At 34.5% G+C, this 144,179-nt stretch overlaps 1 long non-coding RNA gene across 1 annotated transcript; it reads right to left on the bottom strand.

Moving 5' to 3' along the window:
- Positions 1 to 27,960: 27,960 nt before the first annotated feature.
- Positions 27,961 to 135,033, bottom strand: LOC116662640. The gene is made up of 5 exons (XR_004318619.1): positions 135,000 to 135,033; positions 33,806 to 33,926; positions 29,041 to 29,157; positions 28,474 to 28,511; positions 27,961 to 28,365 (listed from the first exon to the last, which is right to left on the bottom strand). It is a non-coding gene; the product is annotated as an uncharacterized LOC116662640 (long non-coding RNA).
- Between the last annotated feature and the right edge of the window lie 9,146 nt (positions 135,034 to 144,179).

Here is a 144,179-nt window from a genome sequence, read left to right as displayed (position 1 = left end):
TGGAAAAGAATCTGAAAAAGAATAGATAGATGTATATAGATTCGTATCACTGAGTCACGTTGCTGTACATCTGAAACCAACACAACATTGTAAATCAACGTTACTTCAATACAGAACAAGACTTTTGGAAATTAAATTTATGCATTCCAAAACTGAATCTGTTATATGTCCCTCAACCACGAGGAGCAAATAGGTGAAGGAAAATTACCTAGGATACCAATACATTCTGTGCGTCTACATTCTTGAAGGATTTTAAGGCTGGTTGAGAGGAGGCCAAAAGTTACCAGAGGTAAAAGGTAATAGCACAATGTTTTCAGTACTCACATCATAAATATTTATTTTTTGAATTAATAAATGGAATTAAGAGAGAAGATACACAAAATTAGGAGATGAACTATTATCTTTACCACAGAAAAGGACATCAGAATGGAAACTGGGCCCCTGATGATTCCAAGGACATAAAGATGTTTACATCAGCACGTGGTATGGGAGCAAGGGTGGGGAGAAGACGAAGGCCGGGGGAACAACCTGGCAGGGCCGACACACTCTATTAAAGAGGCATTTTGTCACCACTGACCAGCTGACTGGTTTCCTCTCCTGAAGCATTTTATACTAAATCTGGATCTCTGAACACCTGGTATTTTGGCTCCTTACTAATTTTAAAGTTTGTTTTATAGTACCCTCCATGCCAGCTTAACCCAGCAAGGTGGGGACATCCCTTCTACGTACTAGAAACAGTCGTCTCTGTCTGTCTTGGTCCCTGTCTTACACAAACCCACCTCACCGTCATCCTACGAGGCTTACTCTTGCCTCACTCTTAGTCCTATATCAATCAAATTTCAGGAAGACAGTGGGAACAGATTTACACATTGACAAAGAGTCACTTATTTTAGTAAGTATCATGAATTGGGGAGTTAAGTTGATCACGTCCTTCAACCAAATCACCATCAACCTGATTATCATCATCAAGAACCACAGCTCACCTGAAAACTGGTAAAAAAAAAATGAGTGGGGCTACATAACTTAAAAGACCACAGAGATGCCCGTCGTATTGTGGGACATGTAAGAATCAGAGGTGTTAGCACAAGAGAAGGAAGGAGGAAGGCACTCCCAAAGCATAACTGAATTTGAATTTCTTGCCCATGTGGCAGGTAAGGGGCCCAGTATAGATCATAGATGGTTCCAAGTTGGGGTACAGCATCCATTGGAATGCACGGCCAGCACATGCACATCTCTGCTAAAGAACAGTAGCTGCTTGTTCTTGCTTTTCACTCATACCTATATGCTCGTATTTTCAGGTTGTTGCTGCCTTTTCTTCAAATTGTAATTGAAGTACAAAGAACAGTGTTGTTGTTTACACTTGAACATTTCAGTCCTCTCTCCTACCCATTACTGGACTAGATACCATAGTATATTCTAAGAGTGATGTACCAATATATGGGGTAAAAAGAGTTTTACTGAACACTATGAATACTCAGCGTGAAGTGGCTGGAATGTAGTAAGTGCCTATAAATATAAAAAGTCATTATTGATTTGTATATAAGCAAGAGGCATCATTGCACTGCAGAGGGCATGTAATCAATCCATAGCCTAAAAATCCTGGTTTCCAATTCTGGGCACAGAAGTTTCATTAAAAATCCCTGAGCCTCATTTTCTCCTATAGATGAAACATAATAACAGCTCTTATGTAAGATTAATCAAAGATTGAATTTTTTAAATTTATTTTAAAAATATTTTAGAAACAAGATGCCGCTTATAAATACTACTTATAACTAAAAGGACAGAGCTTTCCTTGACTCACTTTGCTAGTCTACGAAATGTATTTGAAAAATTCCTCTTTGATTTATATTTTATATTCTTTCAGAATATAGCATGTCTCTTTTTCTCAAGTACAAAAAGTCACATAATTTTTGAAAAATATGAGTAATATAGTAATACATAATATAAATTAAGAATCATTTTTATACCATCCAGGACTGAATCCTGTACCACGTCAGCAGCATATTTCTAGGTTTAGAGACCTTGTGCCTAGTTTATTTAGTTACCATTCCTGAGTATTATCCTATCTTCCTGCCTGTATAAGCCAAGTTGCCATGTCTGTGATCCTCCTCTGGGAGAGTACACATCGTTGCTCATTTACATTATGTAGGTCCTTGTGACTTGCTTTGGCCCATGGCATGTGAAGGGACGTCAATGTCTCACGTAGGGGCTGCTCTTCCAGCCTGGGTTCCTGAGTCCTGGGGCAGGAGAACATGGAAGACAGCCTGTGCCATGCACAATTCTGGGATGGCCTCCATGACTCCTGTCCCTGACATTGCTCCCATGATTGTCTTTTGGTACAAGGCAAAAGGGATTTTTAGGAAACAATGAAGGTTTCTAATCAACTGACTTTAAGACAGGGAGGTTATCAAGGTGGGCCTAACCTAATTACATCAGTGTTTTAACAGCAGGGACATTTTTTTCCTGAAATAGTAGAAGAGGAAATCTGAGATACTGAAAACATGAGAGAAAATCAATGCAAGGAAAATTCTCTACTGCTGAGATGAAGGCCATGGAGCATGGACCTGGGAGCAGCCTCTAGGAGGGGAATGATCCCTGACACTTGGCAAGAAAAAGGCTGACAGCCTGCAAGAGAAAGGGGGCTGCAGCTCTGACTGCAAGCAACTGAATTACATGAAAAACCTGAATAAAGTTGGAAGCACATTCTTTCCCTGAACATCCAGATAAGAACCCAAACCTGCCGGGACATTGACTTGGGCCTTGAGAGCCCCAGTGGACCCCTGACCTATGGAACGGTGACATGATAAAAGAGCATGGTTTATAAGACACTACACAGGTGGTTATTTGTTGCATTACAACAGAAAAATGATACAGAGCTACAGGGACCACCAGCCCATGGCAACCCACTTAGAGCATAAATAAGAAATGGATATTGTAATAAGCCATTGAAATGTGAGGACTATTTTGTTACTTCAAAGCCCTAATTAATACACTATATCTTCACACACACACACACACACACACATTCATACACACTGAGTGTTTTAGTGCCATTATATAAATGGCATTATAATAAAAAACATTTCTATGTAATTTAGTCATTCACTCAATAATTCAGTGTGGAAATTTTTCATACCTATAAAAATGGACTCATAGTACTCTGTGTACTTCCTTTCAATAAGAAACCTGATCTGACAAACTTTTAGGTTTTACAAATAATTTTAAAAATCCAACAGCATCCTTTTGTATAGATAGCATTTTTCACACTGTGCCCTCCAGAAGGAGGTTACTAATTTATAGCCTTCATCATTTATTTTAATAATTTATTAACTTGTAAATTTATAATTGTTAATATTTTCTTAGTTTCTACTGCTATATATGTATACACACACACACATCCTTTCATACAGTTTTAAATGTTATGAAACCAAACGTTTCTAGATCTTTTATTTTTGTGTTGATTCATGTCCATTCTCGTAATTTATAAGAAAAAAAATAAATTTCAAGCTAGAAATGATGACATATAAGCAAACATTCTTTCCTGTACCTTCTACATTTTCTGTTGGTATTTCAAATAGCACTTGAAAAGTCCAAATTTTAAAGCCAGAGCAGCTGTTCAGCAAAATGTTCACACAAGCCAGCAGGCTAGTACGCTCTCAATAGGTTTGTGCAACAAATAACTGAAAGTTGTTTCTGCATAAATGTGAAGTTCATGGCCAACTACAAGTTTACGTGTGTAATTTAGGTCTAACACTGGAAAAGACAGCTTGAAACGTGCATATGTGGCAGATCTAAGGAGACGAACTCTGGATAACCATGGAAGCAATGAGAAGTTGAGAACACTTTTCACCTAGATAACTTAAGGTATTGGCTTGACTTTAGCATCGTTAATTAACATTTTCCTCAGTAAATTCCTTACAATTCCTTTCAAGCAAATATTGTTTTCTCTATTCAAATCTTCTGAGCCTGATTACAGTAACTGTTACTGTCTTTCTTTTTGGTACAATGGGTGTCTATATGTCATGATGTTGTGTGTACACCATGGAAATCGTATGAAGTTTTTGAGGTTCTTTCAAAATGAAAGACATTGTCTAGTCTGAAGATAACAATGACAAAGTGACAAAATGATAAAATAAGTTATTTCTTTTTTGTCTGACTGAAGAGTTTTAACTCAGTTGATAACTTACTCTCGGTACTGGTTATATTTCAAGTGATTTCATCTGAACTTACAAACAAAACTTGCTTTTGAAAAAAATCTAATATTTAAAACATTTAACACACACTAAAAAAAAAAAAAAAATGTATTCTTGGCCAAACTAGCTCTAGTTGCATTTCCTGTTATATTGGAAGTAAAGTGTCTTTGCCAAGAAAAGACTAATAATGTATATAATGCCAGTCCTACCTGCATTGTTTGCTTGATTGCTTTTTAGCAGTGGGAGTTTGAAAGCTGAAGGCAGTAAATGGAATTATAAGCTCTGTACCTCATTATATGAGGAAAAAATAATTATATGTTAGGACCTAAATTTCAATGGCATATTTTATTTTTTATTATTGTGGCTATGCAAAAATTCCTCAAAAGTATGAATATTTATAGGACCTTCCTGCAGAATACTTTAACATTTTTGTTCATGGATTTTTCACTTTGAAACCAAATACAGAGACCTCAACTTGCAGTGATTCACCCTATGAGCACTCTAATTACAACTAACATAGTACATTCTTTGTGATGCAAGCAGAGCTAGAATGTAACATATCACCCAGATAACTGAGAAAACAGCAGAGATTTAATCTACCAGAGGTTGATAATTGTACTAAAAAAATTAAGTGACCATTTCCTCAAACTTCTTAAAGCTTTCTATTGAAGTTTCATCAAGAAAAACTTTAGAATTCCATAATCTTCATGATAAAAATACTTCATCTTTTGATTTGTTCTAGTTAATAAGTTTTTTAAAAAGAACTTTATGTGAAAAGCTGTGTCTGTATCATATAGGTATTATTTATTTGAATAATGATTGCTATTTCTCTTATGAGGAAGAAATTGAGATCTAAGCTATAGTCAGTGTGGAAAGAAAGATGTGGTTAGTAATACCCAGCCTTTTGATTTCTGTATTTCTGTCTAACCCCTGACCTAGCAATTTCTGCTGGATCCTTGAAGTTACTTTCTTCTGAGAAAATCTGTCCTTTAAATCTCTTCTCCTACCTTGGTGAAAATAGACAATCTTGCATGACTGCTACTTAATTATTCAAACAACTAAATAATGTGTCTGCTCATTTCTTTTAAAGATCATGAATACACATTCAATGATTCACCATGTTTAGGTCTTAATCTATTTTCACTTTGAACATTTTTTCTACAGATGTAACTCATAATGAGAATATCCACTCTCCTTCCAAAGCATTGTAAAGATAAAACCATCAAAAAAAATCTACCATTTACTTTTAAACAACCCCCATCCAAGTAGAAAAGACATTAAGTTTTATGCATGACTTTAGAAAAACATAATCAATTCGTATTTAGTGAGCATCTATTATGTATCATGTATTGAGATCACAAGAGAAAAAGTTATGAGCAAGCTGTTCACTATTTTAACGAAGCCTACCAATCATTTGGGAAAACAGAAATTGCAATGTAATTTCAAACTACTTCATAAATGATGGTGTATGTAGTGGTAAATACAGAGGGCTAAATACCACAAGGGAGAGCATTAGAACTATTATGAATTGTTATTGGGGGTTGCACCAACATGAATTCTTGATGGAAGTTGTGGGCAGTGAAGCGATCACAGAAGAGATATTTACATGACTTGAACTCATGAGTTTATTTTAAACAAGTGAAGAGGAGCAGAGAGTGGGGGAGGTCAGAGAGAAGGAGAGCTCCAGGAAGGAGACGCAGTAAGCAAGGGCTTGCATGCTCAAGTTCTAGGGAACATGGCCAACTGTGGAAATGAAACAATCTTCAAAGTGCCTTATCCATTTCTGTACCACATCTTAAAACTAAGCTTTCATTATTTAATAGCTTCTACTATATTTCATTATTTTGTTTTGTCTTGTTTTTAGTTTTGTATTCTGGCTATTCCCTGGGCTACTTCAAAGCCAGAAAATTTAGGTAACATACAGGAAAGATAGCCATTATGTAACCATGAGTTCTAACACTTTGGTCTTTTAAAATGAGAATAATCTACCAACATGTTAATTTTTTCATGAGAAAATGTGCACTGAGTTTCATCCAAGAGACTACTGATATTTTAGAATATATTCTTTCTCAAGTAGCATTGAAAATTAAATCATAAGAAACTTGCCATGATTTGAATCTTTCCTATAATTTCTGGTAAGTAATATGTGAATCTCAACTCAGAAATCAAAAGAGATAGTTTGTGTTTATTTCCTCCCTCCAACTAATAAGGAGCATGCTCAAAGGTACACCAGAAGTTTTCATATCTGCTATACATAGTTCCCTATTGGAAATAAGAGATGCTCAGTAAATGCTGATTTCTTGATTGAATGTGGATCCTAGAAGTAGTGCAGGAACCAAATATCTCTTTACAGACTCACTCAAGGTACAGATTATAAAATTTTGACTGAAATTGGGATTATATTGAAAAGTGCTATGTTGTTCCATTTCTTCACATGCACTTACTGTGCTACCACTGATACTTTGAGAAGCCACTTTTGTTCCTAAGCAGAGAAGAGCTTTATTTAATACAGGTGGAGCAGTAATTATGATCAATGTAAATTTCCAAGCACAGATTGTGCAAGCTGCTGGTGCTGGCAGTGCATTTTGTGTGTATTGATATCCACATGCCAAATGTTGTATCTATTAGCCCAGAGACATCAGCGGGATTGGACATAAGCTGAATACCACATACTGAAAAGTAAACAGGAATTCAGTATCTTAACTCAAGATGCAAAATCAGCACGAAAAATTAAATGAATGAGAGTGAAAAAAAAATAGATTGAAAAAGCTTGCTGGAATTTTAACTACTAAATTTAAACTTCTCTAGAAATTCAAAATCATTATCACTTCATTATACATTCTGCTTCAGTTTTTGTTCTTGCTTTCTGTAAATTCCACTGTATTTTTTTTAAATACTAAATTCTGGAATAATGTAAGAAAGGATTCCTGTGGGATAACTAAGACAATTAGTATAAAATTTATATTTGACTTATAAAACATGAAAATGTGGGTAAAATACACAGAAATATGTTATGTTATAAAGCTTAATAATTAAATGAATGTTGGTGAACCTGAGCAGCAACATATGAGCTACAATATTACAAATACCATTGAAGCTGCCTCATGCTCCCTGCAATCCCATATATACTCTGTAAATTCTTCTGTTAAACCTGTTGGAAACCATTGTCCAAAAACGTGTGGCCTGACATTTAACGTTCTTTATGGTGTCTATTGATGAACATCAATCTTAAATTTTGTTAATTTCTATTTAAAGTTCGTAGTTATTTTATTCTTCCAATAACAGTCTCCTTTATTTCTAGAAATGGTTAAATATTTCATTTTTCACATTCAAATATTTAGTCCATATTAAATTAATTTTTGTGGATGCTTGATGTATGGATTACATTTTAAATTTTTGTTCCACTTTGATAGCCTATTGTCTCAACATCATTTAACTTTCTTAAAAAAATATTTGGTTTGGCTATAAATTTATTGATTAAATACATTATTCTTCATGCTGTTGATTATACCTGTCTTTGAAAGGGTATATTGCTTCATTTATGTAGATCTTTCAATATCTTTCAATGTGTTTCAATTTTTTCTCTAAAGTTCTTGCACATCTTTTGATTACTACATCCCTTGATATCTTACAGTTGCTATTCTTGTTAAACATTGTTCTTAAAATGTCTTATAACTATTTTTATTGATAAATGTAAGTGCAATTCATTGTTTATGCCAATTATCTGCAAAATTGCTAAGTTCTTACACAACTCTAATAATGATAATTTGTCTGTAGGTATATTTTGGGGGCCTTCATGTAAATATCCATATAATTCATTAATAATAAGAGTTTCTTTTTCCTCTCAAAGTTCTTTTTTTCTGGCACCATCTAGGACTTTTAGTACCTCTTGATATAGAACCTGTTATAATACCCTTCTTTGTCTTGCTGCTGCTTGAAAAGAACTCTTTCTAGCATTTTGCTGGAGGACACTGTAATTGATGAGCATTCTGATAGACAGAGTTTAGGAAGTTAAATAGGTTTCCTCCCATCCCCAGTTTGCTAGGTGATTATACACTGAATAGTCACACATTTTGTCATGCGCTTTTTCTGATTCTATTAAAATGGTATTACGGATTTTTCTTTTATAATCTGTTACTGTGACAGATTGTACTTATGGATTCTATAATGTGAAACCACTCTTGCATTCCTAGGATATAATCCTAATTCTTTTCTATGCTGCTGCTAAAACTTTGTTTTAGATTTTTGTATCACTTCAAGGTCCTTGTTTGATATCAAGGTTTGATTTTGATAACAAGACTTATTAACTAAGTTATCCTCCCTCTTATTCTATTCTGTTTTGAGGTTGTAATTATAAATTATTTAAACTTTTGCTTGAACTCACCTGTAAAACCATCTGGACCTGGTATCTTCTTCATAAGAAATTTTGAATCACAGATTTAATTTCTGTAGTTATTCTAGGTAACTTACACTTCATCTTTATACTTGGTTTAGTTTTTTTACATCATATATTTCAAGGTATTTGTCCATTCAATTCTAACATTTTAATCTTTTTTTGAGATTTTTGTAATACTCTCAGTAACTGTTTAATCCATGCTGTTTCTTTTGTGTGTTTTTTTCTTTTTTTTTCCAATTTCCAATATTATTTCTTGCATGCTGTTTCTCTCCTTCTTTTTGTTAGTCTCATCAGAAATATGTTTCTTTTGTCTTTTCACCAGAGCCAACTTTTGGGCTTTGTTGAACTTCTCTATTGCATTTTTAAGGAACCCAATTGTGGTGACATTCTCCCACGGGAATTTAAAGTTTCTCCTCCAGAGTCCAAGGAAAGTTACTAACTTGAGGCTAGTTTAATTCTCCTGAATGTTTATAGATTTGTGGGACAATTTCAGGGTCAGCCTTCAGTCAGTCTGGTGGAGAATATCAGGCTGAGTTTCTCCATTTCCAATCTGACATTGTCATTTTTTTGTAAATGCAACCTTGATTCTGGTTGCAGAAGTTTCCAAGTGGCGGTTTTACCTCACTGGCTTATTTTTATTTTTATTTGTCCTTGGACATTTCCTTTGCTTACAGTGCTTTCAAAGTGTGTTTGTTGAAAATTATCTAGGATCAAGTTATATTCTCGTAGGAAGTCCCTTCAGGGTATCTTTCTGTCATACTGCTGGAAATGGAATTCCCATCTGAGATATTTTCAAAGGTTTAGGTATTTCAGATAATCTTTACTTAAATATTTGATCTTAGGAAATGCGTGTCCTTTGAAGTCTGCTCTTCAAACCTTTAGGTAAATTAGGAAAGTAACTTAAGATTCAACAATTGAAGCCTTAGCTGTTATTCTTTGAAAATATGAAAATAAATTCCTCTACGCCACGAGAAATCTCCTTCCAATACTAATATCTTACCAACTGTTTCATACCGTATTTTAGCTCTCTTGGTATTACTGAAAAGGGAAGAGGAAAACTAACATTTATTGAGCCCTTGCAATGCGCCAGATATTTTATTAGTTGTTTTTCATTTGCCAGCTCAATAAATCCTCAGACTAATTTTATGACTGAGTGTTATGGCCATGTTTAATTTCAAGGAAAAGAGATAAAGAAATTTGCACAGGCTAATGGTAGTTTAAGGATTGAAACTGAATTCTGTTTGACCTAAAGTTATTCTACAATATAGTGGTACTACCTACTTCTGATTTATAGGTGTGGAAACGCAGGCTTATAACATCTAAAAAGAACTTATCCAAATAAAACTGAAACATGAGTCTCTTTGATTTCAAAATCTATGCCCTTTCTAATATATTTGGTTCTGCACATGCATCATTCACACCGTAAGATACAGGATGACATTTCAAGTCTCACATAATCTTAAACTATCAGGCCTATATGAACAGCATGTTTTTATCATCACTCCTTTAAGCCATGTATTAATACAGATATCCACACACTGATATATCTAATTTTATAATTAACATACAGTAAAACATATCCATTTAAATTGTTAAATTTCATGAATTTTGACAGAAGTAGACTCCCATGAATTCACAGGCACAGTTACAGTACTGGACATTCCCATCAGTCCCAAAACAGTTCTCTCAACTAGTTGCGGTTCATTTCTCCATCTGCCCAAGGCTCAGCCACAAATGCTATGCTTTTTGTTACTACAGAATAGTCTCTTCTCCAGAATTTTTATATGAATAGAACCCTATAGTATGCATTCATTGCATATGACTTCATTCATCACAATGACTTTGAGGTTCATTTATGTTGTGTTCATTCACTCCTCTTAGATGGCTAGTATTCTGTTATACCATATGTTGTCTACCTATTTCCCTTTTGATGAACATTTGGGTTATTTAGAACTTTAGGGTATTGCAATTAAAATTACTATAAATATTGTATATAAGTCTTTGGGCTTACATGTACTCTTATTAATCTTTGATAAATACTTAGAGTTGATGGTTAGTCTATGTAGAAGGTGTGTATATTACGTGTATATATAAAAGTTATATATATATATATATACATACATATATATAACTTTTAAGAAATTGCCAAAGTGGTCATTATATCTTACATTCTAACTAAAAATTTTTGAGAATTCTGGTAATTCCAAGACCTAATACTTAGTCTATTCAAACTTTAAAAAATATAGCCATTTTAGCTTGTGTGTGTATGTTTGCATGTGTACATGCACATACATGCACAATTATGTAGAATTATCTCATGTGGTTGCAACTGGCAATTAGTTGATGACTAATGATGTGGAGCAACTATGTGACCACTGGTCATTTATATATATTTTGGTAAGTTGCATTCAACGGTTTTGTCCAATTTTCAAAATTGGCTTATTAGGCTTCCTACTGTGTTTTAAGAACATGCATATTCCAGTTACAAGTCCTCTGCCTAATATATGCATAGTATTTTTCTCTATTTGTAGTTTGACTTTTCATTTTCTTAATGGTGTCTTTTGTTGAGCAAAAGCGTTTCATTTTGATAATGTCCAAATTACTAATTTTCTTCTTTTATTATGCATTTCCTATGTGCTATGTAAAAATATGTCAATTTAAAGGTCACACAGATTCTCTGTTTTCTTCTACAATAATTTTAGCCTTTACATTTGAGTCTATGATCCATTCTCTTGTCAGAAAAGAGATGTTGATATTTTTCTATGTAGATATGCAGTGCTTCTAACAAAATTTCACATAAAGGCTTTTTTTTTTTTTCCCAAAGGATTATCTTAACATCTTTAAAAAAAAATCAAATACATATATATATTTCTATTTCTAGAAAATCTATTATTTTCAATTGACTTACATGCCTAAGCTTCCACTAATCACACTGTCTTGATTAGCACTCTTAGTAGTAGCTCATAAAATCAAGTATCCTGAGTCCCCAGATTGTTTCTTTTTTTTTTTTTTAAATTGCTTTGCCTAATATGTATGTGACTTTCCATGTAAATTTTGGAACGGGTTGTCAATTTCTGCTTTAAAAAATCTGGCATTATTTTGATAGTTGTTATATGCAAATCTACAAGTCAATTTAGGCAGAAATGACATCTCAATGATACTCAGTTTTCCAACCCACAAATATATTTTTTCATTTATTTACTTCACTAAGTTACAACAATGCTTATGGTTTTCCATATAATACTATGTATATCTTAAAAATGTTTTTAAGTGTATTTTTGATACTATTGTAAATAGAGATTTTCAAAATTTTTCATTTTTCAACTTTTTGCTTATTTGGATTTTGTTTATTAACCATATATTCCATGGCCTTCCTAATTCATTTACTCATGATGAGGTTATTTCATGGATTCTTTTGTATTTTCTACTTAAACTGATGTACGTAATATTGCTATTTTTCTTTGGTTTCTTTTAAAGTTCATTTTCTCTTTGTTTTTTTCAGTACTTTAACTATGATGTTACCTAGGTATGAATTGTTTGGATTTATCCTGTTTGGCTTTGCAAAGTTTCCTGAATGTATAAAATATACCTTTCACCAAATTTCATTAGTATTTAGCCTTCATTTTGTCTAATATTTTTTCTACTTCAATATTGTCATCTATGTTAACATATGTTGGACTTGTTAATGTCCCACAAGTCCTTGAAGCTCTGATTATTTTTCCAGTTTTCACCCCCTGTTATTCCTCTGATTTGATAATTTTTATTGATCTAATTTAAATGTATGACTTTTCCATTGCCTTCATTACACTATTAAGTTCTTCCAGACAATTTTGATTTTGGGTTTTGTATTTTTCATTTCTAGAACTTCCACTGAGAATATATCTCCTATATCTTCATCTTTCCATTCATTATATTTTTCTTTACTTCATTCAATGTAGGTGTAATAGCTATCTTGAAGTCCTTTTATAATTGCAGCATCTTTGTCTATTCCACTTTGGTCTCTGTTAATTGCATTTTAGCAAGCAATTAATTTAATTTGATCCACCAACTAACTCACAACTGCAGTGAGAATCAACTCAGGTCTCAGCTCTGTTCTTTTGACTTGGCCACACTCTTTCAGTACACAGAAGAATTTGGGTAAAATTTATACGGAGAATTTGGGGTTTCCCTTCTCTGCCTCTCTCTTTTCAGTGATGCTCCATTCCTCATTTATAGCTGCTGTGGTTTGACTCACTTCTTTCCTTTATTTCGTCAGGCCAGAAAGATGGCATGTCCTCTTCTGGCATTTCAAACACTCTGCAGTATACTTCACCCAACTGCCATCAGGCTAACGCTGTAAGAATCTTACCCCATACTATTCTCTTTAAAGTTTTAATTTTCCTCCAAAATTTACCTGGTTTTGTTCATTCTCTAGAGCTCTTTGGGAGTGTTTTGGGATGGGAGTGGGGGTTACTATTTGTTAGTTTTCTTTAGTATCTGGTGCAATGTTTGTAGCTGCACTTAAATTGAACATACTTCTCACATTTTTAATTCTTCTCTCCAATCTTTCGGTACAGAAGAAGTGGTATTTTAATTCTGCTGATTTACATCTGCTTTTAGAGACATGAAGTCGTCATTAAAATTAGTATTCTTTATAGTATAAAAGGATTGCTATGATCTTAATCAGGTAATAATAGCTCTTGTCTAAACATTTTGAAATGATTTGGAATAATGCATTATTAAGGATAAAGGAAATTAGCTCAAGCTTCCCAAACTATACTCCTTCAACATACATATATGTGCATATAAAAGGTTATTAAATGAAACATTTCTAATTGTGTAAAAATTTGAGTTAAAGCTAAGAGGAACTTGAACATGACAAATACACCAATCTTCAAAGAGAGTGATTAGATTCAACACTACTAGGGTTGAAAAGGAAACATAAAACCAGAGTTGCAAACCTTAGACTACCAGCTAACTGCACTTACGTAGCAGAGAAACCTAAAGACTTCTGAAGTAGTGAATTTTAATTTAAAAACAGTTGGCAGAATACTCCGAGTTTTCTCTTACTTATTGTAGGGGAGCATAGGAGTAGAGGTACTTCTCGGTCATTGAAAGCTAACGGTGGAAGGTATTAAGAAAACTGCTTTTAGGAAAAGAGTTTACTTTCAAGGAGTAGAATGTGTTACTATAACTGGATGCTTGCTTATGGACAAAATCTCAAGGGCTTGCCCTTTACTACTTCAGGGCCAAGCAGGGGGCGAGATCTCCTCAGAGAATTTGTGCTATTCCATAGAATTTGAAAGGTCATATCAACTTCTGACTCTGTAGCACCCATTCCCAAGAACTACCCATGCAGGGTTCAAACATACCATAAATGTATTTTCCAAATAAAATTCCTCTCCCACTTTTTAACCTTTTTTGAGAGGGTTTATTTTTCTATTATTCCCTTTGGTAATCATGTTGAATACGAATTCAACTTCCTTTTGTAATTATTTCTGTGTAAGTTACTAATAGAGATATCTTAGAATCTCCCACTGTAGTCATAGATTTTTCCTGTTTCTAATATACTATGTCATTTATAAAATGTTATAGGTATCGATGCTATGGTATTAGATCTAAACATATTGAGATTTGCTACATCTCATAATAAAACAGCTTATAAAGTAGATTTCCTCCATTTCACTACCTTTTTTGCACATTGTGTTGTACTTGATGTAAATTTATACATTCTGCAAGGTTCTTTTTGGCTTTATATAGTCAACATTCATTAAGAATTAGTCATCCATTTACTCTTTTCTTCCTGTACCTATGTTTTCATCTGAGACCATTTTTCTTCTGCCTGCAGAAGTCCACGTAGTGTGGATCTGTTGACAAGTACTCTTATTTCTTTTCCTGTTTATTCCAAATTCTGTTGTATTTTCATCATCAAAGAGAATTTTTACCAAATAAAGAAATTCTGACTATCAGCTATTTCTTTTATCCCATTGCATTTCATTCACCTTTTCTCTAGTTTCTATTAACTGTGTTGAGTAGTCAGCTTAGCTTTATTGTTTCCTGTTTGAATTACCATCTTTTAATTTCTTCTGGTTCTTTCAAAAATTTTTTAATTTTATTTTTAAACAGACTAATCATCAATGGTTATCATATTTCTTTTGAATTCTTCCTGCCAGAATTGTAAATCTGTTGTTTGATTTAAGTGTATCAGTTTTGGAAAATTGTCTACCTCTATTTATTTAACTATCAGTACTGGTATATTCTCCCCTTTCCTTCTAAGAATGAAGAAAAGTTAGGTATTTTCACTGAATCTTGTGTTTATCTCTGGTACTTCTGAGTAATTTCCTTTTTTTCTTTCCATGCATCCGTCTGAATATTTTATTCCATTTTCCAATTAACCAACCTTCTGTGATGCTATATCTGTTTTGGCATTTAAACAATGTATTGATTATTTATATTCAGTTATGATAATTCTGTTCTAGGATTATTTTTCTGGTTTTCTGTTGTCTGATAAAATTATCCAAGTCATTCTTCAATTTTTTGAAGCACTAATCATATCCACATCTAATAACACCTCTGCATTTCCTGTGGGTCTTTTTCTAATATCTCTGTTATCCACTGAATGAGTCATTATTTTTATTTTTGCACATTTGGTTGTTTCATTTTGAGCTCCTACGGTATACAGGAAAATCTGAAGAGATGATGCTAGTGTTATCTTCCTTTAGAGAGAATTTACTTTTGCTGTGGTCAAGCAGAGACAGTTTGCCTTCATTTGATCAGAGGTTGAGCTGATTTGAAGCTGGGCATCAGTCTTTGAGAAGAGCTGTCTAGTTTACTTTTATCCCTACACAGTGTAGCACTTCAGGGATTTCAAGTGAAATCCTGGGCTTTGTACCAGTATTCCTTCTTCATGCAAGGGCCATAAATTTGAAAATTTATATCCTAGCCTGTTAAGAATGTCAGAAAGTCTGCTCTAATTAAAGTTCCTGAGCAACCAGTTTCTGCTTGACTTCAGAGTTTTTCAGCTGCTTCCTTGGACTCAGTAGATGCCAAGAAATATGACTTAAATGTTAGATCCCCTCTCTTCCCTTTCCTTCCCTGTAGTACACTGGACCCTTAAGTTCACATTGTATTTTAAATGCCTCATTTTTATGTTTGATGTTTTTTTAAATTTATTCAAATCTAACTTCTCTTGTTGATTGACAATATTGATACAGAAATAGGTAGTCCTCCTTTGCTAAGTGTGGAATTCCTATTTTCCCTTCTATGATGTTCAATTCTTATTAAACTACTCAAATTCAAATATTCAAATACATCTTAAACTATTTTAATGAAGTGTTTCTGAGTTATTTTCATTAGCTAACCAGTGTCATTTTGGGATTACACATTGAATTATCATTGACTCCATGGTCAATAAATTCTGGAATCAGAAAAAATCGAAGCTAGCTTAAATACTATGGGAATTAGAAATAGAATCTTTTCTATTCTACTGATTTAATAGATGTAATTTTAGTACATGCTCTGCCACTCAATGTGTGGTATTTTGCAAATTACTTTACCTCTCCTGGTCTCGGTATTCTCAGATAAAAGAAATGAGTTCAACCAAATGATCTTCAAAAGTCCTTCCATAACTAAAATTCTGTGATTTAATAAGAATAAATTAAACCTGAATCTTTGATGATTAAAGTTTAATTTGAATCTTGAAATCCATCAGATTTTTGTAGTTTTTAAATTTAGAAAAAAATAATATTCTTCCTCATCCCTAGTGCCAGAAGATGTCCCACATGACCTGGACAAGTTTCAATGCAATAATTACTTTTTGAATATTTAATTGCCAAGAAATGTTGAAGAGGTCTAATAATATCAGGGAACACATTCTATTACATGTAAATAAATATTATAAAGCTTAATAATTATAATGGTACAGTGTTACTATAAGAGTATACAAATTAATGTATTAAACAGAATGGAGAATCTACAGATTCATATAAACGTGAAGGTCTTAATTAATAGTGAGATTTAGCATTGTGCATCAGTGGGGGAACACAGGCTAGTCAAAAATGATGCTGAGACAGTTAAGCATCTATATAGAAAAGGAAAGAAATCCACACTCCATAATGTATACTATTAAGATTAATGATCCATATGTAAGAATCACATATTATATTACATCAGGGTTGCAAAATAATCATGAACATGAAATGAAATTTTCAAGCCATAAGAAAAATAATTTCTAAGAAAGGGTGCAGGAAGTGGAGAAATTTTAATGATTCAGATTTAGATCTCTATTATCACGCTCATGTCTAATGTCAGAGACGTGTCATCACCCCCCATTAGGCTGTATAAACATGGAATGACTACTTCAAAGTTGAAGCATCCTCTTTCTCAAGTGTAAAATGTGAATACTAGTATCTGTTTCTGAGAAATGCTGTGATAATTAAATAGGATAATATCAAAATGCCAGAAGAAAAGTAGTACCCAATTATTGTTAGTACTTGTACTTGAAAAATCTCACTTTTTTCTTTGCTGACATTATCATTACTTGGAGAAGAACTGAAAACTTGGAGAGAGGTATTAATTTTGTAAAACTTGTGCACTTACCTAGCTTAGGCCAAGCTCTCCTAGATATTGAAGATACAAAAGAATCAAGGCATGGTCATCATCCTTCAGTGACTCCAGTCTAGTGATTTTTTTTTTTGAAGAATGAAGAAGGGGATGACAAGCAGCTATTGAAAGGATTGACAAGTGGGGCTGAAGTCTCACTCCACTAAGATTAGAGACCATGAACTATAATGACAGCAATATACATGTTGGTTGATTTTATTTATTACAGTTTAGCATCCCTAATGTAGGAATAGAGAAATCAGTTTTTACTGTTTTAAATTTAAAGATCTATAGGATTAATGTAGCAAAAGGATCACTTTTCTGTGGATCTTATTAGGTTAGCTAAGAGATCTTTATATCCAAGATCTACAGAAAGAAAACTAAAGCCACTAGAGATAAAATATTAGAAAAGGAAAGAATGGAGGAACTAGATATTCAGTGATTTATAATAACATGTAACTTGGAGTAAGAAAGTAAGAGAGTGAAAACAGAAAGTTGAAATGAAGAATTACAAGAGTGTAAGATTGCAGAATTAAGATGCTTCCATATACAGGTAAATCTAAGAATGAACTCTGGGAAGGATTTACTGAAGAAGAGTGGAATGACAGTTATAGTTGAAGTTTCTGAAAATCTCTGAATCCCAGACAGCAAGAAAATGCATTTATCTAATATAGGCAAATGGACATTTTGGATGACGACTTAAATTTCTGTTGTATCACCAATATATGGGAATCCTTGCCCTGTACTGCAGACGTTAGTAGTATTGCCTATACCCATATTAACTATTCTCTACAACCTAGCTTTATTGTCCATAAATGGATTCTAAAACTGTGAGGATAGACATAGATAAGTCTAGAGTAACAGAAATAATCCTCTGAGCTTCCCTGAACAAGTTCCTACATGAAAATTTCCATTTTAAAGCCAAAGATATTACTTAGGAAACCATAAACAAAATGAAAAGACAATCTACAGTATAGAATATATTTGCAAATAATGTGACTGACAAGGGCTTACCTTCCAGAATATACATACAGCTCATACAACTCAACAACAACAACAACAACAACAACACAACAAACCATCCAATCAAGAAATGGGCAGAAAACCTAAACACACATTTCTCCAAAGAAGACAAACAGATGGCCAATAGGCACAAGAAAAGATGTTCACTATCACTATTAGAGAAGTGCAAATCAAAACAACAATGAGGTATCACCTCACATCAGTCAGAATGGCCATCATTAAAAAGTCCACAAACAATAAATGCTGGAGAGGTTGTGGAGAAAAGAGAAACATCCTGCACTGTTGGTGGGAATGTAGTTTGGTATAGCCAATACTGAAAACAGTATGGAGATTCCTTAAAAAACAAAAATAGAGTTACCGTATGATCCAGAAACCCCACTCCTGGGCATATATCCAGAAGAAACTCTAATTCAAAAAGATACATGCACCCCAATGCTCATAGCAGCACTACTTACAATAGCTAAGACATAGAAGCAACCTAACTGTCCATATACAGATGAATAGGTAAATAAGATAGGGTACGGGGTGTGTACACACACACACACTGGAATATTACTTGGCCATAAAAAAGAATAAAATAGTGCCATTTGCAGTAACATGGACAGACCTGGTTATCATACTAAGTGAAGTAAGTCAGCCAGAGAAATACAAATATTGTATGATATTCTTATATGTGGAACCTGAAAAAAATCATACAAATCAACTTACTTACAAAACAGACAGACTCACAGATAGACAAAATAAACTTATGGTTTCCAAAGGAGAAAGGGTCAGGGACGAATAAACATGAAGTTTGGGATTAGCAGATAAAACTACTATATATAAAAAAGATAAATTATAAGGTTCTACTGTATAGCACAGGGAACTATATTTAATACCTTGTAATAACCTATAAAAAATATGAAAATAGATATATTTGTATGTACAAATGAATCACTATACTGTATACCAGAAACACAACATAGTGTATAAACTAGACTTCAATTAAAAAAAATCCCTTAGAATTCAACTACTTTAATTCCAACTCAGACTACAAAGCTACACTTTGCCTTTCTTTTTTTAATCAGAAGCTGAAAAGATCAACTGGTGACAGTTGGTGTAGCAAAAGGATATAAGATTTAAGTGCCTAAAACATTTATTAATCATACAAAATGCTTTAAATTTAGTATTTTTTAATGCAGCTCTATTTTAGCTCTAAAAGGACAAAAATTTGAATATATTTTTATTATAATCACTTTTCAGTTGAAATATGAAAAAGGTAATTTGTTTTTGAACACTGCCTTCGAAATTAAGAATGCTTTTCATGGAATAATTATTTTTGTTTCTTTTTATGCTTTCTTTAGTCTCTTAAAGATGATTCCTAATAAACTGCCAGATGTAAGTTTGAGGCTAGAATTTATGGACCACAGTTATTCATTCTAGTCAAATGCCACAGACAAGAACAGCAAAAAATCAAAGTTAATTTGTAACTGAAACCGACTATTACTAAAAGCAATTTAGCTTTAAAGAAACTTGACATGTTCAAAAGATGAACTATTTGGTGCAGCTTTGTTACTTAAAATTATTTTTAATCATTTCATAGAAAAGAAGACTAAACTTAAGAAGACCAGAGAAGAGTGGGATCTATTTCATGTTCTTTTTAAAACTCTGAGGATAAAATGCCTTTTGAAGCTAAATTAAAATATATTTCAGAGAATCATAATAGGGTTAGGTAAAGTTTTAAGAGAACTGTTATATTACAGATGGCAATATAATGTAATAAAAAAAAACCTATCAATTAAAAAAAAGGAATTTAGATGGTTGCCATTATACTTTAATTCCTCTCCTCCCCAAGTTACCTAGCAAATTGCCTTTTGCTTTATTTTGTGTATTTCATACACCGGTTCCATGATATATATGAATAAGAAAGTGGGTAAATTACGCTCATAATTTTGCTAATAACTGTTTTACAAACGCACAATTCCGCCTGTAACTTAAGTCATACCCTTCGCTATATAAGAGCTGCGTTTGATTCTATTTAATTTACGCACATTTGGGGAGAGAGAACCTTTCTATAGTAGTGCTGGTCTAGGCAAGAATGCATTTCTGTTTTTTAGAAATGTAAACTACAGTGGCCTAGATTAATACCCCTCAAGTAAGAGCTTAGTAAGTTAGAAATAATGAATCTTCTCATTTGCTTATTCATATGGAACTTGCATACGACCAGTTTCTCCCTCAAAGGAGTTTCACTTTCGTACCTTCTTTTGCATAGGCCTCCGGTCTCTTCTTGTATTCACACTCTGCCCTGCTTGTCCAGTAGTAGAAGGTAGCAAATATATTGGCAGCAAATACTACAAATTCAGGTTAATAGTTGAAGATAAGAGAGATATTTTGGACCATAAATGCGTTGGTATGAAGAAAAATGTCACTGATTACTGAAATGCTTGATCATTTTGATTATAACACTTAATGTATTTAGTAGGTTCTGAGGAAATTTTTCAGTAGAAATATATGTCTAACACGTATAAAAGTATTTCTGTGTTTCCATACAGAATCATTGTTTGGAAATAACAAAAGAAAGGAAGCTTTTAAAAGTTTTATCAAAAGTATTAGTGCAGTTTTTATCTGCAAGTCCCCAGATAGATCGAAGGCCACAGTCTTAATGAAAATTTCTTGTAGCGGGAAGTGAAACGAGTTGAGAACTACGATGATGACAGATATAAACCAATGGCAGGCAAATTGGTTGGTTAAAGTGTCCATGTTTGTAGCTAATATTTGGCATGTCAAAGTGAACGGCAGCAGTAGAGATTTGAAATCTAAGTATCTATCAACCTAGGCTGAAATTATAGTCAAGATGAAAAAAGGAAAAATAGACCAAAAATGCAAGACAAAGAGGCAAGAATATGCAAGATTGGATCTCTAAGTACCAGATTTGGTAAACAAGGAGAAAGTGAGTCAGCAGACAAAACCCAAGTGCTAATATTTGTTCCAAACATAGTTTTCAAATATTCAGCTACACTGACAGATGAAACAGGATACAGAATTTGTATTTTTAATTATACAGTGCATTGGTTCTCAGTCTTTGCTATATATTTTAATCACCTGGGTAGTTTTAAAAGTCCTGATGCCCAGTGCTGTCTGTACCATACCATTGAAATTATAGGATTTTAGGGTGGGAACTAAGTAACAGTAATTCCAATTTGTAGTAAAGTTAGGGAAGTGCCATGTATTCATATTTATGTATGAACCTGATTTACTTGTTACTAGAAATTCTCTTTTATATTTCTTGCACAGGGAAAAGTAAAGACATACACAAATCTAATCAAGTTATTTCAAGTTTCTAGCAAAATATATGTTGCAACCTGTGAAGGGCAATATTATGACTGCTTTCATTTTATTTAAATTTCATTCAGAATCTGTGCCCTAGGAGAATCTCAATATTAGGATAATTACTAGTATACCATTAGAGTAGGAAAATTGAATATAAATACTTCCTTCTTTTAAGACATTTACCTTGGCTCTGAAGTCTAATGTACTTTGGGAATACATTTTCACCAAATTAAAATAAATGGTCTATAAATGGTAAATTAGGATTTAAGTTTTCTCATGTGTAATTTTAAAATTATCAGAAAAAATATTGTATTTATCTTTATGACAAGTACTTTATTTTTTAAGTTTTTTTCTGCTTTAATAATTGGATTAACCTTATTTTGACAAAATACCTCTTCAGACATCGTCTTAGTTTACACATAACAGGCATTTTATGTTTAACACTGATCTTCAGTATGCATTTAGCTATTTGTTTTTTCCCTTCAGGTTTCTACCTGTTGATGTAAACTGATTTCAAAGACACAAAAATGACACCAGTTATCTACCTAGGGTCACCATATGGCTGCAGTCCTGGTGTCAGCGGTATTCTCTTTTACTCAGAAGTGTCCCAGTTCAGATGATAAATTTTACTGTCCTTCTGTATCTAAAATCTGCCACTTCTGATAAGACTGCTCTAAAAATTTAAAGTTGTAATGTGATTTTTTTTTTCAAAACAAGTACTAGGACATGCATCATCATCTACCAGAATTATGGAAGAAAACTTCACCTACCGTCTAGCATGAGCAAAGCCCTGGCTTTTTGTTAAACATGACCATCCTAATGATTTCCCTTGTAATTTATGGACATTGAAAGGCTTTCTTTTATACCCCCAGCACTTTTTATCTGTTGTAACTTAATCAGTATCTGTGAGTAAAGTTGACTCCCTATATTTATAAGTTAGTTTCTCCAAGTTTTTAAAACTTTGAGAATAATGATAATTTTATTCTTATTCATCTTTGAGTTATTCTCTACCTCAGTCATGGTATTTTGTTCTTTAACTCTACCTTACAGGAATAAAATAACTATTTTTTCTCTTTTAACAAATAGATAGAGAGAGGAAGCAAGGAAGAAAGAATAAAGGCTGACTTACTGTAGCAAATTATTGATATGGAATTATAGTGGTAATGAGACAGGAAGGGGGCAAGGCACAGCCATTCAAGGAATGCTACAGCAATTAACATCAAAATGGTGGAAGATTCAACCCCCAGTAGGCCTTGAGGCTCAAGATGGTAGGAGATTTGACTTCTAGCAGATCTTAAGCTTCATTATATACTGACTGTAACATATTAACATGGTGAATAACAAGCCCACAGGCACCATGGCAGTCCCAAGGCTAGATGCAAAAGGTCAAAGAGTGGGAAATGGCCAACTTCCTGGGAATCCCAGCCCCTTCCCCAGGCTACTTAGACTGGTCCTTCCACTAATTAGCATATGAAGCCTCCAAGCCCATAAAAACTAGCGACATGGTGCCTCTAGGCCACCTCTCTCTCCCTCTTCGGAGACAGCCCACATTCTGTCTATGGAGTGTGGACCTACTTTTAATATGAGCAACCAACCCCCACACCTCATGGCCTTACTCTTGCATTCCAATGTATCTCTCTGAATAAATCTACCTTTACTCAACTGGTGGCTCGCTCTTGAATTCTTTCCTGTGCAAAGCCAAGGACCCACACTTGGCGGGGCACATCCCAGGGGTTCAAAGCCTGGGACATGGCCCTTCTCATGCCCCACATCTGTTTTCCTGCATCAGTAAATGTGTGAATACACAGATTAGGACCAGTGTCTTGAGTGCACTGAAATATGGCAAAGGAGAAATATACATGCTGCTCTGGGAATAATATTATGACAATAATGAAAAAAAGAGACATTAACCCAGCAAGGAGATTAATTTTTCCAGTTTTCATCTTTAACACCTCCTTTTTCTCCAACACTGATTATACTTCTGTTCCTCCTCCCTTTTATTTTCTTTTCCTCCTGTTCTTTTTTCCTGCCCCGTGTTATTCTTAGCTCCTAGTGATGCTGGAACCTTAAGGGCAAATCTACTTTAGAAATAAACAGGAGTCATTATTTCCAAGCAAGAATGCACATTTCCTCTCTCTGTGCTCTAAAATGGAAACTAAAATAGTAGAGGTTAGTTAGCAGAGATTATATATTATCACTTTCAGAAATAATGAAAAGAATAATTAACTAAAACAACTAGGAATCGGTGTCATGGGGGGAAAGAACACAAGACCTTTAAAATCCACAGCAAATTCAATTATAAAGACAATAACTTGTTAGTGGACTTCACTTTAAATATCTTCTTATTTTCCCAAATGATCATACTTTAAAAGAACCTCAGCAAAAAAAAAAAAAAGGTTCTGGACACTCTAAAAAATGCTGAATTCATTAATGAATGGAAAGAACAGTACTTGCTATGAGATTTGTTCTTCTCACTTAAAATACATCTCAGAAAGTCTTGCCGGTAGTCAGTTACCAATTCTTTCCCTCAAGTATATAATACTAGCCACCTAATGGCAATTTGCAGCCTGTTTTGTAGCAAAGGTCTAATTTCTCCTTGCATTAGGGTGTCCCTGCCTTGAGCTATGTATCATTTAATGCTCCCTGAACATCAGATTATTTCCAATAGTCTATACAAAGAACAAGATAAACTGAAGCCTTTTAAAATTTAGTACTGACATCTGCATAGAACTTTATAACCTCACAATTTTAGCAATCAACTCAGCTGCTGATGCTTCAGTCCCTCACAGATAGCCTTTTCAGATAAACCGTCTGGGAAGAATTACCATAGCAGAGAGTTATGTTGGAGTCTCTCATTTGCATGTTAATACCCAGAATACTCTTCAAGTTTATTCAGGGTGGCGGTTTTATAGCAGAAATGCCATCTGAACTCCGAGAATAAACTAAAAAGAGTTGGGAGAACCTCTGAGGCCACTGAGTTCTTTTTTACAAATGTAAGTGATCATAAAAAGCTCAGCCTTCTCTAAGGAAAAACAAAAGAACAGGCCTTCTTTTAATATGCAAATACAGGAACTCAACATCAACACTGTGTTAACTCCTAATCTTTTTTTTTTTTTTAACAAATCTTTAATTTTGTGATCACATTTTTCTGCCAGGCTGCATTAGATTCATTGTTCATAAATCGGCCCTGGATTCTCTGAGGCAGAAAGGCCAGGAAGGCGGCTTAACACTGCCTTATTCTCTGTCAGCGAGAGCCACGTTTCCATGGGTGGGAACAAGGAAGAAGGAAAAAATCAAATACATAGCTAATTACATGGGAATAATATAAAATTTGGGAAAGACTTGTTCTCTTATTTTCTTAGTTTGTTCAGGTGACTTTGACATGAGAGGCCCAACTGCACAGTAAGAATGATTCATTTTGAGGAAACAGACAAATAGAAAAGTGCATATTGTATTTGGCAGAACATTTGCTGCCTTTAAAGTTCCAGCACCTTTCAGCCAGCCATCATGTTTTCTATCTGATAATAACTTGTTCCAAGTTGAATCACCATGGTTGGCTGCACCCTATCATACCTTTGGACTAGGAAAGTGGAACTTAGAAGTTTGTGAAGTATTTCTTTATTATTCACAAGTTAACTTCTGATTGAAATAGGCTGCAGCAAAACACCCAGGTCACCCCAGCATACAGCAAAAGCACTGAACTGTGCTTCAACAAATTGACCTTCAGAGATTATTATGACCTTCAAATAGTCACTGACATCAGTGATGCATTTTTTTCTTGTTTTATTTTTTTAATGTAACTTGACGGTAAACCTCTGGGAAGGAGGGGAGTTACATCAATTTCCTTGATAGTATTCTGTGGAGGATATGAATAAGTGAGATTTGTAGATACTGTAGTTAACCAAATTAAAAACATAACATTTCAATTTCAATGTGAATTCTTATTGAAAGAATATATGGCTGCCTTCTTACAATGTTAAATTTATATTTATATATATATATATATACACACACACATACGTATATATGTATATGTGTGTGTATATATATAAATTTATATATCTGGCTGAGCATATATAAATATTTAATCCTTTTTGTTTTAGTTTGTTTTTAGTAAACATTATACTGAATCTGTTTGTGAAACTTTTTAGAATTACTAAATAGTGTAATACTTTGCATTTTGGCATTTCATACTAAGGTCATGTTGACTTTAAAAATGTTGAGATGATTTACAGTCCAAAGCAGACAGCAGTTTTCTCAATCACACTGACACTAAACTCACATTCTTAAATTTTACGACTTGAAGGTGAAATGTAGCTACAAAGAATGACAGTTATGGCCATTATCTCTTGGTTTTTGTTCTAATCTGAGAAGTGAAAAAGACACTTTTGCCACTTCAAGAAGTTAGGTAACACAAAAAGCATGAGTATGAAGTGTTTTCTCGTGTGCACGTAGATGCTCAAAGAATCTAGTTTGTGGTCTGATGAAAACGTGGATATGGAGTGAGGGCTGCAAAGAGCCTTATTTATGTGGTATTTTTAAAATTAGGTACTCAATTTTCTGTGAATTTTTATCAATGCAATTTAACATTTTGGAGGAGAAACTTACATATTCCTTAAAAAAGTAAAATCTTGAATATAGAATGAAAGTTTTGGAAATAAGGGCAGAGGACTTAAAGAGTTCACATTTTATGTAAAAAGTCCCTTCTAGGACTGTGGGTAAGTGAACTTAAGTTATCGTTGGCCTCTCCCTATTGATAACAATTTCTCTATAACAGGCAGTTTTCATTCCATTTTTAGGCAATTCTAGATGATACAAATTTCCTTCCAATACTGACCCAAATTTTTACCTTATTTGTCATTTACATATTCATGGTTTTTCAATTTGTAGCAACTCAGAAGAAATATAATCTCTGTTGCATATTAGAGATCCCCAAATGTTTGAAAATATTTACCATTGCTTCAACATCACCAGTATTTGATTTTAAATATCATGTCTTCTATTTCAAAATCATGAGGAGGATAGGAAAAGATCACATTTTTCTTGTTCATTTATGACCGCAATTGTTGGCAAATTATTTATATGTATTATTAACAAATGCTTTGGAGACATTATTTAGCATGTGAAGCTATTTATTTTATCACTGACTGGACCCCAGGCTGCTGTACTTTGTTGAATCCATCTATATCATCCTTCATTCTGTTAATTTTTTGCTTCAGGCATTGCTTATGCTTAAGACATCCCATTTACTTTTTTTTTTTTCAATTGAGTTATAGTCAGTTTGCAATGTTGTGTCAAATTCTGGTGTACAGCACAGTTTTTCAGTCATACATGAATCCATCCCATTTACTTATGATCTTTATAATGCATAAGTTAGGTAAAATAAAGCCTTCTAGATCAAATGAAATAACCAAATTCCATTAAACGACATTAATTTCATACTGAGCTCAATGTCAATAAGCTATGGGATAAAGATTTTTTAAGTAGTTCTTAAAGAGTATTCTTATACACTGACAGGTGTTTTTCTCTTAATTGAATAGTTAATGGGGCTTAAAGTGTGCCCACAGGATGAATAGAGTATACTGATTTAATATCTTAAGGATTAGGTAAAAATTCTCCCTTTCTCCTTAATCATTTATCTTACAATTCCATGATCCACATGGAACACCACTCATTTATTCAACATGTAATATTGGAAAAACTTGTATTTTTCAAATACTAGTAATACAAAAGAGGGGATATTCTCTCCACTTTTAAGGAGATAACAGTCTGGTGGGGAGAGAAATAAAATTAACAATTAAAATTCAGTGTTTCAAGGGAATAAGAGAGATTTATCCAAAAATGAGCAAACTAATCTTTCTGGTAATATTCAGAAAAACTGAAAAAGAAGTGATAATTGAATCAACTATTGAAAAGAGTAACACTCAACCATATATACTGTTTTCAAGAGAAGAATTTTACATATGTAATGAAAGAGGTAAAAGTATGAAGGTGGCAAATGGTATATCATGCAAAGTCTCAGCAAAAGGAAAACCAATGCTAGCTCCATTAGTACAAGAACATTCTTTAAGACAAAAAGTATTATCAGAGGTAAAGAGGGCAGTTTTTAATAGCAAAACACAGTCAATTGTTTAGAGGAAATAACAATCCTGTATGTCTATGCACGAATAACAGAACTTCAAATTACATAGAGAAAAAAAAATGTAACTGGAGGGAGAGAAACAAACCCACATTATAATTAGAGATTTGGTCACTCCATTCTTAGTATCTAATAGAATGAATAGAACAACCTTAACCAAATTAACTTGACATTTGTAGATCACTACACCCAACAAAAGCCAAACATACATTATTTTCAAGTTCAAATGAAATACTTTCCAAAATGAAGCCTCAAACAATCTCATTAAAGTTCCAAATAACTGAAATTATTTAAAGCCTGTTCTCTGACAACAAATAATCAAATTCAAAAATCAATAACAAAGATAAATAGAATATTCATCCTTTGGAACTGAATCAGCACACTTCTAAATTACTCATGTATTAAAGTATGAATGGCAAGTAATGTTAGAAGATATTTTGAACTATATTATAAAAGAAAAAAAGTTTAAATTGTTGATTTAATCATTCACTTTGAGAGTCCCCAAATATACACTAAATTAAATGCAATACAGAAAGAATATCATAAATGTAAGAGCAGAAGCTAATAAAAATAATATATAGATAATTCAAAAAATTAGAAAAGTTTACTGAATTTAATTGCTTGAAAGAGTTACAAAATTAAAATCTTAGAAAGAACAGAGAAAAATAAAAGAGTAAATTCAAGTAGCCAACATCAGCAAAGAACACAAGATATCACTGTAGATCCTAGAGACATGAAAAGAACAGTGAGAGAATACTCTGAACAGCTTACTACACAATACCAATGAACTTGAGCATAAAGGTAAAATGGAAAAATTATGAAAAATCACTCACCAATCTTGTTTCAAGAAGCAGAAGAGCTGAATAACTCTCTGTGAAATAAATTAGTTATAATTTAAAACCTTCCCAAGAAGATGACTCTAGATATAGTTTTACTTGTAAATTCTCTCCAATATTTAGGAGAAAATACTGCCAACCTTAAATAAATCTTTCCAGAAAATAAAAGAGTAATAAACAGGAATAAATAAGCCTTTTCAACTTATTTTAAGGGGCTAGAAATGATGTGATACAAAGCCTCTAGAAGGATAATTCAATCTAAGAAAAATTAAAGAACAATACTTATCACAAACGTAGACTAAAAATTCTTACAAAAATATACGAGTAAAGTACAGCAATATTCTAAGTTCATAATATATCCTGACCAAGTGTGGTTTATCACAGGAATCTTTATTTAACCATTGAAGGAAAATTAAGTGATTATTTCATAAATGTAGGAAAAATCACTTAGCAAAATGAATACCCATTCATAATAAAACTTCTCAGTGAGTAGGAAAAGAACTTTCTCAATTTATTACAAGGTATCTATAAAAACAAATAAACAAAAAATTAATAATAACTCACATCATTCTTTATGGTGAATTACTGGAAGCATTTCCCTTAAGGTCAAGAAAAAGGCAAGGATGTCCTTTCTCACCACTTATATTCTCCAAACTGCCGATGTACAAAGTTCCAAATACCCTAAAAATACAATTAACAGTACTGAGAGGCATAAATACTGAAAAGAAAGAGGTAACATGTATTCATCTGCAGACAAAATGAGTATCCACATAGAAAAGTCAAAGAAATCTAACACATTAACATTAAAACTAATACTTGAATTTAACAAGGTTGCAAAATACAAGTCCAATATAACAATATAAGTGCAGTTGAGCCTTGAACAATGAGGATTTGAACAACATGGGTCCACTTACACAAAGTTATTTTTCAATAAATACATTGGAAAATTTGTTGGAGCTTTGCAACAATTTGAAAAATCTCAGATGAACTGCACAGACCAGAAATATAATAAAAATTAAGAAAAGGTTATGTCATGAATGCATAAAATATATTTAGATACTAGTATAAATTCAAAGAGGCATAACATGAGTATATTTAGTATAAAATTATGTTTGTTTTCTGTTCTATAACTTTGCTTTTAAAGAATTACTTTACCAAACAGTATGCTTCTCTCTCGCTCTCCCCTCTCCTCCTCGTAATTAGAGAAACTGTATCAGCCTATCATCACAAAAAAGCAATTTTTAAAAAAAGATAAACATGTTTTCAATACTGTATTACAGTATTGAATACAACTATAAAACTGTATGCCATAAAAATTGCATAATGATCCATTCATTAGTGTACAGGCTTATCTACTGTGAAGCAATTATATTGCTGCTTCTTCATTATCAACGCATAAATTGTTATACCTGTAAATAAATATGAATTTCTGTTTCACGTGATTTTTTCATTTTTGAGTCGAGTAATACGTAGAACATCTACAATGCTTTGTATCATATAAGACAGTATTACTGTAGGCAATGACAGGTGATTCATCTTGTAAGCAGATAACGTAAATTGATGATATTCATCAGTACTGTACATGTAATTACAGTACTGTATATGTATTTTATCTTCCGTATGATTTTCTTAATAACATTTTCTTTTCTCTAGATTACTTTATTCTAAGAATACAGTATATAAATACATATAACATACAGAATATGTGTTCATCTACTGTTTTTGTTATCAGTAAGGCTTCCAGTCAACAGCAGGCTATTGGTAGTTATGTTTTGGGGGAATCAAAAGTAATACGTGAACTTCAACCTCATGGGGGGTTGGTGCCCCTAATCCTGGAGTTTTTCAAGGGCCAACTGTAATACATGTGCTAGAACGAAAAATTAGAAAATAAAATGTAAAATCATTTAAAATTCTACTGAAAACAAAAGTATTTAGGAACATTAAATTAAGAGTCTATAAAATTTATAAAATAAAAACTATAAAATACTGCTAGGAGAAATTAAAGAAGATCTAAATAAATGGAAATCTGTAACATGATCATGGATTTAGAAACTCAGTATTCTTAGGATGTCAGTACTCTTTAAGTTAACTTACAAATTCACTACAATTCCAATTAATATCCTGGCACTCTTTCCCTGGAGCAATAAAGTTAACTCAAAACTATTACTATGACATGCAAAGCACCAGGAGTAGCTAAAATTTTAAAAAGAACAAGTTAGAAGATTTATGTGACTCCTTTGCAAGGTTTTCTATAAAGCAATTAATGCAGTTTGGTATCAATGTAAGGATAAACAAATCAATTATTGGGACATCAGAGAAAGATCAGAAATAGACACATCGCTGACTTTCTACAAGTATGCTAAAACTATTTATTGGGAGTAATAGTCTTTGAAGGAATGCTGCTAAAATATTTAAATAGTTGTGTGGAAAGAAAAACAAACCTTAACTTCTATATCAAACATAAAAATTTATTCAAGTACTATTCTAGACCTAAAAACAGGAGTGTTTAGAGTTTAGAGTTGAGAAATCTAATAAAGTTTCTAAACGGAATCATGTGAGAATATTTTCATGGCCTTGATATAGGCAACTTTTTTTTATTGAAGATATACATACACAAAACCAGTAATCATATAAAAGGAAAAGTTTTGCTTATCAAAAGCAGCATTCAAAAACTGAACTAAGAACATACAAGTAATATGTACATCTGACAAACAGTATCTAGACTATATAATGAACTCTCCTAACAGAATAATAATGATAACAAAAAGGCAAGTGTAAAAAATGGGCAAAAGACAGCACTGACTGAAAAGGTTATGAAAAAGTACTCAATATTAGTGATCAGAAAAATGTAAATTAAAACCAAATTAGGTTCCATTTCATACTCACAAAAGGGCTAATATAAAATTTACAATGTTGACAAAAAGAGATATGTTGGCAAGGATGTGGAGCAACAGGAAATCTAATGCATTGTAGGTGACAGTTTAAAATAGCACAATCACATTTAAAAAAATCAACATCTGCCAACCAGCAGGTCCATTCCTAGTCATTTTTAAAAGAAAACTTAGAATTTATGTATACGAAAGACCTCTATAATATCTTGTGTAACAACATTGTTCATAATAGTCATACAACTAAAACCAACCCAAATGTCCTTCAATAGCAGGATGGATAAGCAATTTTTGGTTATTCATATAATACAATAATCACCAGCAATTAAAAAAGAACAACCTACTTATACTCCCAATAAATAATAATCTCAATACATCATGTTGAATAAAAGAAGCCAGACCACAAAATATATATTCTGTAAGACTGAATTACTTGAAAGTCACAATCAAGCTACTTTATCATGTTGGAAACCCTGAAAGTTGTTGAACTGGGTGTTGAAAAGAGGACTGATTGGAAACATGAATAAAGGACTTATTGGAGATGACAGAAATATTTTATATATTGATTAGACTGTGGGTTATAAAGAGGAATACATTTGTCAAAACCCATCAAACTGCATACTTGTTTTCTGTTTCATTTAAGTGTATTTAAAATACTGGTCACAAAATTAGAAATAAAAAATAGTGAAATTACAATTATAGCAATATGTATTTACACGTAACAATATACATTTATATATTGCAATTATATATTGCAATCTACGTTTTTATAGCAATGTAGTAATAACATTGACTATTAAAAGGAAAAAATTTTAATGTGAAGACTTCTAAAATATTTGGTTTTTTCCTAAGAAAATGGACGTAATCTGTAATTTTGAACACTGCTAAAATTAGAAAAAGAAGTAAATGTGGTAAAAACATTGAGAATAATTACTGAGATTTGAAGGAATTGATACTTTCCTTTCTGACCTTCAGAATTTGAACCCAATTAAAAGATAAATGCATAAATCTCAGAAACAAATCAAAGTATCTGTTTTGTTACTTATGAAGCTAGACTTGAGAATGTAAATTAGGTTAATGACAACCATGGACCCTGTGGAATACCTGCCCCTAAATTAAATGTATATGTTTACCTAGTTACTGTGATGGCTAGTCAGCCACATGTCCCCACCCCACGAGCAGGGCGTTTCCCCCTAAGATGATTGAACAAACAACAGAAGATGAACATGCAGGATATCTTTAGGAAAGAAGATTTTCACAAGAGAGAAGGAAAGGGAGTGAGGGAGTGAAGGGTGAGGGAGGAAGGAGAGCAGGAGGGAGGGAAAGGAAGAAAGACATGAAAGGAAGGGAGGAAAGGAAATTTCAGTGTGGTTCAGCTTAACCACACATTTACCAAAACAATCAAAACTTACAGCCCATAGAAATTTAATTAAATGTGCTTCTTTTGACAGCAAATTGTTTCAAAATAAATGAGTGTCTTTACACAGGCTACACATGATTCAGTCTATTACGAGCAGCACAACTCCCTGTTTTCCGATGCTGCATTTAAATCATGTATTTACTTTACCTGTCAGGCACCCGCAGGCACTGAATTTGTTATCTTGAAATATTAGATAAATAATTGTTATTTAAATAAACAAGGCTGGACCAGTTGATACTAAAATAAAACAAGACATATTAGAAGTAAAAGAGATATTGATGAAATTCAGATTTAAAAGGAAAGATTTTGGTAGTTTTTCTGCCTGCATAATTAAAATTATCCTTGTTTCACATGCCCTGTGTGTCTGCTGAACATTCTTTCTGTCACTCATTTCTTTACACCTATTTTTATTGGCCACTAATAATAGAAAGCCATTTCCATTCTAGAAGATGGCCTTGGCCACATCTAAACAATAGGTGACAAGCAGCCAACTAAAACCGATTTTGACAGTTGTAATCTAGATGTTCCACACTGGTTTATAATGGCTAATAAATGAGTGTTGAAATCCATCTTAAAAAGACTATTGAAGGTGATAACTTGTTATTTGCGGAAAGTTTCAGCATCTGAGTTTTACCTAGAAACGGTTCCTGAAAACAGTCATACCGTGGCCCCGGCACTGCGGTTCTCTGTAGTTTCACTCTCTTGTACTCTGCGTTGTGTCAGTGAGATAGACTCTTTCGAGGCTATGAAAGGGAAGCTGTGACATGCGTCTATTCTCACTTTGAGCCGTCAATGTATTTTATTTAAACAGTGGGCCTGAGCAGAGTGCTGATTCCTTTGTAAGCTGGAGGAAAGTCTTTAGGTTAAAATAATCTAGTGAATCAGTCTCTATTCAAACGCTATTTTCATGTCTCAGAACTTTAACATTAGCTTTGATCTCTATAACCATTTTTATGTACTTCTTCATATTATTTAACTTCTCCTTCATTAAATAGGAAAAAGAATCTTCACAATTACTTACCATAGCAACCACTGTAGAAGTAGATTCAAATGCCAAGACTGGCACAGAGTTCACAGTTGCTATAATCATGCCAAACAGTTTCCAACATGACCCTGTGTAGTTACTTTAAGGCTTTTGTATCCTGATGGGAACAGTGAAGTGGATTTGCTTTTAATCAGCACATATGAATATCATCACTGTCATCATCATTATCAACAACAGTGATAACAACAAAAACTACCTTGAGGGCTTCTATATAGCCCCCCATGCTAGACTTCATGTAATTTTGATTCTATATTATATTGGAATACTGGTTGCATAATGGCAAAAATGCTACTGCTGTACAGACATGTATACATCCACAACTGAATGAGATATGCAATACATAAAGGAGAAAAATATATACAATGTGTATATACACACAAGTCTATTTGCAAAATTATAAATGGTTACATCATTTCAGAAGAACATGAATAAAATTTTTATTACCTAAGTGAATAAGTGACAATGTATTATATATTTTTCTCTACATAAATGTACATGCTTTTAATATACATCACCTTTCAATTTCTTTTTTCTGTTTGCTAGAACACTTTATTTATATTTCTTTTGAAGTCTTATATTTTTCCATAAAAACTTCATGTAGCTACTTAGAAAAAGGGTGACTATGCCTCCTGGTCCCATCTTGCCTCAAGATGCAACTAATTTTTATTCTTTCCCTTTTCTTACCCTTCACTGAAACACATATGTATCTAATCCTTCTCTATGTCAATATCAGGCTTTGTCCTAGGCTCTGGAAAACCATCAATTAGCAAGAGAAATACAGTCTCAATCTCATGGAACTTGAAATATTTTAGGGGAGATAGACATTAGACAATTACATAATTAACAGATTTTAATTATGATGGTTGCAGTTCTCACTATCATCCAACCGGGTATCTATTCAATTGCTTTTAGATAAATTAAACCATTTAATTTGCTTTTGTTCTGAAATTTAAAGTATTTTTTCTGCTAATATTGGCATTTGATAAGTTGAAAAACAAGTGCAATATCATTCAAAAAAAGGTATGGATGGAAATTTTCTATATACTTGCTTGATAACAAGCAGTGACATTAATTAAAAACTCCAAAGAGAATGATACCAATGATAATTTTCACAGAAATATTCCTGGTTTTGAATAATTGTAAAAATCATGAGGTACAAGTTTTGAAGTGTGGGTCACAAAGTTAATGATGACAATTTGCTATGGAGATTATTTTTTAACCAAATATGATACAGAAGCAGTTGTTATAGTAAAGAAAACTATATTGTATACATTTTAAAAATCAAGTTTAAAGTTAAAGACAAAAACCAATGCTTCTGAAACTTCTAATTTTCAGATTGTTATAAAATTACTGTAATAATTTAAAAATCAAATAAAAATATATAAAAGGCAGAGAGGGAAGATAGCAAAGTAAGAAGACATGGACCTCACCTCCCACCATGAACACATGAAAACCTTATCTACTTGTGGAACATTTCTCATGGAAAACTAACTGAAAACTGGCAGAAGGACTCCTGTACAACCGAGGATATAAGAAAGATACACACATAATCGAGAATGACGGGAAGAAAAGCACCATGCAGGGACCCATTCCCCTAGGAGAGGACTCAGATTAAAAGGAGATTGCACAGGTCGACACTCACCCTGGGGGGTGAGCAGGCTAAGCCACAAACTGGGCATCCCAATCCTGGGGTCCTAGGCAGAGGAGACAAGTGCCCCTGGCTGACTAGAGAACAAATGGATCAGATAAAAAAGGCTGGAGAAGCATAAACTCCCCTCATGAGAAGTGTGCAGGTGCTGGCTTACCCCCAGGCAGGGCAGAGAGTGGTCTGCCCTAGTGGCTGCTCCTCAGTCCAAGCCATGTGAATGCCCCAGCCCTGCTCACTCCACATCACAGCTTGCACTGGATCTGGGGAGGCCAGGACCTTGGAAAAGACTCAGCCTAGAATGTAGAGGCAACGCAGGGGCCTATGGCATAGCCCAGATGAGGTGCTGTCAGCTGTTTTCGGCATTGACTCAAGCAGCACCACAGAAGCAGATCGGACTTCTGATGGTAGTGGGGCCACCAGTATTCCTGAGACCACCCCACTGCACTCCCCAGCCCAGGCGAACACTCCAAACCAACTAACTCCATGTCACAGAACGCTACTAGATCTGGGGTGGTCACAGCTGGAGAAAAGACACAACGTGGGCTGCATCTGAGCGGAGTCACAGATGCCTACGCTGTCAGAACACTGAACCTCTGTAAGCACATCAGCCCCACTTGCTTTAGGACTTCTCTCCTTTGATGCCAAGGTTCCGGTATGGGGAGAAAAATCATATATCAAAGTTAAAAGGAACAGACCTAGCTCAAGCCTTGCCCTCAGGGCTTGTGCTCCAGCAACTTAAGATCAGATCCTGCCCCTGACAGGGTAATGACAGCAATGCAGAGAGGAAGTTCCACCTCACACCCTGCACAAGCTCCAGCTCCTCCATCATCAGCAACATCCACTACCAAGGTGATAGTTGGCAGCACACCCTAAGGAAAGACTTGACTGGCATCCACATCAAATCTACCCCTCCCACCAAAGGCACTGAGCACACAAAGTCTATACAGGGATGTTCTCATGTATGAATACCCCTTCAAGACCACAATAGGTAACTGTTTCACCTAAATTCACAGAAGTTGAGAAAGATAACTAAAATGAAAAGGCAAAGGAACTAGCCTCAATTGAAAGAGCAAAAAAAAAAAAAAAAACCTGAAAAAAATAATGAAACAGGAATAAATATTTACCAGATAAAGAATTCAAAACATTGGTAATAAAAATGCTAACTGAATAGGGAAGAGAATTGATCTGAACACTTAAGCCAATAACAAGAAAATATAAAAAAGACCCAATCAAAAATAGTTAATTCAATAACTGAGAATTTAAAAAAAAACAACTCTGTAAGCAATGACTAGCAGATTAAATGACACAGAAGAACAAATAAATGATCCAGAAAATAAAATAATGGAAATCACTGAATCAGAACAGCAGACAGAAAGGCAAATGAAAAAAAAAATAGTGCAACATACAAGATCTATGAGATAATATTAAGTGTGCCAACATTTGTATTATAGGGGTTCCAAAAGAAGAAAGAGAGAAGGAAGTCAAAAATGTATCTGAAGAAATTATGGCTGAAAACATCCCAAACCTAAAGAAGGTATCAGATAACCAGTTACAGAAAGCACAGAATCCAAACAGACCCAAACCAAGGTATGTCCTAAATAAAATGGTAAAATTAAAGCAAGAACTCTAAAGAGAGCAAGATAAAAACAAACTTTCATGTACAAGGGAATCCCTAGAAGGCTATCAACTTAATTCTCTGCAGAAACCTTCCAGGCCAGAAGGGAGTGGCAAGATAAATTTGAATTGCTGAGAGGGAAAAATCTGCAACCTAGGATACTCTACCCAGCAAAATCAACATTTATAGTAGAAGGAGAGATAAAGAACTTCTCAGACAAGCAAAAACTAAAGGAATTCAGTGATCCTAAACCTACCCTAAAAGAAATGCTATAAGGTCGTGTCTATGTGGAAAACTAAGAATCCATAGGAAAGGGAAAGAATTCCAACAGGAAAGGCAAATATACAGTGAGGATTGAAGATTTCTTAAATACGTCAGTACATAGATCAAAATACAAAAAAAAAAAAAAAAGTCAAAGCCAACTATAACTACAATAAACAATAAAGGGATATGCATGAAAATGTAAAAGATGACATCAGAAACACAAAAGATTTGGCAGGAGAGTAAAAAATGTAGACCTTCTGGAATGTGTTTGAATTTAAATGACTATTAGTTTAAATCAAGGAGATATAATTATGGGTCAGCAAATAAGAACCCCATGGTAACCACAAATCAAAAGTCTACAAGCAATACACAAAATCTTAAAAGAAAGAAATCCAAGGATAACTACTAAAGAAAATCATCAAAATACAATGGGAGAAACAAAAAGAAATGAATAAAGAAGAATTACAAAAACAACTGGAAAACAAATAATAAAATGACAATAAATATATACTTGTTAATAATTACTTTAAATATCAATGGGCTAAATGTTCTAATCAAAATACATCGGGTAGATGACTGGATTAAAAAACAAGACAGTTTAATACACTGTCTATAAGAGACTCGCTTCAGTGTGAAAGACACAGACACTGAAAGTAAAGGAGTGGAAAAAGATATTTAATGCAAACAAACAAAAAGAATGCAGGGGTAGTAATATTTATATCAGACAAAATAGACTTTAAAACAAAGGTTATAATAAAAAACAAAGAAGGAATTATGATAAAGAGATCAACAGAAGAAATTATACTTATTAACTTATATGCACCCAATAAAGGAGCACCTAAATATGTAAAGCAAATACTAACATACATAAAGGGAAATACTGATGATAATACAGTAGTAGCTGGGGACTTTAACACTCCACTGACATCAATGAACAGATCATTCAGACAGAAAATCAGTGAGGCAACAGTGGTCTTAAATGACACAATAGACCGGTAGAACTTAATAAATATCTACCAAGACTACATCCAAAAGCAGCATAATACACATTATTTTCAAGTGCACTCCAGGAGAGATCACTCACTAGGCCACAAAAAAATAAAAGCCTCCACAAATTTAAGAGGATAGAAAGTATACTAAGCATTTTTTCCAACCACAATGGTATAAAGCTAGAATTCAGCTACAGAAAAAAAAAAAAATGGGAAAATTACAAACACATGGAGACTAAACATGAGGATGCTAAAAAACCAATTGGTTGATAATGGAATAAAAAAGGAAATCAGAAAATATCTTGAGACAAATAAAAAAGGAAATAAAACAAAACTTTCCAAAATCTATGGGATGCTATAAAAGTAGGTCTCAGAGGGAAGTTCATAGGGATACAGTCCATCTTAAAGAAACAAGAAATATCTCAAATAAACCTACCATCTATAAGATTTAGAAAAGGGAGAACAAAGTAGAAAGTCAGGAGAAGGAAAGAAATAAAGATCAGGGAAGAAATAAATAAAATAGAGATTTTAAAAATTTAAAAGATCGATGCAACAAAGAGCTGGGTTTTTTTAAAAGATAAAAATTAATAAACCTATAGACAAGCTTACCAAGAAAAGAGAACAAATAAATAAGAAATGAAAGAGGAGAAATAACTGATACCACAGAGATACAAATTACAAGTGAATACTGTCAAAACATATGCCAACAAATGGGACAACCTTGAAGAAATGGACAAACTTCTGGAAATATACAACCAAATAAGACTGAGTCAAGAAGAAAGAAGACAATTTGAACAGACCAATTATTAGAAGTGAAATTTAATGTTAAAAAAAAATCCTAGCAAACAAAAGTTCAAGACTGGATGGCTTCATGGGGATATTCTACCAAACATTTAACAAAGAAATTATACCCATCATTTTTAAACTATTTTGAAAAACTGAAGAGGAAGGAACACTCCCAAATTAGTTATACAAGGCCATCATTACCCTGATATCAAAACTGACAAAGATACAATAAAAAATTTACAAGCCAGTATCTTTGATAAACATAAATGCAAAATTCTCCAACAAAATATTAGCAAACTGAATCTAACAATATACAAAAAGGATCATACAACATGATCAAGTTGGGTTTATTACAGCATCACAATTACGGGTCTTCATTTACAAATAAATCAAAGTGATACACCACATTGACAAGGGATAAAAATCACATGATCCTATCAACTGATGCAGGAAAAACATGTGACAAAATTTAACATCTATTCATGATAAAAACTCTCATCACAGTGGGTCTTGAGGGAACACACATCAAGAGAATTAAGACTATTTATGACAAACCCACAGCCAACATAATTCTCAACAGTGAAAAACTGAAAGCCTTTAGCTAAATTCAGGAAAAAGACAAGGAAGCCCACTCTTATCACTTCTATTTAACATAGTGTTGGAAATCCTAGAAACAGCAAGCAAGCAAGAAAAATATAAAATATCCAATTTGGAAGGCAAGAATTCAAACTGTAACTATTTGTGGATGACATGATACCCTGAAGTCTCCACCCAAAACTACTGGAACTAATAAATAAATTCAGCAATGTTGCAGGATACAAGACGAATACACAATCTGCTGTGTTTCTACACACTAATAATGAAGTATCAGATTGAGAAAGTAAAAAAAAAAAAAAAACAAACCCACTTAAAATCACAACAAAAAGGATAAAATTCCTAGCAGTAAACTTAAACAAGGAGGTGAAGAACCTATACTCTGAAAACTATAAAACACTGATAAAGAAACTGATGATGATTCAAAGAAATGGAAAGATATCATATGCTCTTGAATTGGAAGAATTAATATTGTTAAAATGTGAATACTACTCAAAGCAATCTGCAGATTTAACACCATTCCTACCTAAATACCCATGACATTTTTCAGAGCTAGAAGAAATAATCCTATAATTCATATGGAACCACAAAAGACAACAGCTCAATAAAGCATCTTGAGAAAAAAGAAAAAAGCTGGAGGTATAACCCTCTCAGACTTCTGACTGTACTACAAAGCTGCAGTGCTCAAAACAGCGTAATACTGGCACAAAAACAGACACATAAATCAATGGAACCAAAGACAAGAGGTCAGACATAACCGCATACACCTATAGTTAATTAATCTACAACCAAGGAGGAAAGAATATGCAATGGAGAAAAGACAGTCTCTTCAACAAGTGATGGTGGGAAAACTGTACAGCCACATGAGATTAGAACAATGAGATTAGAAAATTCCTTCACACCATATACAAAATTAACTCTAGGGGGCAGGATATAGCTCAAGTGGTAAATTACATGCTTGGTGTGCATGGGGTCCTGGGTTCAATTCCTAGTGCCTTCTCTAAAAACAAACAAACCTAGTTACCTTCCTCGGAACAAAAACAAAAACAAAAAATTAAAAACAACAAATAAATAAATAAACTCTGGTTTAGAGACCTAACTATAAGACCATAAAACTAGAGAACATTAATAAAACACTCTTTGACATAAATCATAATATTTTTTGGATCTGTCTCCTAAGGCAAAAGAAATAAAAGCAAAATTAAATTATACTTAAACTTAGAAGCTTTTGCATTGCATAGGAAACCATCAACAAAGTGAACAGACAACCTACAGAATGGGAGAAAAATTTGCAAAGAATGTGACCAAAAAAGGATTAATATCCAAAATATACAGACATCCCATACAACTCAATTATTTAAAAATAATCAAAAAAGGGTAGAAAACTTGAATATATATTGTTTCCAAAGAAGACATACAGATGGCTAACAGGCCCATGAAAATATGCTCAATATCACTAATTAACTGGGAAATGCAGATCAAAAACATCAATGAGATATCACTTAACCCGTCAGAATAGCTATCATCAAAAAGTTTACAAATAACAAATATTGGAGAGGATGTGGATAAAAGAGAACCCTTTTATACTTGTGGTGGGAATGTAAACTGGTGCAGTCACCATGCAAAACAGTACAAGTGTCCTTAAGAAACTAAAAACAGAACTACCCTATATGATCCAGCAATTCCACTCCTGTGTATGCATTCAGAACATCATAAAAACACTAATTTGAAAAGATACATGCACCCCAACATTCATAAGAGCATTATGTACAATAGCCAAGACAAAGAAGCAACCTAAGTGCCCAAAAGACAGATGGATAAATAAGATGTGTATATATAAACTAGAATATTACTCAGCCATAGAAAAAGAATGGAATTCTGCCATTTTCAGCCATATGGATGGCCCTAGGGAATATTATCCTTAGTGAAATAAATCAGACAGAGAAAGACAAATACTGTATGTTATCACTTACATGTGGAATCTAAAAAATAATACAAATGAGTGTATATACAAAATAGAAGCAGACCCACAGATAATAAATGTGGTTACCAAGGGTGGGGGTGGAAGTGGGGAGGGACAAATTAGGGATATGGGATTAACAGATACAAATTACTATGTGTAAAATAGATAAGCAACAAGGATATATTTATAGCATAGATAATTATAGCCATTATCTTATAATAATCTATAATGGAGTATAATCTGCAAAAAAACCTGAAACACTATGCTGTACATCTGAAACTAATACTGTAAATCTACTTCAATAAAAAACATAAGATGCAATAAATTGTTGAATAAAAGCAACTATGTAACCCGTTAAAATATGCTGTTAACTGAAAGAGAAAAAGGATATATTTAAGTAAATGCTTGAAAGCTTGCTTAGAAGAAGGAAAATTGAGAGCATGGAAGTAATATATGCATGATGGACAGAGGGACAGTGTTCACTTTTTTAGCTTTCCATTTAAAAGTAAGAAGGCATGATGATGGTATCACTGAGAAAATATAGCTTTCCCTTTAAGAAAAAAAAAAGTAATAGCTAGATACTGACATGAAATGCATATATGTGAGTATTTAGAGGGGAGGTTTCCTATCATAAGGCTGTGGTGTGGTTGAATAACATATTTCCATTATGCTGATGAGAAAGGATCTTTAAACAGATATAGAGTCTATTGAAAGAATGAAATTATGCCTCACAATGTTCATTAGCATAGGGCAAAAGACTCACAGGTAGAGTACATTTCCTCCTTGCTCTTCCTAATTCCGGTAGAGGCTTTGCCTACAGAATAGACAGAGGTGAAAAAATACAGTATTTTTTTCAAATTTAATATTCAGATTCTAGTTTATAGTCAAAGAAAATCTGCACTTATGCTAGGTTAGTCATAGGCTTCTCTTATTTTGTTACCTAAACATTTATCTAAAACTAATTTCATATAAATCTGCTAAAAAGAATGTTAACAGAATTTAATTTGACTTGAATGTGGTACCATTATTCACAATATGACTAACTCCATAATACAAGTAGGCAAGTTAGAATTGCAAGCTCCAAATAGCGTTTTGTGCATTTCCTTATTTTGGAAACATCCACACAGATATCATTTATTATCACACACAGTTACCATTACCATCTCCTCTTCTGAACCCCAATATTCTATTGCTTTCTATGATATTCCAATTCTTAAATATGATATTGATATTTTAGTTTGCTCTATATGGATAATAAGAATCAACTTGGAATTTGAACATCACAAGAAAAATAAAAATTGGCTTCATTTTATACTATCTTCTGTTTTCATTTTATGACTTCATAAAATTGTCTTGATTTCTCAAAATAGAGGTTTTAGTTAACTTTGAAGTGGTCATTTAAATTAAAATGGCTCCTTAATTACTTGTAACTCCTCAGATACTGGAAGCACAGAAAGAAAAGAGTTAGGGTTTAAGTGAAGTTGAACATCATATTAAGCTCAATGGTGCTTTTGGAAAGCATCCCTATAAGGAAGTTATTCCTCACGATGCAGACTCTCAAGTTAGAGATTAGCATGGAGAAAGTTTATGAAAAAGTGATCTTGATCTCACCACCTGTGAAAGACAAGGAGAAGGAACAGAGTAGGCCAGAGGGAGATGGAGGGTGATGGTGCAGTCTTAATGAAGCTTTCAGATGTCACCAAAAGGAAATACAACATTATTGTGGACTACTGGGATTTTCCCATGGCAGTCATTGGATGTGAGCTAATCTGAGATGGGAATATAACCTTGGGAAAGGCAATTCTTTTCAGCCAAGATAATTGCTGAGAATGCTGACAGCTGAGGAATATTCCCAACTTTAATCCTGAAGATAAATCTGGATGGCTCATCAGTGTTGAGTATAATCATCTCTTTGCACAGCTCACCAGCTCCTCTAGAATTCTAGCTGTGCAAACTTACAATGGAAATGTTAGCAGGAAAAAATGTAACTACACGGTCCCAGCTGATCTTAGCATAAAAAAAAACCCATTCTCATTCCTCTAGCATCTACTTTATATTCTACTCACCCTTTGTCAGTACCTTTGATGGTTTAGGTGGCATAATCCAGACCCTTACATCTAAGGGATCTGAGCTCCTGATCACTACGCCCTTCTGAGTCTCTTAACTATGCATGTGCATATTCACTACCAACACTGAGCAAGGGGGTACTACCAGATGGCCCACATGAGTCATCTCGGTGTCTAACATTACTATTTTTTGCCCCCATTGTGTAACAGCAGCCCTTACTGCCAATCTGTTTGATGTTAAAAGTAAATTGTCAAGATGGCAAATCTCATTCTTGCCAATTAATTCCACAGCTATAGAAGCCTCAGTTACCCAGGTGGCAATCATAACTTACAGCTCAATGGAATTCTCGATGTTTCCATGATGGAAACATTACTCACTTTGAGAACCAATATCTGTAATCCCAAATAGCTCAGAGTTGTAGTGAAGCAAGCATTTTTCCAATGGGTCACTGAAAGTTACATAAGCAGGGTCATTCCAGCTTCTGCCATGCAGTTCGTAGTCCTATATTTTATACCTATTGGAGACAGAATCCCGAACAAAATTTGTTGACTTCAAGTATACACTAGAAGGTGATTTTTCTCCTTCTCCAAGTATTGTACCTGAACTATCACCTCAGCTATTCCTTCAACAGACTGTTCAATTGCTCCACGTATGGAAGCTTTGGGATATTATGGTATTCAAAATGATTAGTAGATTATTTGATAGTTTTCCCACTCCCATACGTCTTGCTAGGAAGAGGGTCTGCTGGTCTTATGCAATACCATGTTTGTGGACCAAATATTCACTTTCAGATACTGGTGTTGGCTTGCAAATTAATATCTGGAAGTGAGTATCTACTCCTGTCAAAATGACTCACTTCCCCATATTATCAACTTACCACTAAATGGATGATTGATTTCCTTTTTATATGGTACCGTACTGGGAACTCAGCTTTTGTATCTCTTATGAGAAGGTCGAACAACTGGCTGTAGCAGTAATTAGGTTTGCCCTGGAAAATAGGAGCCTACGCTTCTGGATTTACTTACTGTAGAGCCACTATCCTTGCCTCATAACAACTTTTTTATGCACCCATTGTCCCAGCACTGACATGGGCAGTGACAGAGACCTATTAATATTGACCATTGGAATCACTCGTCTGCTTTATTGTTTAGTGACTCTTCTGTGGTAGATACTCTCAGATGGGTGTTAACATACAACGGAAATATTTTCACCGTAAGAACTGCTTTTCATCTATCAATCTACATATCTCTAGAGTTTGTTTCTTCTCATCTTTTTCACATTTTTCTTTCCAAGCACTAGACCAGGCAGTCAAGCTGGTGTGTGCATGAATGTGTGCATATTTTCACTTCCGACCACTCTCCCCTCCCCATGGGTACAACACTTAAGCTCTACTCAGTTTGAGAATTTCCCACAAAGCACTGTGTTTCAAGGTCTTCTCTTGATGGGGCAGTATTGTGGTCACTGTCCTTTACTGGCTTCAACCCACCAAGTTAATCCATCTGTGAACCAAATTTAGGTGTTGCCTCTCTGTCAGCTGGTCATAAGGGACCAATCTCTAGTATTCGTAGGTGTGGATTCAATAGGCAGGCACTGAGGCAATAGTAGATAACATGGGAGTCTGGGATAAAAATCTGTTCATGAAGCTTATTTGTGACCTCTGGCCCTGCTCATGCTTGATCCTTAAGCAATTGCTAACTTACGGTTGCTTGCTGCTAAGCCTGTCCATCTTTATGACTATGAATATGCAAGTCTGTTAGACATCAGCTCCAAACAGACCATTCTGGCTGCATGGTTCCTTGGTGTGTCTATCTTTACCAGGGCTTTGTAGCCCACAGTGGCTTTCTTTTCAAATATTTATAATTATTTACTAAAGATGACCTGCACTAATTTCAAAACTTTAAGGATAAGTATCGTGATTCTCCCACCGGGGCTTGCCTTACATTTGTCTCTTGATGTCTTTTCCCAATGTTGAAAAATCTGAAAGCACTGGGTTTGCTGGATCACACGGCTGAAGCTGCTGGGCCACTTGCACTGCACTTTGGACCTGTTGTAAAGTACTATCCTCCTCAAGCCTGACCCTGGAAGTCTTCTGTATCACCTAGTTTATGGGTTAGAACAGTATCCTCCGATAGAACCCAAAGAGTTCTAACAGATTTTGTACGTAATTCTTTGTGGTGGGAGGGTTAAATTAAAACAATATAAACCCTTTATTTTAGAAGGATAATTTGGCATACCCAGACTCCTGGACCCTAACATAATCACTTGATACAACAGATACTTGAAATCTCGTAAGATTTACCTCTCACTCACTGGGGTATGTATGCTTTACCAACTACTCAAAAGCCTTAGTCACTTCTTTCTCATCCTGTGAAATTTGAGATTGTGAATATTCTGGCTCAGTGTGATAGTCAGTAGGATGCCAGGCTGATACAAGTTTCTGGAATATGTGTTTGCAAGGACTGTGGGAGCCCAGTAGTAAGACTGTAAATATATACTATGTTCCATTCTAACTGAATTTGAAATGTTTTGATCATCTTTTCTGATGAAGATGGAAAACAATGCATTTTCCAGACCAGTAGCTGCATATCATGTATCTGAGGTCATGTCAATTCTGCTTTAGCAAAAATATCAAAAAGCGAACACCTGCAATAGGTGTTATGATTTTGGTGATTTTCCCATAATCCATTTACATTCTCCAGATTTGTTTGGTTTTTGCAAGGGACAGACAGATGAATTAAATGGTAGGATCGCTATCTTTGCATCCTTTAGATTTTTAAGGGTAGCACTGATTTCTGTCTTTGCTTCCAAAATCTTATATTGCTTTTTATTTTCTATTTTGGCTCAGGATACATAATTTTCAAGGTTTTCCAATTGGCTTTCCCCAAAATGAAAGTTCTTAACCACAATTCCCAAACTTCCCCCTTCAAATATATATATATACATATATATATATATATATACATATATATATACACACAGCATATATATATATAATATATATATTATCAAGTATACCAATCCAATTATACATTTATACATTCTACTACTAGGAGAATACCCACTCCATGTGTCCACAAATCTAATGTGAGCTGGACCTGAATCACAACTCCACTGACCACCTTATTCCCATATGATTATTCTTTATTAAGGAAACAATGATAATGCTTCAGATCCCTAAGTATCACTAATCAACAAGGAACCCATATCAAACAGTTCTGAAAATTACAGGTTCCTTTTTTGCCAAATGTATTGTTATCTGAATAAATGGTTAAATATCCCAGTGGGGGTAGACTAGGAGAATGATTACCATGTATCCTTGTCATTGTCTTTGAGAGTTCCTCAGTCAATGGTTTCCATGTTTGAAAACTGTATTACATTCTGAATCAAGAGATTATGACCATGTTCTTTTCTTTTCTTTTTTTTAATAGTATAGATTCACAAAATTTGCAAAAGTAATATGGGGAGGTCCTGTATACGTTTATCCTAGTTTTCTCCAATGGTAACATCGTACATAATTATAGTACAACGTCAACCCTCGGACTATTTGGGGAACAATGTGTTTTTATAGCTCTGTGTTTTTTGTCATATGTTAATATTTGTGTAACTACAACCACAATCAAGTCATAGAACCTTCTATCGCCCAAGATCTCCCTCATGCTACCCCTTTATAGTTACACCTCCCCTTTTCCTTAACATACCAACCTTTGAAATCCATTAATCTGTTTTCCATCTTTGTGATTTTATCATTTTTTAACATTGACTTATTGAGGGACATTTTGGTTGTTACCTATTTTTGGTGTTTTAAAAATGAGGCTATTACAAAAGTTGTGTACAAGTGTTATGTGAAAATAATTTTCATTTCTGTGGGATAAAAACTAAGAGTAAAATGCAGAATTTTATGGCAAATGTGTGTTTTTCTTATAAAACTAACTAATTACCCCATAGTTGCTGTATCATTTTATATTCCTACCAACAACATATGAGAGTTTGTAAGAGATCCAATTTTCCACATCCTTGTCAGCATTTACACTGTCACATTTCACTCCTCCTTCTAGCTCTTCATCTGTCTCTCCCTGTCTCTCTCTGCTATTCAAGAAGTGTGTAGTGATTTTTCGTGGTTAATCCTAATTTGCAACTCCCTAATAGCTACTAGCAAGGTTGAAGATCTTTTCTTGTGTTTGTATGTCATCTGTATGCTCTCTTTGAATTTTTTTAATTGTTAAATTTTGAGATTTATATATTCTAAATACAAGTGTTTTGCCAGATACGTGGTTTGCAAGTACCTTTTCTGGTTCTACAGCTTTTTTCATTCTCTTAACAGTCCTTTGTAGATCAAAAGTTTTTTTATTTTGATGAAGTCAAATTTATCAGTTTCCTTTTATGGAGTATGGTTTTGGTGTCTAGTTCAAGAACTCTTTCCTAGCTCTATACATGAAGATATACAATTTATAGCTTTACAAATGGGACCTATTCAAACTTATAAAGCTTTTGCACAGCAAAGGAAACCATCAACAAAATGAAAAGACAACCTACTGATGGGGAGAAAACATTTGCAAATGATGTGACTGACAAGAGATTAATTTTCAAAATACACCAACAGTTCATACAAATCAGTATTAAAAAAACAAACAAAAAAATAGGCAGAAGACCTAAATAGACATTTCTCCAAAGAATACCTACAGATGCTCAGGAAGCACATGAAAATATGTTCCACATCACTAATTAGAGAAATGAAAATCAAAACTACAACGAGGTATCACCTCACACCAGTCAGAATGGCCGTCATCAAAAACTGTACAAATAATAAACACTAGAGAGTGTGTGGAGCAAAGGGAATGTAGGAACATAAATTGGTGCAGCCCCTATGGAAAAGAGTCTGAAGATGCCTTAAAAACTAAAAATAATGTTACCATATGATCCAGCAATTCCATTCCTGAGCATATATCCAGAAAAAACAAAAACTTTAATTCAAAAAGATATATGCAAACCAATGTTCATAGCAGCACTATTCATAAAGCCAAGATACGGAAACAACTTAAATGTCCACTGACAGATGAATGAATAAAAAAAGATGTTACACACACACACAATGTTATATTACTCAGCCATAAAAAAAGAAATATTGCCATTTGCTGCAATTTGAATGGACCTTGAGATTATCATACTAAGTGAATTAAGTCAGGCAAAGAAAGACAAATGTTTTATCACTTATTTGTGGAATCAAAAAAAAAATCAACCTGTTTACAAAACAGAAAGAGACAGGCAGAAAATAAATTTATGGTTACTAAAGGGGAAAGTGGAGGGGTAGGGATAAATTAGGAATATGGATTAATAGATACACACCACTATATATAAAATAGATAAACAAGGATTTACTATATAGAACATGGAACTATATTCAGACTCTTGTAATAACCTGTAATGGAAAAGAACATGAAGCTGTACACCTGAAACTAACAATGTTGTAAATCAACTATAGTTAAATTTTAAAAAACAAAAAATAAAATGTGTATTTTTTCATCAAACATTAAGTCAATATTACATTGTAAAGTTCTTTTTTAAGTAAGAAGTTTCATTAAAGGTTTAGTTTGCCTACAAACATCCAATTACTGCAACAATATTTTTTGAAAAGATTATCTTTTCTCCACCATATTGTGTTTGCACCTGTATCATAAATCAGTTGGCTATATTTCTGTAAGGGTATTTCTCACTTGTCTTTTTGATTCCATAGATCTAAGTGCCTAACTCTAAATAGACAGTGGTCAAACCAACTTTTTCAAAACTAAAAAATAACTAAAGGCTTGAATATGCACTATGTGGGTCATCGCAAGAAAAACTGCTAAACCTTCGCAAGACCAGGGGCGCTGTGGTATTCTGACTTTTTATAACCCCTGTTTCAACCCTAAGCTCATGGTACTTTTAAAACCAGCACAATGCAACCAATTAAAGGGGTTGGAACTCTTCAGGCCTATTCCCAGCACATTAATGTTACTTAAACTCTCTCACATTTCCTAAGAGAAGTCCCATTTGCAGGATACTGTTATTATTTAAACTGATAGTTTTTTCTATCTCTGCAGTATTTGTTAACAAATGATTTGAGACAGTTGTTTAACACTGCAGCTGCCTGAAGCTGCAATACTTGGGGCATACAAGTGCCTCAACATAACTTAAAATTGGTATCTGCATAATGAGATGTACATAAAGAGATTAGAATTACTCTGAAATATTCACGCAAATCCTGATGATTGTGCACAGTGTACATGACGGTGCACACATCCAGAAAATACATGAGAGAGCCTCATTCAGCCACCACTGACTGACCTTGAAGCAGAGTTGTGATCTTATTCATTAAAGGTACCCTCAATAAATAGACAGTGCTGCTCAGCAAAGAACAGAAGGCCTGTTGGTTCAAGACATATAAGGAAATATCTGGCATCAGCTAAGTAGTGAGACATTTGAGGAGAAAAGCCAATGACTACATGCTACAGGAAATCTACTTTATAGCATTAGTGCAGAAAAATCACTAAACAAGCAAACAGCTGGAACAAGAATGAAAATAGTAACAAGAACAGTAAGAAAATATGGCCAGAGGAGGAGCGTGTGTCTGATTTCCAAAGCTGTCACAATGTATTATCGAAAGTGTCCAGTTTTTAACCCGACATTATAAATCACACAGAAAAAGTTAAGTATGCTGAATACACATAAAATCAAACCAGTCAGTAGAAACTGTCTCTTAGGAGGTGTAGAGACTTTAAAACAGCTAAAATAAATATGTTCCAGACACTAAAACATAGCACACAAATAATTAAATTAGAAAAATAATATATCATGAAATAGAGTATGAATAAAGAAATACAAATCCTATTAAAAACAAAATATAAACTCTAGAGTTGAAAAACAAAATAACCAAATGAGAAATTTACTAGAGTAAAACTCACTAGAGTAAATCTGAAGTTTGAGAGGAAAGAACACACTTGAATATAAATGCCATTGAGATTATTCAGTTTAAAAATTAGAATAAAAATATGAAGAAAAAGTCACAGAACCTTAGAGACCAAAGGATACCACTAAATCTGCCAAAATATATATAACAGTAGCCCTAGAAGGAGAGGAGAAAGAGAGGGACTTGAATAATGTTTGTAGAAATAATAAAGGAAATGTCCCAAATCCGATGAAAATATTAATCTGTACATCCCAGATACTCAACAAACTCCAAGCAGGATAAATCAAAAGAGGTCCACAATGATGTCTGGTTTCAGTTCCTTAAGTAAGGAGCTTGGAAGTCACCATTCCATCCAAGTAACAAGTACAAGCTGAACAGATTGAAAAATCAACTTTTCTTGGATTTGTAAGAGAGAGGATGACACAAGGCAAACCAATGCCCGAAGACTGGAAACACAGACCGGCAAATACAAGGAGTCATGCTTTACTGGAGCACACTCACCAGCAGAAACCAACACAGGAACCAGAGCCAGGGCAGGAAAACCTGAAACGTTACTGATGATTCGCTGGAGGCTCAGTGCTTAGAAATCTGAGAGTTAAAAAATCTTGAGGGACCCCACAGTGCTTTGAGATTTACCTCCAGGCATTTGACCAAATTCTCATGGTAAACAGTGATGAAAACTCCCCTCCTGCTTCTGGCAAAAGGAGAGGAAAAGGAAGCATTTTGAAATATGCTAGAGTACTCTGTTCTTAATAAGACATGCCCTTGGGGGAAACAGTTAATCAGAGCCTATCATACAGGGTATTAGCAGAGCCAAAATGACCTGGAGAAGGGTAACACCCAACTCCAGCCCTCCCTAGACATCCTGTGCCACCAAAGATGGGAGGAAAAAAGTGAGAAACACTTGTGAAGTGCATTTCAGAGGCATACACTTAAAAACTCTACGTGTTCACAAATCCAGAGGCACAGGCTCACTTAAAAAACTAAGACCTAATCATGGGACTGTAAGAACACTTCCCCTCTCCTCATACCTCATTGTCACATTAATAAAAGCCTATTTGCACCACTTCCTTGTACCCAGTACAGCTGTACCCAGTTCAGCAACCAATAAAAATTTCCAAAGCATCCCCAAAGGAAAAAAAACACGATTTGAAGAGACAGAACAAGCATTGGAACCAGACATGGCAGTGATGTTGGAATTATCAGAGTAGGAATTTAAAAATGGCTATAGTGAATATGCTAAGGACTCTAATGGATAAAATAGAGAACATTAAAGAAGAGACGGGCAGTGTAAGCATAAAGATGAAAATCTACCTGCCCAAAAAAAGAACCAGTAAGGAATGCTAGAGATAAAAAGATTGCATTGTAACAGATAGACTGTACATGGCTAAGGAAAGAATCTCTGAGGTAGAAGATTTATTAATAGAATCCTCAAAAACTGAGGAAAGAAAAAAAAAAGGTCAGGGGAAAAATGCAGAACAGAATATACAAAGTCTGTGTGATGGGAAAACCAGAAGTGAAGAAAAAGAGAAGGGAGCAGAAAACATTTCTCAAACAATAATGACTGAGAGCTTCCCCCAAGATTAATTCAGAAACAGTAAATGCCAAAACACCTACACTTAGAGATAATATTTTCAAACTACAGGGTATCAAAATTTTTATTACTAAGAGAAAAACGTCAATCTAAAAGGCTACATACTGTGTGATTTCAAATATATGACATTCTGGAATAGGCAAACAATGGTGATAAAAATAAAAAGATCAGTGGTTTCCAGGACTGGTGGTGGGGAGGGATAAATAAGCCAAGCAAAGAGGAATTTTAAGGGTAGTGAAAATACTCTGCATGGTGTTATAATAATAGATATATCATCACACATTTGCTGAAACGTGTAGAATGTACATCGAGTGAACCCTAAGGTACACTAAGGACTTCGCGTGATTATGGTATGTCAGTGTAGATTTATCTTGGTTAAAAAAAAAAAGTACCATTCTAATGTTTATTATGGGGCAGGCTATATATTTGTGGGGTAGGGAATATGGGGAAATCTCTGTATCTCCCTCTCAATTTTATTGTAAATATAAAACCTCTCTAGAAAAACAAAGTCTTAAAAAATGAAGAGAGATCCGTACTAAGCAGGAATACAGCATGGTCAGACTGCTGAAAATCAAGGCAAAGAGAGCACGTGAAGAACCATACGAAAAAAAATTCCTCACCACACACAAGGAACCCTTAAAAATTAACAACTCTTTTCTTCAGAAACCATGGAGGCCTGAAGGCAATGACATGACATGTTTAAAGTGCTGAAAGAGGAAGACTGTCAGCAAAAAAATTCTACACACAGTAAAATTATACATCATAAACAAAGGATAAACTAAGCCACTGCCAGATAAAGCAAAATGAGAAAATTAATCGCTGACAGCCCTACCCCAGAAGATATTCTAAAGAAAGTCCTTCTAACTGAAATGAAACAACACTAAAGAATAATTAAATTCTCTCAAAGAAATAAAGAACACTGTAAAAGTAACTACTTAGGTAATTGTAAAAGACAGTAAAATATATTTTTTGCAACTGTTTTTTTGTATGTTGTTTAAAAGACAAGTACATAAATCAATAATTATAATACTATGTTGATATGCTTATAATATTTAAAGATGAAATTTCTACGATAATTATAGCACAAATGAGAATGATGGAGATATAACTGAACAAAACTTCTGTATAATATCAAAATTATTTTAGTACTAATCTAAACTTGATTGCTTTACATTAAGATGAAAATTGTAATCTCAAGGTCAATTACAAAAAATTTTTTAAATAAAGTAAAATAAATGTTATCCTTAAAATCCCTTTAACATGCAAGCAGGCAATAATGGAGAAATAAAGGAACAGGAACAAAAGTAAATATAAGAAATACAGAAAACAAGTGTCAAAGTGGCAGATGTAAGTCCTACCTTATGTCACGACATCAAATGTAAGTGGATTAAATGCTCCAAAAGAAATCAGAGACTGCAAGATGGAAAAAAAAAAAATAATCCAACTATATGCTGTATACAAGAGACACACTTTAGACTATAAAACAAAATAATTTGAAAAAATTTTATATCATGCAAACTATAATCAAATAAGCCTGGAATAGTTATAGAAACACAAAATGAAAAAGACTTCAAGTGAAAACTGTTATAACAGACCATGTGAAGCATTTCATAATGATAAAGAAATTTAAGTATCAGGAAATTATAACAACTATAAATATATATGTACCTAAAACAAAGCACCCAAATTCATGTAGACTCACTGAGAAAATCGAAGAAAACAGACAACAATAATAACTAGAAACTTTGATACCTGAATTTCAATGATGGACAGAACAACTAGATAGAAGATCAAAAAAGAAATGAAAAGCTTAACACTATCAATCTAGTAGATCCAACAGAAACCTATAGAATGCTCTATAGAACTACAGAATACAAATTATTATTAATTATAAATGGAACATACTCCCAGATAGAAAATATTTAGGTGATAATACAAGTCTCAAGAATTAAAATGATTAAAATTGCACCAAGTATAGTCTCTGACCACAATGAAATGAAATAATAAACCATCAACAGAATAAAATTTGGGGAATTCATAAACATGTGGAAATTAAAGAGTGTATTTTCAAACAATAAACATAACAAAGAAGCAGCCAAAAGGCAAATCAGAAGAAAACTTTAAGATGAATGAAAATAAAAATACTATATACCTGCAATTATGGGAGCAAATAACGTAGTGCGAATAAGAAAACTTATAGCTATAGACACATATGTTTCAACAAAAACAATCTATCAGCTCAATAAACAAATCTTCCACCCTAAGATACTGGAAAAAGAAGAAAATATTAAATCAAAGTTAGCAAAAGAATGAAAATTATGATATTGTGATTTATAAGAAATATATATATATATATATTTGGTCATTTGGATAATCAAGTATGTATTTTTTATATTTGATCTTTGTCCACAGTTTTTGGCTCACAGCTCTCCAAACCCTTGGAACTTCCTGAACAATAAAAGCAGAGAGAAAATTTTTGTTATAATATTGTCTTTCAGAATCATGAAGGTGAAATGTGTGTTTTATAATTCATAACAAGCCCCTCTCTACCACAACTGGGTTTATGTTAATGATGTGACTTTGGGAAAGCAAATAGGGATTGGGGGCTGCTTGCCAGGGGAATAAACCACGATTAAGGGGTTGGAATTTTCAGTCCCACCCCCAGAATTGGAGGCTGAATCAATTCCTAATACCCAATGATTTAATTAATCATATTTATGTAATAAAGCCTCCATAAAACCTCACAAGAACAGGATTCAAAGAGCTTCTGAGCTGGGAACACATAAAGATTTGGGGAGAGTGGCATACCTGGAGAGTGTATGAAAGTTTCTGCCCATTTCCCCATACCCTGGCTCAATGCATCTCTTCCATATGGCTGTTCCTGAATTATGTATTTTTATAACCAACTGGTAATCTAATAAGTAAAACATTTCTCTGACTTTTGTGAGCTGCTCTGGCAAGTTAATCAAACCCAAGGAGGGGATTTTGGAAACATCCAGTCATCGCTAGTTGTTCTGAATCACAGCTGATAATTTGGGCTCACAGTGACATCTGTGATGGGGAAGAGGGCAGTCTCATAGACCTAAATCCTTAACCGATGGAATCTGATGCTACCTCTGGACAGACAGTGTCAGAACAGAGTTGCTTGCTGGTGTGGGAAATGCCCTCACAAGAGAAGATACCAATTTCAAACTTTTATTAAAATTAACTATAATACTATTAACATTAATAGTATGAATAATGGAATTAGGTCACTGATTAAATGGATAAATTTTCAGAAACATAACTGTAACTGGTTTAAGAGAATATTGAAAATCTGAATGGATCTGTATCAGGTAGAGATTGAATTGGTAATTGGAAACCTCTCCACAAAAAAGAGTCCAGGCTCAAATGGCTTCACTGTTGAAATCCATCAAACGTTTAAACCATAAGTATCTTTCAGAACTCTTGAAAAAAATAGAAGGTAAAGAAATATTTCCTAAATTATTCTATGAGGCAAGTATTATTCTGATACAAAAATCAAAGACACCACAAGAAAAGCAAACTACAGATCAATAACCCTCTGAAATACAGATGCAAAATACTTCAAAAAGACTAGCAGATGAGATCTAGCAATACATAATAAATGCATATCATGAACAAGGGAAATTTATTCCACGAATGCAAGCTTTGCTCAATATATGTAAATCAATCAATGTAATAGACCTTATTAATGAGATAAAGGAGAAATAAAAAATAATCATGCCTATACAGGTAGAAAAAGCATTTGGAGGACAACATCCATTCATGATAAAAATAATCAACAGATTTGTAACATAAGGGAACTTACTCAAACTGAAAAACATCATTTACTAAACCCCTACATTAAACATCATACTTAACTGGAATTTCCAAAACTTTCTCCTTAAGAACCATAAGGAGACAAGGATATTTTTGCTACTTCTGTTCAATCTTACAGGAGGTCCTAGTCTGAGCAATTAAGCAAGAAAAGGAAATTGAAATTATGCAGACTAGGAAGAAGTAAATTTATCTCTAATTGTAGATGGCATGATTTTGTACACAGAAATTCTTAAGGACTCTGCTAATAACCATTAGAGCTTACACAGAGGTTCACCAAAGCTGCAAGGTATGCAATCAATATTAAAAATTTAATTGAAGTGCTACATATTATCAATGAAAAAAATCCAACAATAAGATGAGAAAACAATCCCATTTACAACAGTATCAACAAAAAATAAAATCCTTAGGAAGAAATTTAACAAAATAAGTGCAAGATTTGTTCAATGATAACTAAATAACATTGTTGAAAGAAACTAAAGAGGATCTAAGTAAATATAAAAATATCCACTTCCATGAACCAAAAGACTTAAAGTTATAAAGATGGAAATACTCCCCAAATTGATCTACAGATTCAATACAATCCTATCAAAATTCTAGCTGCCTGTTTGTTTTTTTGTTTGTTCTGTGGAAATTGGCCAACAGATCCCAAATCTCATGTAAAATGCAAAGGGCCCAGAACAGCTAAAATAATGCAAAAAACTCCGAAAAGGAGGACACTTCTCAATTTCAAAACTTACTGCAAAGACATAGTAATCAAGACTATGTGGTGCTGGTAATAAGTATGAACATTTAGATAAATTGCAAAGAATCTAGAGTCTACAAAGAAACCCTCACATTCATGTTTTCAACAAGGGTTTCAAGAAGATTCAATGGAGACATAATAGTCTTTCTAACAAATGGTGCTGGGACAATTGGATATTCACATGAAAGAATAAATGAAATGGATTTTTGTTACAACATATACAAAAATTAACTCAAAATAAGTTATAGGTCCGAATCTAAGAGCTAAATAGCTAAAATTCTTACATGGCGACATATACTTAACTTTGTGAACTTGCATTAGCCAATGGTTTCTTAGATATGACACTAAAAGCACATGTGTCAAAGTTTAAGAAATAGATAAACTAGACTTCATCAAAACTAAAAACTTTTGTTCTTTTAATCATACCATTAAGAAAGTGAAAGCCAGACCACAGTAGGAGGGAAAACATTTGAAAAATCTTAGAACGAATAAGGCACTTGTACCCAGGACATATAAGGAAATGTTACAATCCAACAATAGAAAGATAAATATTCAAATTAAAAATAGGTAAAACATTTATACAGACTTCTATCCAAAGTAGATACACAAATTCCAATAAGCACATGAAAACAAAATAATCAACATTAGATAAATGCAAATGAAAACCGTAAGATACACTTCATAGGTCTTGAACAAAAATTTTAGTTTCCTGTAGTGACTAGAACGTCTTCCTGAGCACGAGCCTGTATGAGGCAAGTTTGAGAAATTTACTTTTGTTCTCCAATAAATGAATGGTGCCATTAGAATAAAGTGTGATTTTGAACAGTTATTTTACTTTCTATACGGAACACTTAATGACCTACAAACTGTGTTAGCATCAGTGATTTTCCTGTTTCCCTTAAGTGTCAGAGAATCTCAGTGTATTTTTAGAACCCTAAAGAATCAATCATCATTTTCTCTTCACCTGTGATTTACAAAGCCATTTTTATGATTAGATAGTGACCTGAGATTGTATTATAGTGGAATAGATTCTATAGTTAACTGCTCCTTGCAAACAATCCAGAGACAGGTGTATTTTCACAAATTATTTTCTTCTTACCCTGTTTGCTTTATCACCACAGAATGCTGCATAACGTGTTTTTTTTTTTTTTCTAATGTATTAATGTCTCATTCCTTGGGCATTTCCTTAGTTTAATAATTTCGATCTTCATGTCAAAATATGTAAACAAATTTGCTCTTTGTTACCTTAACTGCTTCTGTTTTTATCTGTTTCCTCACGTAGACATTCCTTTTGCATCTAAGGCCAGAAAATTTGAACTCAATTTTCATTCTGACTTCTAGCCTCCCCTCCCGTGCACATTTCAATGTTTACCCATCATTACCTCCGGAATATTGCCCTGAACTGCCCTATTTTCACCTGTGTCTGCTCTTTTGTTTTTGTTTTTTTCTTAGTAAGCACTTTATTCTCTGCTGTTTCACTTGTCTAGTATATGATCTTCTTAAACCCACTTTTCTGTGTCAGAGACCATAGAGCAATGGGGATCTTCTTTATCATTTTATTTGAGGAAATTGTTAGCTTTTTGAAAAGACACAATGAATAGTTTATTTTGCTCAGTATATTTTGAAATAAGAGAAGAACTTTATTATAAGAATAAAGAGGAATGAGAGACACAGAATAAAGAAAGCAAAGAAAATAAGATAAATACAAATTGGTGAGAATAGGATACTTGAATAACAACAACAAAAAAAAAGAGATAGTGTATGAAGGAACAAAGTCAATACATGAAAAGGCAGGGCAGACACTAAATAATTGTATAAGGGGTGGAAAAAAAGCCCCCAAATCAATAAGAACAGGAAGCGAACAGAGACATGGGAAAGTTTGGGAAAGGAGTTTCTGCGTTTAAAACACATAGTGAAGGCTTTGATTGTTCACTCTGAACTCACCAAGAGAGTGCCCCCAAAGCCTTTGGGTATGAAATGCTTTTAGTAGATGGAGTGGAACCAAGCTGCTCAATGTCTGGAGAATGGTTGCCTGCACTCTGAACGCTAGCCCCCAGAGCCACTGCACAGTTCACTATTCATAAGTGGCCCCACTGTTCCCTGTCTCTGAAAAATTCAATGTGTAAGCTTTAGTTAGAATGAAAAGCCATTATAAATTTTTGCCTACATGCATATGGATAAGCTTCAGTAATAATGAGTGTTAAAAAAAAAAACACTACATAGTGGAATCTAATAGAAACTTTCACATGGTATTGTTTCCACCATGCATAATTCATAAAGAAGAAATTAGAAGAAAGCAGACAGGCGCTGACTTCCTTAAGTTTTGTTTTTAGACTTTTTTTTTCCTGATTTTTAATGTATTCCTTTGGAGAAAAAAATGTCTCTCTTGTGCATTACTGATATTGTTTTGCAGTGAGCTTTAAGTGTCATCCAGGCTTTCTTGTTCAATCTAAAATCATATTTTATATGTTAATTTTAGCCTTCATTGTTTGTTTTATGATTTGTTTTTAATCATCATCCTTTACAAAATTTCATTCAGGATTCAAGAACCATTATCCTTCAGTGATTCTACAATATAATGAAGCAAATTTGCAACACAATATTTTTCTTAAATCCATGGATATTATCATCATATGTATTTTCAAAGTACCCTAGAATGTCTTCGTGTAACTGAATTAAATATAGTTTAATTAAATTAAGTAAATTAAATTACTCATTACCAGTAATAACTGTAAGCTTTAGAAAGCATTTGAATTGGAAAAGAATTTGAATACCTGGCTTAACAGCTCAAGTGTGGTGTGAAATTAATTTGCATTATACATATCTTACTTCTTCTCAATAAATGCATAGATGGAAGACAATGAGAATAAGACACTCTGAACACCACTTTTTTAATTTATTAAAAAGGGTATTTTCCATGGTGAGCAACTGAACTAAAACATGATTACTTATTGAAGAAAAAATGTTCAATTATATAATAACGTTAAAGAATGAATCATGAAATATCTAAAAACATTATTTTCTTAGAAGCCATATACATTTCATTGTAACTCAATATAAGGACTAGAACTATATATAAGGACTATAGAACTATTGTCACCAATCTTAATAAATTCATTTTGTGGGGTTTAATTTAGGTAACTGGTTAAAGGTGGGGGGGAATGACAGGTAATAAAGGCAGAAGCATAATCTTATCACTTGATCCATCTAACCTGTTACTTTCACTACTGTGAATTTCTAACACCATGATTTTTAATCTAGTTTTTTGGGCAAATAAACATGTATTTATTTATGTATTCATTTACTGTAGGGCAAATAGAATCCACAAACAACTTTTTACAAAATGTTAGATTTTTTTTTCTAGAATAAAGACAGGCAAAAATACATAAGTGATTATCTTAATTACACGAATGTTGGCATTTTAGTGTTATTATCAGATAATACATGCACATTTTTTTCCTTACGTGACACTGGTAGTCTCACACAAATTCTCAACGTGGAATATATGCTTATCTGTCCTGGTATGCTATCATTTGATCTTAATTCACCAGTTGGTCTAAAATATCCAGTGGATGGTATCTAAAAGCTATAAAAAATAAAATATTTTAAAAGATAATCAACTAAAAATGCTGCCTCCATGAAGTCTAATAGGTCTAATTTCAGGGAAATGAGGCATTTAAAAGCCTTTGATAGTTGCTTTTACCATGGAGAGTACTCAAAAATGAGATTATAAAAGAGAGGCAAATTCAAACTTCTTAATAAAAAGAGGAAGAAACTAACACATACACATAACACACACACACAATCTTCAACCACAAAGGGACATGGAAAGGAGAGGGTATAACAGCTTTTCATAAGGAATGGGTCACAAAATCAGAACATGGAAATATTTAATAGAGTCAGAACGAACTTTTTTCCCTGTAAATTAAGAATCGCTCAATAAAATAGTGTTAAAGTACCCCTTGTATTAAACTCATGCTTATGACATCAGTAAAGTATGAGGATGCAAAACTGAGGGAAATTCAGTTCTGATATATTACCTATATTGTTCTAATCACAATATGTACAACAATGTGATCTTAATTTCAACACATATAACAAAGTTTTGTATTTTGTAATATGTAGGTAAGGTGAGAAAAGCAGAGTATCATTACCTGTTTAGTTCTTAAGGCCTTTAAAGACCTTATTTTACTTACAATTGTGTTTCATTCAAAGCTATGGATTAAATATCTATTCCAGAAATTTAGAAAATTATTTATATAAATGGTATTAAATGTTAGAAGAGATGTATTAAAATAATTTAATATTGTATTGAACTAATTTAGCTACATAAATATGTGTCTTCAAGTCATTTTACATATGCATAGTCTTAAAACTATAAAGTACTAGTACATTTTATTTTTTATAATGCTGTACAGCATTTATTTTAATTCCATTGCCTTAAATATTACCAAAGTAAAATCTCACTTTAACATGGCACATGGAGCTATTACTGGAAATTATCTAGATATCTAGAATAAAAACTACTCTTAAAGAATGAAACTAGCCTGTATTAATATGTTCATGATAAAGTTACTAATCTGGTTAAAAAATAGGGGAACCATAAGTTCAGTCACTGAACAAATGTTATCTAAACACCTAGACTTTGGCACATTTCCAAGCATATAATAGGAATGAACTCCCAGTATCAACTGAAGATTTCAGGATCTTCTGTGTCAAAGATTGTTTGAATCATGATTTTAACTTAAGAAAAAAAAAGTATGTCTTAGTATGTATACAAAAGTTTTTTATTTTAGAAGATAGAATGCATTATCCAAGTAAGTTGATTTGCATGATTCCTAAACCTCTAGCATTCTAATCAGACCAAATTGGTAGTATGTGTCCATCACTGTTCAGAGTCGAAAGTGACCAGGCTCATGAAAATAAGTCTCTGGGCTATATAGGAGATCTAGCGGGATAAAGGAGATGGATGCATCAAATATCTGTGGCTTGAGAGCATTAATCATAAAGACTGTGCAACTTACTTCCAACCCTTGTTAAGATTATCAAAGTTTGAAGCTATAATCTGATTTTAATTTCACTTTCCATACCACTTTCCCTAGAAGGAGCAACTGTGAACCTAAGTATCATGTTATATGATCTACTTTAACACGCTGGCATTGCAATTTTAATGTATTACTTTCTGAAAGCTTGTCTAATGTAACTTTTCCCCCAAGTGATTAATCCACCGATACACAAATGATGACAAATGAGATTTCCAAATTTACAACCTGACAGGCCATGGTTTTTCAAGGCAATGCTAGACTACAGGACCTTAGAAATGCCTAAATGGATTCCAAATTCACTGTACAGTCTCTTTATATTAAAGAAATTCACTTTCACAATCACCAGAAAAATTTAGAAGCTTAGAGTACTAGACAATGTCTAGGTTTTTCCTTCCCTTTATAGATAAAGCAGAGGCCCAAGGGAAAACAACCTGCATAATGTATTAGTAGAAAACAGAAAAAAGAGGCAGGAAGTTGCTGTCTTACTTATTCATACCTTCCAAATACCACCTGCGTGGTTGTAACTGGCAGAATTTAATGCACATCTAAGACTATAATTGCATGAGAGTCTGGGAAATACAGTTTTTAGCTTTCAGACTCTGTAGTGGAGAAGTGTAAGAGCAGGAAGGTGAAATGGAGTTTGAGCTATGCCATATGATGAAGTAATTTTTTTAATGTTCTAGAGAAATATTTTAATATTTTTCCACGTAAGATGTGTTAGGATGTTTATTGTGGAATTATTTATGATAGCAATGAATTAGAATATATCTAAAGCTCATCAATAGAAGAAAAGGAAAGTAATATATGATGGATACATACAAGAGATTATTATGCAGTAATAAGAAGCAACAAACTAGATATACAAACCTCAAGAAAGGTAGATAGCAAGTAGTGTTGAGACAAAGGACTATGTAAGATTTTTTTTTTCCCAAAAATAGCACTTCAAGAAATCTAAAAAAGCAATAAACAGTATGTATTGTATGATATGCATTATTTACTAAAATACTAGCATACATATTCAAGCACATATGTATCAAGTATCAACTATATTAGAGTAGACAGGTACGGGAGTACTACTTGTTACAAATGTCAACCTGGAAACCATAGAGAGAAAGGAAATTTTGGTACAGAGAGTTGCTATCTCCTCCTCTGTGACAGACAAGAGATGCTAATTAAACCATGCAATTCAGCACTGTCCACCTTTTGCCAATTTAACATCCACACAAACCCTCTTTTAATCATATCTAATCTTTCAAGAAAAAGTAGCACTATTCTTCATATGATGCAACTATTCTTAGTATAACAAGAGACCTACTTTTTTTGCCCAAAATGCATCTTTATTGATCTGAGTTCTAAAATACAGTCCCTCTTCATATTTTAACCTATACAGAATTATAGTTTAGCTGTTATTAATTCAACTCAATATTAGGTAGGAGGGCAATAAGGAGAAAAATCATTTGATTATACACAAGTATATACTTGTTAAGTAAGCAAGAAAATAAATCTATTGTAGCACTAGGTTCTGCAAATTGTGGTTGTGTTTGGATTTATATTTACCTTTTTTTCACATACATTCCACATTCTCATTGCTCTTAGCATCTGTGTTTATCATTATTATTTGCCTAGTGTGGTACCCAGAAGAGTTTCAATCAATAAGCCTGCCCTCTATTGGGTCCTGAAGTATCTACACAAATATTATCCTACCAGTATACAGGCAGGGAGTTCTCTGGGGTGTCTGTTAGTACTTTCCCATCAAATTAAAATTAACATAAAACCACAGTCTAGCCATGCTATAGCTGACTGAACTCTTCATATGACTCTGTTCTCCAAGGAGACTAGATAGCTACTCTCCTTGGAAATTTTTGTCATATAAAAAGCTCAGCACTGATCCTCACTGTTGGCGGTTTTTGTTGTTGTTTATTTATTAAACCCACTAATAATTGCAGCCAGACTATCCTGGGTAAGAATAAGAACATACTGGTGTGACCATATATAACATTCACCTTGGCTACAATGACAACTTATTCATAAGCCAATTATTCGAGAACTGGATAGTAGAGGAAGAGACTGATTGATATCCACAGAAGATGTTACTTTTGTCCATCTGATTATTAAAAGCTTCCTCTGCAGTGGATTTCTTCCAGTGAATGTTTTACATGAGTTAAGGGTATAATTATACTCTGTCTTTCAAGAGGCCAGGCACATATTTTTAACCCAGATTTCCAATGTTTTCAGTTCTGCTCCTTCAAGTCCCTGACCAGTCAGCCAAACCATTATCAATTGCTCACAAATCAGGGTAGATTCGTATCTCTGATCACTTCTTCTCCAAGAAAAGTGAATAACCAGATGCAATGCTTTAATTGCTTTTCCCTGGGAATGTAACCCTTCCCTGAGAAGTTATATGGCTTCAGCCATTATCTCTTAAATGTTGCCAAAATACCATGTGGAACTATCTGAAACAACTAGGTGTTGTCTTTCCAAGTCTGCTGGACATAGGTAATTGTCCACATCGCTGTAGGTGAGGGATGTGGAAGCAGAAGTGTGTGAGTGAAATTTGAGCCATATCTCACGCAAATTATTTGACTCTATAATTTGTTCTAAGCTATCTTGATTACTCCCACATGATAGTTATGTACTTTTTTCGCATGATCACCTTAATGTTTTGTGGGTCAGACAATGTGAAGAGGATCTCAGCATGCACAGTACCATGATGTTTGTTGCTGAAGGATTCACTGTCAGGACTGTTATAAGAAAGAGATGAGTTACACAGTGAAGAGGGCATAGCTTTTCTTTTTTCCAGAACCCTAAGAGGGTTCATGTCAATTTCCCTACTAGAGAATGTAGAAGTCTCATACATCATCTCTATCAGTCAAACATTTCAAGCACTATTATATCTGCAAGATCATATGACCAAGTGATAGAGGATCTTTTGTGGAAGTGTGGATTTCCATTAATGCCATTTCTTTCTCCTAAGAGGTCACTCAGTAAATGAATTAGAGTAACACACTCAAATGTATGGTACAAGTTGCTTCCAGAATCCCAAGAGACCCATCAGTATCATTTCCCCTTTTTACTGTTGGAGGGTACAAGCTGCAACATCTTTGTGTTTCACTACCATGTAATCACAACATGATATGTACCTTGGATTTTATAACAACAAACTCCACTGAAGTGTAGGCCCTCAGGAAAATAAATCTTGGGAGACTACACTGCCTACTCTCTGGCATAGATAAGTATTAACAAGGTTTCTAAGGTATTTTATTTTTCTTGCTCACCAAGTCCATTCAGTGTGAGGTCACCAAAATAGTAGATCAGCAAAAGACCTTAAGGAATGGAAAGATAAACCAAGTCTGTAAGGACCAGATCATGATACGGGTGGGGAGGTAACAAAGCTCTGCTCTATGATGAAAGAAAAAAAACAAACAAACAAACAAACACATGAAAGACAGCGTTTTCAAGATGAATAGAAGCATACCAAGCACTATTAAAGGTATTAATTTGCTTCTATAAAGAAACCACATCTGGAATACAGCTGCAATTGGAAGAAGTTTCTGAAAACCCACTTTAATTCTTCATGATCGGTATTCCTTTTTCTCTGGCCAAATAGGAGTTTGACTGGGAAGTGTGCGAACCTAATATCCTTACATCTTTCAGGTCTTTGATTACGACATTAATCTCTGCAGGCCTTCCAGGATGTGGTATCAGTTTTGGTTTATGGTTTTGGTAGGAAGAGGGAGTTGCAGAGACTTGAGCCGGGCCTTTTCTATCCCCACAGTCCACACTTCATTTATTATGAAACTAATGTAGGAATTATGACATCTGTGGAATTTATTTGTTCATATTGTGCATCTAAAAAGTGGATTAAAAACCACAGAGTAAGTTATGTGACCTACTAGGCATACTGTTAAATTGGCCAAGATAAGAATCTCAATTCATCATTATCACTGCCAATAGCCCCTACTATTACTGGTAGGCCAGGGCAGTGTTTCTGGTTCCAAGGAATTAACTCCAGTTCAGAGTCAATGCCAAGGAGTCCCTGAAAACTTTTTGATTTTTTCTTCCCCTCAAAGAAATTTCATCCTGGCAAATGTGTTCAAGTTCCCTTGAGGATGACTGGGAGGAAGTGTTATACTGTGTAACTGTGGCAGTATTTCAGGGTCACTTCTGAAGTAGTCCTTGTCTCTTTCATGGCAATCTGCGTTTGGAACTGGCTCAGGTCTGGGAACTCAATGCAGTTCCATGACTGTCTCATTCCAGCGTCCAAAAGGCCATTATGAACTTCAAATCTAATCAGAATAGAGAACCTATTATAGATTTTAATTTTTAAAGATTTTTTTCCCTTGAGGAATTTCTGGTAGCTAGAGAGGTGTATCAGTGTTCACTTAAAAGGCTTTCTACTTATTAGAAATGATGAAGTTTGTAATACATGGGAATAGGTGTTTATTCGGTCATTCAAAGGGCTGGGTGAGTGAAGTTTAGGGAAACCATTACCACCGAAAATCTTAGCTTGTCAGTGAAAATCTCAATTCTAAGAATCTTTGACAAAAATAACGGTCAGCAGCAAAGCAGGTGATAGACAAAGGTTCAACCTGAAGATGCAAATAGAGTCATCCCTTAAGTATAGCTGCCACGGCTTCTCAAAAATAATGGCTTCTTCTGGAAGATTTTAAGTTAGAACCATAAAGGGAAGGAAGCTATAGAAAATGTAGGTTCCAGCACTCTGCAGTTGAGAGGAGGCCTTAAAAAGTTGGTAGTGACAATGGAGGTTTAGTAACCAACAATTCATTGTAAATATGAAATACTGTCCAGAGGGCTTTCTAATCTGTTTGAATGTATGGGATGATGGTCTTCTGTTTTGGGATGTATTTGTTTTTTCCTAGAACTGATCATCTCGTACAATTACAAATGGATTCTGAATTCCTCTAGACTATGCACTCTAAAAGAAGGAACTTTTGCTTTATTTATTGATTTACTTTAGAGTCTGCAAGTGTGCCTATTATTTAGTAGTTCGTAGACAGATGGACAGATAGACAGACAGACAGTTATAACATATGAAATTATATCTGTGTAAAATTCTGATGGTTAGACTATATTTCTGTATACTGAGTATAAAATTATCTTTGTGTCCCTTCTACTCTTTGATTTCTAGATCTAACCTTTGGCAATATACACTGTGGTCCATCACTTTTCATGATGCCATATTTTCAAATATTTAAAGATTTATCTTCCTAAATCTAGATGCCTGCAGGCTAAATATCCCAGTTCCTTGGAAGCATATCTCACATGATACAATTCCAAATCACCATTCTAATCATTTTCTTTTAAATAAACCAAAATTCGCCAATCCTGCTCTTAAATCCTCATAAATCAGGGTGTCTAGAAATAAAGGGGTTAGTTCCAAATTGTTTCAAGCAGAGTATTGTTATTATTCACCTTTTTCTACTATACATGTGTGTGTGTGTGTGTGTGTGTGTGTGTGTGTGTGTGTGTGTATAGGCAACCACTTCACACACTTGTTTAATACTGAACTTACTGTCATGTAAAACATACATGTGTTTCAGAAATGCTGTGCCTAAGCCATACACACCTCTTTTTGTAGATTCACTTTGACCTTAACATCTCAAATATACAAGAATCAATCCCTATTCTAAAAGCGTGGCAGTGAGTTTTAAGCTAAAAGTTCTTCACAGTCCACGGCAGTGTAGCATTCAGATTTCCTTGGGCATCGTTGTTCTTGGTGACAACAATGAGAGAAGTCAGTTATCAGCATTCATAACCCACAATAACAAATAAAACAATAGCTGACCCTGTCTATTTTGAAGAATAACTGTGTACAATATAATTCTCTTGACAGCAGAGGAAGCTCAGGGAAAATGAACTTAAAATTAACAAGAGAGTAAAGGAGGTTCAGAGCAAAGAAACTAGATTTCATCAAATTAAGTTATGAAAAAAAGAAAGAAAAAGATCTTGCATATTAAATTAAATTTTACAGAAGATAGAACCAGTGATTATTTTGGCTAAAAGAACAGTTTGTGACTGTAAAGCACTTTGTCTTGGGAATCTTGTTGTCAAAGAAATCCACAGTCTAAGCAAGACTCAGTTTTGTGATAAAATATTACCTTATGTTACAACTGTTTTATCAGTATTTAAATGTGTTTTAATGAATTATGGGAAATGTTCTCTTTCAAACATTTATTTTCCATTGTTTTAAAAAATTTTTTAAAGTACACCTAAATGCAGTTCTTATAGCAAAAGTTTTCTTTTAGTCAACAGAAAGGCCAAACATGAATTCCCGTTGAGGATATTGCAATTGACGATGAAGTATTTGGTGGATACACTCATCACATGGCAATACTCACATGTCTCATATATGGGTCTCTGGTACACCATGAAGATAAATAGCCAAGAAAGTTATGAGAAAGAGAACTGCCTGACTGTAGGATTAAAAGAAATGTTCAAAGACTCATAGGTTGGTGATTTACTGTTTTAATAACACTTGATGATTTGTCAAACTCCTTTAAAGGGCACTTCTCTTCTTTCATAGAATACGGCAGGTTGCAACTATGAAACTCTATGCTCCCAAAATGCACAGAATTCTCACTGATACCCTTGATCCAATGGCAGTTTTCCAAAGAAAGAGTTTTTATTTTCTATGGCCTATTTATATCCTAATGTCCATACCATCACAGAGTAATCAGTTCTTAACATCACTGTCAGTTATTAGCTAATGTTCTCAAAACTCCTAGGCTGAGTTACATATAGCCTTCCTAGAAGCAGTTAGTATGATTGCAATGACATTTTCAAACTGAGAGATGAACTGGTTTTGTTTCAAGGAGCATTCGTCCTATAATCAGCACTCTCATTACATATTTCACTGCATAAAATATACAGCATTTTCCAAATAAGTTACCATATTCCTTTCTATAAAGCACTTTTATCAAGTAAAATCTCTATACTTGAATGTTTTGGATGTATTGTCCTTGTTTTTTGTTTGTTTGTTTCTCTCATCATTTCTCTATTATGCATGAGAAGCACAATAAATATAAAAGGATGTGTGTATATGGGAATAAAGTACTACTAAGGGAAGTTTGAATGATGCATTGTAATTCTTTGCAATTATGTGTTATAACTGCAAATTTTATTTCTACATATATGTAAACAAATGAAAAAATGATATATTGTGTATTATATTCTATAACTATCTATTAAAGACAAAATTAGTACATTTTTGGTAAGCTGGAAATGACTTTTAAAAACTAAAACATAGGGCAGACAACCAGTTTCTGGCTCTGCATGCAAAGGGCTTGGAAGCTGCCATTCTTTCCCAACAACCAGTCCAAGTCTAAAAAGACAAAAGGTAAACCACTGTTTCCAAGGCAGGGACAGACAGACAAATACAATGAGCCACGATTTACCTGAGCAGACACTCACAAGTAGAAATCACTGCAGGAACCAGTGCAGAAGTAGAAAAACTTGAACTGTAATATGGTTGCTGGACACTCAGTATGAAAAACACTGAGTTGAAAACTTCCAGATGACACAGTCATGAGTGAGCTCCCAGAATTTTGTGAGATTTACCTCCAGAAGTTCAACAAGGTAGGCTCCCAAAGTAAAGTCCCCTTGGGCTTTCAGTGAGAGGAGAGGAAAAGGAACCATTCTGAAATATTCCAGAGCACTTGGTTCTTCTTAGCAAGTCCCACCCTCAGGGGAAACTAATTAACCAGAGCTTAAACTGCTGAGGTATTATCAGAGCCTAACTGAGCTAAAAGGAGAAAAATAAGCGACTCCAGCTGGCTCTAGCTTTCCTCATGGGAGAGGGGTAATACCCAACTGCAGCTCATTCTAGCCATCACGTCCCACCTAAGAGGGGAGGAAAAAACTAAGAAACTCCTGTGAAGTTCACAACTCCAGAGGCATGGGCTCCCTAAAACATCTCAGGCTTATGGTAGGATTATAGAGCACTTTCCCTCTGCCCACACCTCACTTATCACATTATTAAGGCCTATTTACAGTGGTAGCTTTTACACAGTACATTATATCTGGTATCAAGCAAAACTTACAAGGCATACCAAAAGGCAAAAAACACAATTTGAAGAAACAGAGCAAGCATCAGAACCAGACACGGCAAAGCTGTTAGAATTCTCAGACTGGGAATTTAAAACAACTATGATAAATCTGTTAAGGGCTCTAATGGACAAAGTAGAAAGCATGCAAGAACAGACGGGCAAGATAAGCAGAGAGATGCAAATACTAAGGACAAAAATGAAACGCTGGAGATCAAAAACACTGTAAGAAAAATTAAGAATGCCTTTCATAACCTTTTTATTAGACAATATGGCAGAGGAAATAATCTCTGAGCTAGAGGATATATTAATAGAATACTCCAATATCAGAGAACAAAGACTGAAAAAGAACACAACAGAACATCTAAGAACTGTGATATAAAGGTATCATATACATGTAATGGGAATACCAGAAAAAGAAGAAAAACAGAAAGGGGTAGAAGAAATATTCAAAATAATGACAAAGAACTTCCCCAAATTAAAGTCAGACACCATATCACATATCCAGTAAGCTTGGAGAATATCAAAAAGGATAAATGTCAAAACAACTACACTGAGAGAAATCATTTTCAAACTATAGGAAATCAAAGATTTTTAAAAATCCTGAAAAAAAGCCAGAAGGGAAAAACATCTCACAAATAGAGAACAAAGATAAGAATCACATGAGGCTTCCTCTCAGAAACCACACAAGCAAGAAGAGAGTGGAGTAAACTGTAAAGTGTTGAGGAAAACAACAATAACAAAACAGCAACCTAGCATTCTGTACCCTGCAAAATTATCCTTCAAAAGTGAAGAAGAAATAAAAGACATTCTCAGACAAACAGAAATTGAGGGACTTTTGTTCCCCATAGACCTGCCTTCCAATCAATGCTAAAAGTTCTTTACAGGGAAGGATACAATACAAGTCCTAAACTCAGATCTACATAAAGGGAAAGATAAGAAGGAATAAATGAAGGTAAAATAAATACTTTCATTTTTAACTACCTGAGGCAAAAAATAATACAATAGGCAAAAAAAGAGAAATACATGAATCTGCTATTATAGCTGAAGAAATTCATAGCCCTCTATCAGAAATGAACAGATCCAGCAGGCACAAAATCAGTAAGGATTTAGTTGAACTCAATAGTACCTTCAGCCAACTGGCTATAGGAAACATTTACAGTTATAGACCATTTTATCCAACAACAGCAGAGTACACACTGTTCTCAAGCACACATGGAACATTCATCAATATAGACCTGCATTCATAAAATATGCCCCAACAAATTAAAAGGAATAGTAAGACTACAACGTCTGCTTTCAGAACACAATTGAATTAAACAAGAAATCAGTAACAGAAAGATAACCATAAAATTCCCAAAAACATGGAGATTAAACTAAATACTTGTAAGTAACACATGGGTCAAAGAAGAAATCTCAAAAAATTCCCAAAGTATTTTGAAATAAATGAAATAAAACAAAATTTGTCAGAATTAGTGGGATGTGAAAATAATAGAGAAATTATACAATTGAATGTATATTAGAAAATTAAAAAGTTCTAATATCAATAATCTAAGTTTCCATCTTGGGAAACTAGTAAAGGAAAAGCAAACTAAATCCAAAGTAAGAAGAAAAAATAAATAAATAGTAAGAATTAGAGCAGATATCAACAGGAAACTGATAGAGAAAAAACAATAAAATCAAAAGTTGGTTCTTTGAAAAGATCCAAAAAAGTCATGTCTATCTACATTAACTGACAAATAAAATAAACCAAAGGACACAAATTAATAGCTATAAATGAAAAGGGGGCATCACTGGAGATCCTATGCACATTAAAAGGATAATAAAGGAATAATATGAACAATTTTATGTCCACAGATTTAATCATCTAGAAACAGACCAGTTCTTTGAAAGACACAATCTGTGGAAACTCATACAAGAAACAGAAAATCTAAATAGGCCTAAATCTATAAAAAGAAATTAAATTAGTAATTAATAACCTTCTAAAACAGAAAGCACAAGGCCCTGATGTGTTCACTGGTGAATTCTACCAAATATTTAAAGAAGAAATTATACAAATTTTCCTCAAATTTTTGCAGGAGATAGAAGCAGAAGAAGCACTTTCAAACTCATTCTATAAGGCTAGCATTACCCTAATATGAAAACAAAAGACGTTACAAGAAAACTACAGAACAATTATCTTTAATGTGGCAAAAATATCTAAATAAAATATTAGCAAATCAAAGGCTACCATCTTACCCAGCTCCCTTATCATAAATCAGCAGAGCCAGTCACAGAAGCAGGTCACTGTCCTTTCCCTTAGCTCCAGAGCAATACTGGGGTTTTGTCAAGGAGGAGAGGAAGACAGTAAGAACAGAATGCTTTGAAGCTTTTTCTAAGGTCAATTTATTTGGATCAGTGTGTGAGGACTTCGAGCACTGTACTAGAAAACAATGGATATTTTGGTGATGAGCAGTTAAGAGGAAACTGTTAGACACCTGAGAGTAATAAGTTGCAGTATAGACTAGCCAGATTTTTACCACAGAGGACCAGAGAAGAAGATGGAAGACAAAGGGACACTTCCCAACTTATTTTTATGAGGCCAGTATATCCTGATAACAGAACTAGACAAATATCACAAGGAAAGAAAACTAAAGACAAAAGTCCCTTATCAATATAGATGCAAATGTCTCAGAGAAAAATACTAACAAAGTGAATCCAGAAGTATATAAAAGGATTATTTATGTACACGCATGAACCTTGAAAACATCATGCTAAGTGAAAGTAGACAGTCACAAGAAACCACTTATTATATGATTTTATTATATGAAATGTTCAGAATAGGGAAATCTGTAGAGCCCATTTCATTTACAAGACTCCAATCAGTGAAATGGCCAAAAGGAAAAAAAAGAGAAAAGATACATAATAAAGATAAACAAAACAACAATCTTTGAAGTATTAAGAGATATTATCTCTACAACTGCACTTAATAATTAAGTCTTTGAAAGTGTTTGAGAATAAAGATATGAATGTACATTTCCACCAGTTGGTCTGTTCTTGCATGTCCCATGTATGTTTAGTTGAACATACTAATATGGGTTGTCTTAATCTTTACAGGCATCCTTTTTTCTCTACCAAAGTGGGGATATAGCAACATTTTATTCTGCATATATGCTCTCTATTATATGCAATGCATTCATATTTACACTCTACATAGATTTTTAACATTCAATGTTAAAGAAAAAAGCATACAGAGAAAGATAAATAGATGATATCACTTACATGTGGAATCTAAAAAATGATACAAATGAACTTATTTACAGAACAGAAACAGACTCACAAACATAGAAAACACACTTATGGTTAAGAAAGGGGAAAGGGTAGAGGGGATAAATTGGGAGTTTAGGACTAACAGATACAAACTACTATATATAAAATAGACATACCACAACTTCTTTATCCAGTTTTCTATCAATGGACATTTAGGTTGTTTACATGTCTTGGCTATTGTAAATAGTGCTACTATGAAAATATACTCTTGAATTAGAGTTCCTTCAAGATATATACCCAAGAATGAGGTTGCTGGATCACATCATAAGTCTATTTTTAGTCTTTTGAGGAATCTCCAAACTGTAATCCATAATGTTTGCACTAAACTACATTCCTACTAACAGTGTAGGAGGGTTCCCCTTTCTCCACACCCTCTCCAGTATTTATCATTTGTGGATTTATCATTGTTTGATTTTTGATGGCCATTTTGACTGGTATGAAGTGATATCTCATTGCAGTTTTCATTTCCATTTCTCTGATATTAGTGACATTGTGCATTTTTTCATGTGCCTATTGGCCATTTGTAGGTTTTCATTGGAGAAATGCTTGTTTTGGTCTTCTGAATATTTTTGGATTGGGTTGTTTGGTTTTTTGTTATTAAGTTGTATGAGCTGTTTATATATTCTGGAAATAAAGCCTTTGTCAGTCTCATCATCTGCAAATATTTTATCCCATTTTGTAGGTTTTGTTTGTTTGTTTGTTTTGCTTACAGTTTCCTTTGCTGTGAAAAAGCTTACAAGTTTGGTTAGGTCCCATTTGTTTATTGTTGTTTTTTTTCTATTGCCTGGGTACACTGCCCTAGGACAACATTGCAAAGATTTATGTCAAAATATTTTGTCTATGTTTCCTAAGAGATTTATAGAGTCTTGTCTTATGTTTAAGTCTTTAAATCATTTTGAGTTTATTCTTATGGATGGCTTACAGGAGTATTCTAACTTTATTGATTTACATGCAGCTGTCCAGTTATCCCAACACCACTTGCTGAAGAGACTGTCTTTATTCTATTGTATATTCTTGTCTCTTTTGTCCAAGATTAATTGATCATAGGTCTGTGGGTTTATTTCTGGGCCCTCTATTCGGTTCCATGGATCCATATACCTGTTTTTGTGACAATACCATGCTGTTTTGATTACTGTAGCTCTGTAGTATTGTCTAAAGTCTGGGAAGATTATTCCTTCAGCTTTATTCTTTTATTAAAGAAGTTGTGGTATATCTATACAGTGGAATAGCACTCAGCCATAAAAAGAAAATGTCATTTGTAGCAACGTGGATGGACCTGGAGATCATCATTCTAAGTGAAGTAAGCCAGAAAGAGAAAGAAAAATATCATATGATATCACTCATATGTGGAATCAAAACAAAAACAAAAACAGAAACAAAAACAAAAAAAACACAAGTGAACTTATTTACAAAACAGAAACAGACTCACAGACATAGAAAACAATCTTACGGCTACCAGGGGTGAAAGAGGGTGGGAAGGGATAAATTGGGAGTTCTAGATTTCCAGATACTATATATAAAATAAACAAAAAGTTTCTTCTGTATAGCACAGGGAACTATATTCAATATATTGTAATAACTTCTAAGGTAAAAGAATATAACAATGAATATGTGTATGTATATGTATGCCTGAAACATGCTATACACAAGAAATGTGTTGAAACAACATTGTAAACTGGCTATACTACAATTAAAAAAAGAAGAAAGCATGAAAAAAGAAAAAAAAAAGATAAACAAGGTCCTACTATATAGCATAAGAAACTATATGCAGTATCTTGTAGTAAGTTATAATGGAAAAGTATATATATATACACACACATACATATAACTGAGTCACTTTCCCACACACCAGAACTGAAACACTGTAAACAAACTATACTTCAATAATAATAAAAATATGTAAATGCTGTAATCCATGCATTTCTTTACCATTTATGAGTAGTTCCCCTTATTTTATTGCCCTGGAGTTTTGTCCCAATACTATCCATGCTCTCCTACCTCCAGTCTCTCACTTGGCAGTACGTTCCCATCAGCAGACAAATACGCTCACACCACTTGCATGTTAAAATAAACAAACCAAATACTGTCCTTAATCCCAGATACTTCACCACTCAAGCACCTAGTGTCCCACATTCACACACTCAGAACATAGTTTTTCCTACATCTCTTTACCTCTGAGAGTGTATCTTTCTTCCTGTTACTTCTAAGAGAACATTTTACCCTGTTTTCCTCACCTTTCGTAATTTCCTCAAATTTTGTGATCTGATTTCTCCCCATCTATAAAATAAAGTTCAAACTCCGCCAAGTCATAAACATAACCTCCCTCCTACCCTCACACTTACATATCTTACATTCCAATTCCATTAAATTTCTATACTTTCTTATATTTACTGGGTACATCCCCACTCTTTGCTTCTGTACTGCTTCTTGCCAAAGAAGTTGTCTTCTCTGTCTTTTTTCCCCAATTTGAAACAGAACAATAATCATTCTTCAAAACAAAACTCAAATTCCACTTTCCTTTAAAATGTTATCCAGCTTCTCAGCACAGTTACTTCTGTGTTAAATAACTTTCTATTCTCAGTTCAAACAGTGTAATGCCTGTAAGTTCAAACCACAAAATATATGTAGAAAAATTTCTTGGAAAATAAATTTTATTTCTAAGTAAGTAGGTAAAAAAGTAAGTAAATTAATAAATAAATGGAACTTACTATGGGCATGACTTCCTAACTTTTTAAAGCTCAAAAAAGTGTTATGTATGTGATATACAGAATGTACCTGTTCACACAGCATACATGTGCATGTATATATGTGCATATACACAATTGATTATAACATAAACAATATTTTGGTATAATAAATCTCAAAAGGCAATAGTCAAATTATGAAAACAATTTTAAAAAGGCATCAAATTAAAAAATGTATCTGTTAAGGAATAATGAACTAGTTGAATTAGATAGACATCATTTATCAGGGAGAAACTGAAATAAACCTAAGCAGAAAGTAAAACACTGAATTCCTGCTTTTGCCGAAAAACTCATAAAATGCAAATTCGTTTTTATTTTAAAATTAGAAATATATATTCAAATCCATCTCTGGTATGTCTACATTAGTTATTTATTATTTATATCCTTGATGCAACTGAAATAAAGCTGAAATGACTCATCTCAGAAAAATAATTTTTAATTCAAAGTCTCCCAATACTTAATTACATTGATTAATGTTTTCCACTTTTTTAGCTTAGATTAGTCTCATCTTTGTCAAGACTTTTATAATCCAATTAAATGAAGCATGTGATAAACTAATTTTTATCAGTAATTAATCTATACTGAATCAACTAGGTTAGCTGTACGTTAGCTACAAATAAGGTTTTAATTCATGGAATGCCTATCCTCTGTGGAGTACACACTATATACCCATAGTTTGTATGATCAGGCACTATTTATGATTTGCTCTTCATCATGTGAGCATAACAGTGTTAAAAATATAGAACCTATATACTGACCATCAAAGGAGAGTTTTGAGTCATTGCTCCAAAAATTGAAGGCAACAAAAACCTGTCTTGAGTAGTTCTGCAACCTACCTTGCAGTGTTTCTGACATTTATTAGGCTTATAAATAGAGTTTTTGGCTAAACTAATGCTTCACATTTATATAGCCTGGCTAACTGTAAATCATGTGCACCTTATCCTTTTAAGGTTTTCCATGTTTCTAAGAACTATAAAGACAGTTAACATTAGCAATAGTAATCATCCTTTATTAATGTCTTAACTAGGCTTTATTTACATGACATATATGGAAATGCAGCGAGGCTCAAGTTTGTGAAATAGTAATTTACAGGATTAGCAATGAAGTTTCCAAATTACCATGAATGTATCCTGGAAAATATATTCTATTTAGCCAATGCAATTTTTGATAAAAACAACTGTAAGCATTCAGAAATCAGGAAATTTGAGTTCATCTATTTAAAAAATTGTCAAATCTGCCAGGACTGGGTCCTCATTTTTGCAAAAGTCTGCATAATTTCTGTCTATTTAGATGTTCCCAATCTGTTTTCATCATTTGGGTGACTCAATCAACTACATCTACCACACATGCCTTAAGACCACAGATGTCACATAGATTAAAATTTTGTTGGTTTTGTCAGCATTGTGGTCCTCATACATATTTGTAACTGTTAAATTAGGACAAGAATTTAGATTACCTGAATACTATACAATCACTCTTATCATTATACCATACTGCCTCAAGTTATGTGACCTGACCATACTCTTTGGAAAGGTTTAGGAAGCCTATAAGAAGTCATCTCAGTTTCCTTAGGAGCTCATGTCACATCACTGCTATTAGAAGTATTCCTTTTGTCCTTCCATTTTGCTATAGATGCCTTCCTTTTATTCTATACCCTCATAAATTATATATTTATACTTTTTAACTGGGCATATAACAAATATTTTTGCTAGTTTATATTGAAAGGGATTGAACATAGAGAATTACCAATTTGCCAGATTATGTAAGGACTGGAAAGATATGAGGCTCTGCTGCCTTCAGGAATGACTCCAGGAAGAACACAACACAACTTGCCCTTCAGGTTGCTGCTCTATCTACCATGGTTAAATAACATGAGGGATGAGGAATTTGGGGATCCAGCTGTTTGATTCCAAACCACATTGCCTCTGCTGTACTGGGGACCAGAAACTACCTCCCAAACTGTTCAGTCCAGTAAGAATACACTTCAGCTACGATCTTTCTCAACTAAAAGAATTTCCCATGTTATGAAAGAACTTGCTAGCACAAGGATCAGCTAAATGACAGGAATATTCTACACCTCGGAAATTCCTTCCAAATCTCCTGCTGTATGTCTGCTCAATGGAAGCTGAGCCACCATCCAAATACGAGCTGCAAAGAAACCTGGGGAATGTTTTCTTTAGATTTCTGACCTCCAGCCTGCAGTGACTTTTTTACTACTTCAAGTTCCTTCCACTGCAGTGGCCTGTCCATCATCTGGGAGCTTATTAGAAATGCAGAACCTCAAGTTCCACCCCAATCCTGTTGAGTCACAATCTGCATTTTAACAAGATTCCTGTTAAGAGTCTTAAATACATTGAGATTGAGAAAGACTGTTGTAAATCAGTCTACATATGGAATTGAAAGATAGAGTGACTCAATCAACCACATCTACCACACGTGCCTTAAGACCACAGATGTCACATACATGAAGTTTGTTGATATTTTTCTTAACATCTTAAGCTTATTTCAAGATGATATTCTTTTATCTTTCTAACCATCAGTGTAATTTTATGGGTCAGGACCTTGTAAATTTCACATTACAGAAACCCAACATAAACTGGCTTAAGCCAAAAGACATTAAGTGTTCAACTTAATTACAAACATAAAGGAATATTGGCAAATGACATCATCAGAAATCTGTCCCTTTCTTTTGTTACTTTTACTTTCCTGTGTTTTGCTTTTATTCCCTGATCATTTTCTGATAACTGATTACATAATTGACAGAAGCTCCAGCCTAAAAACTGCTAGGAAAAAAGAGCCTTTTCTTTCAGAAATTTATAGTGAAATGTATAGAACTGATGATATTTGCACTTAATGGACTGAATTTAAGTTACATGCCCTTCCCTGCAACAATCTCTGAGGGGGATGTAATACTCACGCCAACTCAGAGTGACCAGCTAGGATCAACCCACCTAAAGAGAATTGTTGATGAAGTGGAAGCAGTAAAAAATAATAATAGATGCCCATTATATTATTTCACAGTAACTGATTGTGATTATTTACTAGTTATTATGTTCTCTATCCCTTGGACAAATTCGTAGATTTAGGTTGCATCATACATGGTTATCGCTCTGGAGAATTTTGCATAGATGTAAATTCAGGCAGCAATGCGTTTTATTTTTTCTTTTTCACAAAGTTTAGTTTCATATTTCTATGTAATTTATAGGTAAGTTCCTTTTATTCCTTAAAAATGACACATGCATGAGCAATTTCAGGCAAATATTGACTTAACATGGTAAAATAAATCTTTTCAATGTAGCATTGCCTCTACTATGTAGGAGAAGAATGTTGAATATATGTCTTTGTCATAAAATTCACAACATTTTTATACCCTTTGAATCTAAGTAGCAAATATACTTCATTGATTTTCACTTCCCCAAGCAGTTAATTCAAGATTAAAAGTTATTTTCTTCTCTGTCTCAAATGCTAGTCAGTTTCTTACTTGTGGAAAATTATGAAAAACATAAATTGAAGAAAGATCTTGACTAAGTCCATAAAAATGTCTGAAACTCCAGAAAATTATTTTTGCCCATTTAAAAAATATCCTCTATTGCATTACCTTCAATATGCAGCCCTTCTAAAGAAGTATTAGACTATTCTTCAGTTGATTCAATTCCTTAATGACAGAGTAAATATAGGATTTTCCTAGAATTTAGTGAATAGTTACACAAGTTTATTTCTACCATCTACTATATTCTGAGTAAACAATATTTAGGTACCCTTAAGGCATTTTCAAGGCTCATTTTGCAAACCTATTAAAATAATAGTGTGTAAAGAAATCTAAATATGAAGCTTCAGTAGACTTGTTATTGAAAAACGAATTCACAGATCCACCTACGTGTTAGCATGATTAAACAAATAGGACTAGTCAAAGGAATCTCTAGAAAGGAACTGATATGAACAGTGTTTCTTGCTGTGCAGTCATTTCAAAAACCAATTTCTATCTAAACACATCTCCACAATCTGAACTAGAGAAACCACCACACATTAACTTAAGCCCTGATACTTTGAGAGCAGTATTTTTGTGAAGAGAGTTTCATGGTTCATAATACTTTGCATCAGCCATAAAAGGATAGTTTTTAAGGGTCTGCAAGTAAATTAAATACATCCACAGGGACGTATTTATGGACATTTTTCTCTCTCAGGAAATGAAGCTTGCTTTTGAGACTAGTGGTCATTGTGCTCTATCGCTGATGTTTTAAATTAATAAATCCACACGTTGTAATATTTTGATGGCTGTTAATCATTACAGCTACCCAAAAATGGGGCTGTCCTAGAAACACGATCTGTATCTGAACCTAGGCATGGACTGACAGGGCAAAAAAGTGCGCCTCGTGTTCTTGTTTTGAGGTGGCAGAAAGGTTACACTCAGCAATCAGGAATTCCCTAGAGAAAGACAACTTGAAAGTCACATTGTTCTACTCTTAGGGTATATGTGGTATTAGGTGCCTACCATGCTGTCCTTACACGAAGTTGGCAGACGATGTGACTAGACCTTTTTTCCCCATCTTCCCCTTTCTTCCCCACATAACTGTTCTTTGCTTCCTCTTTCAAGCTAATTAGGTGTTCTGACACTGAGTCATCAATACCCTCCAACCGTCTCTGCTACCTTCTGGAATCTCTTCCCTAAAAGTTAAGCAAGGAAACTCAGCTACCTTGAATTACATCTTCTCAATTAATGACTGAAGGCTATGTGTTCCTGAGTTTCAGACACAGAACTTCTAAACTACAAGCTACCTTAATGTTGAACTTGCTTTCATATTCAAGATCTGTAAATGCTCAGTAATCTGCCATAACTCCATCAGTTAATACTCAGCAGAATCACGAGCAGCCAAAGATAATGACTTTCTATTCCCACACATGTCAACTACAGAATCTTTTTCACAAAGTCACAGTTAAAATTAATTCAGAAATTTATGGAATATTTCCATATCTTTGTTGCATAATTCAAGAAGTTGACAGTAAGAAAGAAATTTCAGGCAAGGCTGAAAAAAAGCTCCAAGACCAGGAAGCCTATTTGGGGTTATATTAAATGAGATAATGAGTTGATAAAATGTATAAATAAGTTTCATAGTATGTCTTAAACATAGAAAATACTCTATGAATGGTAATTTCATTGTATTATTATTTATAGTTAGTATTAAACTGTCATATCCTAAAATAACTTCAAACAATGACTGGATCTATATTTCATTATATTTTGTTTACATAGTAAATTACCAATTAAAAATTAGCTATTATGAGATTATCCATTCAAATGCCTCTAGTCTTGAAATTTTTAGTCCAATCACAAATAGAACTAAGATAAAAATTTTATTTTCAAAATTAAGCAGATTACACATTGGTTGGAATAATTTTTAAATACCTGAAAAACAGATTGCTTACTTAGGTAATGATAGTTGATAATTGAGAATCAAACAGTTTGGGTCCCTAACCCTTCATTATATTATTAAATATCCACAGTTCCACATAATTTTGTTTAATTATTTAATTCCTTTTTGAGTACAGAAGTCCTTAATTATGTGAAATAAAAATATTTCTGGCAATTTTACCACTTTTTTTTTGTGGTATAAAATTATGTATCACAATGATGATATATAAGCTCTCTGTAATGCAAGAGCAACATTCAGGAGCATCATCAAAACGACCTGGACTAAATAAAATTGTCACCTGTTCCAACTGATAAACATCATCTTCTTTGACTCAGAATCCAGATGCCCAAAAGAATCATTTTCCCTCACTTTGGTGGCAAGTGACTTTAAAAAGATGTATAATTCCCCTCACCCTTCTTGCAATAACCCCTACATACATCAGTAGTAGTGTTACTGAACCAGAACCAAACTCAGGTCCAGTCCACCACACACACTAAATTCAATCTACTGACATAGGATCGTGACGAAGAAAAGTGCACTGTTTATTGAAGGTCAAGCAAAGAGTACAGGCAGCTAATGCTCAAAAGACCCTAACTCCCCAGTGGATTTCAGGGAAAGGTTTTTTAAGTCAAGATGAGAGAGAGAAAATGGCATTTAGTTACTCTGAAAACTCAGGCAAAACTTGAAAAACTCTGTGCCCTAAGGGTCCAGGAACCTCCTTAGCACAGGTTCAACGTACAGCAAATTGTTCCTTCTTTCTATCATTCAACAACTCTTTACTGACCATGCATCACTAGCCAGGTGTGGTTCTAGCTGTGGGGATAAAACATCATATTTCTGCTAAAAATATAGGTTGATCAAATACTCAAAGCATAAGTCATTAAAATACTATAAATTATACTCATTAGCAACCCATACACATTCCAAAAACACTGTATCAGCACTGTTCTGGGTTGACTTCTCATTTGGCCTGACCTGCCCCATTCCTGTCAAAAATGATATGAAAGCTACACCTAAGGGGTCAGGGGTTTCTTCTGATTTACCTCTCTAGTCCCAGAGCCAAATTCAAATCTTGGCACACAAAAGGAGCTCCACAAATGTGATTTTATAAAAATAAAAATTTTCTAGCCCAACTCAGTTAACCAATTCTCTGTGTGACCTTGAAGAAATCATGTTATTTTCTAGCCTTGGTTTCTCCATCTAACAGATAGTTTCATAATAGATTTTTCTTTTTTCTTTTCTTTTTTAGGAATATATAGACCAGATGATGGAAATGGGTACAATTCCTTGAGCACACTAAGCACACAGAAAGAACCAACTATTTTTTTTAGAAATAATCTTATTACTATGCTCAAAATTAATAATAGTCTTTACATCAAATGATATTGAAGATGAAATTAAATTAAGAATTTGTGTTTAAACTCTAAATAATGATAGATTATTCTGAGGAAAATTGACTCATGAAACACTGTTTGAGAACCCTGGCTTTTAGGCATGTGGTTGGTACTCTAAAAGATACCACTCAATTGAAATCTTCCTATGGAACCTACATCTCAGGTAGTGAGGCCTTTGAATGGGCTTAGTAATGCTGTCAGATGACTAAGGAACCATCTGGTGCCTGCTACTTATGATCGACAAGGTAGCAAATGCAATCCACTAGCATGATGGCCTCATAGTAGTTTCCCAGTTGAGATACACACATACACACATACACACATACACACACACACACAGTCTCACTGTAGCTTTTACAGTAAAAATTTTAACCTCCCTTTTTATCAATGTTTATCAACTATTAAAAAAAAAAAAAAGGATGGACCAGAGATAGCACATTTTACCACTTGAGAAACAATGTTGGCTAAATGTTATTTAAAAGTATCCATAGAGTCTTTATGTAAAATTTTGACAGGCTGGAGGCTAATTCAATTGCAACTTAATGAAATGTACAAAAATAGTTTTAACTACATGTTATACACTACTTAGTATGTTCCAGGCACACTATAAATGACTTCAACTGTATTACATCCTTTGGTCATTTAGACATTAGTTAGCATGTATTATTATCTCCATTTTGTAGATAAGGAAACTAAGAACCAGAGAAATTCAAAAAAAATTAAAAAAAAAAAAACTCCTCAAAATCAAATACATGGATGGTAAATGGTGGATATGATATAAAAAAAAAAGGTATCCGGGATGTTCAAATCTCAGTTCTTAACTATGAACCTACATTGGTTCAGAAAAACAAATATGCCTAAATATATTTTATTAAAAGACTATTTATAAGTAATTATAGAAATTTTTTTAAGAAACTGTTCCTAAAAATCTTGAGATATAGTAACCCAAGAGATGGCTAAATCATCAACATATACACCCCTTAATTTGTGAATTCACTGATTTGTCAGGTTTATCTTTTTTCCAATGTATTTCAGTCTTATTTTGTCAAACTTTCTAACAAGATCAAACTCATGAAAATGACACGACAGTTCTGACAGGCATCTGTTTACTTCTCAGTCTGTTTCCTTGTTCTGATTCACTGGTCTGAAGAATTCTGGATTTAAGTAGCAAAGGAGGCAAATGTGAACAGCACACTAAACTCCCATCTTATTGGATCTTTTATCATTACACACTCTTAATGGCATTTTCAGGATGTAAATAGAATTACTCCAGAGTCACTGCCTTTTAAGACGCACAATAGGGGAGAATGACCATTACTGTATGTTGAATACACCCAAGAGTAGATGAGCAATCAATGAGTTATAGTCAGTGCACAATATGATCTCATTCATTAGGCCAATGAAATAAAATAGAGAAAAAACAAAACAAACAAAAGCTGATGGAGAAGAGAGGTTATAAAAACTTATGTATAAATAAAAATAACTCTAATCTCAATTTGAAAAAGAGTATGTATTTATTCTTTATTCTATATATGTATAAAGTGAGTCACTTTGCTGTGCTCCTGAAGTTAACACAGCATTGTAGATCAACTATCCTTCAATAAAAATTAAACACATAGTAACTTGTATAACTTAAAAAGTTTCTTACAAGTAACTTCATTTTTCCTAACATCAATATTTTATATATTCCCAACAGAGTGACACATTTTGATTAGAAGGATAAAAATAACTGAATTTAATGTTAAATGTTTTTCACTCATCTCTTAAGGCAGAAAATGACATCAATATTGACTGGTACCATGAAGTCTTATACGAAGAACGTGAGTGAGAGGCCCAGTCATTAGAGCCCATCTGCCGTCACCTGCATTGTTTAGAACTAAGTAGGGTCTACTTTCATGAAAGTGGTTGCTTACAAAGAGTAAAGACTCAATTACTTTTACTTTACTATATTTACAGAATTTTAATTTTTTCCATCTTTAAACTGGAAAGATTTTGAAGCAGAAAACAGGTTCTATGACATAAGATGACTTGCTTAAGTTCACTGAGGCAATCCACCTTCTTAAAGTCAGGTCTTCTGCTTTTTTACGCTAGCATTTCCCAATGGTGACCCGTAAAATATTGCCATGCTAAGCACCCTAAGAAGAAAGGGCTCTATGGAAATAAAAAATAAGGGCAAGTATTTCAATTCACAAATTTCATTTGAAATTACCAAGCACTATGTTTATTTATTAACTATACAGATAAACTATTTTTAACAGTAAGATGTTCCCGTAGTATAAACATCAAAAAATATAAAAACATATAACATCATAAATCTCCCTTATACTCTGCACTCTTCTACCTGTTCGTAACTGACTTTCCTCTCCATGCTCAATCACAGGTGTTACTGTTGTCAGTTCCTTAGGTATTCTCCCAGAATGCCTATATATAAAGCAATATGATTATTTTTATTATAATCCTTGTTAGAAAAATGGTGGCACACAATTCAGATTTGGTGTCTTTTCCTATAGTCACTAAACATATTTGGTAGATTATTCCTTAACAGTACACAGAGAACTTCCTCATCCTTTTATACAGCTGCCATGTTCTCTATTATGTTATTTCCAATCTTTTTTAATACATACAATGTAACCATAAATAACTTTGCACACTTCATCATTTGGTACATGTGTGCATATGTCTAGAAGCAGAATATCTGGGTTAAATGTATATGCATTTGGGATTAGAGGCTGTACTGAAAATGTGTGAGTGTCTCTTTCTCCACAGTGTCTCCTAAATTGATAAAACTTAAGGTTTTCTAATCACACTATTTTTTAAAGGGAAATATATTTGCGTACTCTTTCAATATGCTTTTTTCTAATTAGTTTTACACTTAAGCAATTTGTCATATATTTAAGAATCATTTTTCTTTCCATTTCTGTGAACTCCTAGTCAGAGGTTACACTTATTCTCCACTGATTTATTAATCATTTTGTTATAAATTTGTAGGATAATTATAAATGGTATCCTTATTAAACTTTGATCCATTTATAATTTGCCTTGGCCTGTATGAGTCATACATTAATCTTAATTTTTTGTCCAGATGTTTATTCATTTGTCACAGCACAATATAATAAATAGTTCAGTTTTTCCTACTGATCTGAGATGCCACATTATTCATATGCTAAATTATCTTGTATGACTGGTCTTTAGTTTCACTGGCCTCTCTGTAAACTTATATATCAGCATTGTACTTATCTAATTACTACAAATTCATATAAAACATTGAAGGAGATTGAAGAAGACAAAAGTAAATGAAAAACTACCACATGCTCATGGATTGGAAGAATTAATTGTTTAAATGTCCATACCATCCAAAGGAATATACAGATTCAACGTAATCCCTGTCGAAATTTCAATTTTTTTTTGAAAAAATAGAAAAAGCAATCCTAAAATTTTTATGGAACCAAAAAAAAAAAAAAAAAAAAAACCTGAATAGCCAAACAAAGCTGTAGGCATCACCTGATTTCAAAATATACTAAAAAGCTATAGTAATCAAAAGAGCACGGTACTAGCATAAAAAGAGACACATAGACCAAAGGAACAGAGTAAAGAGACCAGAAATAAAAATGGTCAATTGATCTTTGACAAAGGTGCCAAGAATACACAATGGGAAAATAACAGTGTCTTCAATAAATCATACTGGGATAACTAATATCTATATGTGGAAAAATGAAATTGGCCCTTTTCTCCCACCCATGTAGATTCCTCAAAAAGTTAAAAATAGAATTACCATATGATCCAGCAATCCCACTTCTGGGTATATATCCAAAAGAAGTGAAATCAGTAACTCAACATGCAATGCCATGTTTATAGCAGCATTACTCACAATAGTCAAGATGTAGATTGACCTAATTATCCATTGACAAATGAATGGATAAGGAAAATGTGACATATATAATGCAATCAAACATTGTTCAGCCATAAACAAGGATATCTTGTCATTTGTGACCATATGAATGAACTTGGAGTACATTATGCAAAGTAAGCCAGACACAGAAAGTCAAATACTGCATGATCTCACTTACAGGTGTAATCTAAAAATGTCAAACCCACTGAAACAGAAAGTGAAATGGTGGCTGCTAGATGCTGGGGGACAGGGGGAATGAGATGTTGGTCAGAAGCACAAGGTGTCAGTTATTCAGGGTAACTAAGTTTTGGAGATCTAATGTACAGCATGGTAACTATAGTTAATACTGAATTGGATACTGAAAACTTGCTAAGAGTAGATACTATGTCTTCACCACACACACACACATGACACACACACACAAAAGAACTATGTTGAGATGACAGATATGTTAAATAGCTTGATTGTGGTAATCATGTTACAATGTACACATATATCAATATAAGGTCATACACTGTAAATATACATAGCTTTTATTTGTCAATTATAGCTCAATAAAACTGGAAAAAAGTAAAAAAAAAAATTAATTTGTATTATTACCTAAAGGGTGTGGGTGTGGTTTTACGCTTCTTTTTCCAGAATTTTCCTAACTATTCTTTCACAGTTATTTTTCCACATAAATTTTAGAATATTTTGTTTACTTAAAAAAAAAAAGCTTGCTGGTATTTGGTAGTTTCATTGGCATCATATTAAATTTATGAATAAACTTAAAGGTAATTATATATATTTTAATGTGTCACTTATTTCATGTGTTCTATTCATGAATACGTTCTATCTTTTCTTTTGTTTAAGACTTATTTTGTGTTGGCATTGATTGTTGAAAACTTTGCTTCCTATAGGTCTTGCACATTTCTTGTTGTATACATTTTAGAAATACTGTCTATCATGCTGATATTCTGAATTCAGTAATTTCTTCCAGTATATTATATATAGAAATTATTAATTTATATATATATTGATCTTGCACAGCAATGTCTTATAATATTCTTTTATACTTGTATTCATTTTTTAGTTAATTATCTTGGGTCTTCCATGTATACAATTGTATCTTCTTCAAATGTAGACAAACTTATTAACTAATTAATAATTTTTAATTATTTAAGTTTTTCCTCTAAGTTTTTTTAATTTTGTTGACTAATATCAAAATAAAATATTTAATAATAGCAATAAGGGTAGACATCTGTCATTCAGTTTTTACACTAATAGAAATGTCTCCGAATGCTTCCTCATCAAGCATTGCAGTGGCTTTCGGGTTGAGACTGATAAATTTTATAAAGTGAAAAAGAATCTGTAGATTCCTGTTTTATTTATTGTTTTTACCCAAAATGTTAAATTTTCAGTTCCTATAAAGACATGTGATTTTTCTTGTGAATGTTAGTAATTTAAATTATATTAATATTGAAAGTCTTGAATTCCTGGAAAAAAATTTACCTATTCATGAGGACTCTTTTCAATAAGCTGTTAGTTTCTCTGTATTAATATTGCATTGATTTTTCACATAACTAACTATAAATAAAATTGCTATATCATTTGATTTTTTGGTACAGTTATAGGTTTTTCTACCAAGGTTATACTCATTTGTACAGGATTTTAAAATATTTCTTCTCTAATAATTTGTGTTTTGTGTAAAATTTTAGTTGATACAAAAACTCAGTTTATTACATTACTTTTGTTTTTGTTTTCTAATAGATGTTTACTGTAACATAATTGGCAATCAAAACATTTGAGCTTTTGCAATAAAATTCAAACCTTTTCTGAAAGCACGAAATTAATCTTTCCAAGTGGCATTATGAGATTATTCATGGGAAACCATCCCCTTTTTACACACATTATAACTTAATTACAAAGGAAGGGAATGGGGAAAATACATACATTCACATAATATTCATCATGATAGATAGTAAAGGAAGGAGTTTAATAATTGAATGATAACGTGAAAGAAATCAGCTCTGAACTACATCTATGAAATAGATATTTCTATCAATATCTATCAAGTTTTCTAACCAGAGAGTTGAAAGTTAACTTATCATTCAAAAAAATCAGGTTTATTTTTCTTCAAGTTTTAACAAATCAGAGCACAGAATGTATGTAATATATTTCCTCTGCAGTTTAGGAAAAAAGTGAATTATTGACTAACTTCCTTTTGAAAAATCTATAGAGGGTGTTGCAGGCTGATTAGCTGCATTCACAGATTTGGACTAGACTTTCTGCTGTGGTTTGGCCAAAGAGTGAGTATGTCTTCTGGTGACAAATCTGAGAAACACGTGATATGGAATCTTCTTAAGAACAGACCAAGTAAGAGAAAAGTTAACCACACTCCCTTTATCTGTTGTCATTCTCCCTGCATATGGAGGAACTCTATGACCTCAATTTCAAATATGCTCAGAGATTTCACTATTACTCATATTTAAAAACTGTAATTTCTGGGGTGATACTCTGTGTCACCCATGTATGATAAATTTTTTTGAAACTGTACAAATTTTAATCCAAAAAGGGAAGAACTAGTTTCAATGAGAAAATTTAGAGGAAAAATTAATTTTATGATATTGAAAAGGACTGTATGTTTTAAGATTATACCCATGGACTTGAACTATTTAATTTTCTGTTTACAGTGTTTGACAGCTTGCATAATTTTGTCCATTTGTTAGGAGTAGGAAATCTTGTTTATAATATATATATATATATAAAATATACACACAAACATATATATGTTATGCCATTGACAATAGTTTATTCGTCCATTAAATAAGACTCCAGCACTCTGAATTGTCTACTTAGAGCTGCAATTCCATCCAAGATTTATGCTAATTAGAATTTTTTTCCTTACAAAATAAGACACCTATGAAAAGAAAGAAATTGCTCAGGGAAAAAATATTTGAAGCTCTTAAAAATAATTACATTTCATTTACATTTGAAAATTAAAAGGGCAAATGTGATCCTTTTATACTTATAGATGCCACAGAATGAGCTAATCTACACAGTCTCCTCCTTATACAACACACACACATATACATATGTAGGTAGGTAGGTACAACACACACACATATATATATATATGTAGGTAGGTAGATAGGAAACAAAGTTTTTCAAACAAATACTTTGTTTTTATATATAATTTTTGAGTTAAAGTTTGCCTTTGGGTTTTTCAAGGTGTCCTCTGGAAGCAGTTGATTCTAATATTTCCTTAGAAGCCAATTCCCAAATTGCCCAAGAAGCAGAAAATGCTATTGAACAGCGTGTTCTTACCCTGGCAGTGGATTGATTTCTTGGGCATGGTGTGGCATATACTAATTTGGGGCTAATAAGAGCTCATGTGGACTCTATTCAGCCTTAACTTCCTCAGATACAATCTTTTTCAAGGAAGGGATGGAGTAACTGTAGACTTTATAGTATGTGATGCTTATAAATCAGAATATGTTTTAATTATTTCTACATAAAAGCATGCTTTGATAATGAGGAATAAAAATCTCTATTCTGTATTATTTTATGGAGCTGCTTCTGGCCATGCAAGTGTCCAAGAATGAGAAAGCACGTCCAACTGACAGTGCCTTTGGCAAGGACAACGACCATTGGAGTCAGCGTCAGGTTACTGAGAAGGAATCAATCCATTTTGGGAGAACAGGGTAACTCAGCTGGTATGGCCACAATGTCCAAGCACTTACATTTTAGCAGGGAACTGATACCAATGAAAATACTGTTGTTACAATGCATGGCAAAACCCTGCACTGAAAATTTTGTCAAAGGGGAAGTAGACGGAATTGTTTCCTGACTTATATTCCATTCTTTTAAAATCAGTAGTTTGGTTGCCTCCAAAAGGGGACAGATCAGAGTAGATGGGATCATAGAAGAAAGTTTTGAGTATTTCAAAACAATGAAGTAAGCAATACTCTCATACTTACTGACATATTGTGACTGACTCAATGTCTTTGTTGCTTTGCAATATTTCTAATCACCATTTCAATGGACATTCTTTGACTCAGAAAATGTACTTCTTAGATGCAATCACACATGTTAATGAAGAAGCAAGCTTAAGAACATTTGTTCCAGCATTTTTGTAATAGCAAAAGATTAGAAAACCCTAAATGCCATTTAGTAAAGCAGAATAAATTATGGTAATTCATAAAAGAACACTATTGTGTCACCACGGGGGTGGGGTGGGGGAGACAACTCACTGTGCATTGAAATAGGACAAACTTCATTAAACTGAAAGAAGGAGAAAACAGAATTTAATACAGCACTCTTTGTATAAAGACCTCAAAGTGTGATCAATGTAAACATACTCCTATATAGGTATACAAATTCCAAAGATCTGCTAGCAGTCCTCTGGTCAGAGTAGCTACGAGGCCAATAAACTAAGAAGAGAGGGAGGGACAGGGAGGAAGTAGGTGAATGGAACACATTCTGGAGGGAACTTCCAAATATTAAGTCCTGTTCGCTGGGTGAGAACTGAGATGTTAGTCCTGTGGATAAACATCCAGAGAAGAGAACCTTTAGTCAGGCATCTAGTCTTCATTTACACTGGCCTTAAATAGACACACTTAGTTTGATTTCCTTCTCTTTTCAGCAGGATTATAAAGATTCCTTTAAAGTATGTCTGTTCAACTATTTTTCATATTGAGAAGGAAAAGTTGTCCAATTAGTTTTTTTCCGACAGTGTTTGCCTATGTTCACTGCCATCTTGCAGGGTGATTATCTCAACATGACAGAACAGAAATCTGGAGTCTGGTGTGGTGCGTATTCACTGCCAGAAGTTGAACAGACAAGAGCTGTATGGTTTGCTATGACACTGGACCCATCCCAAGGGCGCAACATGACAACGTTAATTTTATCTGGTTATTCTTGTCTCCTCAAAGTTGCCCAGACTGATATTCAAAGAAAATTAGTTTCTCAGGGGTGATTTAAACAAACATTAGCATTACTTTATAAATGCAATTATCTAACTTTATTGAATTTATCACTAGACCTGCTAGTGGTTCCTTTGATGAGGTCCAATATTGGAAAGCCCATCTTTTTTTTTCAAAAGCTGTCTCCCTGCCACACAAAACTGCATGACTGACCTAAACTTTGAAATAATATTTGCTTCAATTTCTAGGTGGGTGGACAATTTGAATACTCAGTATCTCTCTCTTCAGTATTCCCTTCATGTTCCCATGGATACAGCATGTCTTTTCATTAGCCAGTTTTTTGTTGATCTCCCACCCAGTTCTTTGATCTATAACACCCATGGGTTTTTCTAAATCTAGGGAACTACTAAATACAGTGCACGTTGGGTTGGACTGAGCTCACCACCGGAATTCAGGGCGAGATGCTCCGGTTGAGCATACCTACCCTGCCCTACTTGCGTGGGTTGTGCTTCTAACGGCAGTCCAGCTGTCAGAGACTTTACACTGCTCCTCTGGCTTGCTTGGCTTATGTGGTACTGCTGGTACTCCCACTGTTCCCTGATGGTGCTGCCAAAGGAGGGGGAAGACTTCCCCCAGGTCTGGCCACCTGCTGTATCCTGGTGGGGGCTGAGAGTCTCCGGCCCTCCACACAAAGAAACTTCCCCAGCTGGGGAAGGACACTGTGATAGGATCGCCTCTGTCGGGTGGAGACAGAGATGGGTCCCTGGACTGCCTGCTGTGTTGTGATGTGATCTCCCCACAAGTACCCCTGCCTCACCACACCCCTTCCCCATGAGCTTCCCTGGTGTCTCTAAACCAGGTAAAGGAGTCTCAGGACCAGCACCAGCACAGGAAGAGGGTCCTCACTGTTAGATGAGTCTCCCTTACCGGTTCTGCCGGGTCTAACCTGGGGTGTAAGGCATGGTTCTTACTCAATCCAGGAGAGGAATAGGCCTTGCTGGAATGCCTATTTCTAGTCTGGGTTGGCAAACAGTCTTGATCACCTTCTTTTCTTAACAGAAGGATGTAAAAATACCTTGGTGCTGTGTTCCTCTAATCCTGGGTTCCCAAACCACTATGTTTTCTTTCTAACACCATTCAGGATCTCCTTCTGTGATCTCTATCACTATTTCCAGGGCTTTTACTTGCATTTAACAGTGAGGGTCAGGGAGAAAAGTCTCTGCCATTTTGTCCTGCAACTGAGGTTTCAGCTTATGTCAAACCACACAGTAAGTTTTATTGTTTATTCCTATAGGTGTCCTTGTGAGTCTTCTCCTGGAATGTAACTGCATGGAGCATTAAAAATAAACTTCCAAAGATAGTGGGTATTACAGTATTACTGATATTCCCTGTCTATGAAAGACCATATTTTAGGAAAGTCTAGAAAATTCGAAGTTATAACCTGGTGAAGGTAAACGGAGATAAGTGTGGGACAGCCTCTCTGAATACCATCAGGAGAACAGCTTTTGGGTTTCTTAACTCCCGTAAGTTAAGATATACCTGTTTATCCCGAACCCCTGAGACAGTTTCCTGATAAGATGAATAGTATTTGCTGAATATTTACATCACTGTAGTAAAGCTGAGTATAACCTATTTAAATTGTTAATCATACTTAGAGGATCTCTTAACTTTTATCTTTTAATCCTTTGGAATCATAATTTCTTAATATTTAACCCAAATTCCTAAGCCCTTAATGAAAAGGTAGCTTTTGTGTCTAGTTATTTTTTCAGTCAAGTAGAATAGAATAAAAAATACTTTATTAGTAGGTGGCCGACTAACTACCAAAAGTGTTCGTTTTATCATGAGTCCTGTTCAGAGATCCACATTCTCAAAGGAAATATAAAAATGGGAAAAAGGCATACTTTGTTTCAAAATGTTTATCTTACAGGCAGCTGAAATGTTTTCCTATTTTGCAAATGAGTCAGGGCTTTTTTTCATACTCAGCTCTTCATTCTGTCATTTTTATCTACTTCAAGCAGAAGGTGCTAGTATATTGTTTTACATAACACATCAGAAAGTTTAAGATAAATGTGATAGAGAGACGCAGAGGAGGTAAACAGTTTCCAAAAGAAGAAACTATAAAGAGGCAGACTTCCGTGTGGAGTTACTGAAATAAAGAAAGATATTAAGGGTGATAAAAAATATTGCAAAACGTGTCAAGAAAATTTTAGTTCTCTTTTCACACCTGAAACTAGACTATTATAAAATTGAATTTCAGAAACAACAATATTTAAAATTACTTAAAAAATAACCTGGTAAAATGGTCTAAATCAAATTTGGCAAATTTCATCCTTTCCATAATTAAGTAACTCAATGCCTACATATTCTATATTTATCTTTAACTCCCCTATTTCTAGCTTTAACCTGGCATGTTCCATCATCATGACTAATTCTGTTCAAATATTTAGCTCACAGGACCCCAGGAAAGAAGAAATAGATTCATATTTAATGCTCATCTACTATGTATCAGATTGATCTCACCACTCTTTCTCCTCCTCCTCATACTCCTCCTCCCCCATCTTTATTATTACTATTCACATTTTACATTTGATAAGAATGAATCTCAGAGAGGTTAAATAATTACTCATTGACTTCACAACTAGAACTCGAGAATTTCTGATGAAAATCTAGTTTTGCCTATTTCCAATGATCATGCTTTTTCTATTAACCATACTACTTCCATTATATTTGACCCCAATCACATCATTAACTATTTTCTTGGTCCTCAAATTTATTTTCTGGTCCTATCAACCGTCAGGTAATAATTATGTATTTGTGGAATTACCCTCTTTATCAGTAATGTGTATTTGCAATAGGGTCTGAGAATAGTATATAGCTGTTCTCCATTTAGCCATTCATTTAATGAACACTTATTATACTCCTAAGTCACAGATATCATGTTGGAGGTATAATGGAAAACAGATATTAGCCCCATCCCAACAGACTGCATTACGCAACATCCAAGATAAACGTATCAGCAAATAATGGGATTATTGAAGAAGTGCTTTAATTAAGAGATCTAAGAAATGTTATTTGAGCACCAAGAAAAAAATTTTTTTTTCTGGATGTACAGATAAGAAATCACTGGGAAGGTAACTTGGGTTGAGTTTTGAAAGATGAATATGCATAGAATATAGGAAAAGGGTGATGCAGACAGATGGGGAGTCCACAACCAAAGACACCAAAAATTAAATTACCTGATGTGTTCCAGATATGGCAAGTGGCTTGTTGCCCCTGAGCATGAGGGAAAGTGAAAGAGGAGAGACTGGGGAGGTAAGTCACGGACAGATGGTAAAGGGCTTTCAATGTCTGAGGAATTGTGATGACTTTAGAGGGAAGTATCTGAAGGATTTTAAGCAGAGGATTATTCATAATCATACGCATAGCTCCCTACTCTTACACATAGAGGTTCACATCCCAGGTGTTACATCTGTGTCATCATGTCACAACGTTTTAATACTTAAAATAAGTTAGCAAATGATTTCATTCAAAAATAAATTAGTCAGGTTGTAAGGTTATCCCTTTAAATCCTTCTCCCTCACTCATACACTCAGATAAGCTTTCTTACGTAGGAGAAAATGGGATTAGAGTTCACTAGGTGTTGCATGTCACTAGCAGTGTATTTTAGCAAATCAGTATCTATTATTTGGGATCCTAGACAATGTGTCTCATATGTACATAACAAAAATATTGTAAGAAAAGGAAAAATATAAGTACTAGTCCCATAGAATAGTGAAGGTGTTAAACAGTATATCAGAGGGGTTCGATGATTTTCATTTACAAATGTGGGTTTCCTGTTCTCTGAGTTTATTTGTATCCCAGCTGTGAGGTCCTTCTCCTTCTCCAAGGCAACAAGAAGGACCACTTCTTCAGGACTGAAGCAAAGAAGAAAGTTTAAGACCTTGGCTTTTCTACTTGCTTGGCAAGTACCATGTGACACTAATGTCATAGAGCTACTTGGCAATCACTCAAGCCTACGTATCGCCCAGTCTCCATCCGTAGATTTCCCTACGCTGCCTGTGTCCAGAATACATACAAATTATCCCTTCCATGTCTTCAGGTTAAGACAGCCCTTTCCTCTGTCAGCAAACAGCCATTCTGGATCTGAGACATTGCTCAGTTCCCCTATTTGGGTACTACAGGTGAACTGTCACTGCTATACCCTACTTGGCCACCATTCTGGATAAAAATAGGATCCTAGACTCCTAGCAGTGAACTAGGGTGTGAAAAGGGTCACTTGGACCTGTCTGAGATGATGTTAGACAAAATGAGTGTAAAATATTTTACTGAACCAGACAAATACAAGCAACACTCCCTTATAAGTATTAAAATTACAACTGTTTAAAACTACATTTTAATATGACTGGGAAGTCCTTTTTGCCTCTCAGTTTTCAATTCTGCAGCATGTATACAACTGCTCTGTCATGGCCTGGATCTGTTTAACAGTAGAGAGAATAAACCATGCTGTTACTTCAATGGGCTATTTTCTTCTATTTTTAAAGTCATGTGTATTTTATTAGCATTTTTGCCAGTAAATAGCTAGTAATCAGCAGGTAAAACTGGAGAAAAGCTGCAAGGTCCATTGGATGCATTACAGAAATCAGTATTCTGATATGGTAAGTGATTGGCTGGTTATGGCACATCGATCTCTGGAAAGTTTCACAAGGAAAATGTGGAAGTTATTTATATTAGTGCTGTTTTAATGATGCTGTGTAAATAAAGACATTAATTTTGGAGCAATGAGGTGGAATAAATCTTTAAAGGATAAGCTCTTTTTCCCTTGATAAATAGGACTGAATCATGGATGAGTTGAGAGGGACCACTGTGATCACATAAGCAGTCTTTCAACTCACAGGACTAGACACTGAGGTAGAGAGCGTAGTGACAAGGTTAGGAGGATGAACTGTGAAACCAGACTATCAGAAGAGTTTGATTTTATTCCAAACTGAAAATTACATTTGAACTCAGACAAACAACAAATACAATTTTCTGGTGTAAGAAATTTTGCTTGAAGAAATATACTTATAATGAAAAAAAATTTTATCTGAAATATATATATAACTAGGCATCCAGTATTTTCATTTGCTTTATCTGGCAACCTATGAGGATTTTGTGAATCAACACACACAAAGTCCTTAAAGAAAAGTGTTAGGAACAATAGTGAATTCAATTAATGCTATTTGTATTATTTTTCTAGTTTTCTATCCGTTAAGACAAGGATTAGGTTAGAGTCTAGATTTATGGCTTTCCATCAGGCCACACTGCTATTTTATTACCACTTTTGTCTATATCCTCCACCTACATTAAAATAGATGATAAATTTCTATATACCCAGAAGCTTTGTTTTTTACCAGTAATCTGTATGAGCCTACAATGATCAGAAACATTTCCATGCCAAACAGATTTGAACAGAATTATTAGATAAAAGCAAACACTCACAAATAACAAGTGTTTCAAATCCTGGGAATGGCTGTTGGTTTATCTGCTGTTAGAAGGTTATTCCCTGAGATTACTCAGCCATGGTCCTGATTCCCCACTTCTTAGTGTGGGTAAACAAAACGTGATGACATGAAATGGCCCCAAAAGGGTTATATCCTATATATAAAGTCAGCAAAAGAAAGGAAATAATAAAGATCAAGGAGGAAATAATAAAGATCAAGGAGGAAATAAATAAAATAGACATAAAAAAATAGAAAAAAAGAATCAAACCAAGAGCTGGTTTTTTGAAAGAGTAAACAAAATTGACAAACCTCTGGCCAGGCTCACCAAGAAGAAAAGAGAAGGAACACAAATAAAGTATTTCCTCATTTTAAGAGATTATTCTCAATTCCAACACTTCAGTCCTTCCAGCATTATTGCATCTGGTGGATTAATTGTGTAGAACTAGTATTGTGGTGTAATAATAGTTCTTTCCTGTTTGTTCCATAAAGGACAACTTAACAGGCAAACTGAAGTAGCAAAAAGTTTTGAATGGGGAGAACATATGTCATAATATCTAGGATTGGACACACAGATTATTGGAAAGAGAAAAATGTGGGTGAGAGGATGGCAGATAAACTGTTGAGAGGACTAGGGAGACAAAGAGATGTGTGCTCTACCCTCCACCCCCCCAGTCTCCCCTTGGCCATGGGAAGAGGGCCCCGTGCAGGTCTAGAAGAAGAAGACTGACACCTGCTGGGGAAAACATCATCATGGCATGAACTGAAGTTGTGGGAAACCTCGTGTCTGGGGAAAAACATGGGATTCCATGGTGTCAGTACCATGCACTCACTCATGCTGCACATGTTGGGGCGGAGAGAAGCTGCACTGTCTCATTTCACCCTAGTGTTTAAAGCTACCCTGGGTGCTCTGAATTAGATAGCAAAGTGCTAACTTTTGTACAGTGGCTGGAGTTCAGTAAATAGTATGTATTCAGTCCCTTCCTTGCCTTTATTTTACATTACGGACAGGAAAAACATGGAAAACACTGTCCTATTAAATTTTTATAATATTTCATCAAGTATTTGTTGAGCATGTATCATGTGCTAGACTACTGGCTGTATTTTTGTAGATATTATTTCTCATCCTTACCAAAATATCCTTCTAATAGATACTGTTTCTTCTATTTCCAAATGAGAAAATCAAGAATCAGCAATATAACCAAGCCAGTGTCATTCAGTAAAGAACTGGCAAAGTCAGATTCAAACTCAAGACCTCCCCACTTCAAAGTTCATCCTTTCACTTTCTACCATCCACTACTATACTACTGTACTTACTTCAGTTAAATGTTTTAAACTTTTAAAAACTGCTTTAACATATAGATTTGTGACTCAGAGAAGAGTTTGATAATAGCCTTATAAAAGGTAAAACCAGTATTTGTACACTGAGCTTTTGATTCCATAATGCTTGGGTTTTCAATAGTGTGCACATCATAATTCCTATGATGTTGGATGTTTTAACACCAAGGTTGGCCCCACAGAACACCAATAAAAGGACAAAATAATGGCTAAGTGGCCAGAGCGATGATTTATTGTATAGAGTTAAACAACTAAGTTGATGTTAAAAGTAAGCAGTACACATGTATCACAAAGTCTGTACTAACACACATACTGTCATGTATTTCTAAATAAAATCTAATTGAAAATATAAAAATAGAAAAAAAGGTGTTTTTATTGGACTACCTATTTAAAGAAGTCCTGGAATTTACATGTAAAAATTAATAGCATTTTTTCCCCTTTTACAGATTAAAATTTTTCAAAAACAAAACTAGTAATTTTGTTAAAATATGTAATATGTGAATGTTTATCCTCACAACACTGATTAATTTAAATTCATCAACTTAAACTTTTGCATTTGTCATCATTCATACAATGCACAATTTTAACTAGAATTCAAAATATTTAAAAGGCAAAGCCATCACATAAATCAAATAAATTTAAAGCATAGACATATATGAGACTTTCTGAATAAACTACTCACATACTCTTTGAGGTGAATAGTAATATCAAATGGCTAGTTTTACTGATAATTTCTGTAAAATTGACCATTTTATTGTCCTCAAATAAAACTGCACAGAAAAAGGATAATAAAAGAGTTGTTATAAGATAGGAGGTACTAACGTGATTTGACTAATTTTCTATGTGTCTCATTTATAAGGAGGAAAAAGCTGACATATTTGTTCTTTCTTTTATAACTGAAGTTATTTTTAAAACTATAACTTTGTTTCACCAATGACTAATAAAAAAAAATGATCATATCCTGGTCCTTGAAATGTTTTATTGTGTGAAACGTTTTACAGACACCAATTAGATGGTTAAGCACTGCAAGAGCTCTTGGGCATTTCCCATTACGCCAATACATCTAGTCCTACCACCACAGGCACATCTACCGTATTCCCTCAAATCTCAGAGTATGAAATCTGACTGTCTCTTCCTGGGGAAATTGTTCCACTGAAAGATTCATCAGTGAAAAAGAAGGCATGACAGCAATCTTTCAAGGGGTTGTCTTTATTCCTTCAAAACTAGAAGGGAACTCTGAAGAATATGTTAACAGGCAAGACAAAGATGTAATAAATAGAGTCACAAGTCAATAATCCTTCAAAAAGAGCAAGCATGAAATATCAACTACATCCACACATACACAATAAAATATTTCTATTCAAAGGTGAAAGAAATATCAATCTTATTTTCATGAGATTTCTGTCCACTACACAGAATAAAACACATAAACTACCAGATGGTTATTCCTGTCCAGTTGAGCTTGTGTGGGGGGAGGGAAAGACCTTCATTAGGATTTTTCTACACTATTTATTTTGCCATACGTTTCCTGAATTCTATTTTCCTGCAACATTAAGTAATTTTAACTTTAAGGGAATTGTAGGAAATAATTCAGGGTCTGGCACAGAATTCTGTTGTTCTTCATTTCATTGTTAGTATTTTATTTGGCATATGTCAATGAGGAAAAAGAAAAACTAAGAGCCAATTTAGTCATGAATAATTCCACTACTGAGTTACAGAAATTGACTCCTTTTCTTTCCTTTGGTATTTTTGGAAGAAAAATCCTTCAAGCATAATTTACCTGTATAAGCTACAATCTGGGAACAACTTAACCTATCAAATAGTCTTTATGTACTTGGTACCATCTTATTATTTCTTTCAAGAACTCAACAATATTAATGCTATTCCCTTCTATGCAGTAATTCAATGATAAAATCAGAACAGTGAATAAGCATAAGGGAGAACAAATATTTATATTTCTATTAAATACTTCGTAAACCTTTTATTCTGCTTTTAATTGTCAAAAAAAATCTGATAAGGTATGAATGTAAAATAACTTAAGTGGTCTGGGTACATTTATTTTCTGAACTCAATTTAACCTGATGGTGCCCCGACCTGTGAAGAAAGCAATCCTATCGTGGGAGCTCAAGCCCTGATTTAAACATTCTTCCTTGAGTCTAAGAAATTGTCAGAGATCAGTGAGCGTCCATACCTCCTATACAGCATCACTAGCCTCCACTCACTTCGATCAGCAAGGAAGAAATCTCTTATCTTTGCTCTTTTCCTTTCTAAGGTACTTCTGTGTCCTGTCACCAGAGAAACAGGAGTATCAATAGTGCTGTTTCTATGGAGACAAGGAGGCACTGAATAGACTCCCGGGCTCTGCCCCTTGTCTCATGTTGCAAAGCTTTGGAGAGCCGAGTGGGCGTGCCTTCTACTGAGTGTTCTTTCTCATAGAACTCTACAAAATGCTTTTTGCCTGTTTTGCCCTCTATACATTAAATTCTAAAAATGTTGCTACTTTCTGTTTTGTTTGTTTTTATTAGAGGCCACTCGTCATACTTAATGTTTTTCATTGTGTTCTAATTTCAAAAAATATGTTTTTCTAAAAGTATAAAGAAACTCTAAAAACATGTTGAACTAATAACAAAATACGAGCAAGTGATAGTTTCCGTATCAGCAAATCCCTATATTCAGTTGCCACTCGGAGTTACTAGCTGTCCTGTAACTTGCTCCAAAAAGCTTATGCCTGAATTCTGTTTTTCTAGCAGTTGTATTTCAGCTGTAAGCAGCCCATTTAGTATTCTGGAAAGTGTAATTGGATTCAGAGACCTCAGGTTCAAAGTCCAGTTTGGTCTCTACTCACGAGCCTAACATCAGGCTACAGCTGCACCCATTAATAAGCGGGAAGGAAGGTGAAGAGAACCACATAGGTACAAGTGCCACTTATGTTCAAGGTTCTGTATGTATTCTCCTTCCCCACTCTCCGATCCTCCCTACCTTCTTTCTCTCGAAATAGACAGAGATTTTTAAAAACCCTGAGGACTAGGCATTTTTGACCTGTTGTATAGACTAGATTGTGAGCTACTTAAATCAAGGTCCATGCCCCAATTACTTATGATACGTAATGTATCTAGCCCAGAACTTAGTAAACAGTAAGTGCTCAGTAACACTTGCTTATAAAAACATAAAATAAAGAAATGAATGAGAATCATCTCAAGGTTATCATTTGACCTAGATTTGGACACTATTCACATCAATTCTTTTATCCTGACACTCCTACTCTTACTGAGACACCCTTTTCATGTTTGGTCAGTCCTGGAATCAAGTTTTCATTTTAATTTCCTTAGTGTTAAAACTTTATAACCTACATGTATACAATTGCATCATACTGATTCGTCCATACTCACTAAAAGAAATAACATTTTAGTAAAAGTTAAGATTTAATTGAAGTAACATTAATGGCAAAATCTCTTCCATGTACTTCTGAACAAACTAGTCTGTGAAAGATTTTTGAATCACACTTTAGAAGTAGTAAACAAATTTCTAACAATACTGCAATTATGGAAATACTGTTTCTCTTTTAGCTCTTCTACTTGTTAAACATGTATGTTGTTTCGTATTTCAAGAAATGTTTTAAAAATCTTTAAGCACAATACCTATTTTCAGAAAAATTCCATACAGTAATCATAGACTTAAGCTAATTGATCCTTTTAATTTATTGCCTTAACAGATGTTATCTGTTCTTCTTTTGATTAGAACTTGTGTGGTTAGCTGAGTAATTTAAAAATAAAACAAGACAAAGTAAAAACATTGATTAAAACAGGAAAATATTTTTCTAATTACACAATAAATATATATTAAATTAGAAATGTAAAAGTAATTTTATATAAAATATAAAAAAGTTTTAACTATTTTTAATAAGCAAATATGCCTAGACACTTACTAAAAAGCACCTACTAGAGGCCAGCATTCCATGCAGAATCAATACCTGCCAATGTGTTTCTAGACAGAAGGCCATCACCACCATACGTCAGTAAAGCACTGAGCAGCAAAGAGAGATTGCATTATACTAATGACTAAATACATTTTAAAACTAGGGAATTCTGAATTTGTAACCATATAATTTCTGGCATGAAATGTTTCAACATTAAAACTCTTGAAATGCTGTAGCCAAGGAAATATGTGTATTGGCACAACATATTAAGTAAGATGACAGCTATGATTTGGCCTAATGGATGATCCATTTTTGGCCTCAGACTTCTGAAATATATCTTCTCTACAATTTTCCTCATAATTACAGCAGGAGGAGAGAGAGCAGAAAGACAAAATAAAAGCAACCCAGTGCTACATAACACCCAGAGACAGCACAATTCTGTAGCAAATATCGTTGACTATAATGGACACAGAAGATCTGCGTAACTTGTGGGAAATTAAGAATAGAAATAGAAAGATATGAACAATAGATTTTTTTTTTTACTTGAAGTGTGAACCTTTTGCAGCTATGAACTTAACTTCTCTGCAAAGCAGAAAGCCACCTTCAGATAAAACATTAGCAGGCCCAAAACAGCATGCGACATGGAAAGTAAGCTAAAGCTATGCCAAGAGAAGAGGAATTTAGACAGACCAAGAGCAAAAACAATTTTCTTAAAATAAAAACAATCAAATTGGTACAATTTTTTTCACCAGCCCCGGGAAATAGGAAAGTTACTAGTGCAACAACAGAAGGTTCACGGTACAATCCTATTGCACTATATTTGTAGTTTCTGACACATATGTTTAAGTTTACTAGCTTGTAAATTATATGTAATTATCATTATTTTAAATGTGTTCTGTTATTTTCATTTAATCCACTTTACAAGGCCTTAACCTAGAGAAGCTTCTAGTGGTCAAGAATGAGGTTCCCGTGAGCACCCCAGCATCCAGGTGGTGCCTAGAGGGACATTAAAGGTTGGAGGGGAGGGGCTGGGAAACAAGCATTATATCAAAATATGGATGGAATACACATGTTCTCCAATGACTTCTGCCTATTTCTTTCTTTTAAGATAACTCATGTAAGTCAAGCTTTACCAATAAATGAACCTCACTTTCTTCATATGTAAATTGGGTATAATAATAGACACTCTGACATGTGATTGAGGATCCTGTCCTGTTGATATTTTCCTGAACTGAAGTGTCCTAATTTGGGTAATAAATCACAGAGTGACTCTGTAATTATGAGGGGGAAAAGACTTCCACATGGCCTTAGTTTAAGCATTTCCTCTTTTCATAGGAATTAAATGGATATGTATTGATAAATTTCCCTTTTCTGTACTGAAATTCTGCCAAATCTAAACACAAAGAAGCTTTCCTTACTTACATGTTCACTAAGTGTTTAAATGTTTAATAGCCCCTAATGTGTGCACAATATGAAATACAACATCATCTACCCACAAGAAGCTCGTCGCCTAACAGGTAATAAGCTGTGTGTCACTGTCACTTATCAGGAAAGGATTCCACACCTGCTAAAAGAATCTGCATTTCTTATGCATTTGGTCTGTTCTAGTCAAATTGTACTAAAACACTTGTGACCACACTCAGAACAGCAACAGTGGAGTATTATGGCCCTTGTCTTGAGGATCAAGTGCTTAAATTATTTTACTCTGAGGAACAGCAAAAGTCACTCCAGTAGTATCAGGGCGGTTATGAAAACAGTATCGCTTTCGCTCTTCAGACTATTTCACCGATCATCAAGGACTTCTCACAGCCCAGTTTTACTAACACAGCCCTAAAGACTTAATGTTTTCCTATTTTTAGCATCTCTGGTCCCTTCTGTTTGTTCCTTATTTATGAGATATATGTCCTATAAAGAGATACAGGTCCTAGCATTTCTTCCCAGAGGAAAATGCACGTGTGTGTACAGTGAATTTTTTATAATAATATATTGAATAGGTTAGTGTTCTCTAACTTGATTTACCTAAAAATCTTTTATGGTGATTCTTATTTTAAATATTTCCTTCAATAATTCTAAATATTAACATGGACCAAAATAAATGTAGTTTTATATCTTTTTTCCATCAAAAAACAGGAAGGGAAGTTTTAAAAACTAGGAAATGAATGACCAGTGTTTCCATGTCTTCTGTGGACCTGGTCTACAAAGCTATACTGAACTGAAGCACAGTTAATATGCCAAAAGGAATTTTGTGGAGTCTTTACATTCATAGCGTGATCTATGCAGTATCAATGTCTGTTCATCTTGATCTGCACTCCCATGACAAGCAACACTGACATTTTTAGGTCTCTACTGCTGGCAGAAATGAGTAGATACTTGAAACCAAATCAAAACAAACAAATGCATGGTTTGACCACAAACAGCTTATTCAGTTAAAATTATCTGTGTGATTTAGTGACATTAATGTTTCCTTCAGCTTGACTAAGCTTTATACAGGTTTATTCCTGACTCTAGGCTCCTGATCTCCCTCTTCTCAGATCATTTACCTTAGAAACCTTCTAATCATATATCCTTCCCTGTCCCTTTGAAATACAACTATTTAAAAAAGCTTCTTGCCAGTATTCTTTGATTAAGACCAATTGGATGTGAATTTGGTTTAGAAAGTCAATTTTATTTTCTCTACACTGACCAAGATGCTACTTGGCCTAACTTTCTGCAATCTCAGCTCTTAAGAATTTTCCAACACTTTCTTCCAGTGGAGTTGAGCTCAGACTGCATTCTAGTCTGTCTCCCCTCTTGCAACATTCTTGAATAAATTCTTTCTTGTCTGTTTAATTTTGCCATCCAGGTCTACAATCGTTGCATAATGATTAACATAAATAACTGAAGATACACGTCTTATTTACTTATTAAAAGTTTCAGTAAGATAGCCACCTCTTTGTGCCTAGCCCAAAGCACATCTTCAGAAATTTTTTGTTGAGAGAATGATTAAGTGCTTCTAGGCATGGCCAATTTTGTAATATGATAGCCAAGGAGAATCATGTCAAATGGATTCTTCAGCTGTGTTTAGTTAATTGTAATATTTAGGACCAGTTACTTATTGGCTTCTTAATAGAAGACAGGGTTTGCAATAACTTTGTTTATAATTTAGTAAAAATTGAAAAGTGTTTAATGATACTCAATATTTATGTTCAATATCTTGTAGTAATCTACAATGAAAAATAATATAAAATGAATATATGCATATGTATGACTGAAACATTATGCTGTACACCAGAAGTTGATACAACACTGTAAACTGACAAAACTTCAATAAAGAATGCAAATTTAAAAAAAAATAATGAACCTGATTCTAACACTAAACATTTTACACGTTGAATTTAAAATAAAATGTCTCAATCCCTCATTGTTCATTCTTATGATTTCCAGTTACTACATTTCCCATGCTTTATCTGGTATGGTACTTGCTTTCATTTGTGAACACTTAAGGGCCTCTGTCCATTTCTCTTCAGAAGCACAGAATTGGAAAACAAATCATTAGACTACTCCATCTTGAGTAGGATGAAAACAAAGCACTTCTATACATGTACCCAACCGTCTTCCAGCTCAGAACAAAAAGGTAGATCTGAGTAGCTGCTCTGTAAAAGCCTTCTACTTCAGTAATCTCTTTGTGTTAAACTCTTTAGCCAAGAATACATTCACTTAGAATAGTTCACAACAAATGGAATCAGGAGAAGGGTGTACCCCAGAAAGTTCAAACAAGGCATAGGATTCCTTTTACTATGATGCAAAACATCCATAATCCTCCTCAAAACAATTTTTGGAAATATGTCTATTTCCTCATGGCAGTACTGATTTATTTATGTATTTATTTGATTGTAATTTAACTAATGGATAAGTTCATGACAACTTCTGGCTCTGAAGTTTCTCTGATTGGACTGGAACAGTTTTATTTCATGTTGAAAAATAATTGGCACCAGAAATAAACTTGAAACCAAAAAACACTTTTTAGGTCAATATATCCGCTTGGTAAACTTTTTCTCAAGCGAGGTAAGTCACTGAAATACTTTGTTATTTTCACTTAAAGTGGATGTCTTGGTGAAAATTGATGTCATCATTGGTTTTAACTACACAGCCTTTTAACTTTCATTTTATGGTTGTATTGTATCTCAAGTCTTTAAATTTGAATGAATCTTCATTTATACCCACAGATACTAATGTAGTATGGACAAAAAGCCCTCTCAACAAAGATAGCACTGCTCTATGAGAGTTCTATCATTTAGGGAACACACTTTACTAGACAGTGCTTAAACATGGTACAATCCTGTGTTCCTTCCAAAAAGCAGAGTTTGAGTAAGATTGGGAGAATGGGTTTGCATAATATACCAAAATATTTCAACTCTCTGTGCAAAGAGTATCAGAATGCCCACTGATTTTGCCTCTTCTGACTGGGCTTCCACATGTGGGAAAGACGTCTGTGTGTAAGAAACCAGCTGAAAGAGAAAAGCGGCTAGTGAGTAACCTTGGTGGAAAGCCAGGGCTGCTGATTCTAGAGCAACGGTATACTATTATTTTTAACTCTTCTATCTGCCAAGCTCTTCAGATAAATTTATCTTCAACACCATACTCTGGTATTTGGGGAAATGATCAGGGAGCTCCGTTTACAGTTAGACTCAGTGGTTTACAGAGAGTGGTAACACGTTATTTGACGCATATACAGCTCAGAATTACAGGTGCTAAGCCAGAGCAAGACAGAATTTGAACAGGAAACTATCCCCTGGGGATTTGTGAAACAGCGGGGAGAGGACTGAACTTCCCGTCTCCCTGCAAGGAGAGTTGTTGGACACTAGTAAGTAGTTGCTAAATGAAGCAACAGGCCTGAAAGCCCACAGAGGACATAAGAACTTAGACAACTACAGAATTTAAAACATGGTGTGTTAGGGTGTGAAAATATTAACTGAAAGTGCTCTCATTCTGTCCTCACCTTATTTAAAGCAGGTGGTTTCATAATCACCTGTTTATTTACCATAATTTATGAAAACTGAAGCAGTAGGAGAGAAAGGCAGGTAAGGAGGGAATAATCACAAAGAGTAGGGCTGGAATGGAGTCTACATGAAGGTCAATGACTCTAGGGGTCCAAAAAATCAAGAACTAAAACTTCCATCCCTAAAGGAAGAAACACTGATCACATCTAGACATTGCTCCTCACCTGTACTAGCCCCAAGACTGCTCATTACAACTGGCCTTAACTACTATTCCTCGTATGAATTTAGAAAGCTTTGCAGATCAGCCTGATTTGATTTGATTTTCAACCATAAGATTCTGACTGATCTTTTTGTATGGATTTTTGTGTGTTAGTAAACCACAGATACAGAAAGTCCTTGACAGCTGATCAGTACAACCTAATACCCACTTATTAACCATTCAAAGTTGTCCTGCAGTTAGGACTTAGGCAAGGAGAGGCAAGCACTCACTGAGGCCTTAAAACTTCTGTCAGGGCAAATAAAGAAGATCTTTAGAAGTGTGCTGGGATTCCAACGTTAAGTCTTAGAATATGTTTGCTAATTAGATCATAGTAAAGGTAGCAGAATGAAGAACAGCATACATTTACCTCTAGCATATTTATATTTTAATATTTTAATTAACTTCTTAAGATATCAATCTTTAATTGGCATGTTAATTATGTGTTAACATAAAGAGTCTGCATACTTTAATATTTCAGGTTTAAAATTACTTAACCAGTACTGGATTTGGCACTGGAAGAATACATATATATTTTATCTAACTTTCCAAAACCTGATTCCATGTGAATACATGTTAGAATCATACTACTGCTCTCATGTATGCTCAAGTACTGTTCTTTGACTTATCCTGTAGATAACTACGATCATTAAGTACTCCTTATTATAAAAATGTTTGGAATTAATTATCAATAATTTTCTGCATACAGAAGTGCTTTAAATTTTTTTAAATGTGTTTATATGTGTTCCCTTTTACCTTTTCCAGACTATTTATATAAAATAGCACATTTTCAATACAGGCACCTAACAAAAATATTGCTAAAAGAGGAAAGACAAAGCAAGGAGTAAGACATTCTTAATTTATCTATCTGGGCCCAGAAAAATCCCAGGTCTTCTGTGATGCTCTAGCCTATCTTTACAAGATTATCAGAAAAGAATTCATGTCTTCAAAAGACAATCCATTCTAGCAATATAAACTCTCACACTTGACTATCGAACACAAGAGGAATTATTACAAAAATGATTACTCTTTTATCCATGAAGCACATCTTTATTGATTCATCTGATAAATATTTACTGAGCTTCTTCCATTTGCCAGATATTATATTCCCAATGACCTTATATTTTAGGAGGAAATATAGAATAATGAAAAAAATCAAGTAAATAGGCATCCACATAAGATAAAAATAATTGAGGGATACCTGGAGGCAAGGGAAGGGTTAAATGCGTTCATTTGTTTTTCTTGTTTAGGGTGGGATAAACTAGAAAAAATTAGAATAGAACTTGGTACCCAATCAGATATTTAGGCAACTTTCATTTCATCAACTGCTACATAACTGAACAGAATGTAAGTAAGATTTGATTTTCATTATATCATTCCTGAAAGTGGGGTTTCAGGGATCACATTCTCCTTCTGTCCCTCTGCATGTATCAGTGCAAAATTATTAAGTGATTTAGGGCATTACCATATTGTCTTTTAAATTATGACTTACTGTTAAGTTCAACCATGGGAAATTGGAGTTGGCATGCTAGGAAATTCAGATGATTTGAAGATAGAGGTCTTGAGTTGGAATTTGTTACTTTTTATCTGTATAATTTGGAGCAATTCACTTCCCCTGTTGCATCTCTCTTTAAAATGGGGAATGGTACAAATGTTTGCTTTAATGGAATGATTTACTTGAAAGCACTTCATAAAGTGTCAAGCGATGAAGATTTTTCGTATAATTATTGTCAAATTTACATAATGGATATGACTTGGGTACTGTTTCTCAACCAAACTTAAAAATAAGTATTTGGTATTGTGTAAAATTTCAGGGAGAAGCATATGGAGAGAATTTTTAAGGAATGAATCAATACTACAGAATGTGAAGACCAATACAGTTACAGATGATTCTTTATTTCTCCTAGGATACTCTTTGACATGGTTTAAAGGAAGATCAAAACTTGTCTTCAAATATTTAAGAAAATTAGAAATATATGAGATTTATTAAAAATAAAAATTCTGCACAAAGACTTTAAGATGAAAATGCTATTTTCAGTAATTAAAAATACCAGGCCATGTTAAGGACAAGAACAGTTTGAATATATTAGCATGTTAACACTTTTTATTTGTATGAAAAAAGTGAAATTTATTGATTGGTGGTACATATCTGAAAATACTGAAAGGACATGTAGGCTAAAAATGTTGGTATTATTCAAATTAAACATAGTTTAAAACTCAAGATAGGTTGTAGATACACGGAAAGAAATGTCATAACTGATATCAAACTGAATTATGTTTATTCTAATTCAATTCTTACCACAGTGTTTAACTACAGCAAATTATCTGAGAGCAAAAAACAGGCATTGTACAGTATTTTAATGGACAGTTGAATTAAAATAAGTCATTATCCTTATGGAAGTTTTGCCTGTATTCTTACAGAAATTAGAAAATCTAAATTGTCTTGAAAGAACCTAGATCATTATTTTTTGGTTTTGGACAAAATTAGGCACTTGTCCAGAAAAATCACTGTTCACAGATAAATAGATGTGAGCGTCACACTCATCTGTTAGCAATTAATCCTATAAAATAATTTAGGCTAGTTCAGCAGGGTTTATAAAAGGGCTTTATCTCTGAAAATTGCATCGTCTTTCAAACAACCTAAAATTATGTTGACCTGGGTAGATCCACAGAGCTCAGGCAGAAGAGCTATAAGTATATACTGAGAGCTGAGAGAAGATTTGGGAAATCCTACATGAGCCAGAATTAGGACTAGGAGTAAAGTTAGTGGAGTAACCCTGATTACATAATATATTAGATAAAAATTCATGGGACATGCAATGGAAAAAACGAACTTTTTTTAAAAGCCAGGAGAACAAGCATTGCTGTTTTGTATTGCTTTTCTCCAGCCAATTTACAGATGTCCAAATGCCATTGCTCCGAGTCATTTTGTGAGAATAAACATGAGCATTATAAAAATTAACAAACATAAACCTGAATTAAAATAGAGTCGGAGGCCAGAAGCAGGTGTTTTCATGCCCTGCAGCAATAGCAGAGCCCAACAAGATGAAAAACATCTTGCCTGGCAAGAGCTCAGCCAATGAGAGACTGTCACAACTCAGTCAATGCAAAGTCACTATACTCTGAACTCTCAATTCCTCCAGTGGACTCTACATCTACTAGAACCCTCCCAACTTCTTTTTCCCCTCTTTTACCAAAGAATCCTCTTCTCTATTTTACCAGGCACTTGCACATGTCTTGCCATGGATGCAGACCCTGAAGTGCAATTCAGTGCTGCTCTCAAATAGACCCGTTTTTCCTGGAGAAATAACCAACAGCCCTTTTGTCTTAGGTCAACAACATCAGCTTCTATCCATGTCTCCGTGCTCTGTGTGAAGTGATCCTGCTCTCCCTAGTCACCAGTGACTGGATCAGGAACTTGCAACTGGCACAAAGTCAGACATTTAGATGCTGAATTCCATATCTATGATTTTGATCTGGATTTCGAGTCTGAAGATGTACTAACTCCTACGAGTTCATGAAAAAGGGGACATGAACCAGAATACAAGCTGTACAGAAGCTCGGCTCTGGGGCCTGGTGGCCTCTCTCAATGATCTCAAGAGCTCTATCTCCACCAATGACATTAAAAAAAAAAAAATAGCAAAGAAAATTTACACTACCAGGTAGTAAATGCTCAACCAGCTAAGACTAATGAGCCTGTGTGAGTCCCATTATAAACAATGACAACAAAAGTCACTTAACTAAAAGGTAAAATAAAGAAGTTTAGCTTTAATTTTTAACTTTAAAGCTTTGTGTAATGTTCCAGTGTTTCCTTTAATATGTTAATATCCCATATCATTACAGATTCAAATAGAAAATGAGGAGGTTTATAAAAAGAAAAGAAGAATAACAATTTAAGTATAATTGTTCCCTATTTAAAAGAGATTCAAGAAAATCATCCTTAAATAAACATTTGACTATTTAACTGTGCATTTCTCTAATCCTTGTTTTGTTTGGAGTAAAGCTTACACTTGATAAATCTCTAATTGTTAAATATATTGAGCAAAAAATGGCCAGGAAAATGTTTCATAATTTAGGTTCACTGTTCATTACAATCCTGTGCTTTGAACCAAAAAACTCTGAAATTATCATACGTGTTTTGCTAACTATATGAGGGGACTTAAACATCATTACTAAATGATAATTTTAAAAAGTATTTTAAAAGAAACACTACTTCATTGCACCTTAGAATGTCAATACACTATCTCGGAAACATTATAGAAAAAAAAAGGACTTGCAATCACATCTTGCTATCTGGTTTCCAGAGGATCAACAGTGTTTTGATTCTCCTAGTTTCTAATGTTTTCAATCTTAAGAAGTATGTCTTAAAATATATACTTCACTTTCAAATCTACTCTTTGAAATATCCATCACACCCAACGTCAGATGTTTTTTAAAACTCCCCAGAGATAAACAGAAAAGACACAAATTACATGTTTATCATGCTTTCCACAGGGAAAATCTATTCCAGGAATCACTAGGAGCACTACCACTTGACTAGACTCTTACCAGCAATGACTGGGGAAAATCACCTATGTGAATGTTCATAATTGTTTGCTTGGCCATTTCGTACTTTGGGATCTTGGGAGTTTCTAAGCTTATACAACAAGTAACTAGTTTTTATCAGTTCTGTGACCAACTTCTGCTATACATCACCTTAGGTTCAATGTCTCCTTCTCCAGTAGTACTGCCCCTTCCTATTTACTGCTGCTATATACACATGTTTCTTGATCCAATTTCCTCTCCACACTGTCCTGAGAGCTTCAGCTTGCTCACTATGAAATTTAATGTCTTATTCATTTTGGTATCATCTACCATCTACCACTTCCTCACCTATCATTCATGTAGTTCCTTTGTGTCTGTGGATAAAATAATAACTTATTTACTGACTATTCGATGTTTAGTTCATTTTAAAATAACCGCATAATGTTTAAGGTTATGAGCATTATAATAAAAAAAAAATCTTTATTTGAAGTGTCTTTGTCACTTATCAGTTATATGATAGTGGGGAATCTAAGCTTGTTTCCTCTGTAAGCCTGTTTCTTCTAATGTAAAAATGAGCCTAAGTGTTAAATAGTCCTTAAAGTGTAAGAAGGACAAAACGAAAAGAACAGTTTCACACAATTGTAACACTCTTGTACTACTTATGCTAGAATATGGTTTACTTCCAGGACTACTAATTTAAATAAGTACTTTAATTATCACTTTAGTCAGGATATGCTAAATTATGCTGCAATAATAAGTAACTTCAAGAATCTCAAGGGATTAAAAAAAACAATGATTTACTTTTCAGACATGCCGATGCCCATTTCATGGCCAGCTGCACGGTTCTGCTCCGTGTCATTATGTTCTCATTCTGGGCTTAACAAACAGTAGCTACTATTTAGAACAGGCAGCTCACCACTGCAGAAAGAACAACATACATTCTAAATGCACTGGCACTTTAAACTTCCTGCTTAAAAATGACAGGCTTCACTTCTGGAGTAAAGCACCATTGCATTGCCGGGAGAAATACACAACCTTGGAGGAATAACCGTACCAGACTTCAGAAAATATTACAGAGCTACAGTAGTCAAGACAACATGATAATGGCATAAATAAAGACCTATAGTTAATCTTTGACAAAGGAGGCAAGAATATGCAATGGAGAAAAGACAGTCTCTTCAGCAAGTGATGTTGGGAAAACTGGACAGCAGCATGTAAATCAATGAAGTTAAAACACTCTCTTACTCCATATACAAAAATAAACTCAAAATGGCTTAAAGACAAATATAAGACAAGACACGATAAACCTCCTCAAAGAAAACATAGGCAAAACATTCTCTGACATAAAGCTTAGAAATGTTCTCCTAGGGCAGTCTACCCAGGCAACAGAAATAAAAACAAAAAATTACAAATGAGACCTACTTAAACTTACAAGCTTTTGCACAGCAAAGGAAATCATAAGCTAAAAAAAAAAAAAAAAACCTACAGAATGGGAGAAAATATTTGCAAATGATGGTTTAATTTCCAGAATATATAAACAGCTCAAACTTAATAAGAAAAAAAAAATCCAATTCAAAAATCAGAAGACCTAAATAAGCAATTCTCCAGTGAAGACATACAAATGGCCAATAAGCATACGGAAAAATGCCTGCTATCTCCAAGTATCAGAGAAATGCAAATCCAAACTACAATGAGGTATCACCTCACATCAGTGAGAATGGCCATCATTCAAAAGTCCACAAATGATAAATTCTGGAGAGCCTGTGGAGAAGAGGGAACCCTCCTACACTGTTGGTGGGAATGTAGTTTGGCAGCCATTATGGAAAACAGTATGGAGACTTCTCAAAAAACTAAAAATAGACTCACCATATGATCCAGCAACCTCACTCCTGGGCATGTATCTGGAGGGAATTCCAATTCAAAAAGATACATGCACCCTAACGTTCATAGCAGCACTATATACAATAGCACCAAGACATGGAAACAACCTAAATGTCCATCATTAGATGACTGGATCAAGAAGTTGTGGTATATTTATATAATGGAATACTACTCAGCAATAAAATAGTAAAATAATGCCATTTGCAGCAACAGGGATGGACCTGGACATCGTCATTCTAAGTGAAGCAAGCTAGAAAGAGAAAGAAAACTACCATATGATATCACTCATATGTGGAATCTAAAAAAAGAAAAAGAGGACACTAATGAACTCATCTACAAAACAGAAACAGACTCGCAGACATAGTAAACAATCTCATGGTTACAGAGGAAAGGGGAGGGAAGGCATAAATTGGGAGTTTGAGATTTTTGCAAATGTTAGCCGCTACATACAAAAATGGATTTTAAAATTTCTTTTATATAGCACAGGGAACTATATTCAATATCTTGTAATAATCTTAATGAACAAGAAAATAAAAACGAATGTATGTATGCACATGCATGACTGGGACATTGTGCTGTACACCAGAAATTGACATGCTGTAATTGACTGTACTTCAATTAAAAAAAAAAAAAGAAAGAAAGAAAGGAGGGAAAGTGAAAAAAAAAATGGTAGCAGGGAAGTTCAATCCTACCCTTTACCTGGAAGAGAGAAAAGGAAATAGTTCATGGATAAGGCTAATATCTACCACAGTTATCATGGTTCATTTCTCCCAGTTACTATATTAAGAAAAAACTTAAAAATGTATAACTTGTAAGGTATTGAAGGTCAAAGCACTCTTTTTTCAGAGAAGGAAACTCTTTTGCTAGATTTACTTTGAAATATTCCTAAAAGAAAAGCAATAATGCTGCTTAGAGAGACAGGTATGATTTCCAGACTTTCCAGCAAAGAGTAAGAACTTGTTACAATTCACAATTTGACTCGAAGATCTCCTTGGATGTGATTATGTACCAGAGTCACCTGTTGAGTTGTGTTTTGTTTTAAGACACACATACTCAGGCTTCACAGAATAACCAATGAAATAAGGATATAAAAAAGGGGTAATACTGTGTTGTCAAGGAGTAAAAGTTCTGCTTTATTCAAAGATAGGAATCAATTCACTTTGATTCTGAATTTGTGTGAGATTCTTGGACACAGGCAAATGAAACATATGAATGAAAAACGCAGAAGAGAGAATTCTCCTAAAATTACAACTGTATCTCAAACACAAATATATGCATATATACTTTCTCACATGTATATAAAATATAAAATTAAAATCTAATATAAACATGTATATAACTCCTTTAGATATTCATAATATAATGTATATATACTAATTGTAAGACTTGGAGAAGAAGGTATAGAAATGGGACTAAAATATTACATGTTTCTTAATTATCTTTTTCAAAAATGGTATATAATTTTCTGTACAGCATTTTGGAAGTACTCAGCACATAGCAATAGAATATATTTTCATGATGAGTTTTTCATTGTTCTATCTGTTTACATGATTTAGGATAAATGATCCATGATCTAGGAAGGTCATCCCAGCAGTTACAATCTTATTGTGTGGTAGTGTAACACTGATTTTTTTCTAGATTTGTGATTTCAAAGCATTGTTAATTTCTTGTCAGGTTCAGGGTGCTACATTATCTGAATCAGGAATGACGCATAGTCATCCTTATTCGATTTTTGCAAAGACATATTCAGGTACGTAACGATCAGAGGAGGAATGGGCAAAAGAAAGTCTACATATTGGCAGTAGTCAAAACAGGCAGTAGCTAAAGTTGGGTCTTCCAAGACAAAATATTAGATAGAATTCATTGATCAACACTGATAAAGTCAGAGACTGCTGTAAGAACTATCTGTCGCTTCACCTGGGTAATTGTACCCACCTAAGAGAGAGAGTACATGTCTAACACTATACAAAGTCCTAGGAAGCATGCCTGAATCAATAAAGGCCAGTTCTAATTAGTAGTAGTAGGAATATATGACCTGTATCAGGAGAATTTGGCTTGAAAATTGAAGTTTAATAACAAGAGTGGCAGTGTCATGCATTAGAAACATGCAACCAAAATTAAAGACAATCTGAAATTTTAGATATATCATCAGAATTCTTCAAAATAATCTTGCAAGGTGTGATACTTTATGAAGTTCACAAACTGAGTCTCAGAGAAATTGTCTAACTTTTACACAGTTTTTAGCCGGCAAGTGGCAGGACCAGTATCTGACCCAGGTTTGTTTGTCATCAAAGACAAGTTTTTTTATCACTCTGATGCAACAAACATATAGAGACACAAGCTCCATGCTACCTACACCCATCTAAGTTATCACAGAGGAAAGAGATATGTCATTGCTTCCAACTCCTTCACCCCACCCTCATAAAGCTGCCAACTTTCACGTAGGGAAGAATTAACAATATAGCCTATCATTTCTGATAAAAATACAGAAGTCTTTTCTTCAAACTCCATTCCTTGAATGCCTTCATTTCTAAAGAAGTAGTTCTTGTGCAACCAGTTTAGACTAAAGAGCAAACGCAGGTAAGGGAGCATGGGTCAGTGAGCCCCTAAACCCATTTCAAACAGAAGACTTCTAATTTTGCCCCTCACATATTAGAGATCTCTGTTAACTTCTTTTTTTCTTAATAATATCGTAGGAAAAAGATGGAAAACCATGGAAATGATGTATTCTATCCTCACACAGCCCAATGGACATACATTGTTGTTACTACATTTTATATGCATAAGTTATGCATCTGAGACTCATAGAGATTAAATATTTTGCTCCAAATCACACAAATGCACAGTGATGGAACAAAAGATTTTAAACCTGGCAAAAATCAGATTCCTGAGTCTGTGGCCTTAAACATGGAACACTTAGACTATTACTTGGCATGATGTAAATACTCCATAAACATTTAATGCTGTCTTAATATTCCTCAACTATGCTATACAAAGGATGTTTTCTACTTCACTGAAAAGACGACAGGTAAAAATGATTTCAATTAAAAATCTTTAGAGTGAACAAGTACCCAAGACAGGTCCGTCTGCCCTTACCGTTACAAAATGGGGATGAAGAGAACAAGACGGATTCCTTTCATAATTTATTATAAAATAACTGTTGTTATTTAATAAAATGAACATATTCACTATAGAAAATTGGAAACTAAAATTAGCATATAGAGAAAGGAATAAATTAGTATTAGATCAATTGACAACTAATGCAATCATCTCAAATATACTTACTGCCAAATCATACCAAAATGTTAAGGAGCTAATTTACATCTTGCAATGTTCTTTAAGAAAATAAAAAAGGAGCATAAGTTTCTTAGCTCATTCTATGACATCAGTGTACCTTATTCAATCTCAAAATCAAATGAATTAGTCCTTATAGGTTGTCTTACACTTTGGTGTAATAAAAAAAAAAAAAAGTCATTGGTTTACACAACAAAGGTTCCTGTCTTGATCTTGCTACATGCCCAAGGAGGGTTATCTGGAGATTCATTCACAAGGATAGTTATCAAACAAGTGTGTGTCAAATGAAGTATCTAATATTTAAGGAAAAGTAAAGATGCTATTTACATAGGGAAACAGATTTATTGCAAAAAGAACATAGTTCATATTCAAAAAGCAGGGTAATAGCACAGTAAGAACTATATAAATCAACAACACATCTACAACAAGAGCAATATCCATTATACAAGGAAATGACAAACTAAAAAGACACATTAAAACTTTCGGACTACCTGTGGTGGAGAGGGTAGTTAAGAGTAGGTAGAAAGAGTAATGAAAATATTATATTTTCATGCATGCAGTTATTCTGCAACTCTCTTTAGTCAAAAATACATGAAAATGTTTCCCTATCAATCAATATTCATGTATAGTTTCAATTCCTAAATAGCATTCCATTTTACTGAGGTAACAATAAATGCAGCAACACGCAACTGATCAAAATGTATTTTTTTATAGAAGAAATAGTGCTGCAACATACATTCTTTTAGCTAGACATTTGCATACCTCTTGAATGCTGAATCTCTCAGAAAGTAGCCTCATTGTTAAAATAACACTAAAATTGAAAAAGGCAAATAAACTATTGACAACAGGCTGAATATTGGTTTGCGTCTGAATCCTTGAAATCGTATTTCACCTTCCTGGTCAGCTGTGCCAATACTGTGACAGTGCTGGAGAGGAATGTACAACTCCTATCTACCCATTCAGTGATCAAGTCTTGAGAAAACTGAAATATTCTGTCCAAGCGTGCAGGGGTAATTTTAGCATAAAGCGTTCCTATGTCAAATAGTTTACCCTTCTGTCCCTTTAGCTGTGCTGTAACTACCCCTCTCTTAAACAGATCTGACTTTAGGCTAAACTTAGGTGGCTATTGCCCTCCCTCTTGCCCACTAGTAAGGAAAGCTACCCTAAAACCATTATTTTATCACCAGATACTTCTGCTTTATACTTACTCTTCTTGTGTGTTTTTTTTCATATTTCCTATACAGCCTTCTACCTGCCACTTGCCCCCCACCAAATTATCAAATATTAAAGCACTGTTTTAAAAAGCCTGAATGTGAACTCCACAATTTCAGAATAATTCACCCAACATCTAGTTGACTTTTAGACTAGAAAGCAATGAAACTTGGGTCCTCCTATTTCTACATGCCTCTCTGACGATCTCCCATAGATACACAGTCCATTTTGGGGTTTCACTTTGGTATGTGGTTATTCACTTACAGGAAAACAATTGTTGTAAGGCTGATAGTTTGTTTGTTTGTTTTGCAAAAGAAAATAGAATAAACTTTAATATGTTGACAGTATCTCTTCAGACAATATAACAAATCAAAGAGGAAAACATGGCATAACCATTAGTTTTTAAATACCAAGCTTGAAAACTGTACAATATTAGCAAGGAACTTTCTTTCAGTTCAAATTTCACATCATCAATATAGAAAATCAGAAGGAAGAAAATCACTAGATAAAGGTGATAGTGAGAAAGCATTTAAGTACTTTCCGTCCAGTGTCTTAAAATGTCACACTTTTTCCACTTTATGATGAAGCATATATAGTAACAAATATTTAGATACTGAATGGATATAATGTCTTTGTTATCATTAACTGTTATGTTATTTTAGCTGATAAAAGATATTTTAAAGACTTTGAAGGACATTTAAGACAATGTACTTTCCGTAGTTTTCTATGAGCTCTTCACATTTTCACAAATGCTTCATGTCAGCTACTGAATTTTATCTTAATGTTTGCAAATTTCATTTTATTCTCCTCCTTTATTCAGATGAAATTGGCTTAACAATTTCATTTACTTCCATGATGCAAATATGAGATTGTCTTATTTTGGAATACATCTGGTCAATTAGCTGCTATGTGAATAAAACTAAGTCAACTTTATTTGATTTTGGATTTCTATGTAGATATATAATTGCTTGTCAGTGTCTTCAATTGACTCTCAGAAACTATTTTTGAACATGATATATTTGTTTTCAAGCCCCTAACTGGCTCTTCACAAGATCTACTGCAATTGGCTATTATTGAAACTCATTATAGCATACATTTTTCCCTTCAGGTACATAAGCCAATCCAAGTTTGGCTATGATTTGTGTGATTTTTTTTTTTATTACTTTCTTCTATACATCTGCCTTATCTCTAAGGTTTGTTTCTTTTATGTCCTTTAGTAACCTGAAAGTAAAGTGACTCTTTGCCCCACACACATACAATGCATTCTGATTAGATAAATAAAAATGTAAAACAGCTTTTAGAAGCATGATTATTTTAAGTCATGTGAAAATTGTCTATTTTTAGTTTATTTGAAAAACATTCAATAACTGATGTTAACTGAATTTGTAGAATCCATCGGCATTTGGCAACACAGTTATTTGAAAGAAGATATATTTATGTATCTTTTTATAGTCTCATCTGATTCCAAGTTCCTTCTTAGCTTTAAATTTCATTCTCTTACTAGTTTGAGAAATTCCTTAACCTAGAAGCTATGCAAAGAATATAACTTATTACAAAAAAAAAAAAAATCCCCAAAGCTTAACTCCTCTATAATACTTTTCTCATGCTTTGGATCCCAATTCCTTCTACCTTTGGGATTTCATTCAATTATTTACACTTACTCCTGCAAATTTAATTTCTCCTCCTCTAGGAGTTCTTTGCCTGGATTACTATTAACTCTTAAAGAACAACAAAAGCAAAACAAAGTGAAACTTTCCTTGACCATATTAACCACCTGGACTACTACTGTTTTTATCTTTTTGCCCCAAAGCTCAAAATAATAGCTAAAAATCAGGGTGTTGTTTTCATCAAGTCCTATTTTACTCTAAAAACATTAGTAAGACTCCTCTCTCCAAGATTGGCAGTTAGGTGTTAAATGTCATTTTATAATTTCTGGACTTAAAGACAGCGTTCTAAGTGCTTAAAAGCATTGGTGTTAGAGCCAGATTTCCTGTATTTAAATCTCAGCTCTGCCATTTACTTGCCTTAGCGTCATTATTTCTAAAATAGTGGTATTTTAGAAATAAATTTTGTAAGATTCTTGTGAGGTTTAAAGTGGGCCTATGACATGACTGAAAATATGACATTAATATCTACTCTTACGATCGAAAACATCACTCTGGCATCTTCCTCTATCTGGAAAACTTTCCCCTGGTTATGCACAAAGCTGGTGCTTCTCATCTCAGCTCCAACACCACACGATTAGTAAGACCTTCCCAAAACACTCCATGTAAAGAATTCTCCCCCCTCATCAATCCATTCTCTATCACATTACACTTACAGTATTTTATACTGTTATTTTCTTTATTGCTTCTTATTTTTATTACTTGTTTTCTATACATACTTATGTCATTTAATGTATTGTTTAATGCCAATCTTAACAGCAATAATCACAGCAGAAATTGAATCCGTGAAAGCAACGACCGTATTTGTTAGGTTAATGGCACTATCTCCAGCACATAGTAAGTTTTCCAGATTATCCGTTGAACTTATAAATATTCACCATCCCAATCCTGTGAAGTATCAGCTCCATTCAAATCTCTCCCAACTTCCAGAATGGCAGAGTGAGGGGCCCTATATATTCCCCAACAAAACTATACTGGTAAAAATTTTCAAAACAAAGAAATTATCATTAAAATATCTGGAAATTATCCTGAGGGCACACAGAAAATTTTTTAAAAAACCACACACACACATTGAAATAAATATACTAAATCTCTGTGAAACAATGGAGATCTGTGGTACTTAAGCCTTGACTATCTCCTTTCCTTACCTAGTACCCCAGCTCAGTATATCAGAAGCTCTACTCTGGATAGGTGTGAAGAAAGGTTGGGGCTTCTTTTCCCCTAAGGTCCCTGTAGAGGGATATGGTATCTCATTAGGAAGTGTAGGCTGCCAGCATTTGTCATACCACCGCCTCATTCAAGTTGCAAAAGCTAAATTTTCTTGGTCAGTGTGGCTAAGAGGTCAGAGGCTCACTTTCTCCACCCAGCCTCCACTTATAGGGCAAAAAGCTTTCCTGGAAGCAACAGGCCAAAAACGGTGGGTATCTGATTGCCCTTTCCCCAGCCTTTTGAAGGGCAGAGGTTCCCGGTCAGTAGAGGCAGCTGAAGTCCAGTGGCTAAGATTCCCATCCAGCACCCGATTTGTAATGAGAATCTGATTGCCAACCTCTTACGAAACTCTGGAGCGCTGGCTTCGAGATTGTGACCTTAAGCAGAGAGAGATTTAGAGCTCTCCTGAAAAGAACTCACTTTATTTAAAACAGTGTGGGGAAGTTCAGGTCTAAGGATATGACTGAAAAGAGTGGAGATTTTGATGTAAAGTAGTTAAGAGGAAGAAGCCGACAGCTCATTGAGAAGCAGCAGCTAACTCTATGCCAGTCAGTTTACCAGAGTTCACCAAGGAAAAAGAGTTAAAAAGACCACTCCTGGGTTCAAAATAAACCTCAAAGACTGGTCTCATAGGCTACGCCTGCCAAGAAGCCTAAACTTAATTCGATTAGCCTGAGGGGTAATTTACTCCCCAGGCTATTTTTGAAAACAGAGCCATCAGCCACAAATTAGTGGGAACTGAGTTTAATGAGATACCAAACAAGGCAGACAGCTTAAGAGAGAAATCTGCAAAAGAGGCAACGAGACCCCTGTTAAAACCATTTTCATTCCAGGGTGACTGCGTACAGACCTAAAGCTGAGCCTCTTGTGAAACATCAGAGGCCTCACACTGCAGAGGAAACAGACATGACTAAAACAGTCTAGCCAAGTCACCAAAAAAATAAACAATTAAACAAAGATAAACAAGCCCTGGAGGGAATCAGTATACAGAGCTGTGACAATACATTCCCTAAAAAGTACAGTTTTCACAAAAAAATTATGAAACATACAAAGAAAAAGGAAAGTGTAACTCATATACAGGAAAAAAACTGAAGGCAACAGAATCTGCCTGTGAGAGGGCCTGGATGTCAGATTTAACAAAGATTTCAAAGAAGCCATTAAAAAGAAGTGCAAAATTAAGAAACCATGCGTAAAGAAGTAAAGGTAGCTATGATTACAATGGTTCATCAAATAGAAAATATTAGTAAAGAAACAGAAAATATTAAAATGAACCAAGTGGAAATTTTGGAACTGCAACATTCAATAATTAAAACAAAAATACCTAGGGAGAATCAACAGAAGATGTGAATACTCAGGACAGTATCAGTAAAGATGAAGGCAGATTGATAGGGTATACAATTTGAACAGCCAAAGTAAGAAAACAGAAATGAACGTAGCTTCAGAAAAATGTGGGGCAACATTAAGCCCGTGAACATACGCATAATCAGAGTACTACGAGAGAAAGTAGGAAGTATTTATTTGAAATACTTTCGCACAAGTATAAGTATATATTGTAGCCTAAGAGCAGTTAACAAAAAAGTAACTCAAATACAGAGTGAAAAAATCACAAACAGGATTGAAATTTTATTCTATAAAATATTCACTTATAAAAAAGAAAACAGGAGGGAAAACAAGAGGCATGAAATAGAAAATAAAAAGTAAAGTGGCAGAAGTAAATTCAACTGTATCAATAAAACATTAAATGGGAATCAACAAAATTGACACATCTTTAGCTATACTGATAAAGCAAGAGACTCAAGTTACCAAAATGAAAAATTAAAGAGATCATTTCTACTGATATTTTAGAAATAAAAGGTATTACAAGAGAATAATATGAACAAATGTAGGCCAAAAAAATTAGGTAACTAAGAGGAAGTGTACAGATTCCTAGACAGACACAAATTAATGAAATGGACTCAAGAAGAAACGGACAATTTGAATAGACTTTTAAGAAATGGAGAGATTGAATTTGTAATCAACAACACCTATAAAGAAAAGCCCAAACCCAAATGGCTTCACTGGTGAATTTTACCAAACATTTAGAGGGGAATTGATGGCAATTATTCATAAACTCTTCCAAAAAAACAGGAGAGGAAGGAACAATTCCCAACTCATTTAGTGAGGCAAGTATTAAATTGACACCCAAACCAAAGACACATCAAAAGAAAAGAAAATTACAAAACATTATTATATAGAACCAAAACCCCCCAACAAAATACTTGTAACCTAAATCAAGGACTAAAATCAACTTGATAGAAGTTATCTATTAAAATCTACCACTAACATACTTCATAGTAAAAGAACGCTTGCAACTGAGTAATAAAGAGACAACCCAATTTAAAATGGGTAAAAGATCTCAATAGGCATTTCTTCAAAGTAGGAGAAAAAATGCCAAAAAGGATATGAAAGACACTCAATGTCAGCCATAAGGGAGATGGAAATTTAAATCTCAATGAGATACCACTTTGAATCCACTAGGGTGGCTATAATTTAAAAGACAGACTATATCAAATGTTAGCAGGATTTGCAGAAATCTTAATTTTTATTCACTGTGGTGCAATTAAGAAGTACTGAAGCCACCTGGGGGGGGGGGAAGCCACTTTTGGAAAAGTCTGGCAGTTCCCCCAGTGTTCAATATAGAGCTACCCAATGGCCTAGGAATTCTGATAGGTATATATCCAAGATAAATAAAAATGCATCCACCCAAAAACTTTTACACAAATGTTTATGGCCGATTATTCATGTGAACCAAAAAAGTAGAAACAACTCAAACGTACATTGATGGCTGAATGGAAAATATATGTGGCATTCATGCAATGGTATATCATTCAGGAATTTAAAATTAATTTAGTATAGATACATGCTGCAAACACGGATAAACCTTGAAAACACTTAAGTGAAATAAATCATTCATAGAAGACCACCTATTGTACAATTCCATTATATGAAATTGTCACCAGCAAAGCCCACTAACAATGCCTGGGAAATAAAAACAGAATCTGGGTAATAAAATTAGGTCTAACCTCTTTTCCTTCGTGCTTCGTTTGGTTTCACTCGGTCAATGGGTGCGGTGCACAAAGGCCTTGCACCGGGCCCTTCAGAGCTGCCGGTAGGAAATGGATGCCTGCGGCACCTCGGCTCCGTGCCTGTGTGAACTGCGGTTCAAGATGCGGCAGGCCATGTGCGGAGACGTCCGCACCACGAGCCGGTGCATGAGCAGCACAGCTGAGCCTGACCTGCCAAAGCTCCGCCCCCGCCCCGCCCCGCCCCGCCCCACCCCGCCCCTCCAGCACGAACTTTATAAAGCTGCCCCACCTGAAGCCTTTTGGGAGAGCGCGAGCACGTGGAGCTCGCACCTCGCTATTCTTTGATCAGAGGGTAAAACTTACATTTGCTTCTGAACTGAAATTGGTGGGTCCTGTTCTATTGGCTCTAACAATACTGGGCAGAAAGACCCTTATTGGGACCTGACTTGCATGGGTTGTTAACAAAATGTCCAGAACAAACTTATCAATAATGGCAGTAAGTAGATTAGTGGTTACCTAGGACTGGGGTGTTGGAGAGCTAATGCCAATCTTGAGGGGTTTCTGAGAGGGTAAAAATGTTCTAAAATTAATTGTATTCATGATTGCAGAGTTTTGTGAATATATTAACAGATCATTGAATTGTACACTTTAAATGGGTGAATTGTATGCTATGTGAATTATATCTCAACAAAGCTGTCATTAAAGAAAAAAGCAGCATCTCTATGCTTCTGAGTCAAATAAGCTGGGAATGATTTTAAAGCATCCTGAAATAAAAGTAGCTTCAGAAAAAAAAACTACTTGAGTAACATGTCTAAAGCATCCTAAATAATGCCTTTATCTTTCTTAGCTAAACTTCTTTTAAAAATACAGCTTTTGCTCCATTACATCCTATCTTTCTAACTTCCATCATCCTTTTACTTCTATCATCAACCCAGGTTTGAAGTATCTGCATTGACCTTGCACCTTCCTTCCCTCTGTGTTCCTTTATCCAATCATCTACAGCGCCCTACTTATTCCTTCACTTACCCCTTCTCTTATGGCCTTGCTGACAGGACCTTAATCTATTCTCACAATAGAATGACAAGAATAATAGAAATTCTGTGAAAAGTTACCACTGCTTTGTAAAATATACTGTATCTAGTTGTGTAAATTAATTCCATCTCAGCTGTGTTTCACTTGCATTTGAAATTCTTTAATATTTTACCAAAATTTGAACAAGCTATTTCTCATATAACACCTTAATATATTCTTTTCACGTGCCTGCAGTTTTCATTGTTTGGGATGTAGCTAGCATGGAGAAAAGAAAATAGATCACACTTGGAGCTAAAAATCTATCTATCCATGCTTCATACTGTAGGCAGTCTTAAGTGAGTAGGTCGTGGGGCCCAGGTCAAAGTTCACAATAACTTGCACGCATATAAGGTAAGAAGTAAATGTATGCATGCACTAGCAGCATGAGTACGCATTATGAACAATACGCATGCGCGAGCATTATCAAAGGACAAGTGCGTACACCTGAGGAGGCGCCACCTGCTCCTACTGCAATAAAGTGCTGTTTTGCTCCACGTGGCTCTTCGCACCTTCTTCCCGTTGGCCAGCTCACCTCCTGGAATCCCTCTTCAGCCTCCCTCGGCTGACACATACTAATCCTACATTTGGAATTTATAAACTCTACAGTTAATGATCATAACATAATCTAAAAACTTTAAACTATAAAATTATATCCAGGGAAATTTAGTAATCTTTGGATGCATTAATCTTTATCTTCTCAAACTATTGTCTCTTTCAGAACTGCTCATCGTTTGAATTCTCAAAAGATTCTTAAGGGAGACTTTTAAATGTCTTTTTCCTCTTAGAAAAATACATCTTACAGAAATTAAATTGAAGTATGAAATATTAAACTTTGTTTTAAGAACTTGGACCTCCAGTGTGTCTCAGTCTCATATGATTTCACAAAAGGAAGACATATAATGATATAAATTGCAATTCACATTTCTAACATCTCTTTTAGGAGATATTCTGGACTTAGGCCAAGATTTAAGGCAAATGTCTTCAGATTATTACCATGAGCATCAGAGCTCAAATTTAGTAAAACAGGAAGAGTTTAGATGGCCAAGAATGTTGAATACCTGACCCAAAGTTTTGTTTTTCTTAATGAAATCTTCGCGGACATATACATTCAAAGAAATTGTTGAGACAGAAATAAATCTAAGAGAGTATTTCTGACATGTATAAAAATATAATGAAAAATATTTCAAGTTTTTCCCTAGTATGACTGACTGAAAAATGCTATGTGGATAGTTAAACCTAGGTGTTAAACTGAATTTATTACAACTTCCTAAATTTATTTTGGTATGAGTAAATGATAAACTTTTTAGGTTTATTCCTATGAACTATATGCAGTCCTTTTTTATGTAAGCTTTCTATAACACACAATGAGCAATAAGAATTAGCCTCTTATGACTTTCCCATGTGAGTGTTACCATCTATTCTTTAAACAGTTACGGGTATTTTTACCACCCTGGTGTGTACATCTTTCTTTTTGATACTGAATAGCAATGAACATAAAGCACTGTTTAATTTGTAAAGTACTTATAAAAATGTCTTCTCCTAGAAAATGTTACCAACAATTATTCATAGATGCAAAACAAATATCCTAATTTCAGTATGATATACTGTGGTGTCTAATGAAAAGGCTTTATCAAATACGTGTCAGGGAGGCCCAGTCCATGTCCTCAGTGTTACACAGGGCACGTTATTTCCCATCTCTCGCCATTTCATTATTCTAGCTATAAAATGAAGTTGGACAATATCATTTCTAAGGTCCCTTTCAGCTCTAACATTGTGTGTGTATGTTTTTTTATGATTTGTAATTAATTTATAAACTGAAGACAAGGTATTGCAGTAAACAGTAAAATAAATTGTGGCATATGATTGTATTTATTTTCACAATGCTTAAATATTTGAACATTTGGAATTTATTCTATTGATGTAATACAATGCTGTTCATTTGCTGCTGAAACAATAAAAAAGAATATAAATATACAAGGAGTAGGTTAACTAATCACCTGCTGTGATATAATGGGTAGACACTGTAAATTCATTATATTTTCAAAGGCTTCTCTTGCCAGCCTGTTAGTAAATATGTGAACTGTGATAAATCAGCCCAAGGGTGAGCCTTGATCTTGTCTACATTGTAAATTAGCTTATCAACAACCCACCCTAATATAGTAATGTCAGCGAAAAATAAATCATAGTCTATGCATTAAATTTTGTTAGGAAACAAAATTAGATGCTTTCTAGTGCTGACATCACACTTGATTTTTAATGACAGATAAAAGGAAGGAGTATGTAATGAATGGGTGAAAATATAATGGTTTATGTGCTCATATGCTGGGTCTCAATTAGCTTTATCACTGGACATAAATCCTCTTTAATCTCACAATTTCAGATTTCAAAACTCACCTTTCATGAAATGAGAGTCAAATAAAAGCACTGAAAAGGAAACATACAAGGGGGAGCAGGAGAGCACTTAGAGAGAATGGAATAAAAATAAAAAGTGAGCAGTACGATGAAAAATGCTGGAGGGTTTGTAGAAATGCAGTGTAGGAGGGGGCGGGGTGTGTGTGTGTACTCACACACAGATTTAATTTATAGGTTTATATTAGATTAGAAGAATCATGATGGCGTTATTAAGTGGTGAAGGCAGTCTCTGGTAGGTTACACAGAAGAGACACCTGGAGTTCACAGAGTTTATTCTAACAGTCACATCCAGAGACAGAAAAGTAAGGGAAACTATCTGAGCACATATGCAGTCAGTGTAAATCGTGGAGCTTCACAGAGTAGGATATATTCGCAGGCAGCAGATAACCAAAGGAATAGCTCAGCATTGATTAGAATAACACCTGAGTTTAAGTTCTGCACCATTACTGGGGGCACCAGCTACTCACGTTTCTCAACAGAGATGGCGTGATTGCAACTATTTCCAAAAGAAACAGTAACAATGATAACCAATACTTTTATAGTGCTTATAATATTTTACTGTATCACATGCACAGTCCTAGGAACCTTATATTAGTATGTTCAGTGAGTCATAACACCAGCTGTATGAGGGTAGGGACTGTTCTTATTCTATAATACTGATGAATAAACTGAGGCAAGGACTGATTAAATAACTTGCCCAAGGTCATACAGAGGGAGCCAGAATGTAAACTCAGACATTTGGCTCCAGATCTGTGCCATCCACCCCAATGCTGAATTGCCTCGTTAAGCCTGCGGTGTCTTTCCCTACCCAGTACAGCACAGTGATTAAGAGGGCAGGCTCTGTATTTGCACGGACTGGCTTTAGCTCTCAGGTGCCCAATTTCAGCTGCTGGGTGTCTGCGGATGTTGTAACCTCTTTGTACACTTCAGTTTCCCGGTCTTTAAATGAGATAATCACAGTATTTTACAGAACTGGAGTAAGAATGGAATGCAATCGTGCTTACAAAGAGCTTGTGTGCCCCGCCCTTTCCATAAATGTTAGCCAGTGCCTGACGCAGAGCATTGCTTTTGCTTAACACACATTTTATGAGATAAATCAACTTCATGAGGGAAGAACTACTGGTGTTCAGAAGTGTACTGTGAACGTATCAGGCACGTAGAGCTCCATGCATGCCTTTTCAGGGACGTACTGGCAGTAATCCAAGCTGACGAGCCAAAATAACAAAGGTAAGACCAGGGATTTGGAGGGGCTTGCTAAGTTTACAGAGGCAGAACCGGGACTACTGTCTTTTGATCCTCTTCCCGTCCCCACTGTCTTTCCTTTGTGTTCCACTCATAACTTAATAAAGGTTGGCAGTTATTTTAAAACTTGGAAAGGAAAAAAAAAAAAAATAGCATTTGCAGATCTCAGCAAGGAACTTCAAAAAGCTGCGGGGAGAACAGTACCTCACCTCCAGAACAGGATGGGAGATGCTGGAGTAAGAGGGAGCCAGTCTCAGGACTCTAAGTCAATGTCCCATAATGTAAGACTTTATAACAGACTCCGCACTCTGAGCAACACCCTGGAGAATGGAGAACGGCTGGGAAGCTCACTGACACAGGTCTATAAGCAGTCTAAGAAAGTGTCTAAGTTCCAAGTTTCTCTACAAAGTAAAACAAGCTCCTAGATCCAAGGAGTGTAGTTGGACAAGGCTCTGAGAGCTGAATTCATAGCTCAGTCAGACTCTCATCTCATCTGAACAGATCACCTGCTCCAGGCACTAGTCAAAAGTCCCATGCCCTGGAGCTTTTGTTCAAATCTCAGTCCAAGGAGCCTTGGGAATAAATCAGAATTTCAGTAGGTTACACCTTAACTAGAATTAGGCATTTATTTATTTGTTTATTTACTATTTATTAATTTGTATAATGGGTTTTCTCTATTCAACTATTGTGTATTTCTGTGTTGTAGTAATTTCATTCTCCCAAAATGTCTTTCTGATATGTGGGAGATTGGGTTTTCCAAAGATGGCCACAATGGTATAGCTCATGTCTCATGCGACCTTGGTCACCTTCTTTCCATCTCACAAAGAGCTAGAAACTATTTCCCCACCCTCTTGAATCTGGGAAGGACCTGCAATTGCTTTGATCAATAGAACAGGCAGAAGCAATGCAGGGCCAGGTTCTGTTTCCTGCCTCTTGGAAGGAAGTCAGATACCCTGTAAGAATGATGGCCTCCCTGAGAGCCCCACATTGTGAGAAGACCATGGAAAAGCCCTGGCATATAAGCTGCTAGAGAGAGAGAGAGAGAAAGGTGGATGGAATGAAAAAGAACAACAGCCAAGAACTCAGGTGCCAGATACATGAGTTGGGAAATCACGCTAGTATTTTCATAGTTCTGCTCAGTGAGGGCTTTAGGAGTAAAGGATGGTGGGGGGCGGGGGTTGGGGAGGGTAGCAACCTTCAGAGAGATAGAGACTTATCTCCCCAAGGCCATTTCTTTACAGTGTAAATGGTAATGGACTAGACAACTTCTCTCTCCAAAGAGAATTCTGTTTCTCTGTCTCTGTCTTTGTCTGTCTCTGCTGAGGGGAGGAGGGGTAGCTGTGCCAGCTGTTTATGTGGTCCAACAATTCATAATTTCAAGGTTTCCCTCCTTTGGTACAATCCCCTCTACACAGATTACATCTCACCGTCACTGTGTCACCTGGAGGGGCTGGGATGTGGTGAGCTAAGCTCATTATCTGAGTAAATACTAAGTCTGTTCTCTGATCTGGAAACCTCACATTGCCTATAAGAATCAATCAATAAATAGAGGGATAAAAACCTAACAATGTGAAGTGATTTTGGAAGTAGATCCTCCACCTCTGCTGCCCCAGCTTCACTCCCTGGATCAGAGGAAAACTGCCCAACGGAGTCCTTCCCCAATTTCTGATCCATAAAATCATGTACAAAACAAAAGATTGTTTTAAACCACTAAATTTTGTAGTAGTTTTACACAGCAATAAATAATTGAAAAATAGTGACCGGTTTGTCTAAATGTTCTTTTTTCTATTGTCTTGTTGTCAAAACATTCCTTTTTAACCATTTTCTTTAAAATATTCCATATTTTTAGACACTAATGACCAAGTTTACATATAAGAAAAAGTTTGTATTGTAATAAACCATTCCATTCCACTTCATGTATTTTCTTTTCTGATTATATTCTAACTTTTCTTCCAATAGACACGTTTTAATATTTCAGTAAAGTTGCCCTTCTCCTTCTCTCTCTTTAAATTCCGCATCTTTTTATGTATGCATGCACGTATGAATGTTTATATGTATGAATGTATAAAAGTGTTTATTCATTTATTCACATGTTTATTTATGAGTACGTTTGTTTATTTATTAATAGAGTAATACCTATGTTTTGCCATTCCCAAGTGAATGTGATACAACTTGCAAACAGATTACATGCAGTATTTTGACATATGTTTATGAGTTCAAGATGGAAACAAGGCCAACTTTGAGTAATGGAACTAGACGTACACATATTTACATAAAATACAACTGGGTGTGTAAATCTACTAACAGAACCCAGAAAATAATAAGAAGAACACAAATGTCAGTTACTATCTTTTCCACATACGGCACTGATACTATCCTGGTTACCTGACCAATATCCCATTATTACAGCGCTAGTCCACTAGAGAAATCAATTGCATAGGTTAAAAATGAAAATGAAAAATTATAAGCTCATCAGTGAGTTTAGCAATGCTGAATTTTGTCCTGACTGCCTGTCTCACACCAAGGCCTTTCAGCAGACCACGTAGAGTCATTTCAAAGTTTCCTCACCTAAAAACTAGGAGGACAGTTGCTGCAGGAATAAATTTCTATCGTTCATGAATTTCCTTCGAAAGAGTGGGCTGATAGACAAATATAAAGAACAAGCGCTGTCAACAGAAGCAGATTCTGGAAAAAGCGGTAGAGAAGAAATGAACGGGGAAGGTTCAGGAGGTCTGACATTTCATACCTTCATATTTCATATCTCAGCCCAGAGATGACCTTGGGAAAGATGCATTCTTAAAACAGACAGTCCCCTTGACAGGAACTGAGTGCTTTGCCTCAGTGGGTGGAACCAGTGTAGATGTCTGATGATCACCCAGGCTTTTGAAAGATAACTTTCAACAAGGAAAGATGCTTTGAATGGGGATGGTAAGAAATTTAAAGTGGAAATTTGCTGTTATAATTTGGACAGACCAGCTTTTAGATGTTCTTAACCTGATATTCACGAACCCACAAGCTTCCGGTTGTCCATTAATCTCCTGAAACTGTGTGCGAAGTCACGTGATATGCCATATTTTGGGAGAAGCTTTATGTATCTTTCATCAGATTTGCAAACAGCCTGAGTCAGAAATGGAGACTCTCAGGGGAGGGTACAGCTCAGAGGTTGAGCACGTGCTTAGCATGCACGAGGTCCTGGGTTCAATTCCCAGGATCTCCATTAAAAAAATAAACAGACAAAAGAAATGAAGACTCTCTACAGATTTCTTTAAAATAATTCAAAGTCACTGAGCATAAACATGGTAAGCTTGGGTGAAGCTTTATAAGTGGACTGCATCCCTTTTCCCTCCATTTCCTAATGCTAAAGATCAGAGTATGCAACTCTACAGCCACTGCTTACTTTAAAGTATTGATTATACAGTTTTTGTACTAAAAGGATGACATGGGGGTCATTAACCAACTGTAGTTGTACGTCACCTTTGTCTCTCCTAGGAAAAGTCAAGGGTTTTGATGCATTATCATACACATGGCTGTCCCAGCTGAAACAGCAATAGAGAAAAGCCCCCATCCCGTTCAGTGGCGATGGTCTCCCTAATGAAAGCGTTTATTTACAGTAGAGAGAAATAACCTTAGGGCGTATTTACCTCCAGTCCATATCCTGAGATAGGGATATGGCTCTTGAATTTTATTGACAAAATCTGTTGTCCAGTAAGTTATTGTTAAAATTAAAAGTGAAAAGGGCTTCTGAAATTTTTTTAATTAAAAAAATTAGCTTAAAAATTATTTTCCACGAAGTATGAACACTGAACCCTCATTTCAAAGACTGGAATACACAGGTTTAATATTAGGATGCCATTTAAAAGGGCAACTTTCTCCAATAAAAAAATAGTGAAGCATTCCCAGCAAATGCTGAATAAAGTCCAATTTGAGTTATTGGTCTCTTTATGAAAATTAAAAAATTAGTTTTTAATATAGAACAATAAACATACTTTTTGCAAGACATATGGAGGATAACTATATTATGTGCTTATAGTACATAGATAATTCATTTTCAATAAAGACACTGATCTCACTAACAGCCCAGACAACCAGCATTAAGTATAGAGAATTACTTGTATATTTTAATAAGGCTATGTTGTTAAGTTCAGTATTTCTTGTTCAGGCTAAACAGTACAAATGCCACCTGGGCACAGAAAATTCTAGATGTTTATTACTTGATTAGAATAAACAGATATTTTGCCTCATCTGTTCTTTTCTATTGTAATCAAAATTTTGCTTGTGGGAACATTTCATTTACCTCATTTTCTTTCATAACTTCAGAACAAAACCAAAGTTGTTTTGCATGTAATGTTTTCTTGTAAAGTAATATTATTACTCCATCAGCACTCAGTGGGCAAACATATTTTTCAACATTCCTCTTTTAATTAACTTGTCTTACAAACAAAGGCTACCAGATGAACACAATTTATCCACAGCATGTATTTTCATCTAGGAGGCAGATAATTATTGCTCACTGCAGAAATAATGTTCTCCTACTTGCTCATGTAAAACAAACTTTAAATGTCACTTTATAGCGATAAAGATTACATAGCACAGGGCTGTCTTAAGGCAGGACAATTACCCAGAGGAACTTCTCATTAACCTGAAAGTCAGGGGTGAGAGATGATCACCAGCTCTAGCTAACACAAACCTAAATTGCCCTCCTCTAAGTGTAATGTCCTCATAACCACAAAAGTGGAGGCAGTAAAGACTGGACAGTTATTGTGGTACATTTCTATGTGGAATGAGACATTGTGGAAAGCGACTTGGTACCTGCAACCTTGCCCCTTCATCTGGGGACCAGAGCACAGCGGTGTTACATGGAATAAGAAGGCTCTGGAAAGGAACTGCTTCCTTTAATAAACTGGTGGCAGCTTGGCAACATTTAAATACATTGTTTCAATTAATCACAGCAATTGCAAAGTGATCCTTAAGCATTAGGAGGAAATTGCGCTTTCATACAGAGTGCCTCAAGACTGCCAACTATGCTCAGCTGTGCTATGGCATTTCCGCACTGTCTGTGAGAGCAGGAAGCTCTAGAGAAGTCATGCTTACTCATTTTTAAGCTGTAAATTAATTGCCTAAGATACGGAGTTCTTAAACCTCTTTTGTAAAACTAGGTTATTCATTTTCCTAATCTAATCATCTAACCTTCCCCTAACGTACAGTTTCCTTCTGTTTGCATTAAGTCCTACTTAGGTAAGTTTTGCAAGGAAATACCCTGCTTCTTTAATTCTAGTACTTTATACATTGTAAGACAAAGGGTCATTTCAGTAATGGGTTCTTGCAGGAACATGAGGAGAGAAAGAAATCAAACCACACAGTTGATTTCTTGAGCAACACAGCTTTGAACTGCATGGGTCCACTTAAACAGATTTTTTTCAATATATATGTATATGTACCGTAAATATATTTTCTCCTTCTTATGATTTTCTTAACATGTTCTTTTAGCTTACTTTATTGTAAGAACACAGTATATTATACATATACAAGACATGTGTTAATTGACTGTTTATGTTATCAGTAAGTCTTCAGGTCAACAGTAGGCTATTAGTAGTTACGTTTTGCGGGAGAAAAAAGTTATGCTCAGATTTTCAACTGCACAGGGGTCAGTACTCTTAACCCCCGTGTTGTTCAAGGGTCAAGTGTGCACACACTGATTACTGTTCTAGTGAAAGTTTAGCGCCAAACAACTCAAGCTTTATAGAAACTTGGGGGAGTCTGCACGTTGTCTAGCTCCTCCTGGCCACTGTGAAGGCCTTATAAAAGCATATCGATTGGTCTACTTACCTTGCAAAGGGAATAAACTACCTCTTGGTGCAATGAGAAACCTGGAAAAAGAAAATCATAACATGAATTAGCATATCCTGGAGAAGGTTCATCTACCTGGTTGAAGAAAGGCAGAGAAAAAAAGAATACAGAGACATTTTCTGGTTAATGTGAGTTTTGCAGTCACCCTGGAAAGGAAATGAGAAAAAGCCCTACAGTTGGCTTTGGGCTTTAGGATCTTTTGAATGGCAGTTCACTTATCAGGGTCAGAATTTTTTCATTCATTTGCTTGAAATAGAAACTAATAGGTAAAGCATTTAAAAATGAGCTTCTAGAGAATATTCATTTGGTTGTATTCAAAAGGGGAAGGGGTTCAGCTGAGTAAGGAACATATTGATTAGCTGTAAACACATTTTTAAACATAAATGTGTTAATAAACAATAGGAATCTGAGAGTGGCCAGGTTTTTATCCTAGAGGGTCCTGTGAGTAGAAAGGAATGAGAGCAGAAAGCAGTAAGAAGCCAAAGGGGCACCTGGAGAGGTCTGCAACCTCATCAATGGTCCTGGTTTCAGAATATTTTCAAGTATTAAAGGCATTAAAGATATACTCCCTCTCCCCCAAGCTTTTCAGCAACAAACCGTACATTTCATAAGCTAGTAATTATGTCCATTTTTTAAGCTATAAGAAAGACTTTTCCTTTTTTTAGGCTTACAAAACTGACTTCTGGAGGATGAAGTAAGAAAGCGAGAAGTGCAATCTTGAAATGAGGGCAGAGGGACATCCCACATAAATATGACAGAGAAATGGCCCTGGAGCTACAGGTGGACTTGAAGTTGAAATGCGATATAATTTGACCAGGTTCTTCCACTGAGATGAACTTTGTTGTCCCAGGCCCGGTGTGATGATTTTTTGATTTTTAAACTAGTTTTTGCTGGTAAGGGGAAAAGAAGTGACTAACAGAAGAATCCATCTGGTTCTACTCACATGTGCGTAGGTTAACTACGACTACCCATCAGTACCACCCATCAGTACCATTCCACCTGGTTAACCTAATTTTTGTTGATGAAAAATGCAGGGAATTCAAATGCGGGAGGTGGTAACAAAGCAGATGATTTCATGATTTCGAGCTTTGTGGCCTGTGGCCCTGTGTGCAGGAGCCCTGCCTCACCAAGCAACACACAAGATCCCTTAGCCTCACTATCCAGTGAGCTGGGGCGCCCTGAGCAGCCTCCTCAGCTCTGCCGCTTCCCCAGACAGAGAAGGAGCACTTTACAAAGGCACTCTAGTCCCTTCTAACCATTTTAGTAGTTTCTAAATTCCACCCTAACTTAACTGTTATGGACTTAAAAATTCCTATTTTCCTACAGGTTTATAAAATAAATATTTTTTTTATACAGGAAATTTGAAGTATGCCTTCTGAAGTTTTATATAACTTTGAATAATATTGTGATCAATCACACAGTTGCTAAAAATCTCCAACATGTTACTTTGTTTTAATTTCTCATTGACCTATTTTAGCCACCTTTGGAAATAATTTCAATGTGAGTAACAATATAAGGCTACATTCTGTGCAAACATCTTATTTCAATTTGAAATAAGCAACACAGAACTTGATGGAAAAATAATTATAAAAATATTTCTATCTCTGGCTTCATGTTTTCCACACATTACACATAAAATACCATTATTGATTTTAAAAAATAAGGCATATAATTTGATGTGACACTAGAATGTATCCTGGAGTGCAGAAAATTAAATGTAATCCAAGTACATCTTTGAGCCAATTTTGCTTAAGCACATCTGCACATATCTAATGCAAATTTTTACCCCTCTTCTTTACTTAAACTTTCCAAGAGATGTTTGTATGCTATAGGATGAGCTGAATTTTTTCAATCTGAAGTTAAAATACATTTAAACAATTTCTCATTTAAACAAACTTTTCTCACACCTAGGGAGGACAAAAAAGAAAATTATTTAACTAAACAGTGGATGACAGATATAAAACATGAAACACGACCAGATTAACACCATCCCGTGATCATCCCCTGTCACTCACATTCTGGATTGTTTGGGAAATTGTGTGCTTCAGTTGTTTGATGATAAACTCTGCTGTGTTTCTTCATTTAGGGGAAAAAACTGACAGAAAGCCAGCAAGAAAAGAGAGGCTTGTTTGCTTGCTTGCTTGTTTTGTTTTCAGCAGTGCTTTTTTTTTTTTTTTTTTTTTTTGCACACAAATCTCCTTGGTTAACAGAACAATTTAAAAGAAACTAAGACACCAAAAATAAATTAATTTAATTAATAATACCTTATTAGGGGGTACCCATTGTAAATACACAATGTTTTAGCTGATTATGCTATGCATAAATGTTCTTCCTTCTTGACTTCCCTCTTTTCCTCCCTTCCCTTTCCTTCTTCCTTCATGTCTTTTTTCCTACTCTATCTCTTTCTCTGCCCATCTTTCTTTTGTCTTTGTTTCCTGAAGTATTGCCAACAGATTAAAGAACAAATCCTAATCTACTGGAATAAAGTTAGCATACTCAAAAAGGACAGCAGCATAGTATAAATTTAGGTTTAAACTAAATAGGAATGCAGATTAGCCTGCCCACGAAGTAATAGTGGGAGGCAAGAAGACTGTTTTTTTGTTTCCTGCTAATTAAGGACAATTTTCAAATTTCATGGACATTTGAGATATTTTAGGTTCACGGATCTGTCCATTTCATTATGTTTTTATACATCATTAGGAATCAGTATCTTAAATATGCATATTGTGGTTTTAGTTAGTATTTTATTATTTTTGAAACTTGGAACAAAAACGTGAGAATAATAAAGAAATTACTCAGGAGTCATCAAGCATGGTATATTGGGAACATTCTAGTCATTAAAGTTGCATACTGTAGCATTCAGGTACAAACTGTCTTCATTCTGGCTACTGTCATAGAAATACCATAGATGTGGTGCCTTGAATAACAAACATTAATTTCTCACAGTTCTGGAGGCTGGGGAGTCAAAGATGAGGGCGCTGCGGTCTGATTCCGGACAGGACATTTTTACTGTTTTCTCCGTGGTGGAAAGGAAGGATCTGTCTCATCCTGTTTTTTAATAAAGTCATTAATCTCATCGTGAGGGCCCCACCCTCATGACCTAATCTAACCCTCATTACCTCCCAAAGGCCCCACCTCCAGATACCATCACATTGGCAATTAGAATTTCAGTATATGAATTTTAAGGGAACACAAACATTCAGTCCACACACAAATACTGATTAAAAGGTTGTAGTGAACAATTACTTTTTTGCCTCTGTTGGACCCATTTCCTATTCTTCTAGCGACAGCCTCCAGTTTCTTTTGTGCATCTGCCCCTAACCCATTTGAGGTCATACACTCTAGGTGAGGTTTTTCTAGCAGCTACTGGGCTGGACATGCGACATAGACCCAGATCAGCCAGCAAACCCTGTGTTCTCGGCAGCAGCTCTAGGATCTGTGATGGGCATGTGCCTAATGGGTGTACAAGCACATATTCCGACTGGAGAAGAAGCAGGAGCAAGAGCATCATGTTACCATAATATGATACCTAAGAGTAGGGCCTGTTCAGAGAAAGAGGAAAACGCAGATGGAGAAACAGCAACGGAGCCTGGTGGTTTCACTGAGTTCTTGACTTCTCGCCCAAAGCCAGCAAGTTTATGAGATCATGTAACTGCTTTCCCAGAAATACGACCTAATAAATTCTCTTTATTTAAAAAGCCATTTTTTGAATCTGTTTTCAGTCATTTGCAATTAATAGAATTCTAGTTAGTAAATTTGATTTTTTACACAATCCAGGTTATCACCTTCGAATTGACTCATTCTGCTTCACACCAGTCAAGGACTGTGAGATATTAAAAATAGCACTTTGGACCTTTACAATGTTCTTTTCTTTGAAACACTGAAAAAAAATTCTTTTGAGAATGGTTCATTGACAATATTTCAGTACTGTGTTTAGTACTTTGATTTTTAAACTTGTAAGGAGTCAGGGAGGAAATTGATCTCTAAGGCTTGAAAGAGGAAAAGCTTTGAGTTTTTGTGTTTTTTGCCTCTTGAAATTTGGTGACTAGTAACTATCGCCCAGCTTTTCCTCCTGTGAACCCTCTATGCGAATGAATGGGCTTTCAGTATATCCGATGAACTACATAAGCTTTCTATAGGTAGGAATGAATTATACATTGTCCAATATTCTTTTATACAAAGCATTCACTAGGCCTTTTAAAAATTATCAAGATGTCCTTTTTTATCCATTCTTTCTAACCAAGGTCAACACAGGAAATTGACATAAAGGAACGTATCAATTATACTTTTATTTATTCAAATATAGTGTCAAATCAATGCATTTATTTTAATAATTATAATAATATTTTTTAAATTAAATTTAACTATATGCCTGATATATTTTGCATCCTCCAGACATAGCTGAAACTCCATTATTTGACTTTCTTCTTTGATTTTTGAAAATGTCTGAATCAAATCTCTGGACTTCCTATTTTTATCTCTCTTTAAGAAAAAATGAGCTTGAACCTGGAATAATTTACAACTTAACTTCAGATGGAGGAGACTGAATTATTTTTAAAATGTCTCCACTCTACAACAACATTATCGTTTGACTGGAATTTCTTTTACTCTTCAGCTGATAATTATATAACTGATTATCATGACTTATGACTGTAAAGAAATATGTTGCTTTGGCCTAGGTTTGTTTAGCTGGCTAAGAAATTCACCTTTATCAATGACTCTTTAAGACTTACTATTTAAGAAGAATTTTACAACAAATCCCTAGCCTTCCAAATCACCTCTTGTTTATATACTTGTCATCAAACTGTAGTTTTCAGGAGCCTTATTTTCATGGGCTTTTGTTGCTTTTTGCTTCTTTTGTAAAGTCTGAAACAACCATTTGTCTTCTGCTAGAATTATTCTGCTTACCTAAAGCAGAATACATTTAAATATTTTTGTATTTGCTTTTCAAGAGGAAACTTCTAAAATTGGCCAAAAAAAAGTTGTACATTTTAAAATGCACAACTAAATTACCAATTAATATAATGTGGATGTTAAAGATAAATGCAAAGGTAGTTAGGCCATAGTTTCTTATGTTCCCCAGATCTATATTACTAGGTTTCACAACTGGTTTCTCATGGAGTGAGGGTAGGGGTTATAAGCAGATTGTTGGCTTCCTGATCCTGATATTTCAATCAGAATTAGTTGTTAACCATCCTTTACTGGGCTTCTGCCTGAAATTTTGACTAAAGGGCTCTGTGGAGAAGTAAATAAATAAATAGAGAGAGAAAATAAAAGTTCTTAAGTTATTCTGTTAGACAACTAAGGCCAGCACTCCTAATTCAAAAATAATGGATTCTAGACTTTCTTGGTTTCTCCTCAGCTAGTAACCCAAAGCTGTGCACAGTATAGGTGTTTAACAAAGACTGATAAATCCTAAAGAAGATAACAAGACATAGAAACAGGATGCTTAGGAGTCAGAAAAATCACAACCACCACAGCTCAAGAGTCAGCTCTTCTATAAAGCCTCTTCCTTCCCACCTCTAGGACAATTAGACAATAAATCTTTCTTTCTGCCTATTATAGCTGTGAAATACCTTCTAGTTGTTGTGTATGCCGCTACATTACACTCATTTATAAGGGCCCTTCCTTCCCCTTCAACTATAAACATTCCGAGACCAGCTGCAATCAATATCTTACTATCTTGCTATGCCACGTACCCAGAGCAGGTGCTTTATAAATGTCAGTGGAATAAATGGATATATTTTACTGCTCCATTTCCATTACACAGATGCATGCGCATACTCATGTCCCCTTGCCTGGAATACCCCCTTCTATTTTTCAGCCAGATAACTCTTCCTGTCCATTCTCCAGAACACAGTTCCAATGTCATTTCTTCCACGAGGGACTGCCGCTGAAACCCTAGGTCTCCCACATATTGTTCCTTTTTATGGTACTCTTGCTTTACAGAACTACCACAATTTGTGAAAATATGTCTATGAGCGGATTTACTTATTTTATGTCTTCCCTCTCATTTACAATGTAAGTAACAGGAGCTGGAACATGGTGTGTGTGTTTACTCTCAGGACTTAACCTAGCAGAGAATCCATAGTCGATCTTAATACATATTTCATGTAGGAATGAAATTAATAAAACAAGTGACTTAGAAAGGTAAATGTGGAAATTTTTACTTAAAACACATTGTGCTTTAATAGCAACCCCTTGAGCACTCTTCATGAGGGAAAACTATGCAAAATTAAATGGAGAAAGAAAAGCCTTCGTGCACATAGCTAATGCATCCTTTAGACCTTCTTAGAAGTGAAAAATCAAGGTCAAAGCCGGAAGAGAATGTCTGCATGTATTATTAAAGATGGTGTTGAGAGCCTCTCATAACCTTTCTTTACAAGGAACCAGCTGCCTTACTCAAGAATGACAATACGATTTAAATAATGAAAGTGATGCCTGTTCAGTTTACCTTTAGTTACTGCCGAGGAGCACTGTGGCTCAACATTCGTGATTTTTATTAAATTATTTTATGTTTCATCTAAGATTGGTTTGTAATTGTCTAACATTTGTCTCACTCGTGTTTTAGAGCTGTGGAAGGCTCTGTCCACATGGAGCAAACAGGCAAGAGAGGAAGTGCATCCTAGGGGAGGAACCAAGTGCAAAGATCTGAAGGAGTGAAAGAACTTTGGGAAAACAGTTCAAAATGTGCTAGGCACTTTAGAAATGGCAAATTTAGCAAAGATTAAAGAGTATTTGCTTTCCTTTTTTTCTTTAGTAGCTGAAACTGTTTTTTTCTGGGTTCACTATAGCCTGGAAACAAAGGTTACATTTTCTAGCCTCTTTGCAACTAGTTATTTCTCTGAGTTCTGGGCATTGATACCTAAGTGAGAAGGTGCAGGATTTCCTCTAGGAAGAAGGTATAAAGGTGTCAGATAGCAAGAGGCCCCTTCTGCCCCATGTGTTTCATGCATCTTCATGTCTGCAGACCAACCTTGGCCTGACTGCTTACTTCTAGACCTCTCGACTTATTTTATGTGAGATAAAAACTTCTATCTTGTTTATGGAGCTAAACCTAAAGTTAACCAATCCAATGATGAGAAGAAAACAAAGGCAGGGCTTCTGAGCTTAAAGGCTGCATCTTTAGAGTGCAAATTTCCTAAAGTTAGCGAAAAGTGGACCCAGTAATTAGATAAAGAGTTAAAATGTATTGGGTAAAACTGGACATAAATACTCTTAAGAAATGAATCAATCACTCGATCTTCTCCTCTATAAACTCAAAGTCTAATGCTCTGAGGAAAATATTTGATACCAACTTACTGTTTCATTCTTTGAAGGCACAGATATCTTTCCTTTTTCCCACCATCACCCAGTTTAAACTGCACTTCATGTCAGAATTTGAGAAATTATGATCGGATAAGAGTTGATGTGAAGTAAGTCATTCTATCATATTATATTTTCCCTCAAAATTCCTAACACATTTAACCATATTAAATGGCGCAAGTCATAATATAGGGCTATTTTAAATTACTTTTACAAACTGTCTTCTGAACTACAAACTACTTACAGAAAAGAAACATATCATTTGCATTTCATTTCTGCAATTACAGAATTGTTTTTTAGGTGTTTAAAAATTTTTTTAATGAATTAATAAAGGTTGTATGATGCAGAAATGATTTTTGGGTAGTCAGATTATATGAGTATAGGACTCAACAATGTCTCTCATTGTTTCGTTGCTATTTAGGATATATACCTTAACTTTGTCCTGCATGTTGTCTCATTTCCAAAGAGATTATAACATACCCTGTAAACTCCAAGAGTGTTTTGTAAAACAAATGAGACAGCATGTACAAAATTCAGATTTATGTTGTAAAAAGTGCAAGAGATCTAGAATCACACAAAACTAAGTTTGTACCCTGACTCAGCCACCCAATGCTACTGGTTGAGTCCCTTGGGAAATTAAGTATGTGAGCTTCAATTTCTTCTTCTGTCAAATGACAACAATAGCACAAGGCTAATGGAGTTGCTGTGATGGCTCTCTCCATCTCTTGGCTTTCTTCTTTCTCTGTGGGCTCCATTTTCAACAGTCTGCTGCAGTTTAGTAGTAATGATGACCACTACATCTCCAGACTATCAGCTAACATTCCTAGGAAAAAGATAATTCCACTTCTCTGATTGTTTGAAGAAAATTCAATAGTATATCTGTCATTAGGATAGTTTAATTATGCATCTATTCCAGATTCCATCCCTCTGTTTAGAGGAGGGAGTATTATGATTGGCTGGGAAGGTATAGATATTGGGACCAGATTGGCACCAGTCCCAAACAATGGGAACTATTATTGGAGAAAACTCAGTTTCCCAAAGGTAGGTCAAGTTCTGAAGGGCTGCAGGATAGAAAGTCCACTACAGTATTTAGCGCAAGTACTTCAAACAATTCACCATTCATTTTCAAAGTTAAAATTGTCAAAGTGAACTTATGTCCTTTACTATCTTGCTTTAGCCTTTAACTTCCTTGAAATTTCTTTTCTGACAAATGTCAAGCAACTTTCCTCTTGATTGATTTTCTACATGCTTTATCTCTCATCTGTCTAGTCCCCATTTTCTCCTTTCACTGTAAGTCCAAAATGTCAAACATATATGAAAACAAACATATATATTTAAGTGCTTAATAATATGACCAGAATTCTAATTATACTGTACTAGAAAATTCAGTCTAAGTTAAAAAAATAAAAAATAAAAAGAGTTAATTTATCATATTTTTTGACAGATATATGACTATTTCACTTATTCTGGTTTGGCTTCATTAAGATCATTAATTTTAGCCTTTTAAACAGTGACCACTCATGAAAATGAAGACTACTAGATAATGCCTTCAAACCCCATGTTTCATCTACTCTTTATTTTTCAAAGAACTATAAATCTTATCTCTTTCTCAGTACTTAATTATAAGAGTAACAAACTGCATGATATGAAGGTGATTCAATGGCTATGAAAAAAAATCTGCATTTTTTGAAATAGCTTCAACCTCTGAATAGTGTGTTCACATATCATCCCATTAAATATTTGGGTAATGTTCTCCTTTCTTTGTATTTTCAATTCCTAATTCCCTGGTCAAATGGACGCTTTACTGGTTTCTCCCTACTTGATTCTGTGAACTATTTTACTTCTGATGACCAT

Source organism: Camelus ferus, chromosome 3 (assembly GCF_009834535.1).
Source record: "Camelus ferus isolate YT-003-E chromosome 3, BCGSAC_Cfer_1.0, whole genome shotgun sequence".
NCBI lineage: Eukaryota > Metazoa > Chordata > Mammalia > Artiodactyla > Camelidae > Camelus > Camelus ferus.
Note: the sequence above shows the minus strand (reverse complement) of the source record. Positions and strands in the feature narration are given on the sequence as shown.